Here is a 144179-nt window from a genome sequence, read left to right as displayed (position 1 = left end):
TGCCAGCCGCTCGTGCCTCATGTAGACGCGAGCGTCTGCGTAAATCTCATGCAACGCCGATGGATGCTGCTGTCGCTACAATGTGAATACTATTACTGTTTGGAGCTTGAACCGAACGGTTTTGCATGAAACGATACGTCTATTAGTTAGGGGTGTTATAACTGCTTTAAGACCTTTTATATGGCAAGAAAGTTTTCCCAGATGACATGTTTTGTTAACTTATAAATGTTGCACGCATGCCAAAACAAAAGCAAAAGTAGCAGAAAAGCTGGTTCCATGCAGTGCCAAATTCATTCACAGTTTAAATGGTCTTAGTTCGGTCCTAAATACTTCGCATGTAACCCCGCTTCTTGTTAACAAGGTCATAGAAGTGTTGCATATGAAGGCAATATCAGAGTCCTTCAATAAAGGTACTGAAGGACCCTGGTATTATTCTGGGAGAACTTCATTAAATGTCCTGTTAGGGGAAATTATTCATGTGTTTGGCGTGCGAGAAAATATTTCAAATTGTTTCAGGATGTTTTGAAGTGAACAAACATTACATAACGTAATAACTGAACAGTCAACTCCAAATAACTATTCGCAACTGAAGGCATTACAAGTGGTCAAAATACAACAGACCGTGCGATTCATCGGTCACTTCAAGACTGACGAGAAGCTGCGCCTCCACAAATAACTGTGCTCTACGAGGCACAGATCGTTGTGGCGTGCCCAGAACAGAAAATAGTTACCAATCTGTGGCAAATCTATTATTCTCACTTATAATCGCTAGTTTAGAACACACATAATTATTAATCTTGCATGGTGAAATACGCTCCTTGTTCTTTTTTTTTTGAAAAATGCAACAAGACTTCTTTCCTTGAATTCATTGCGATAGCCAAAACAGCTTTGCGTCTGCTTATATTATTTCATCGGGAATACCGAGGCCGAGAACATATAAAGCGCCGCACTGCGGTTAACAAGTGATTTTAGCTTCCGAGATTCGCATTTGCTTTTAGGGCGTGCAGTTTGCAAAAGCAAGGCCTTCGAGATTAAATTTTGTTACTCAGGGCAAGTCGTAGCTGGAAGGAAGGCTGGTATTTAAACACAACTTTTTGAGTTTAATGTGCCTTCGTGTACTGCCTTGTTTTTTTAAGCATATATAGAGATTTTAGACGAACTATGCGCGAACTTTTTCCGGCGGACACGAGCCAATCAGCGCGCAACATGTGCAGCTCCGTTAGGCTAGCTCCGTCTGCATAAGATGGCGGACCATTTGCGGGCAGCCGCGGTAGGGCACTAGCCGCGATAGCGTCGAGACCCACCGATCAAAAATTCGGGATCACCACACATATGCACGCTTCTTATGGCGCCCACTGGCATGTTTTTGAGAATGTGAGGCCTTGTCTTCAACAGGCGGAACAATATTTCCTCGTAGCGTAAGGAATAAAGGCGACAAAACGCGGCGATGGCTGGCCTGCAGCGGCAGCTAGAGCTTCGGCCAAAGTGAAACAGCCGTACTGCTTGCATACTCGAGTAATCAAAGATACGCCCACACTCCGCACACAACTTTCATACTCAGCCTATTGAGATTATAAGTTATTCAGTTGTACGACCAAGCAAGCATTTACGGGATCCGCGCTGATGTACTACACACCCGCAAATGTCAACACATGACTCGTACTTTTGGTAGCAGCGTGAAAGCGACACGGACAAAAGGAACAAACACGACGCTGTTTCTTCAGAGTGTTTCTTCCTTGTTTCTGCGCTGCCTTTGCATTGTTGCTAAAAGTACGATGAATCCTAATGAACTCGCTCACTTTGCTATCTTGCTACAGCAATCACTCGCAGTTTTGAAAAGAAAGGCACTTTTAGAATCGACCGCCGGTCCTGCTTTGGTGAGTGAGCGAACGTTTGTGTATAATTTGTGTGAGCAGTAGAGAAAAGGTGTCATAACAGGCCGAGGGCTGAAAAAAGAAATAGCGTAGAAAAAGCAACATGTCAAAAAGTGCTTAGAATACCACGGTTTTGAGGGAGCAATGTCTCTCAATGTTAAAGTTTTTTTTTCCTATTTAGAGTATCAGAAACGTTATAGATATTCAGTTTCACTACATGCTTTCGAACTAGGCGTTCTGAAAGTTAGCGTCAGCTCCAGTTCAGCTTTGGAGGTGGCAGCGCTATTTTCCGCTGACGGCTGCAAAGAAATCTTAACGAGCGTAATACAGAGACAATCGTAACGGACGTATTATATTTACGTGTAATGGCGCTATCATGAAACCAATATAACACCACGAACAGCTACTTAAAGCTTAGGTTGTATATTCATATACGCTCACAGCAAAGTGGCGGATTGGCCCCGGAGGCGTCCGCCTCTTTTTCGGGTCATGTAACGCAAGCCATCGAACACTGCGCGTCGTGCCACCGCGTCTCCAGCCGCCGCGGAGTTGGTATTTGTCGTGAGAGATAATTCGCTGCATGAGGATTTGATGTACGTGTGTACTGTTGATGGCGCGTGGCCGTGAATGCATCGGATGCGGCCAAGATAGATAGGGAACGGGAGACAGGCGCCCCCCCCCCCGCCATTTTTTTTTACTTGGATACGCCAATAGTTAACACATCTTTCAGATGATTCATCTCTGGGAAGTATTAAAAGGTAATCAGTGGGTGCACTATATGTTATCTGGATGTGCACTCGAGGGAGTGTACGCAGCCAGGTAAAATAGAGTGCACACACAGGTAACATCGTGCCGTAAACACAGAGGGGGTACACAGCCAGGTAACATAGAGTACACACACAGGTAACATCCTGCCGTAAACACAAAGGACACATCCTACAGGAAAGATAAAGTTCGTTTCCTCCAGTTCTAAGAAAGGATGAGTAAACATGCCGTAAACAGAAAGTATGTTTCCTCAAGTTCACATAAAGGACAAGGAAACATAAAGTTCACACAGGGCACAAGAAGGAAACATACAGGAAACACAAAGGTCATGATCATTTTCATAGGGGCTTCTTCCTTCTATTACTGTGTATATTTATTCCTGCAGTTTAATAAAAAGGCTGAAGTAAGCGAGACACTCCTAAGGAAACGCAATGAGTGTCTTGTGCGCGTTGACATCAGGCGCCATTTAGATCAAGTCAAGCATGGGCTTCAAGTTAACATGGATTTCTTACGGGCGTTAACTACAGACCAGAAGCACACTTGTCAACAAGTGCTAACTCCAGGCCGCTCCTGCAGGGTTAGACGCCCAGGCAGACTTTGGTTGCTATTGAGCTATTGACAGCGCTTCTAAATGCATATTTTAAATGCGGCTGCTATACGTCGTTCAAGCTGGGGCAGGAAAATCTGGTTCGCACCCCATAGCACAATCACACTGGAGCACATGAGCGCCAGCGCGCACTCCAGTTCTGTCGCGCACATAGCTATCAACTACAGTTGCACGTAGCTGCGTCTGCACCGTAGCGTAGATACCGCAGCCACCGCGCGATGCCACGATGAGCTCACTCGCTGTAAAACCCCTTGATAATAGTGAGTTGTAGGTTAATGGACGCAAGCGGCTTGCGTCCCCCATAGCGTTAGTATAACCAACTCTAGAGGAAAAGCTGGCCCGAGAACGTGTGAACCGCTAGGGTGCCGCCCTGTTGCTACTGGTCAATGTGGCCAGCGCAGTTACCATTGAAAGAGCTGAAAACAAGTACAGGTCGCCTTATGCTTTGTTATTTAACAACGCATACCTGATGGCTTTATGAAGGTGATGCGTTAATATTGAATTTACAGAAAGCGCTTGCAAAGTGCATGACTTATGTAAATCACGATGCACTCATTCATGCAATAAAGGATGACGCGAATTTCGGTTTCGAATCTCTGTTTTTGGATGCGAAGTAGTTTCGTACAGTTTAGGTTTGACATGCGATCGCGCATTAACATCGGACGCTATGCCCCTTTTGTGCCACCCAAGCCCCGAAGTGCTCTGCCATATACCTTCACATGTAAGTAAACGAATGTATCTTGTTCAGAACATCACGCGAGTATACAGCTCTTGTGATGCATTACAATCGTTTGAGAAGCGTCACAGTAGAGCCTTTTTTACATGCTGAGTGGTGTTTTTATTTGCAGGTAACCCTTCAGTAGGAAATTGCTGTACAGGCGGACCAGCGCACCGGAATTATGCTGGCGAATCCACAAGCAAGTCATAGAATCTGTTTATTTGTTGCACTTTGAACAATCATGCTTCTACAAAGGCCACAGCAGAAAAACAGCCTGATTCCGAGCATTTCTGTGCACGAAGCAATCAAGAGGCATATGCCTAATACGGACGGAATCGAGCGCGTGAACCCCCATATTAATAGTGTAGGCGTTTTATTAACTGTGCAATATTTTCAACACTTCCTTCCATGAAATATGATGTGGCATATCTTTTCTGGTGACAAATGTGTGCAGCGAATCAATTTGCATGATCGACTCCGGGCCTGTGGGACCGTTCACTTCCACTTGATGCTGAATCTTTTAGATGCATCCATAAACTGTAGATATGCACATCAGATCCCTACGAGGGTTTTCTAAATTCAATTATTTTAGACAACACGCACATTTGCAACTGACATAATCTCAAATACCTCTAAGCAACTGGGACACATCTTTGTTCAGTATACTCGCAGGTAAAATAAGTAGATCATGTGGACAGCTCCAGCTCATTTTGCCTAAATCAGTGTGTACAAGGGTTATGCCAACATTTTTTTTTTCCTCGCGCACCGATTATTTTGCTGTATAAGCAAGAGAACCCACCACGTCAGTGTAAGATATGTTGTACACTAATCACACATATATCACATATACCACACTAATATGTGCTTTATTTACCAAGTGAAATGAGTTACTTTTATGGCGCATTCAGTCAAATCACACTGCTAGCTGTATTCATCAATTTTCGATTGGGTTTTGCAAATGTTTAATGAAACATATTTCCTGGTTCTGCAGATATGCAATCGTAAGCCGTTCTGTGTGTTCCAAAGGTAAAATTTAAGGTCTAAATAAAAGAAGACATTTCTAGTCGGAAACAACAAGCAAAAACGGTGAATGCATAGTATCAGAAGCCCAAGGTGCAAAAATTATTAGAAGTGTCGAATGATTTTAAGGAAAGAATGGTATTTGAAAATGCAAGATTCTTTAGTGGAGGTCAAGCAAGTCAATATATGTAGAATACTCTGCGAAATTATGTGCGTAATGGTATGGGGAACCAGCGCTGGATAGGCGGCGCGTCGAAAAGAGTGTGTTGCACGCCGCCCTGGCGACGAAGCGCGGCATATCCCACCCCCTCGACCAGACGACACACACGTGCGCGGCCGTATTATAGTTCGTATGTTTCCGTTTTCGCGCCGGTTCAAGTGGACTGTTTTCGTAAAGAAGCTAGCGCCATCAAGTGAAGAAATGACGAAAGAAGCTTTTTAAGCTTTATATATTTTTCACAGTGTGTCGCGGCGAGCACGTGTGTTTCTTTAATGGTTGCGCGTGTGCCGCTGCCATGCGTGCGGGGCAGCCTGCCTCGAAAATCTAGCAGCTATGGCTACGGTCGTGCTGCGCTATGGTTTCGGAAGTATTAGTTGGCCCGAAGACATTCCATATTTCTCTGGCAGGACATAAAAAATTCTGATGTTACTTCGCCACCGCAGTCAATGGAAAAGAAAGCTTTATCGCATCAGCTGACTCGCGCAAGCAAGGGTTTGAGTGCTCCGCTGCTGGATCCGTAACAACGCTGGCTACATTTAGCACTAATTACATAAATTTACCGGATGCATCTCAGCGCCGAGTCCTCATCCGCATGCGCATTTTAAAAAAACACATAGGCGGCTTAGTCGCGCGTGCGCCAGCAGTATGCGCACACAACTCGTATTACAAGGCAGCTTCCGTCCCACATAATTCTTGGCAATGAATGGATAATATTTACTTTTCGTATCGTTCGCTTCGTGCGGTGGCATTGGAAGGGGAATGGCGGTGGTATTGCGAACGAAAAATGGTTGGTACATTTGCCGGATGGTGCATGCTATTGCTCATTTTGTTTCCGTCGAAATGTCGACTGCACATTCTGCTGTTTGGTACTGGCTGCCACGGCTGACCGTCTTCACTATCGAATAAATCAAGCACCCACGCGAGATTCGGTTTAGAAACCAGCCCGACATCGCTTGACAGGGTGACAAGACGGGAACTTACTCCGCTCGCCTGACTGCTTGTATCCAACGCCGCCTCCGTTCTTGTTCGTAGGGTTTAGATGGAAAGACGCAGAAGGATACATCCTCCCTCATCCCGACGTAGTTGCGGCACTTGTATACGCAACAGTATCGTCGGCGTCCTTTTGTTTTCCTTCGACTTTCAGCGCACGCAACGCCACTACCAGTAGCAATTTTCGTCCGCGGGAGCGGCTGAGTTGTGAACGTTCTGACCGCCAGGGCGGCGCTGTAGGTGTCGTGAAAACTCCAGCGCTGGTTCCCCATAGCGAACAATGGCTCAGAAAATGCGTTGTTTTTCTGCAAAACAAAAGCTCATGATTGTCATTACATGAGTCACTTTAGCATAATGAGACTGCTGCTTGATAAATTCAGAAACAAACTAAAAAATAAGCAACGCAGAAATAAAAAAACTGTTTAATCATGCTCTCTCAACAATGGGATAAATAAAAAGAAACGGATCACATCTAATGTGGACATATCAGGTGCCTTGTGAAACACTAAAGGAAAAATTCAGTTTCGAGCTATGGCACTTGCCGCATAGATGTGGGGGGACATTGCACCAATAGTGATAGTTACCACTGCATTTAGAAATTGAAAGCATTCATGCAGACAAGGATGATTCTTTATATTTTTGGCTACCACTTCAAATGCCTACGCCAAGTGTTACAGCTGCACGTAGCCATACTAACGATCTCACAGCAACACCTGCAGGTAAAAAGTAAAAGCAGTCAAAGTGCTGGTGTATTCTGGACACTATCGTTGAAAACTTTTAGGCAAAAACAATGCAAGAAGCAGACATAAGAACTGCATTTATTTCCATAATTACCCATTTGAATGGCCAGTTCTTTTCGCTTAGACAATGCTTACGCCTACCCACAGCAGCTCCCTCATGCAGACTCCGCAAGCCAAGAGGCCATGGAGGCAAATGCAGGTAAGAGGCAAGGAACAATAGCACTGGTATTGACATTCATCTAATTACTTTCTTTTTCTTACGTTTCGAGGTGCGCTGCCAGCACACCTCGAACAGCCACCTTGACTGCGGGTGCATCACCCTAGTCGCCAAGGAAGCATTTGAGGGAAAGCGACAGGCAATGTGAAGAACCACTTCTTCATATAAACGATGCTCTTTCTCTCAGATGACTCCTACGCCTCGCCACGCCAGCTCACCTGTGCAGACTGCACCAACAAAGATGCCGTGGAGGCACGTGCAGGGCAGAGGCAAGAAGCAGTGGCACTGGTGTCGACATTCACCCAATTTCTTTTTCTTACGCTGAGGCAGCCAGCACACCTCGAACAGCCACCTTGATTGCGGGTGTGTCAGCAGATTCCTGTTGTACATAGGCTCATAATAAACGTCAGTGAACTTGAACTTGAAAATAAACTTGAAGGCAAATTGAACCTTGATGCATTCGTTTTTTGAACATTTGGTGTACACATGGCAATATATATTATACTTTGCAGTGCTATAGAGCTTATTTTGAAGCTTCCCTCTATATCTTGCACCTTTAATTACGTATGTGTTTTGTATCCCTCAATGCAGTTCATGTTGTAGCAGCTGCTTTGTCTGTGTATTGCACATTGGATTAAGGCTGTTATATCCAAATGTGCAAAAGGCCTATACTTCTCTCACATATGCAAAATAAGGTTCTATGTAGTTTTCAGTCTTACAATAAAAAATAAAAGTAAACAATCCCATCGTGCAATTGTGTTTACTACAGGAATTCCTAGGACAGTTATTGACAAGTTGACAACTTGAACTGGTCAGTCTGTCATAGGAAGGAATTGTGTGTATACAAAAAGAAAAAAGGGGTATGTGTGTGTGTTTGTAGGGGGGGGGGGGGTGTAGGATTAGGGCGGTACGAAAAAACGTACCAAAACCGTCCTCTAGACCCATTCGCTTAAGGTACCGTAACAAAGCGTACTATGCATAAAGTTCATACAACTAACTCTGATATTACTACATACGCCCGGCGCCGCGAGCTACATATGCCATGACTCGCGTTCGCGACTGCACCGGATGCCCTACATTTTATTCTGGTTAATCGTGCTCACTGCACCAAGGAAAAAGAACGATCATGGCGGCAGGTGCGTTTAAAGTATCTCGTCCTTGCGGGGCACCACTGCACGTGCCGGGGGAGCTGTCCGTGCGAACACTCCCTGGCACACACCTGCCTCGGCGGCCCCAACCTACGCACCGTTACGCTTCGAGCTTTGATCCCCCCACTGTCCTTTGAGTGCCCTGGAGTTGTTGCGCCGCCTAATTTATTATAATCTTAGGTGCTGTCCTGAGACTTCCGTTTGTCGGTTACATGTGACCTACAACTGAAAAAGAAGCGCCCAGCGGCTTCTCCAACATACCACGCCCGTGTGAAGAGAATTACGGAACGCCAATGAGGAATCTGACAACTGCTTTAGTGACACTCCTGCAAGAGGCGTGACCGCTGAAAACCGCATATCACCGGAAACTTCCACAGGACCATCCTTCGGTTGCATAACTGCCACCTGAGCGGTCAACATGGACCACACCCACACCATCCCGCAACATAGAATAAAGAACCAACCTATAAAGCCCAAACACATGGCTGCACACACACCACGTTACCACACTACAGGCGAGACGCCATCCTGCTACGCTACTACGGTTGCCAGATTAAAACTGACCGCTGTCACCAAGTCTAGCAAGCGTCTCAGGAGCTGGCAACCTCAGCGCGCAGCAACATGGCGGCACTCTTGCGCTTCCTGATTTCAATGCATGGGCCCTATGGGTCATAGAGTTTCATACAATAGTTATTGTAGGAAACTCTATGCTATGGGTAGCTTGTCCTCTAGAGTCAGTATAGTAACTCTATGGCGTCCGCTAATATAAAGCTCTCTAATATGAAAGTAGCGACACTTTGCTCCCCGCGACTGCGCCGCGGGGAGCTATCTACTACACTGTAGTACAGCAAGGGGATGAGACACGGTAAACTCAAAAGCAAGCTAAAGGATATAGCCTCTGGATTTGGCATAACGCAGGCGCCAGAATCAAAAATAGTGGCGTCTATGTGAATATCCAAAATCAAATTTATTTAGCACCCGCTGACGTTCATTAGGCGGAGTGTAGTGGACACCACCCCGCTCTGCCGTATATCCTTCGCAATGCAGGGCATTGAAGAAGGATTGAGAGCACCACAAAAGGGATCACAGGGGATCTTTAATTGCCAATAACTCCAGTGCTACTGAACGCATTGAAGTACTTTTGGCTGCCAAGCATTTCTGAAATAGCGTGTTTTAATGTCAAATGCAATTGCCGAATTCGATAAAAAGTGATTCAGGACCCCTTTAGTGTACAAAATAGAGCTCAACAAATACAAATATACTTAATAGGTTCGATGTCTTGTTTATCAAGAACGCTTCTTTCTTTCTTCCATGCCGTATACCGGGTGATCATTCTAAGCTTTACAGAATTTTTTAATATCGCCTGTGACAGATAGAGAAACACAAGTCCTTGAGCTGGGTTATTGAATGAATGAATGATTGAATTTTGGGGTTTAACGTGCAAAAACCACGATTCGATTATGAGGCACACCGTAGTGGGGGACACTGGATTATTTTGACCACCAGAGGATTTTTAACGTGCCCCCAATACACGGGCCTCGGGCATTTTTACATTTCGCCCCCGTCAAAATGTGACCGCAGCGGCCAAGATTTGATCCCGCGACCTCGTGCTAAGCAGCGCAACACAGATGCCCCCTAAGTCACCGCGGCGGGTGACTGGACTATCCAAATAAACGGACATTACTTGCACGCGACGTCGAAATACATGTGCAAATAACTAAACAATAACTAATTAACTTCTTAATTAATTACTTAACTGCAAATACTGCAATTTACCAATTTTAAGCTACGTGCACCCTAGCAGGCAAAACGCGCGCCATGTGCCACTGGTGGCAGAACATGCGCCACGAAATCAGGCCAGCGGCAACGTTTTTCCGCCGCGCAGCTAATTGGTCAGGAAGTCCCGCTGCGTGCTATAGGATCAGGGGACCAATAGAGAGCTATTTATTACAAGGACAAGCGCCGCGAGGAACATCGCCCTTTAATAAGGTTTCCTTGAAACTCTATGACCTCGCTCGATCAGATTAGAGCTAGCGGCAATCGCGGAGCAGACAATGTCCAAACTTCAACGATGTCACATGACCACCCGGCAGGGAAGGGCTAAAATGCATTCATCAGTGTGTCAATGCCGACATTAGCCCATTTTGCCGGCTGCAGTACGCCGTGCGCTCTTCTACGGCTAGTGCCGACGTTAATATGTGCATTCATCTTTCATAACGCCACATATCAAAGTTTTAGTAGCATCCGTTCAAGTGAAAAGGCAACAGCAACAACCTATTTCCATTGAATGAACTTGGTCAAACATCAAGAGAAACATCCTTAGTCGCAAGCTCACATTCTTGCATATGGTGTTTCGTGAGAGAACGAAAACTAAAAGCACCTGAGACCTGAGACAAAATGGATTTCCGATAACAGGTGCACGCTTCTCTTGCACAATGTGCCGCTGACGCACTTGATATTTATTATTAGTTCTGACACTTCGGGTGCACGCGGTAAGAGATGGGGGTGGGCCTGTCAAAAGGGGTAGCTAGCCCATGCCGTCGTCCGACTCACCCACACTAGAGACGTTGTTGAAGAGAGGAACGCGTTCTCATTGAGGACGAGGAGTACTGGGTTTAGTTACAATATCTACATGAAAAGTGGGGAAGGTTACATCTCATCAGTCTAGTATTACTGAAGTGAAGCGCATTGTGGAATCAAAAAAGTCTGCTTAAACCCCCTCTGTCCTACCTAGATCCATAGGCCAGGGAAATCTGCCGCCCCACCTTCATCCAGCCGGAATGTCCGAAGTCGTCGAAGGACCCGCGTTGAGGCGATGGTTCACACGATCGCTCCCGCACTTTTGCTCATTAAAAATACAGGAAGGAGGAGAGCTTCGTAGACAGGGGTTGTCACGTTTGATTCAAACTGGCGCGTCTTGGTTCCTGGGATGACCCAGCAGTTAGCTGGAGCGTCTGTCGAACGACTGTGGCGGTTACCGCAGTCCGTGAGAAAACGCCATAGAGCACCCTTTTCTTTTCCAGGAGTTTCTAAGTCCCATTGTTCCGTAGCGATGACAGTGAACCAACAAACAACAGTCGATCCGCCAAACGTGTCTCGCCTTGCTGGCGACGCAGTTCTGTCCAAGGGGGACGCATTGTTAGCTTCACAAAGCGTTTCGTCGCAGTGTTGCAGGAGAGGCTAGAAGATCACTACCACCTTCTGGCCAATCGTAACAACGCCGGCAAATTTACGCTAGCAAGCGCTGATAAACTACTCGCCTTAGCTATAATTGACTTATCTGTAGTATGGGTACAACTTCATAAGGCAGCCACATTTGTCCCTCAAAGGCGGCTGCACACGAGCCTCCACCAATGGGCGCGCACTCTAGATTGACATCATGAGCCGGACGGCCGGTGATCCCGCCAACGGATAACATGACAGCGCGCGATTCAAATGTGGCCGAGTCGCGTCAGCGGGATTATTTCAATATACTCGCGGACAACTTTCTGCGGTTATTAAGGGAAAGCTACGGAGGCAAAGCGCGAACAAGTGAGAGCCCTTATGAAAATAGTCTCGCGTTTTAATCCACATCAATTTAGGCTGGGGAATACAAAACATAAATATCTTATTAACAACACTTGAATAAGACAGAACACATGACTGAGTGTAAAAGTTCTGTTATTTTGCGGATTTTTCCTTCCGTGTGTGGGGAAACGCGAAACCATCGCACGTTGAAACTGGGTCTATTCAGCGTCTGTTCCGAGCAACCAGAAGCACTGTCAAATACTGCCGGACTATAGGCGTGGTAACATATGTGCAGCAGCCCCGCGCCCGTAGCTTTCACTTCATGGCCACATAATGTTGTCCGCGAGTATAGTCGCGGAAGCAATCGGCTGCCGCGCTTCAATCATCTGAGCGGGGCCTTTCCTACCTTCTTAAGGTGTACCAGACTATAGTACTATAGTGCACTAAATCTTAGCGGAGCCCGTATGTTTGCGGCGGAGCGCTATATTGTGCCGCCATCTAGCACGCATTCGGCGACTCATGGATGTTGCCTCCGAGATTTCTGCGTACACCTTTGCGTGTTTTTCTCCCTCCCGTCCCTTGTGATTGCAAAAAAAAACAAGAGTATTCAGACAAGTTAACACGAAACTGTCCAATCACTGAGTACAGCTCATTAACACAGGTTCAATTTTGCGTGGCTAGACAACTCCGAGGCACTTCTACGACACATTGGAGGCCTGAGACAATAAGTTGGGCGAACCATGGTCCTAATTTTCAACAAGCGCTTTTAAGTTAAAAATGTTTCTAAAAGCAAGTGCCAGCGAATTGAGTGATATTGGACATATTAATAGCGAAAACGCACCGGCCAATCGCAAACTGCACTTATATATATTAAAGCACTTCAATACCGGGTGTTCAAAATTAAGCTTTATGGTTTTCTTAAAATTGAGCACTGGGAGGCACGCGAAGACCACCTGTGCAAATGAGTTATGTGGCCAGGGGGAGAAAAAGTGAGATGATAGTTGTCGTTATCAGCAGCCAAATTAACTAAAATTGAATAATTAACTTTTTGTTGACTACAATAAGGGAGTATGTTGTAATTAAAAAGTTAAAGGCAGTCGTGTTTCTACAGAGTATCAGTTGGAAGAATTCTAGCGTCCGAGATAGCGAATTCGAGATATCCGACTCAAAATTTTAATTGTTGTTCGCATGATTATGCATGCAAGAGAGTTAGGATCGGCGCAAAGCTTCTCCCTGATGTGACTGATGATGATGCGGCATTCAGTCTGACAATAGGGCGGAGGCATAGACAAAGATGATAACTGTTCCCTTTCCCCTTCCCCTTACAGCTTTAACGCTGAGGAGTTGTTAAAACAAGACATTAACACCAGTGCAATCGATGGAGCGTGCGCAATGCGCAGCAGTGAAAGTACCGAAGAAAATGTGCGCCGTCGTCAGACTGTTTGCTGAACGCAGAAAGCACGCAATAGGTGGCATTTCATTAATTAAGAAAATTGAAGAAGTAAAAACAAAATGAAAGCTACAGATGTCGACTTATATAAAGGAGCCATCGTTCGCGCTCGTGGCGAAAGACTGTGATTGGGGGAAACATCGACGAAGCGCTCGATCACTAGCGTACGAGAAAAGATACGCCGTCAAAAATGAAATAAGAGAAATAGAGCATGAGAGGGGCATTACAAATAACAAATGAATAATTGAACTCGCTTTTGTAAAATAATTTAAAACTCCGTTAGGTCATAAAATGAATATAGCAACCACCTTTCAAAATGAGTACCTTCATTAACTGCCAAGATCTGATGATAACGTGAAGACGCGCCAGATTTTACCGTGCGCGAAACTGAAGACGCAGTTGGTGAATTAACTGTAGGGAAATCCTCAGGCACACATGACTTAAGCGGTTATATTTACAAAGCCTTTAAATTGGATCTAGATAAAAATCCCTCCACCTTGTCATAACCGAAACATATAACAAAAATGGCTGCCTTTTATTTCGAATGTTGTCCCGTTGCAGTAATCCGGAAGACAGATGACCCAATTAGACTTTGATCTGCCTCGTCCTATCGACCGATAAGTTAAAGCAATGTCGCTTACAAGAGAGAGGTATGTATTATAAGACAAAAGCTGAGAGTTCAGCCTGAATGAATGTTCTGACGTGCTACTCAGCATTGGAGGAAAGGGAAAAGCTGTAGAAAGAAAGAATAGAGAAGACACTGAATTATAAGGATGAAGATGGTGGTGAAAATCTTGGACGTTCCAAGACTCTTCAATGTCTCTTGTACAGTCCACTCTTGTACAAAAATTTGGTGAGACCGGTCAACTTATCAGGCTGATGACGAGGATCAGGCGAAGGTTCTAATAGAACCTTTGCAGTTAATGGACCAACGACAAATTTTTACAAGATGTCCGTCAACGATTTTCTCTGCACATCAAATCGGGGACAGATACACAAGAGGTGTTCTGTCGTCTCAAGGATACCACATTCCTCACAATTTTAGTAATTTACATGCCTCAAAATATAAAAAAAATATTCGCCAGGCCACGCCTAATCGTAATCTGTGCAGCAAACTTGCATTGCCCTATTTCATGGTTGGTGGTATCTGTATTTTCTTCTCTGCATCGAGGTCGTGAATGCGGCGATGACGATGACCCAGCGAGGCCCAATATAGTGCGGCATTATCGCGCAGAAGTTTGTACATTAGGGCATTACTGTTTGGTGGTGAAAATGGTATGGACACTGGTGTGGCACTAGTGTGCGTCATCTTTGCCTCCGCGTCGGCGACCTCATTTTTATGTAAGCCACAGTATCCCGGAATCCATTGAAACCTTATGCAATGGCCAGCTCTTAGGGCGATATCATGTGATTCGACTACCTCTTGAGCAAGGACATCGTATGGTCCTCGTCTAAGGGCAGAATTGATCACTTGAAGTGTCGGCTTCGAATGGATATTGCTTACAAACTATATATGTAAGAATTACCAAGAAGACCACAAACCGTGATCATAGTTTTGGTAAGACCTCATCAAACCTGTGGGATCAGAGGACACTCGAGATTTACTAACATTCACGTTTAGAGAAGTCTATTGAATACATCGATGACTTTTAGTACGGGTAGCAACGTTATAGCTTGATAGGGAAAAATATTTTTGTCACGTATTACACGAAATTTTGTTTAGACCTTTGGAGTATGTTAATGTTGGGTCTGTGATCGCTTCTGGTGTGAAAATGTGTTACACTCACTGTTCAGCTAGCATAATTGTAAACAAAACTCTTAGCTAAAGTACCAAAGTTCGGTGTAGTATCAGGCAAATGTGTCTATTATAATCATTATTGTTCGATATTGTTACCGAGAATTTTGCTTAAATATTTTTAACAATGATAACATGGACGGCTTGCAATTGCTGACAAGCTAAGTGAAAGTACTGTGTTATGCCGACGAAAGAACAGTCTTCTGAGGCAAAAAGAAAGCGTTAAAAAAGCGTTGAAGAACAGAGATATTTTGCAATGAGATGATTTGATCTGACGGGCAGTGGATCAATTGGAACAAATATTTAGGCTTCTTACAAGGACCGCGGGAAAACACTTCAGATTGCTTTGCTAGCATGAAATGGAGTGTGGCACATGTCAGATATGTCGCAGTACCCTTAGAACACTATCGCGATACCACGCAATACTGGAAAGAGAAAACCAAACATATTTTGCTGTTTTACGCATCCCCTTCGGGTCGGCAATAGTCTCGTGATCGCGGATCGCGCTCCATATTATGAGTGGAACAAGTGCTTTAATATCCCGTTTCCTTTAACGTTAAAAGTGCCCAAGAAGTCCAAAATCTTAGTGCGGTTTAGCACCCCCGCCCTTCCCTCCGTGTTCTCCACAATAAACCAACACCGATGTGAACAAACAAGTGTTGTCTCTTTTCAGCTTTTTTTTTTCCTCAGTCAGTCAAGATATTTCGAAGGTGTAAACGTGCTGCCATGGTCAAGAGTATAGTTGGCTCGTCGGTCTAGGGGCATGATTCTCGCTTAGCCTGTGAGAGGTCCAGAGTTCAAATCTCGGATCCGCCCGAATTTCATTTTCACTTTCGTCCGAGATGAGTATAAATATGTGTATTCGCGATTATTTTGAGTCATTCTTCCTTTTTCAGTAAGCCAAATAATTTCGACGGCTTGATATCCCATCAACCGCCGTCACTGGATTACGCATCACCGTCGGACCGGCCGTGGCTTCGTGATCGCAATCACGCTTCGTATTACGCGTGAGAGAAGTGCTTGAAAACTCTTTTCGTCGAACGTACAAAATGCCCGAAAAATCCAAGATTCCATAGAGCTATGACGCTATACCCCCCCCCAGCCCTTCTCCCTCACGTTGATCGCAATAAATATACACCGAGTCTAAGAAACGTGTCTTGTCTCATGTCTATTTTCTTTTTTTCAGTCAGCCAAGATATTCAGAAGGTGTAAATATGCAGCCGTGGTGAATGGCAGTGGGTTCGTTAGTCTAGGGGTATGATCCACTCTTAGGGTGCAATAGGTCCTGGGTTCAAATCCCGGATGAGCTCGAATTTCTTTTTTTGTTTTCATCCGAAATGAGCATAAATACCTGCGCGAAGCTTTCGATTCTTCTTCCTCTTTCAGTAAGCCAAGTCATTTCAACAGCTTAATATTCGAGCAGCCGTCGTCACTGGATTACACATCGCTATATCAGTGGAAGCCTCGTGATCCCTATGACGCTCCATATTATTCGTGAAACGAGTGCCTTGAAATCTTCTTTCGTTGAACGTTCAATATGCGCGAGAAATCCAAAATTTTATGGCGCTGTGACGCCCCCCCCCCCCCCCTCCCCCTCCCCAAACGTCCACGCTCATCACAATTAACCAGCACCGAGGTGAAAAAACGAGTTTTGTCTCTTTTCCGTTTTTTTTTTATCAGCCAAGATATTTAGAAGGTGTAAATATGCAGCTGTGGTTAATGGTCGTGGGCTCGTTGGTCTAGGGGTAGGATTCTCCCTTAGTGTGCGAGTGTTGTTTTTGTTGTTGTTGTTGTCCTGAGTGGCGGTGGCACATACCCACAATGCGGAATTGGCTATGAATCGGGTGGTTAATCAAGCGTACAAAAACGAGGGAGTTAACAATTTCAACGTTGGAGCGTAAAACGTAAACGTTTTGTGTGTGGAGAAATAAATAATCAGAAGAAAACCGTGCAGAAAAGATATAATAATCGATGAGAAATAAAAGGTATGGTGGTAGGGAGAACGATCAGTCTAACTGGTAATTGATTGGTTTCAACTAGGTAATTTTGAATTGCCAAGTAAACATTTCTGTGAATGAACGCAATCATGGAGGCTCCAAAAGATAGGATACCGGAACTGATAAATTTAGGCCAATATTTCGAAGCGCAATTTCGAGTAGTCGTTTTCTTATAATCGAAAAGTGCCTGCAAGAAAACAAGAAGGGGTCTATTGTCTCCGCTTCGCCACAGAAAGAGCATAATGGTGAGGGGACGAGACGAGACCTGTGTAGATAGAAGTTCAACACAGGTATACGGCAGCGCAGCTTTGTGATGGACACTTCAATTTTGCGTGTTTGGCAAAAATATACCCAGGAAAACCACAGTATGTTAACCGATTTATCAATACAGTGTGCTCCACAGTGTCGTATGATTTAGCGATATCGAGCGTCACTAAGGCAGCGACGTCGAGCGAGTTGTATTTGGCTTTCTAAGTCGACGTGGGCATGACAGATAGAGCAGCCGGCCCTGAAACCAATCTGACAGGGACTAAGAATGGAATTATCATTAATAAATTTCATGATACGAAGCTGAAGAAGCATTTGAATTAATTTTACTATGTTTGATGTAAGCGCAATGGACCTGTTGTTCTCCAATACATAATTTCCTTCTTGTTTCTTAAGCATCAAAATTACTTTGGCAAGCTTCCAATGCAACCGAATCCAAGAATATTTAATTGAATAATTTACCAGGTTTAACAGAACGTTAGAATATTCTTGTAACAATATTTTTAACACTGCATTTGTGACATCATCAGGGCCAGGGGCTGTATTCGGCAAGCATATTGCAGTCTCATTTAGCTCAGATAAGGAAATTGGAGTAACGCCATCCGAAGAATCTAATGCATAATGAATAGCCGGAAGCCGGGCCGTAAATCAATTTTCTAAGCATTTGGTAATCTCTTCTAGGTAGACGCTCAATTCTTGCGGGGACAAATCGATTGAGTCTAATGCTGAAGGTGTTGGTAGCACCTTCCTAGCCCGAAGAAAGGCGAATAAAGCACGATTATTTTTTGAATTTGATAGATAATCGTAATGTCTGATATATTAATCTTTGGCTCGATTAACACTACGCTTAAGTACACCAGCGTGAAACTGATCATTCTTCCAATTTGTCGGGCACTGTTTATGCAGAAGCACTTTTCAAGCGGCTTTTCTTTTTACATAGACCCGCGTACACTCATCATTCCACCAACGGCAAGCGGTGCCTTTAGCCGAAGGGATGACAAATTCAGCTTGCTTCCGGGAACCCTCTAGGATTGAGCAAATGGTTGAAGCGATTTTCTTATCATTGGCATTGGCAAGTTTAGAAACGGCTGAACAAAAGGAAGTCTTAAATTTCGTATGGTTCACAAATGTGCATGCCCGGCATTCTAAAGAAGTTATTGGACATATGATTTCTAATGATACTGGAAGATGATCACTGTTGGTTGCTGAGTGAACCACAACCCACGACAAAACCTTGATGCCAGCGCTACAACATGTTAAATCTGACACCGAACGAAAGTGACCTCTAGAAAACGTTACTTGTTGAAGGAAAAAACCAGTCAAAAAACACAAAGGACAAGAGGAGTGGCTCACACCACAACGACTGGACTATCAACAGCTTTATTAGAAACGGCGTAGTCCCAGCAAGGCTAGTAGAGCAGACCATTACAATGAATTTGGCTGTTACCCTTTGTTCAGCAATGTAACGATTCTTGGTAGGGGCAAGGGCAAAGAAGAGCGAGAAATCCTGGAAACGCACTACATTAGTTTATTAGGTGATGACTGCATTAGTACAACCTCGGTGCGCTTAGTTGAAAAAGAATTTGAATTTCTAGGTCGGTCACGATACATGCGATATCTTGTCTTTTCACGCTGTGTGATTAGCGATGATGTGGTTGCGCATGCTGTGCTAGCCTTGCTGTGACTACGCCGTTTCTAATAAAGCTCAGTTGATAGTCCAGTCGTTGTGGTGTGAACGTCTCATCTTGTCCTTTGTGTTTTTTGACTAGTTTTTTCCTTCAACTATGTACCAACTGGCCCGGATTTCAACCCTTCTGCAAACGTTACTTGTCTTGTGTTCTGACATGAAAGGTTACTATCAATAGTCCACTCCCATAGTCGCTTACCCCACAACTCTGTTTTAAGCGCCTACGACACGTGATGCGAATTAAAATCTCCTGCAAACAAAATTTCTTTCCAACAGGCAGCCACAGCCCTATCAACTTGACGTGTACTTTGCACACCAGTGGGAAAATAAGCATTTATAATTGCAAATGGCTGATACCCAGGGAGATATAAATCTATAGTAAAAATTTCGCCGTCGGAATCCATGATTTGAAACAAGATTTTTACCGTGTGACAAATTTTACTGGAAACAAGTATCAGTAATCTTCCACCTCGCGAGTGTCGATTAATCGGAAAGACCAAAATCCTTTTAAATGAACATTTTTTTCGGTGAAACCCACGTTTCTTGAAGAAGTATGACATCTGGATTAAGTTGAATAGATAGGCAAGATAAATCTCTTAAAGCTGAAAATATAGAGCGACAGTTCCACTGCAGTACTTTCAACTCTCCAATGGTGTTGAACGCACAGCGGCGCCAACTTCCACCTTTAGAATACTTTCTTTAATCATAGGGGGTGGTTGGCTCTTTCTTGATTTTGGTTTCATAATTGTAGAAATTGGGGATCCCACGCGTTTGGGAGCTCGAGTGTCAAGTTCCATATCTGTGACACTAACAGTGGCTCAATAAGAGGGCTCACCTTCGCCATGTTGGACTAGCGCAGTAGTGTATGTCGAATGCTCCACAAATGTAGAAGGCGTCTCTACCTCGTTAGTAGGCATTGGAGGTGTGGTGTTAGATATCGAGAACTGCATCGGTGTGTTAGTGGCCTCCATTATTTGCGTCACTTGACTGGAAATGATTTGCGCTAAGCAATCAGATTGAATGGATATCAATTTATCCATAGCTATAGCCATTGCTTTTTCCACGGCAGCGTCAATTGCGTCTGAGGGATTAATATCCATGCTTGGAGTATTGCGCGCTGTAACCCCAGAGTATCCGAAGGCACTCTCTTCAATAACTACAACTGCATCTCTTCGGGAGAAGCGTCGGCGGTTGAGTATTTCAAGAATTTGTATTTCTTGAGTGCGAGCTGAGCAGTTTGAATAGTCTGCTGGGTGTGTTCCCCCACAGAGGCAGCACTTCTGAGATTGTGCAGAGCATTCATTTGAAGAATGACCATCTCCACAGGTGTGGCAACGTAAGCTAGATTTACATCCTCCTGCGCTGTGCCCGGATCTCCAACAATTCTGACACTGAATTAAACGTGACGCGAGTGGTTCTACACGAAACACAAGAGGCCACAGCTTTATTTATGACGGACATGATGTGCCCACAAACGTTGCAATTACTGATTCCATCGGAACCCTCTCGTCATTTACCAGTCGATCGCAACGCTAAATAGCAACGACGCCTTCTGCACAGAGCTTGTCCAGTGTTACAGTTGGACTTATTCGGGAGCATACGCCCCGTACGAGACCCTTGGTGCACGCAAGGTGAGGCGAAATAAAAGCACTCACCGGGGCAGAAGCGAATGTAGTGCATTTCAAGAGCTCTTCAACACAGAGCTGGTCCGGTGACCGACACACTATACCTCCCGGTCCGGACGCACGCACCTACGTTATGGCCTGGAAGTGGTTCGACATGGTCCTAAGTTCCCTCTGGACAGCTTGTGGATTCGTGAGCCTGATGGCACCTCAATTCGTAGACACGAGGGCAATATGAATGGTGCTGACTCCAGTGTGAAAAATAAATCAAGAGGCAATTCATTAGGTGGCAGGAATGCTTACCAGGCGGATCGCGTCTGGCCAGGAGAATCGTTTGACATCAGCCCAAGACGGCTGACGCAAGGAATGCCAAAAAAACCAGGGACCAAAATAAAGTTAGTGAGACACCGCAAACCACCCGATACTCAGCCAAAACATTCCTACAGGCCAACGAAACTGCCGAGAGCTTGAACCGGTAGCTGGAACGTCAAAGTAAAAATAGCTGGAGATCCCGGCTTCAAATGCCGTATGAGCGCGAATTTCTTTTTCGCTCTTTGCTGTCATCCGAGATGAGCATAAAATTGTGTGCGAAACTTCTGAGTCACCTTCCTTTTTCAGTAAGCCAAGTCATTTCGATGGCTTGATATTCGAGCATCCTCCTTCACTGGATTACGCATCGCCTTATGGGCGGAAGCCTCGATACAACAATCACGCTACATTATACGCGTGAAAGGAGTGCTTTAAAATCTTCTTTCGTTGAAAGTCCAAAGCGAAATACAAAATTTCAATGCGCTGTGACGCCCCCCCCCCCCCTCGGGTCCCTCCACGCTCTTCACAATTCACCAGCACCGAGGTGGACAAACGAGTGTTATTTGCGGGGATTCTTTTTTTTTTACAGTGAGCGAAGATATTAAGAAAGTTTATATATGCAGCCGCGGTGAAAAGCCGTTGGCTCGTTAGTCTAGTGGTATGATTCTCGCTTAGGGTAGGAGTAGGCCCGGATTCAAACCCCGGACGAGCCGGAATTTCTTTTTTGCTTTCATCCGAAACGAGCATAAATGTGTGCGCGAATCTTTTGAGTCATCTTTCTTTTTCAGCAATCCAAGTCGTTTCAACAGCTTGATATTCGAGCAATCATGGTCACTGGATTACGCATCGCCATATCGACGGAAGTCTCAAGATCACAATCACGCTTCATATTACGCGTGAAACGAGTGCTTTAATATCTTCGTTCGTTGACCGTTCAAAGTGCCCGCGAAATCCAAAATGTGTCCATCAAACCAGTCTCTCTTAAGAACTCGATGAGGAGACGTGAAGTTTCTTTTCGGGCTATAACTGATCCCTCGGGAAATATAAGGTGTTGCAGGCGCGCATGCGGAATGTTCTTGCTTTGCAGATTCTTCAGGAGAGTGTCTCTTTCATCTTGGAATTGCTGGCAGGGCCACAAAAAGTGCTCAATGTCTCCTGTCTCGTTGCATGCCGAACAGTTCGGAGAATTGATTCGCCCCGTTTTAAATAACCAGGCCGGTGTATTTGCAGATCCTGTCCTTATTCGATATAGAAGTGTGGCTTCCTCTCGGTGCAATCGCTTGGTTACGCAGGGCATATGCGGTGGAACCCAAAGCGACGCAAAGTGATTTCAAATGTCAGATTTTCGCACTTGATTACTCTTTGGGGCCTTGACTTTGGGAGGATGATAGAGCGCTGCGTATGCAAGCGCATCAGCTTTTTCGTTTCTTGAGATACCAATGTGGGAAGGAATCCATTGAAACTTTACAGTGAAGCCTTTGTTGTTGAGCTCTTTCACGATGGCTAGTGATTTGCGGGGGACCTTGAGGGATGGCAAACCACGGTATATTTGTTGTAATGCGGCCTTTGAGTCCGTAAGGACAACCACATTCTGCGGAGGCAAAGTCTTTAATTTGAGCAGAACAGAAGCTATTGCTGCGCCTTCCACAACTGTCGACGAGGCTATACAGTCCAGACCACCACCACCACCACCAGGACTCCGAAGTTATTTTGCCGCCTCTGCCTACAGGACCATGCGGAGCCAACACGCTCTTTCTTCACGGAGACGTAAAAGCAAGGCCCTACCGAGTCGAAGATTTTAGAGACACGCTGCATGGTTCGTCTGGGTCTGCTTCCCGAGGTTGACGCCTTGGGGGCTTTCCAGATGAACCACGTGTGGGTGGTTACTTTCAGAAGCCCAGATGCCATGAAGAAAGTGCTGGCCCTCGGAGACATTACGGTTAAGGAGCGTCGCTGCCTGGTGGTTAACCCAGATAGCCAGGATGTGCGGCTCAAGCTCTACTGGCTCCTTCACAACGTGCAAGATGAGGACGTCCGCGCCGCGCTCACGCCTTTTTGGGAAGGTTACGGAGGTCTTCAAGGAACGCTGGCGCGTGCAAGGCATCATCGATAAAGGTTCGTCAACCCGCATTGTATCGATGAACCTGAAACCCGGAGTTACCATAGATGACCTCCTGCATCAACTTCGGGTCGCCGGCATCATGGCACTGCTTGTTGCTCCTGGGCGTGCCCCGGTCTGCCTGAGGTGTAACCGCACAGGTCATATCAGGCGAGAGTGTCGCGTACCACGCTGTGCTTTGTGTCGACGCTTCGGGCACGACGAAAGCTCGTGCGTGCGAACGTACGCGAATGTGGCTGGACGATCCAAATGTGATGAAGTCATCCAGGAGCACACAATGGACACATTCCATGCTGAAGAGACGGCTGGAAAAGGTGGCGTGGTGCAACGTCCTGATCCAAAGGAAGGCACCCGTGAACCAGCGAAGAAAGCGGACACCAAAGAATTAGAGGAGAAGCCCACTCGAGCTGAAGAAAAAGAGCACCATGCGGAAAATAATGACAAGAACAAGAGAAGCAACGAGCCTGCGGAATCGCTCGGACACTCTCAGAGTCCCATGAACACGACGGAGCCCCTTAAAGGAGCGGGCCCGGTAAAACGTCCACTCGAAGCTAACGAGAAAAGGGGCGAAGGATCAAGTGGATCAAGCCACGAGGAACCCCTTGCGAAAACACCGAATGGCCGTCGGTCGAGCTTCCAGCCGATGCCTAATATCCCAACGGGCAGGAAAGGGCCAGCGTCGGGACTGACGTGAGCCCCCAGCAAGTGTTCGCAGTATGTATGAGTACTGAGGTGGGGGAGGTGAGGGCGAGGGGACTGTAAAATTAGAATCGACCGAGGCAGACAAAGAAGTGTTGGATACGAGGAAGGAGGATGTAAAGACTGACGTCACATTCGAACGAAATGAGTGTCAGTAGTCTGTTTAGGAAGGACTTTACTCTTACGTGCCTCCTCACATTACCATGAAAACTATCTAGACAAAGCCTTACGATTTGGTATAATTAATGTTCGAGGCCTTGCAGGAAGGCGCAAGCAATATCAGCTTTGTCGCCTGCTCATGAAAAAGAACCTTGACGTAATCGGTGTACAAGAAACAAAAGTCGATGGGCAACCAGCGCTGAAGCTTCGCGTGTCGACAGCAGCGCCGTAACACACAGCCTAGCGAGCGGTAGACACAGTTTCCAGTAGCACACGCAGTGATTTCGTGTCAGCAAATTCACCGATTGTCTTGAGTCACACTTTTCACGGCTCCTCAAACGGCAGGGAACCGACGTGCTAGGACGTAGCAGCGCATGCGCTCTACGCAGCGCGCATGGCCATGGACAGAACTTGGCTGGCCGCATCGGGCTAGACAAACATTGATACAGGCGCACGTTTCTTATCGCTAAATATGTCGTGCCATCTTCGTAGCCTCCCTATCGGACGGTTTCAGCATATTTTAGTAACGCATGAAAAATGTCGTAGCGCCTCCTGGCCAGCGCTGGTTCCCCATAGTGAAGAAGGGACAGAGCAAATGCTGCAGTCATTTAGGTCACGTTTGTACGTGTGTGTTTCGCACGCATGCGGTATTTCAGGTGGTTGTGCGTTTTTTCTGATAAGCGCTTTAGGCCTCTCAGTTGAAACTGTGTTGACAGACAATAGTGGTCGGCTTATTGTGTGCGATTTATGTTTGTGATTTTAAGGGGCGCGTCATTTGCTTGTATCTTTTGGCTCATCTTTCTTTTTCAGCATTCCAAGTCGTTTCAACAGCTTGATATTCGAGCAATCATGGTCACTGGATTACTTGTCGCCATATTGACGGAAGTCTCAAGATCACAATCACGCTTCATATTACGCGTGAAGCGAGTTCTTTAAAATCTTCTTTCGTTGACCGTTCAAAGTGCCAGCGAAATCCTAAATTTCAATGCGCTGTGACGCCCCCCTCCCCTCCGGGTCCCTCCACGCTCGTCACAATTAATCAGCACCGAGGTGGACAAAGTATTATTGGTGTTTTGTTTTTGTTATGTTACAATGAGCCAACATATTAAGGTGTATATATGCAGCCGCGGTGAGATGCCGTTGGCTCGTTGGTCTAGGGGTATGATTCTCGCTTAGGGTGCGAGAGGTCCCGGGTTCAAATCCCCGACGAGCCCGAATTTCCTTTTTGCTTTCATCCGAATCGAGCATAAATATGTGCGCGAATCTTTTGGCTCATCTTTCTGTTTCAGCAATCCAAGTCGTTTCAACAGCTTGATATTTCGAGCAGTCATCGTCACAGTATTACGCGCCGCCATATCAACGGAAGTCTCAAGATCACAATCGCGCTCCATATTACGCGTGAAACGAGTGCTTTAAAATCTTCGTTCGTTGAACGTACAAAGTGCCCGCGAAATTCAAAATTTCAATGCGCTGGGATGCCCCCCAGCTGAAGGCTGGAATGAAAGTTGACGACTTGCCCCACCCGATCCGCGTCGCCGGCGAGCTTGCGCTGGTGGTAGCCCCAGGTCGCCCCATACAGTGCCTACGCTGCCGGGGCTCTGGCCACGTTCGACGAGAATGCAAGGTTCCCCATTGTTCCCGCTGCAGGCTTTTTGGACACAATGATGCGGACTGTGTACACTCTTACGCAGTAGCCGCGGGCTCGGCGCAGAGCGAGCCGTCGACATCAGAACTTATGATGGACGTGACCGAGGCGGAGGAAGCGGTAAAGGGTGCTGGAAACAGCAACGTGGCGGCAGAAACGAGCGAGATGAGCACGCCGATCGAAGGAGGACGGAACTATGTACAGTCGCGTTCATAAATTTGGAGACCATGCGAGCCCGTGGCCGTGTGCATGCGCCCGCCGTCTAGCGGCTCAGTGCCTGCTGTCGAGAGTGCCGCAGTGCGCATGCGCGTTCATCCTATCTCGCGGCCTGCTCGCTCGCTCGCTCGCTGCGCACCCGCGAGCGCGCCGTTGATAGGAATTTGCGGCCGCCGCCGCCAGTAGTGTCGTTCCCGAAGCAGCGGCGCGGCATCTTCGATACCCTTGGTCCAATCTCTGCGGTGTTTTCGGCGCTCTCGATCTCGACGCGCTCTGTTCAGTTGCTGCATCGTCACAACGTGGCAGTATGAAAAATCTGTGAGAACGGTAGTGAGAGTGCAGCCAATCAGCAGCCGGTGAACCATTCGTGCCATGCGAAGCCGGTCTCGTAGCGAGCGGACCCCTCTAACTTCCCATATTGAAGTAGTAAAGGTAAGGCGCAGAAGACCAGGGCTCAGGAAGAAGAACACAAACGACAGGACCTGGTCTTCTGCTCCTTGCCTTTACTACTTCAAGCATGAACCAACTAGCCCAAGCAAGAGTTTTACTTGAGCACATATCGAGTCGCGTTCTGCTCCTAGCAGACGATGTGCTCGTAACCAAAATGATGGACAACAACCTGCCGTCATTTTGACGTCACCAAAAACTACAACCTTTCCCGTACGTTTGTCGTGTGGGTAGTTCACTGCTTGCTGATTGGCAGCGCTCTCCCTCCCTTGTCAGAAATTTTACGCGCTGCCACTTTGTGACGCTGCAGCAGCTGGACAGAATGCGAAATGAACAAAGATCTCTGATCACGCCCCTGATGCCACCGAACGCAAATTACGATAATCGGCCCACGCGACAGTGCGCAGCGAGCGAGCACGCAGGCCAGCGAGATAGGATGTACGCGCATGCGCACTGCGATATTCTCTACAGCAGGCACTGAGCCGCCAGATGGCTCGCGCATGCACACGGCCACGGGCTCGCGTGGTCTCCAAATTTATGAACGCGACTGTACCTCCCCCCAAGGACCCAGCAACCCAAGGACCCAAGGATCCAGCAGCGACCCCAACTGGCGCCCGCGTCGAAGGCGTCTCGGCACCGGTCAAGAGGTCCCTGCAGCAGGAGAAAATCGACGGAAAGGCCGGCGATGACTCCGAGGCAGCGCCCGCTAAGACGCTACCCGGCAGGCGGTCCACGCTCAAGCCTAAGCAGAACCTGGAGGGTGACCGTAGGCTCGCGGCGAAGACGACCAAAGACGAACTCGGGCGACGGCTACCGGATGGTCACGGAGGCGTCTAGCGGTCAGCTAGACGTTAAGGTGAACACCATGCTCCGGGCCTTCTCCCCTCCGGTTTTCATCAATAATGGCTACCAACCCGTCGCTTAGCCTCGGTACGCTAAACGTTCGAGGTCTGGCCGCTCGAGGTGTATAGACTGCTAGTGGACCACGACCTCGACGTTTTAGCAGTGCAAGAAACCAAGGTAGACGGCGAGGAGGAGACCGGGAGCATGGTGCAAAGGTTCACGTGCAACTACTATGCGGTAGTGACCACGCCTTAGGGACTTCGGCGGGGTGTGTCTTGTTCGTGAGGAAGCTTCCAGGCCTGGTCATAGACGGTTACTTCTCGTGCTCTTCCAGTCGACTTGTCGTTTGTGATTTCAGCTATTGCGATGTCCAATGGCGCGTGCTGTGCATTTATGCGCCTAATACGGTGCAAGAAAGGGTAAATTTCTTTTTGAACTTGAAGCACCACTTCTCTGTGCACAAAGCGATAGCCTGTGTTGGGGACTTCAATTGTGTATTGAACATCGAAGACAGGTCGACACGACGCGTAATTTACGACAAAAGCAGCGATATCATGGCGCAGATCATACACGAATTTGAATTAGAGGATATCGCTCAGTGCTTCGGGGCTGACCGAGAAGTGAGGTGCACCCACTTCCAGGGAATAAATCATGCACGATTAGACCGTATCTATCTATCATATCATTCAGTAGAAAAATGTCAGTGCTATGCAGTTACTGCTGTATTCTTTTCTGACCACTGCCTCGTAAAATGCAGGGTGGGCCGCAAAAAAGAACGAAAAGAATTCGTCTGGGAACTGTGGAAAATGAATGCTGAGCTCCTACGGGATGATACTTTTAACGAAATGGTAGTGAATGCTCTGAATTCTTTTGGAAAAGACAGTTCTATGAAGTTGGGCGAGGAATGTGAGTTGCTGAAACAAAGTATTAAAATCAATGCAATCGAAAGAAGTAGCGTACTACGATATGAAGAGAAGGCAAGAGGAAGGGATTTAAAAACATTGCTGGAAAAATTTGTGATGCTCGAATGTATGCAACCCGGCGCTTCTAAAGAAGATGTGCGTGCTATTAAGAAAAAGCTCGAGGTTTTCGATGAAGAGCGTTATCGAGGCGCGCTCGTGCGCGCGAGAGCAGAAAGACTAGCATGCGGGGAAATGCCTTCGAAAAGAGCAGTGGGACTAGAAAAAAAGCACTCCAGACGCAAACAGATTGAGGCCATCTAATATAACGGGGTGGTAGTAACTGATATGAACAATATAGGGCGTGCCTACTTTGAACATTTCCAAAAGCTTTTCGCATTCACGCCCGTCAACATGCGAAGTTTCAAGCACTTATTTTTGCAGCGAATGCCACAGCTGTCGAGTAAAGTTAAAGAAACTTTGGAAAGACGAATAACTGAACAGGAAATGATAAAGGCCATCGAAGACCTGAACCCTGGCAAGTCACTAGGTCCAGACGGTCTTTGTGCCGCTTGGTACAAATCGCTCAAAAGCCACCTAGCTTTAACCGCAGTTTTCAATGAAGCATACGAAATGAAAATATTTCCACCATCCTTTGGCCAGTCCCATACAGTAGTAATACCTAAAACAGGAGAGACCGAGAAGTTCTAGCAACTTTCCTCCTATAGACCTATAGCGGTTACTAACTGCGACTACAAAATACTGACGGGATCGCTTCTCGGCCTTTTGGCTAAGATCAAGGTAGAAATACTGATGAAGATGCTGGCACGGCGTATGCAGTCAGTCATTAAGGAAGTAGTCGGCCCACACCAGACGTGTGGCATCCGCGGAAGAACCATCTTTACTAACATTCATAAGTTGAAGTGTGTGCTGGAGTGTTGTGATGCCATGTGATGCAGTTGCGATCCTCCAGCTTTACTTGGAGAAAGCGTTTGATTGCGTTTCTCCCGAGATATTGCTCACCATCCTAGAACATGTTAATTTTGGCCACATAATCACTGAGGGGGTAACCATGGCGTACCGGAGTTGCTATACGAGTCTTATAATTAATCAAACACTGGGGGCCCCCATTAACGTGAAGCGCTCCGTTCGCCAAGGTTGTCCACTCAGCCCACTGCTCTTTTTTGTTTACATAGAAACGCTATGTCAGGCCATCAATTAAAATGAATACATTAAGGGATTTCGCCTCCAAGCAGCAGAGGTGAAGTTATTGGCATATGCTGATGATGTGGCTGTATGTTGTAAAGATACGCAAAGTGTATTGAACGCTGTGAGTATCGTCAGACAGTTTGGTAACGCCACTAATAGCTTCGTGAACTGGCAGAAATGTTTGGGGTTTTGGCATGCAGGATGGGCGTCCACACCAGACCACTTTTCGAACGTCACCTGGGTCACGACGCCAGTTAAGTACCTTGGCGCACCCCTTGATGCCTACAAGGACAGTAGCGAGTACTGGAAGGAGCGGACAAAAGAAATAAAAGAAAAAGCCGACCGATGGAACGCCGGCCACCTGTCAATGTTCGCGAAAGCAACAGCGTGCAACATGTTTCTCGTAACAAAGATCTGGTACGTAATGCAGGTCCTACAGTGCTCTCGGGTTAATGTGCAGAAACTGCCCCGCGTGTTCGCTGTTTTCGTGTGGGCATCAATCTGGCAGCGATGTAGCCGAGATAATCTCTTCCGGCGCGTGAAGGATAGTGGTCTGGGGTTGGCGACCTCTTCTTGCGTCAACTAGTAAACAGGTTCTTCTTTTTTCGAGACACAAATGACCCATTTCTACGCACTGTTATCCAAATGAGGCTGTCAAGATCACTTCCCGAATTTGTTGTAGGCACCGAAATAATGCCAGGACCAGTTCGGGGTTTTTTTAGGGAAGTAATTCAGAGTGTTTCCTTTTTGCGGGTTCGTTTCTCTAGTGCATATTTGTGGAGTGTAAAACGGAAAAAGTTATATCGTGATTTGTGTCAGTGTTTTGCTGGTACCTATGTACAGGGCCCCGTACAGTGGAGACCCAGGCCTAGATGTATTGAAAATGGTAAAGAAGGTGCCAGTTCAGCCAGCCACTAAATCGTTCTTCTTTAAATTGCACACCGGTACTCTACCTGTTAAAATCTTCCTTGAACAACGTGGGTTCTACTTGCCATGGGGAACCCACTGCCTTATATGTAAAAAGCAAAGCATAGATCATGTCTTCATCCACTGTTGGCAAGGGGTCTTTTTTCTGGGACGTCTTGCAAAGGACTCTAAAAAAGGAGCTACCTATAGATCCCCATGGAATCGGGTTTTTGCCGGTATATGACGACGAAAGTTTCCCGTACGACCTGATCATGCTTACGGGCCTCGACTGTTTATGGCGCGCAAGAATGGCGGGTTACCATTGTGACCTGGATGCCCGACCGGCGCGTCTGTACTTTTGTGAATGCATGCAACGGTATGTGGAAGTGCAGAAATTGCAACAGCCTGTTCCTGAGTGGCTGTCGAGGGTTGAATCCCTCACAGTACTCGAGGAATTTTAATCCGACAACGTCGTGCCGCAGTAGCGGACGGCAACGAATGTAAATATTACTGTTCTTTGTTCGGTTTGTGTATTTATTCCTTTTTGATTCTTTGGTCTTTGTTTATATCATATAAGAATTTGTGCTGTGACATGTCGAAGACTGGCAATAAAGAAAAAAAAAAGGCTTGTTGGTCTAGGGGTATGATTCTCGCTTAGGGTGGGAGAGCTCTCGGGTTCAAATCCCGGACGAGTCCGAATTTCCTTTTTGCTTTCATCCGAAGCGAGCATAAATATGTGCGCGAATCTTTTGAGTCATCTTTCTTTTTTCAGCAATCCAAGTCGTTTCAACAGCTTGATATTCGAGCAGTCATTGTCACTGGATTACGCGTCGCCATATCGACGGAAGTCTCAAGATATTACGCGTGAGACGAGTACTTTGAAATCTTCGTTCGTTGACCGTTCAAAGTGCCAGCGAAATCCTAAATTTCAATGCGCTGTGACGCCCCCCCTCCCCCCACCGGGTCCCTCCACGCTCGTCAAAATTAATCAGCACCGAAGTGGACAAACGAGTATTATTGGTGTTTTGTTTTTGTTATTTCACACTGAGCGAACATATTAAGGTGTATATATGCAGCCGCGGTAAGAAGCCGTTGGCTCGTTGGTCTAGGGGTATGATTCTCGCTTAGGGTGCGTGAGGTCCCGGGTTCAAATCCCGGACGAACCCGAATTTCCTTTTTTCTTTCATCCGAAACGAGCATAAATATGTGCGCGAATCTTTTGGCTCATCTTTCTTTTTCAGCATTCCAAGTCGTTTCAACAGCTTGATATTCGAGCAATCATCGTCACTGGATTACGCGTCGCCATATCGACGAAAGTCTCAAGATCACAATCACGCTCCATATTACGCGCGAAACGAGTGCTTTAAAATCTTCGTTCGTTGACCGTTCAAAGTGCCCCGCGAAATCCTAAATTTCAATATGCTGTGACGCCCGCCCCCCCCCCCTCCTCATCCCTCCACGCTCATCACAATTATTCTGCCCCGAGGTGGACAAAGTATTATTGGTGTTTTGTTTTTGTTATTTTACCCTGAGCGAACATATTAAGGTGTATATATGCAGCCGCGGTGAGACGCCGTTGACTCGTTGGTCTAGGGGTATGATTCTCGCTTAGGGTACGAGAGGTTCCGGTTTCAAATCTCGGATGAGCCCGAATTTAATGTTTGCTTTCATCCGAAACGAGCATAAATATGTGCACAAATCTTTTGGCTCATCTTTCTTTTTCAGCATTCCAAGTCGTTTCAACAGCTTGATATTCGAGCAGTCATCGTCACAGTATTACGCGCCGCCATATTGACGGAAGTCTCAAGATCACAATCACGCTCCATATTACGCGCGAAACGAGTGCTTTAAAATCTTCGTTCGTTGACCGTTCAAAGTGCCCCGCGAAATCCTAAATTTCAATATGCTGTGACGCCCGCCCCCCCCCCCTCCTCATCCCTCCACGCTCATCACAATTATTCTGCCCCGAGGTGGACAAACGAGTATTATTCGCGTTTTTTTTTTTTACAGTGAGCGAAGATATTAAGCCGTTGTATATATGCAGCCGTGGTTGGAAGCCGATGGCTCGTTGGTGTAGTGGTATTATTCTCGCTTAGGGTGCGCGAGGTCCCGGGTTCAAATCCTGGACTAGCCCGAATTTCCTTTTTGCTTTCATCCGAAACGAGCATAAATATGAGCGGGAATATTTTGAGTCGTCTTTCTTTTTCAGCAATCCAAGTCGTTTCAACAGCTTGATATTCGAGGAGGCATCGTCACTAGATTACGCATCGCCACATCGGCGGAAGTCTCAAGATCACAATCACGCTCCATATTACGCGTGAAACGGGTGCTTTAAAATCTTCGTTCATTGACCATTCAAAGTTCCCGCGAAATCCAAAATTTCGATGAGCTGTGACACCCGCCGCCCCCCCCCCCCCCCCGTCCGTCCACGCTCATCACCATTAATCAGCACCGAGGTAAACAACCGAGTGTTATTTGCGTTTTTTTTTTTTTTTACAGTGAGCGACGATATTAAGAAGCCGTGGTGAGATGTCGTTGTCTCGTTGGTCTATAGCAGTACAGCACACCGCTACATCATCTGCATATGCCAGGAGTTTCACTTCGGCTTCCATGAGTTTGAAGCCCTTTATGCTACTGTTTTGAATGGTTGCCAAACAAAAGCTTTCTAGATAGATCGCAAACAAAAGTGGGCTGAGAGGACACCCCTGGCGCACGGAACGCTCTATTTTAATGGGGGCCCCCAGTGTCTTATTAATAATCAACCGTGTTGAGGAGTTCCGGTACGCCAGAGCTACCCCATCAGCGATGATTGATCCTACATTAACGTGCTCGCGAACTAATAACAATATGTCATGTGAGACAAAATCAAAGGCTTTTTCTAAATCAATCTGCAGAATGGCAACAGCATATTGAAAATCGTCACAGCATTCCAAGACGCCTCTCATCGTATGTACATTTGTCGCGATACTGCGTCCCTTAATACCGCAAGTCTGGTGTGGTCCTACAAGATCCTTTATGATTGACTGTAATCGGCTTGCAAGAACTTTCATTGAGACTTTGTAGTCCCTGTTGGTCAATGAAATGGGTCTGTGTGCCGTGACTAGTCACAACATTGCTTTTTAATTCGTCTTAGGAATAAGGACAGTATGGGCTTCAGAGAATGACGGTGGTAATGCGTTGGTAGCAAAAACTTCGTCAAACAGCCCTTTCAACAAAGGCACCAACTCGTTCTTTAATACTTTCTAAAAGGCCGCGCCAAGACCATCCGGACCTGGCGACTTAATAGGGCTCAGGTTATCTATAGCACTTTCTATTTTAGGTTGCGTAATGGGTGCTTCTAGAAGTGACTCTGTTTCAGATAGTTGCGGCATACGAGAAAGATAGTTTGCTCTGTACGCTTCAATATCGACCGACTGGTATTCAAAGTGCCGCTCGTAATGCTAGTGAAAAGCTCGTGCGATGCTATTCCTGTCATTCAGTTCTTGGCCTTTCTCTTCAATCACTTCTATTTCATTTCGCCACGCATGCGTCTTTTCGATACCTAGTGCCCGTTTCGTGGGCGTTTCCTCCACGGCTCATGCTTCTGCTCTGGCTCGAACGAGCACCCCGCGATAGCGGTTCTCGAATTGCTCCAGCTGTTGTTTTATCTTAAGTAGGTCTTCTTTCAAAAGACCTGGCGCTTTGCTTTCCCGCGCAGTTACTTACCGCAATATTTCTTTCAGCCCGTTCTCTCTCATCTTTCCTCGGTATTTTAAGACACTGGTTCTTTCGATTGCCTTTATTGTTAAACATTTTGGTAGCACAACAGGGAGCGTTGCAAATTGGAGTAAGTGTCTCGGGTTTTGGCATGGTGAATGGCAGTCAACACCGGAAACGTTCGCCAACATTAGATGGAAAAAATCGCCAGCTAAATACTTGGGCGGTCCGCTCCAACATTACCGGCGAAATTAGGACTACTGGCTAGAAGAGGCCAAACGACTCAAGCAAAAAACAACAAATTGAAAAGGTGCTCATCCCTCGATGTTTGCGAGAGCTACTGCATGTAATTTGTTTTTAATAAGCAAAATATGGTACGTTATGCAAGTTTTCTGTTGCTCTCGTTTAAATGTGCAAAGGTTACACAGAGTTTTTGCTGTATTCATTTGGGCATCAGAATGGGAGAGTTGCAGCCGTACGAACTTATTCAGGAGAGTCAAGGAAGGGGGCTTAGGCCTGTCACATCTTTTTGTGAAACAGCTAGTAAACCGGTTCACTTTCTTTCGAGACGTGCGTGACCCCTTTCTGCGTACAATGTGCCAGTTACGATTGAGCAAGCATTTGCCGATTTACGTGGTGTGCAATTTAAGTATGCCTGGTGCTCTTCGAGTGTGCCCAAGGGAAGTCGTTGACAGTGTCCATTTTCTGTCCGTACGTTTTTCTAATGATTATTTCTTTTCCGTGTCGCGGAAGAAATTGTACAGGGTTGTAGTTGACATGATTATGCCGGTTCCGATGTACAGAGCCATAAACAGTGGAGGACAGGGAAACGACGTGTTAAAGCGTGTTAAGAAAATGCAGGTGCAGCCAAGCACTAAATCCTTTTTCTTTAAGTTCCATACCGGAACTTTGCCGGTATGGGCCTTTTTACAAGAGAAGGGTTTTTATTTACCTTGGGGAGCAAACTGCCTTATATGTAAACAACTCGAAACAATTGGCCATGTTTTTTTGCATTATTGGGCAGGGGTTTTCTTTTGGGAGGTTCTTCAAAGAACGCTACAGAAAGAATTGCCTTTAAGTCCATTAGTTAGTAGATATTTGTCGGTAGAAAATGAGGACGGGATGCCTTTGGACTTAATTATGATAATGGGCATCCACTGTTTATGGCGGGCTCGAATGGCCGCTTTCTTTTGGGAGCCTGACAGCCGGCCTGCTCGGGTGCCCTTCCGGGAAGGTATTTCCAAGTTCATTGCTGCAATTCAGCCCCTCGCAACATTAAGGGAATTTTAAACGTGATTTGGCCAGCCACAATGTGAGTGACCACACAACATGCATGCGCACAAGCTTGAAAGTGTGATTGTGTATAATTATGTATCGCTTACATTATTTTAAAAAATGATGCCCTTTGTGTTTCCTATGTGAAAATTCCGGCAATGAAGAAAAAAAAAGGCTCCTTGGTCTAGGGGTATGATTCTCGCTTAGGGTGCGAGAGGTCCCGGGTTCAAATCCCGGACGAGCCCGAATTTCCTTTTTGCTTTCATCCTAAACGAGCATAAATATTTGCACGATTGTTTTGAGTCATCTTTCTTTTTCAGCAATCCAAGTCGTTTCAGCAGCTTGATATTCGAGGAGCCATCGTCACTAGGTTACGCATCGCCGTATCGACGGAAGTCTCGTGATCACAATCACGCTCCATATTACGCGTGAAACGTGTTCTTTAAAAAACTCTTTCGTTGACCGTTCAAAGTACCCGATAAATCCAGAATTTCAACGCGCTGTGACACCCCACCCCCTCGTCCCTCCACGCTCATCAATATTAACCAACACCGTGGTGGACAAACGAGAGTTGTATCTTCTGATTTTGTTTTTTTTTTTGCAATCTGCCAAAATATTTGCAAGGTGAAAATATGCTGCACTGGTGGAAGGTCGTGAGCTCGTTGGTCTAGGGGTATGATTTTTGCTTAGGGTGGGGGAGGTCCCGGGTTCAAATCCCGGACGAGCCCGAATTTCATTTTTGCTTTCATCCGAAACGAGCATAAATATGGACACGAATCTTTTGAGTCATCTTTCTTTTTCAGTAAGACAAGTCGTTTCAACAGCTTGATATTCGAGGAGCCATCGTCACCTGCACTGGCGAAACATGCACGAGATCCTATACGCGTATAAAGAAACAGAGCAAGAATTTTTGAAAGAGGTCCAGCTCAAATACATATCACAGGCATCGACTTGTATTTATCCCGAATACGAGGGGGAACAGAACTCCGACCTCGATGAAGTGTTTAGCGAAGCAGAAAGAACAGCAGCCCTGCACAAACTCAACACCAAATCGACACCGGGCCCTGACGCCATTACGAAAAAGATACTCAGAAACATGGACGACGCGTCCATTGGCTAACAGACTGTAACAAACAACTAACAGCTAACAAACTAACAGACTGTATCAACGAGTGCTCGATAAAAGGAAAGATACCGCAGCAGTGGAAGACGGCACAAGTCATCCTACTACCAAAGCCTGGCAAACACCTACAACTCGGGAATCTAAGACCCATATCTTTAATTTCCTGCGTGGGCAAACTAATGGAGCATGCCTTCCTCGTGAGGCCTCACCAACTACGTTGAAGACAATGACTTACTCCCAAACACAATGATAGGATTCTGAAGAAACCTATCTAAACAAGACGCTATGCCGCAACTGAAGCATTAAGTAATAGATGAACCTGGGAGATCGAGTCGAGCCATCCACGGGCTAGATCTCAAGAAGGCATTCGACAATGTGGCACACCAAACCATACTGCACCAAATGAGCATCCTCGGCTTGGGCGAGCGGAGGTACAACTATGTACGTAACTTCTTAATGGATAGAGAAGGCAAAAATCACGCTAGCAGATCTGATGTCCGAGAAAGTGCCTATTGGCCATGCGGGCACACCGCAGGGATCGGTTATCTCGCCTATGCTCTTTAACCCGGCTCTGATTGGACTTCCTAGCAAATTACAAAGAATTGAAGGACTTAACCGCGCCATCTATGCAGACGACATCACGCTATGCATAGACGATGGCAGTGATGGACCGATTGAAGAGAGACCACAAGAAGCTGTTGAAACAGTCGACAAATACCTATAAGGCATCGGTCTCACATGTTCGGCCGAAAAATCTGAGGTGTTGCTGTACAGACCAACGCTAAAGGGGAGACCTCCCGAGAACTGCAACACACAAAGCTACGAAGACATATAACTGATGACCCAAGATCGACAACCCATACCCAAAGTAGAGAAGATAAGCGTGTTGGGAATGATCACAGAAGCCAAGGGCACCAACGCAGAAAGTATTCGCAAAATTGAAGCCAAAGTTTCTCAGACGATGCGATTGATGAATAGAATCACCAACAGACACCAGGGAATGAAAGAAGCAAACATCATAAGAATCCTCTTGGCGTTCGTCATAAGTCAGATCACGTATGTGGCAGCATACCACAGATGGGGCACCGCAGAAAAGAAGAAGCTAGGCGGCCTGATTAGGAAGACATATAAACAAGCGATTGGACTCATGCTAAGCACAAGCACGGCGAAACTCCTAGAGCTGGGACTGCACAACACGCTAGAGGAGCTAATAGAAGCGCAACGTATAGCGCAATACGAACACCTCTCTTAGAAGACGGCGAGCAGACACATCCTAGATAAATGAGGGATCCGCTACCACACACGACACGGAGACAAACGGGATATTCCCAAAGAAACAAGGGCCAAACTCGCGGAAGCCCCCTTTTCCAAGCATATGCATCCTGTGCACCACAAAGGCAAGAAAAAAAGCTGGGCAAAGAACATGGCGAATAACTACGGAAGGAACAAGGATGCGGTCTTTATAGACACTGCACGTTACAAACACAAGCGCAGGTTTGTCGCAGCAGTACTTAACCACGACAGGCAATGCTGCACAAGCTTACTATAAACACGACAGGCATCGAAACGGCGGAGAAAGCGGCTGTAGCGTTAGCCATAGCACAAACCAACGCATACTATATAATCAGCGATTCTCAGGCGCCAGTACGCAATTTCGCGAACGCCAGGATCTCAGCTGAGGCGCTAAACATACTCCGAAAAGGTAAACCAACAAGGGCAGACAGATGCATCCTAATCCTATGGATACAAGCCTATGCACACCACCGACTCAACGGGAGAGGACAACCCTAACGCGGCGGCAGACAACGTCGCTCGAGGACAGACTTTCTGAGCTGCGACGAACGTAGACCCCTCGACAGGGCCCTCCGATGTATGGGAAAGGCAAGACAAAATGACCAGGTTCAATGACATCACCAACCATTACAAGATGCAAAGATGTACTTATCCACCACCCCATCCACAACTCATTAGATCGCAAGCTATCCAGTGGCGACAATTACAAATCAAATCCTACAAGTGCCCGAAACTAATGCACGCGATTTATCCAGACATATACACAACAGATAGATTCAATGTGTGTGGCACCAGAGCCACGCTGGAACACATGCTATGGCAATGCCAGGAACTAATACAGGACAACCCGAGCGCAGCCTCCAGTTTGATCATGGGTTCTACACATCATAGCAATCGAAGCACCCCGCGACGACGAAAAACGATAGCATTTCTCCCGAAATGGCAACTGCGAGATTGAGCTCGACAGGCTGACCACTTAGCCACTGTGTCACCGGAGCTCCTGAAACGCGGATTATTCAATAAAACAGCTGGCGTGGTCAGACATGCCCGGTAGAGCGCCGCACTGAGTCCCGTGCACTTTATATTCGAAGAGCGGCACTTCCGACAGCGCAGGCGTGAAGAGAAGTCGCATGAGGTGGTCACTCTCTGTGTCGCTCAAGGCTGACTTTCATGATAAACATCCGCGCTATGCATTGATCGCGGTTAGCAGAGGCCTCCGATGATAATGTGAACGACAAAAAGTCAACGCGCTCAGGCGTTAATTTAGTGCAGGATGTCCACGTGCCGCTCGAAAACCATCCCGCGCTTCATATTGCGAGAGTGAACCTGACAGCGACATGATGCTAAATACGACCGCGCTGCAGCTTCGATCAAATCGTGCGATCGAGTTATAACTTGGATAACGCTGACCGCCATATCAACGGAAGGAAATGGGGTTTGTTTGGTTCGTTGTTTTGTTTCTAGGAGAAAAGGGGGGAGGGCGATACGTCTGCGTTTATTCTTAACTTTGCTTTGCAATCCACAAGAGTGGGAATCAGCGGGCAAACTGAAGAAATTGTCTATGCCACGATTAAAGAGATAACAGATAAATGGCTAGTAAGCACCGCTTTGATCAGTATAACCAGGGAGAAAGTATCTACATGGTTATTACATAACTTACTGATGTTAAATAAAACTTAAACTTTCAGACGAATACTTCATTAAAAGAACTGAAAAGTGTATTTGTAAATAACAGGCCACTGTAGGGAATTTCTCGTCAGCTTGCGTTACGATTTTCTTCTGTGTGTGTTTAACTTGTACATGTATTGTATTATGTAATGTAGCTTGATGACTTTGTTTCAGGATTTATTGTGTGATTTATTCATTTTTTTGTACTCTCTCACTCTCTCTCTCTCTTTAAGCAGACGTTTCATCTCTAGAACGTGCTGGATGAAAGGTTGCAGTTGCATTGCATTGTGCGTGTTATCATATTGTATCGTATTCTTCACCAAACCTCCGTGTGAACTCAGTGTTGTGGTGGCCAGTCAACCTAAAGCAATCCTAAACAACCATGTTGTTTCCCTCGTCATCCGCAGTGCTGGCTTCGTTGGTATTTGCTGCAAATAAATTCAAATTATACCAGATATATCTCTGAAAGTAGCCACAATCTCCGCCGCGCGAACGCTTTCCTCCTCAATTCTCCTCGGATTCCACTCTCCAGCGAGCCGGCGCGCTGCACACGGCACGCTTTTCCTGGTTGCAGCCGCCGGGCACCGCCGAAAGATTCAACCTTCGCGCTTGTTGTTTTGGCAGCTGGTATAATGATTGTAGAATTGTCGCTGCATATTGCGTTGTTACAGTGCCGATGGATTGTTGGGAGTAGCACTTTTCTTGAAAATAATAATAGAAAACAAAAAAAGAAAAGGGCTCACAGCATCGAGCAGTCGTTGAGCAGCGTGCTCTTCCTGGTTTCATTCGCCGTCCGTGGCAGAGCGAAGTACGGTACCATAGACGCATTCGCTTTATATTTGTGGTATTAAAAATCTTCATGTGGGAGATATGTTACAGCATCCTGACAGAGAATGACTTTTTATAGAGTGCAAGAAAAGCACTTGCACTAATCTCACAGTCAGAGACACTTCCTAGGCATTAGCGATGAGCTATATTGCTACACGATATAATGGGCACGCGTGAAATGGGGGAAAACAATATGGCGCTGTTGAAGCTGTGGAGTAACTTGTTCAGTTATTTTCTGGAGCTTGCCTGGGCCTGCCGTCACTACCTCAAATATTGATTATTCTTCACTGGAAGCTCTAGCCATCATGTAAATATGTCTGTCCGCGCAATAACGTTGCTTGTTTTCCACCCCATATATATATATCGGCACAATGCATGTAAGTTACTTAGGAATGTTGGACGAGAAGAAAGGAAATCGAGGAGCCCGAGTTTTATTCGTCCTATCATAAGACTCCAACAAAGACACCAAGTACAGCATAGGGGAAATTACTTACTTGTACTTATTAATTGAATTAAAGAAATAGTAAATTAATGTAAATTAAAGTGGATGACGAAAACTGGCGGTATGCCGTCCTTGGTGGCTATGATTGTTGGCTTCTTATGGCTAGGAATTTTGGAGGAAGATACGATGTGCATTGCCTGTTTTCCATGACACACCTAGAAGGCTTCAAACAAAACGTTAAGTGATTTTGCTCGCATGCCACATATTCTTGGCTATGCACGGTGTACGCCAACGTGCTAAGATGTTCACGAACTAATTGATGGGAAAGGTCATATGCTATGAAGGGACACCTTCATCATACGCTTGAATATTTAGGTCATTTAGAAAATTGTGTGTATAGAAGTATAATACTATTTTGGTCGAAGCTCACTACACCATTAGGCGCGACCTCAATATAGTTCTCGTGGTGTAATTTATCGCCGGTGATCAAAAGGATACTAAAGGCAAATATTAAGTCAAGCTAAAGCGATATATTAGTGCTCGAGAATCTCTAAGGCGTCAATATTGTCACGAAAAGAGCCTTAATAATCGAAAAATTGAGGTAAATGCAGGACATCATTAGAGACTCCTCCGGGACATCCAAGTAGTTGCCCGATGACGAAAGCACTCCTCAGTCAAATTTTGTCGCTAGTACTCAACCACTCGTTGCAAAAAAAAAACATCCTTGCATTGTATTATAAGATGAAATAATATGCTATTTGCCAAGTTCTATTTCATTTTCAGAAAAAAGTACTCATTGAAATTACCGCAGACAACGGCGCGGGTGGTCGAAAGGTTTCGCTTTCACTCGACTCCGCGCCGTCCACGCTTTCGCGTTTCTGTAGTTTCGTTATGGCGTAGTGCGTCGCTGGTTTTGCTGGTTCGCGACACTCGCACAAACTGCAAATAGCAGAAAATTTAACTTCCATGTGATGTCGTGAGATGCTCGAACGGTCTACGCTAATTGACCAAAAAGCAGCTGCCGCGGCGAATCCACCGCTCTGTCTTGACTCGGTACCGCCGTCTGTCGGGCGCCGCTTTAGTCACCAGCGGCAGCAAACATAGAGATACTATACTAAGCAGCAAAGGGTAGTGATGGCGCATGCAACGTCCCCACTCCCCCAGTTGGGTGGAGGGAGGTTTGAATTGCGATAAAACTATTCTGACCCTACAGATACAATTATCTCATAAACGAAGTATTTTCTTGGCACGAAACAAGCGTTGCAAAGTTTCGGGAATGGTATTTAAACAGTCCACGACGACGTAGTATTTGCCTCTAGTGTGCCTTTAAGGATTTGATACGACGAAACTCTGGGAAATGGCCATGCCTCTATACATGTATGCATTCTTCCCATGAGTAGAGAGTTTTAGCTTAGCGCGAGCTAGCCTATATCGCGCGCAATTCATTGCGGGCGCCCTGGTGCGCATGCGCATTACGCAAAAGGGCAGTTTCTGTCTCGCGGTCACACGCAATTTTCAGAAATTAGCAGGAGATGCTAACGCTCGCAAAGCACCGACGCTAAATATATAGCTTTGTCGAACATAGCGTCATTCATGGCTTCCGCTTCACCGTGAATTCTCGTGATGGCTACGCTCTCACTCTCGTTAATTGCCAGTAACTATTGAAATGAGCTTTTACTTCCTCTAAACTCATCTGGAACGCTAATTATGATCGCATAAGGTGTTACATTTCTGAGATCATTCAGCGATTCCGGCGTCCCTAGGCCTGACGAGACGCATAAGCATAGCAACATAAGAGTGGTTGCTAATGGACTGTTGTGGCTTGTGTACATTTTTCACGAGGCAACAGACGGCGCCCTGTCATTGAACGTCTTTCTTACGTTTGCCTTCCCGTACGTTAAACTAAAAGTATTGAAAGGAGAAAGGACGCGTGTATAAGACGATGAACTATATTCTAAAACTGTCTACTGCCTAAAAATGCTGCTTTGACTACTCTTAACACCACTTAACACCTAACACAACTTAAGAAAAAACAGCAGTTGGCAACCAAGGCATACTGACCGCGCGGGATTGCTGGTGCGCCATCCAATCATAGAAGCAAACAAAATCGTCGTCATGCGACCATTTCAGAATGGCATCGTACTTGATACCGTACTGTTGTTCTTGAAAAATCTCTTCATCGGCGGAAGTGATGAGGTGTGCAAAATACACGGGCAAAGGGCAAAGCTTTGCACTCTGCAAAAGTCGGTGGCAATGTTCATTTCATTTGACCCCGTTTTACTCATGAAACTTCACTGCCAACTGAAGTGAAACTTGACGACGAATAGTTGAAGCGAAGGGTGCGTTTTATTTCAGTTCAATAAAGAATTGAGCTTTCGCTGTTCCACTATAATAGACGAGTGAAAACGTACGAAACTGCGCGCTTATAATTCATTTTTGTGGTTACCGCCTTATCTAGGCAAGAGGGAAAGTTTGAAGTCCGAACTGTTTGCAACTTCGTGGAGGAACAGTGGCTGGTGGTTATGAGGGCGTGGGCGGGGCTTCACTTCAAGCTTGAGTTGTATACGACTATAGATAGCGAGTCAGAGAGCTTTGGAGCTCACACATAGATGGCGCGGTGAAGTTTCGCACATTGCAGCGCATCGGTTGTTTTACGCTATACGAAAGCTCTCTTGAACAGCGTCTCACAAACGTTTAGCGTGCAGAACACGCCTATGCTAACGCAGGCATTTTACGCTGTACTAAAGGTATCTAATAACTGGTTCGCGGTTGGTAAGCGATTAGCGATAATATGCTTCTCTTTGAAATGAAGCCCACTTCAGGATTCTCGCCAAAGGGTTAAATTATTGCAGTATTGAGTAAAATAATTTAATCAGATAAATACATGCTTCAAAATATGTGGGAGTGCGATTGTAATTGATAGCACATATTGCACTAAATGCATGCGCATTTTAATCTGTACAATAAACAGCATACACAAGTTTTCGCTGCCCCATTTAGCAAAGGCAACAAGATTCTTTATATCGCACACAAATCAAGCAGTAGCATGCATTCAATGGGGCGCGAACAATCAACGAAATGAATATTTTAAGAACGCTGTGGTGAGGCGGTTATTGATCAGATTAAAATTTTCCAGTTAAGAACAGTGGTCGGAAATGAGGGATCACGATGACTGAACGAAGTGAACGGTTGCGTGGTGATTTCTAAAAGCCACTCTTTTGAAGCGAACGGCACCGCGCCACTGGGCTTTCAAAAATGAACATGCTTTAGGGGCAGCTGTGCCTGGCGCGCTTTGATAAATTTAACGAAGAATGGGATTGATCAAACTCATCAAAATATTAACCGAGATACAATACTGATTACACTAAGGACGGCGTGTTTCAAGCGGGCGAAGTCCTTCTAATCTTGCACAGCCGCAGTTAACGCCACAGGACGTCACAGTTTTCTTGGCGGATTACAAATAATGCTATTCGTTTTTCCGGCCTATGTATACGGCTGCATGTACACAGCAGCAACACAATTCCTGAGAAATTAAGGTAAATTTTTCTTGGGAAGAGCACGCATGCTGTGACTGCGTAACCAACCTTAGCAGGGGAATGACGATAGGCAAAAAGTAAAAAGCAGCCAAAACAAGTTTCATGATGAGCCCGCTATACTTGAAGGTCACCTGATGGGGTGATTTCGTGCGCCGCAGCCAATCAAAAAGCGGAAAGCACTACCGCCGCGCAACCGAGGAGGAAAAGAGGGAGCTGGCGGCGCGGATATGGATGCGGCGACAAGGATCAAAAAGTGTCGGTACTTTCCAGAACAAGGGGTGTAAGTGGGCTCAGTTATGCGAACGCATATTTTTCATATCTCGCTAGATTTCTCTGCGCGCCAGAAGAAAGTAAACACGGAGAAGTGTATGGACATTGCTGGAAACACTTCATTTTGACGTCGCTTGCGATAATCTATACAACGCCCTAATTGACATCTCGACATGTCGAAAAGAAAGAAGAAAGTCGCAGTGCCGTCGGAAAGGTGAGGCATGCATTTATTGCGACAGTAAAGTATTACACCACTACATAAAGTGACGTTCGTAGTTTTATCGGTCATATGCATTGAAGTAAACACTCGCATATTAATTAAATTAGCAAGGTGTCACGCACACACAGGCAAGCGTGAAAAGATATCAGTCGATGACCGCGAACGCCCGTTGTCACAACGCTGGCGTAATGAAGAGCGCAAACAGAGGGGAGCAAAGAATTCATCGGCATGCCTCTCTCGCTTCAACACGTCGTCGAAACTTGAGGATACTTGAGCACTATCAACACTACCTATAACCAGGAGAAGGCCCGTGCAGCCCACCGTGACCTGACGGGAGAGAAGTTACCCTCTAGGTTCAGCTTCGCCGCACCACGGCGGCTGAAACGTTGCTCGTTTGAGCAATGTTTTAAAATGTGGTGTGGCGCTCTCGCTTTCTGTCGCAATTCATGCTTGATCTTGCGATTTACCCTGGAATAAAGTCGCAGTTTCGACCGAAAGGCGAATCATCGATTACTAAAGCAAATTAGTGAACAGCTATACGAAGTAAGGATAGTTTTATCGGCCGTAAAAACTTCTAAGCATAGGCATACTAACTGAATTAACGAACATGTTGTCACGTGCGCACAAACAAACATGATCAAATCTCGCTCGATGACCGCGGAAACTCGCTGTCCAAACGCTGGCATGAGGAAAGGCGGCAGCAGCAGCGAGTGAAGCGACATTCGTGCTTTCTATTGCTTCAACGCAGTGAGCACCAAGAACACACAGCACGCAGAAAGCTACGAGCCCCCGACGCACCTATAGACTCTGCCCCCAACGCAGATCGCTCGCAAGATACGGCGGCGTGACTGCGCGCCCCCACTACGTGCGCAGTTGCTGCCGGAGCAGAACGACGCCTCCCTCTCTCCCCTCCCGTCGGTGCCCCGCAACGTTGAGTGCCTCGCGCACGACGGGACGCATTCTCGCTTCCTGCCTGCCTTCGTCTCTTTCGTGCGGGCGAGATTGAGCCGCTATGATCGGCTCCCCTCGCAACCATTCACTCGCGCATACAGCGTAGGGCACCCGGCGACGGTGTTATCACCCTTGTACTTTATGCGGAATATTACGGTGGCGACGACGCCAACGCCGACGGCGGAAATGTGCTTGGAGTACCCATATAATTGCTGTCGCAATAAAAAACGGATGCACATGTGCGATAATCATGACGTCCGCGTGTAAACAAAATATAAACTTATGTAATTGTGTCAGTATGCTTGCAAAGGCGTAGCGTTATTTCTCCTGACTTTACCACAACATACTCAGGCATGCATTCCAAAAAATTTCACTTAATTTACAGTTGTTTAGTTTTTGTAGACATGTAACTACAGCTATAAAAAAACATTTAGCTAACGCTGTTCTTTATTGTTGTGTTGACTGAGACTTAAAGAAAACGAAATGCGTATAAAAGGAGAAAACCTTGAATATTTATTCAAAAGCAGACCGCAAGACACTTAGAAACACGTCAATCTGTACACTATCATTTCGACTGCATGCCTCGTAAGCATGCTTGCTGCTTGAGAGGTATGCTTATTTGATGATAAAGCACAGATTGTTCCTACAGCACACGGTCTTTATGCTTGTAAACCTTGAGTTTTCGCTTGGTTGCGTTACTTTGATTTGATGTATTGTTCTGCAGTTTGCAGAAGGTGTTGAGTAACGTATATGCTGCAGCACTCAAAAGATAATTCATGACTGGCTAAGGCGATGACCATTCTATCATGTTTCCAGGTCTTCAATGCTTTCAGCAGCAGATGCAGCCCGACCCACGAGCACTTCATTTTGTTTAGCAGACGGATAGAGCTTTGACGCGTATTTTTTCGCTAGCGAGCTTCTCAAGTGTAATCTACATTGTCAGCACGGCATACACGACAACTGGCTGAGGAAACATTGGAGCACCTCTTGTGCTGGCTGCAATGGGACAAGTTTCTTCGACTTCAACGACTCATGGCTCTCAATTATCAAGTTATTTCTACAGGAAGAACACCAACTTCTTCAGAGCAGCATGAGCACAGTATCCTGCTATATATGGCTGGAAGCATTGGATTCTTCCCGGCGATGTCCGCTTCTATCACTCCAACTTCAAATTGCTTCAGGGGGGCTTGCAGACTGACAGTGAAAGAACAGGTCTTTAGAGTATCTAGCTCCGGCAGCAGTAGTAGTCTTAGTTTGTTGTCAGACTCGTAAATTTGTCTTACTGACAGGTGGTATTGTCCTCCGGACAGCTGTCTGAACTCTCCAAAGTTTTTATTCGAAAGAGTCGGTCTGGAACTTACCAAGCGACACGTACTTGAAGCCAGAATCTTCCAGGCAGTGCCTTGTCACCCCTACGAGAGCATGAGAGGTGTGTTGCAGAGCGCTGTGGATTTCTCTAGTCAAGCGCCCAACGTCATGTTTCAGGCTACGCCACATATTTAGCTAGTCAACCATGTTATTCAGAAAGTTGATTTGTAGACAAGAAAGCTTTCTTATCTGCTCTTGAAACTCATTGCGAAGGCGCTGTACCTTGTTTGACGTTTTCACATTCACTATTTAATGCCATAGTGTTGGAAGCATTTAAGAGTACTTATTGTTTCTGTACCAGTTTGAGAGTGAAAAAATGTCTTTTTGGAAGTCGATGCTGTGGTGAACACTGTTGACAGTCTGAAATAGTTTTAAGTTGTCGGCACACAAAGTCATGCTGTTCATTTATTAAAATGCTCTTAGCACTAACAGAAAGCGAGGAATCCCATATCGATTCAAACACCTGACGCACTGAAGAGGATAGATATAGGTCGGCAGTTAGTAAATGCACATCTAGCACCTGATTTGTGCATGGGCAATGTTCATGCTACCTTTCGAGTGCTAGAAAAGGTACTAGGCGTTAGGGAACTATTGAAGATGCTTGTGAGAACGAGGAACAAGTATGCTTCTATACGTCTTGACCCTTTCAGCCACCACTTTATCCCGTTGATTGAAAAGTTGCTTTCACCACATCTCTTGCATCCTCAGAATCGTAGTAAGTGTACAGCTGCAGCAAATATTAAGAATTTCCAATTGTTTAGCGAGTTTTGTCAAGCTTACAAAATTTCGACTCCATGCGAAAACTCACTACAGGAACACAAAATATGAGAACATGTACTATTTCGTGTTTTGAAAAGCTTGAAAAGCACTTATCCAGCCACTTGACAATTATGCCTGGTGCACGACATTGTAAAAAACAATGAAAGAATCGAACCCGCTACATACAACATACTGACACAGAGTAACAACACCCAGCCGTCTACCTGAATTCTCACTCATTTTGTTAAAACATAGTGCACGTTATTCAAAATTGCAGCACAGTTCCAACAATAAGTGTTTCAAGATGTATGAAACACATTTTAAATACCATTACTTTCATCAGTGCTTTTGCTATTGATGCACGCTCCTGCTGTGCCCAATTGTGTAGACAGCGTCTCAAAGGGTTAAGCTCTGTGGAGGAAATACCATCAACACCACAAGAAAGGGAAAGTTTAAGGCAAAGTTTAAGGCACTTCATATACTTGGAAACGAGGCTTTCATTGACTGTTAGCATACACTGCGCCAGACTGAGAAGGAAGGTTACTTGAAGCATATTTCACACCATATAGCAAACAGAAATGTTCTGCAAAGGCATCAGCAGTGTTCGAGACAACACCACTATTTTCATGAAGAATACGTACATCCTTGGCACTCTTTTCAGGAGAGCCCACAAAGCTCCAGAAATATTTTGAATTATGTGTCACGCTGGCTTCAACACAATCAATGTGGTCAAAGTTATGATTCTAATAATAATAATAATAATAATAATAATAATAATAATAATAATAATAATCTTAGTGGTAACTTGGCACACTAGACTAAAAAGAAGGCTGATGCCTGTATGTTAGAGCATCTGATAACCAGCCATCTAGAGCAGGAATTTGCAGGATGCAGAAGACACTTCCTTCCCCTCCACGTGCACACACACTTGCTCAATAACACAGCACGGCACACACGCACACATTCGACAGGTGCACAACACACAGGAGTGCTAATTCAGTCTGGTTCCAAGGAAGGAGAATCCAAATCACCAGGGGGGTGGAGAGAAAGCTCTGCATGCCAGATATAATCATGGAGTTGTGGTGTCGGGCCATAGAGGCGTGATGAGGGCTCAGGCTGTGCTGACCACTTGTTCAGACGAACTGAAGTAAGATTAGTGCTGTCCAGAGAGTCGTCAAACACTCTGCAGTATAGACTAGTGCAATGTTGCGTTGGTATTGCAGGGTGCGCTATTTGAGGGGTTTGAGGCAATCCTCGAAGGCTGGCATGAGCTTATGACAACCGAAAAGACGGGAGTAAAGGGTACGTATTGTCCGGCGCTGAACAAGCTTAAGTTTGTTAGCGTCGCGAGTTTGGTGCGGGAACTATACTGATGAGCAATACTCAAGTCGTGACAGAATGATAGAAGTGTAGAGTGCTCGGAAAACCTTAGGTCATCAGGGAAGGGAGACACGGGACACAAACCCAAGAATGGGCCGGTGCTTACATACAGTGCTGGTGATATATGCGGAAAAGTTGAGAGAACAGCTAAATGCTACACCCAGAATGGGAAGTGCCTCCAAGGAAGAAGGTTGGACGTGCCGCAGTTTCGTTGTCGCTGATACGCATGGCAGCACTTTTTACGGTGCTACTACAAAGTTTTATATTGTAGGCCCAGTCGTTCACCTTTACGGAATGTATTTATTGTAAGCACATATGCTGTGCATCGACATAATGTCGTTGTGGAAGCGTTAACTTGTTAATCAAACACATTCTGCGCAGATGCATTAGTAAATTGGTTTTTAGTAGATCTTTGTCCTGACTACAATTTATAGTATCGCAGCAAGAAACATTTTAGTAGAAGCTGAAGGGATTCCAACAGTTTAAGCATACTGACTGCCCAAAACACTGATGACACCTTTTCACCTTCCCCACAATGCACTCACACCATCTACACTTTCCATGAGCAAAAAGGGAGATAAAAAATCAATTACAGTTTCATTGACTCAGTACTTGCTGCTTCTGAAGCGGGCATCGAAACAATCGTGGTATACGCTGCTACATGCATAGGTCTTGCATGATGCAGGTCCTGCTATGCACTGCACACAGGGCACACGTTGCAAACAGATAATTTCTTTTTGCAGTGCTCAACTATAACGACACACTGACTCAAACATGACTGCGTTGTAACGTATGCTTCAGTGCGTCAGTGTTCTTGATTGCTACACAAGCGATTTATGCCCAACTAGCCCAAAAGACGGACGCACTAGAAAGAAGTGAGTGAATGAGTACAATGAACTTGTACTGAACTGGATTCACATGTCGAATAGAAGTGCGCAGTGTCAGCTGAAACAGGCGGCACGGCTGATTACGTAAGTACTTCCAATAGTTCGGCTACTAGTGTATTTCGCTTTCGGAAGTTATCTTTACCACTGGAAACAGCGCAGAGCTTGCCCGTTAAACTTGAGTCAACCGACACCACACGAAACACGCCGCGGTTGACCAACCCAACTTCCACGCGGTTCATTCACCACATCACAGGTCACACGAAGTCAAGAGTGCCATATTTTAAATCACTGCAGCACCAAACGGACCTGAAAATTCATTTCCTTCGACAGAGTTTCTCAGGTGAGTTCGTTCACTCGCCAGTTACGAACTCGATGGACGCGCTAGGCCTACGCGTAACGTAAACAACATCAGCGATAGGCGAGTGTTGATTATCCAGACTTCGGAGCTCGTAAACGTGTTTCCATTCGTTTTGAGCACAGCAAAATGCACATACAACAAGCACAGACGTTGCGGCAATCGTGATTCGGTTGGCTGTTTTAGCAGACGATCGCACCGAGCCCGGCGGAACCCAGTGGGCAGGTTGGATTAGTCGGCGTCGTTCGAAGTCGCTTCGGATCCACGTCGCACTGCCACAACCCACGGTCGTCGGTCGGTCGGTCGTGTCGTTGTCAGCCTACTATTACAACACTGTCTTTCAGGAACACTGTCGCACGCGTCGTGCGTCCAAAAAACTCGGCCGATCGTTGGTGCCGGTGCCTTCGCACGGTCGGCCATCATAGGCCTAGCAACCGGAGGATTCGCAGCCTCCGTATGGTTGACGCCTGCGACGGGTCGCAGCCTCTCATTGGTGCACGCCGGCGCAGCTTCGCCGCGCGTCGGCAAAGTTCTAGCATCGGCAGTAGACATAATCGCTGCGCGACGTTCCGCTTCGCCGAGTTCCCGACCGACGCTTTGGCGCATTTGACCCTTCGGCGCGCGCCGAAGCTTTCCGGCGCGTGCCAGTGGTTGGGGCATAATGACGCTTGCCCGCTTACGTGCGTAGGCATTTCCGAGTACTAAAACCCCTGACGTGACGAGCGCTGCTCCGTTCCGCAAAACGCTTGCGTGCTGCGTACGTATCGTCATGGCGCAGCACTAAAACTAGACAGTTTTAGTACTGCGTCATGACGATACGTGCGCAGCCCGCAACTGCTTTGCGGAACATAGGAGCGCGTGTCGCGTTAGTAGTACTGCGAAATGCCTACGCACGTAAGAGGGCGAGCGTTAGACGCCGTGCGCGTCCGAGCGCGTTGGCCGCGTCCGCCAGTACGTCGAACCGTCGGTCGAACAAGACGCTGTTGATCTCGCTAACGTGATGTAACGTGTGGGAGCATTCCCGCTTCGTCGAACTATATTTAGGCCTTTAAGAGACTCTACTTTTAATACGGATGAAATACACGAATCATATCGAGAAAAATAAAAACCGTGTACTTACTTTCCGAGGTTGGCACGGTCATTTGCGACGAACTGCACAAGAAGCAGGTCGAGCCTTTCGCGCAAACAGCACACACTGAACGCTTTCTCACAAACAAGTTTCCTATTTTTGCTATGCATTCCCACCGTGCAGGTTCCGGGAATGGCTTCTGCGCTTCACTTCACGCAGCAAAGCCAAATCGTAGGCCATTGAAAAGTACACCTTACCGCTGGTCGCCTTTGTCGCTGCCATTTTGAGAAACTCTTTTGTCTCGCGCTCTCCCGAAGAAACAAGAACCACGAGCGCAGCACGCAAGTCTCCCCACGTACGCACGCAAGAATCGGATGCGCGCATACGCAGTGACCGCGTATACGCATCTCACACCGTTCGTGTTGCGTTCTGCACATGCGAACTTTGCAGAACGTCGCGATCTTACGTACGCAACGCCGTTGCGTACGCTACGTATGCAGCACTAAAACTGTCTAATGTATATTAACTGGTGATTACGTTACTCGGAATTGCGAAATTTATTATTATTTATTATTATTTGTTTTGAACACATATAACATAAACACACGTATTAGGAAAGGGAAAGGGAGGGGCAGGCTGGCAACTGCCACCGGAAGGGGCACAACGCCTGCCTACTCTTCTGAAGGGAGGTGACAGCAACACAGAAATAGAGGATAGGAAGGAGGGGAGGAAAACGGAAAGAGGAAAGGAGAGCAACAGGACACTGCAACAGGACAAATCTAAAGACTAAAGTAGAACTCAGCATCCGGAATTAAAGCGACGCCGCGTCGAACAGCCTCCACAATTATCAACCACATCCATGGCTAGTTCGCATGCGGCTAATTGTGTTCTCCACGATGTGACGCCAAGTAAAGCTGCACGTAATCACCGTTTCACCGTTAGTCGGTTCACAATATACACTATAAGGTGTTGGAACCCGCCACCTCCCATCTTCGAAGGAAGAAGCCTTAGAACACAGTACAGATCACACACAGTAGGGCCGGTCACTGAAGGTCACGCTACTACAGAATGTTCAATGTTCATGCTACAAACGTGAACCTAAGTTAGTTACTTCTATAAAGGTTAGTAGGGCGCGATGGGCCTGATCACGTTTAGATGCACAGCCACTGGGGTATAAACATTCCTCGAGTGTCGCACACCGCAGGCCAAGGAGATGATAGTTTCTCACCAGCGACATGCGCTGCGCACTGAAAGCGGGACACTCAAGTATAAGGTGCTGAAGTGTCTCGTAGCAGCCACAAGACGTACACAATGGACTTTCCGCACGCCCTTGTCTGTATAAACGTTCGTGCACGTTCACGCAACCAACCCTTAGCTTGAGCAGTTGTGCTCTAGCACGACGAGGCAAGCCTCGACCACGAACACGGGGCGGGAATGTTCCATTTGCGACGCGCTGATCTGGATGCTGCTTGAGTAGGTGGCGACGAATCAGCAGACGAGCGTCATCAAGCTTGCACAAAATTTCTGGGCAGTCACAGTTGTTATGAACGCAACTTGAAGCGAGCCGATCAGCCTCTTCATTTCCGGTGATTCCTACGTGTGAAGGTATCCATTGAGCAACGAGAGATACCCCACGTGATGTAATTTTGCTCGCAGAGTCATTAATACTGCGCACAAGTGGACAATCAAGCTCACTGCGTTGTAACCTGCTAAGGGCAGCACGGGAGTCCGTTAAGATGACGACCTTCGATCTAATTAACTCCTCTAGCACGTATTTCAATGCAACATTAATCGCTGCTAGTTCCGCAGTTGTTGACGAAGTTGGATGAGGTATCTGAAAGATACGTCGTACTTGAGTTGAAGAGCAGTAAAAAGCTGCAGAGGCGCCTTGACCGTCGTTGTGTACAGATGCATCTGTAAAAACTTGAAGATGATCTGGAAACTTTTCGAACAAGTGTGATTGAGCCAATTGGAATATTGCAGAAACAGCCATATCAGACTTTTTGTGCATGCCAGGGATTGTGAGGAAAATGGGGAATACATGTGTCGTGATACCTTTAGGAGGCGGAGACGTATCTGAAGCAGCATGATCAGAAATGGTAGTGATATCCATAAATAATGCCGCCATTTTTCCCATGCGAGATAATGGGCGGTGAATCAGACGATCGAGGAGCGCTTGACCATTCGATGCGCGGTGCAGACGCTCAATATGATATAGAGCTCTCTGATCTGCTTGCAGCCTCAGCGGTAACTGATGCGCTTCAGTAAGTAATGCAATAGACTGCGCCTCACGAGGTAAGCCAAGCATTAGTCGAAGGGCAACGCGATGATCTCGCTCCAGTTGGGCCATCAAACTAGGTGGTATGTTCAAAAGTGGTAATGCGTACAGTATGCCTGAGAGTACAGATGACTGGTACACCTGAAGAGCCGTTGTTTGGTCGCAACCAGCACCTCGAGCAGTCAAGGCGGCCACATACTTAAGAAGGGAGTGCGATTTGCGTCGTACAGATTTAACGGCAGGACGCCAAGAGATGCGATCATCCACAATTAACCCCAAATAACGGTGTTGTCGCACCCAGTTTATAGGCGTTTCGTCAAGATACAGTCGGCTCATTGTTCGACGAGCGCGTTGTTTAGGGTGATATGCTATTGCAGCCGACTTAGCAGGTGATATGAGCAGGCCAACTTCACCCAAGTACTCCGAAGTAGCGTTGAGAGCTCTTTGCAAGCTTGCACGAAGCCGCGGACCAAGGTGCGAAGGGCCGCTTATCCACAGAGCAATGTCATCTGCGTAGACAGCTATGCTCACAGGGAAGTCAGTGTCTCGAGGCAAACGACTTGGAAGCGCGGCGAGTACCGCGTTAAACAAAAGCGGCGATAATACGCTGCCCTGTGGAACACCGCACTTCACATTTCGGTATTCACTGGTTATTCCTCCGACACGCACTTCCATGCGGCGCTCCGATAGAAAATTATGCACAAACCGGAGTAGACGACTCGAAATTCCCGCGGTTGCAAGTGCGGAAATAATCGCCTTATGCGGAACTGAATCGAAAGCTTGCTGTATGTCTAGGAAGAGCATGTAGGCGGAATGCTTGTTTTCTTTAGCAAATTCGAGTGCTGAGACAAGGTCTGATATGCTGTCCAGAGCCGAACGGTGGCGACGAAAGCCACTCATGACATCAGGGAAAAAATTCAGCTCCTCGAGCCTGACATCTAAGCGAAACAAGACCATTCGCTCCATTAACTTGACGATGTTTGAAGTTAGGGATATTGGTCGGTAGGACTTGAGGTGTCTTGCCGGACGCCCGGGCTTTAAAACTGGTATTACAACGGACGATTTCCACTCAGCAGGGATTACACCGGTTCTCCATACTTCATTGTACTCGTCCAATATACGGTCATGGAAACTCTTATCAATGTTCCGCAGTGCTTGGTACGTCACACCATCTGCGCCTGGAGCAGTGCGGCGTTTGGAGAGGCTCAGCGCGTGTCGCAGCTCCTCAAGAGTGAAATCTGCCTCGTCCATCTGGCAAGCTGGACCATAGAAAGCGGTTACGGTGCTGTGAGTGGTCAAAGAAGGAATATCGCTAATTGTGGTGTCTCTGGAAGCAGGAGAGACGAAAATGTCTGCAAATGCCTCTGCTATTACCTTTGGTGACTGGCCAGTCGCTATGCTCAATGTAGCCGTTGGATTCTTGCAGATTTCAGGAGTGCGGAGAGCCTTCAGTATGCGCCATACATTTCCAAAACCACTTCCAGTATGCAACGAACTACACAAAGCTTCCCAGCTCTTGCGACGAAGCTGTTTTGTATGCCGCCGTATGGCTGCATCAAGGCGATTGTACATAGTCCAGTTGGTGCGTCGTTTAGAGCGCTACGCCCGTCTATAAGCGCGCCGTCGACATGCGCGGAGCCGCAAAAGCTTTAGATCGGGGTTTGGTTTGCCGATATGCCGTCTTCGTTGTACTGTAGCTTTTTGTAAGCACTCACTCATAAATTTAAATAGGCTGTCTTGAGATGGTGCCTCTGAGATGAGCTGTCGGAACTTGTCCCAGTTAGTAACCGTATAAACGACATCCTGGCGACCCGCAGTATGTGTTGGTGTTAACCAAATGGGTAGGTGATCTGAGCCCCACGGGTCGGGTTCACATGACCAGGCTAAGCACACATCTCTCGTTGTTATCGCAAGGTCTATAGTGGAATGCTCCTTTCCTCTACCAATAAATGTAGGTGAACCGTCATTCAGTATTTGGAGATCGTTTTTGATAATGAACTCGTTAATCTCTTCCCCACGATTGTCTTGGGGACGGCTACACCATCGTGGATGGTGGGCATTAAAGTCTCCGCATAACACAAACGATGCACCACACCGAGACACTAAGCCCTCAAGTAGCGAGGTATCGGAAGAACGTGTAGGCCTGTTGTATATGCTTGCCACCGTCGTACACACACCTCTGAGGCTCACAGTAACAGCTACACACTCAAACTCATCGTCACAGAGGCCGTCTGTGTCAATAACCGCGAAGTCCAAGTCAGCACGAACGTACACTGATGCTTTTGAAGCATTGCGCGTATGCGCCGCCTCCACACACTGGAAAGAGCCACAAGCTGGTTCCGCGCATCGAGTGTTACTGTGGACACCCACGAAGCCTGGCAATCGATATTCGTCTTTCCTTACGTTAGTTTCCTGAAGCGCTATAACGTCCGGAGGAGTCTTCATAGCGACTAGTCGAAGGGCTAAATCAGCGTGCCGTGGTCGCATCGACCTGACATTCCATTGCAGCACAAAGGGGCTAGGCTGCTGACAACTGTTAGAATTATTTCCGGTAAAACGTCTAGCGAAGGCCGTCGAGGACAGGAACGAGTGCCTCCAAAAGTTGCTCTGCTGCTGACGCTGCTGGTGTCTGGCGACCGGAGATTAGAGATCTGATGACGTTGACAAGCATCTTTACAAGATTGACAAGTTGTACATCGTCGTTGGCTGATACCGGTTTAGGTACTGTGTTTGCAGTGCTTTCCACTATGGTCGAAGTCTTTGTAGATACTTGTTCCGGCGGTTTCGATGGAAGCGCTGGCCACGATGTGTCTGAGAGGCAAAAGGTCCGCCTCCCTACTTTCTGATGTGTTGTTTCTTTGTCACTCTTTGAACCCGCTGCTTTTCCAGTTGCTGGGGCAGCACTACGGCGACGGGAGCTCTCATCTCCTGCTGCCTTCTTTATGGCTTTCTCTTTTAGGGCCTTTAGTTCATTCTTCAATGAGGGACATCCTTTATCCGTTGCCAAATGTTCACCATTACAGTTAGGGCACCGATATGCCTGACTTTCACAGGAATCTACATGGTGATTCCCACCGCATTTGGCACAGACCAGATCTCTGGTGCAAAAGCCCTGAACATGACCAATCTTGAAACATTTATGGCATTGCAAAGGCCGTGGTATGAAAGGTCGAACAGGGTAGCGCACAAGTCCAGCCTTTATATGACTAGGCAGCTTTCCAGAGGCGAAAAGTATCTTCACGCACTTTGACGTGCCCAGCCTTCGGACGCCAATTATTTTGCATGGTGGCGTGCAAACGATCATGTTCTTAAAAACGTCGTCCTTTAGATCCAAGTCCACATCAGATACGACACCAGCCACTATATTTGTACCCTGTGGTATGTAGGGACGCGTGTGGACCCCACAGATTTCAGACAAACCAAGTAGTGTTTGCACCATCTTATCATCAGTCGTGTCAACGGCAATGACATTTTTCCATGGGTTCACGCGAACCTCTTGGATTAGTCCAGGGGCAAGTTTGAAGAAGAAATCATTAAGTTTCTGTCGAGAGATAGCATTCAGGCTTACCATCGCGTCGATGGGAATGAAAGCTACGGTCGTAGTCTTGATGGTGCTGTATATGATAGTCACTTCACTTGAGGACGACGCCGGAGACGTCCGTCGTGGGCGGCGGTGTTTGACAGGTATGAAACCATCCGAATCTTCCGATCTTGAGTCAGAAAGCTCGGAATCAGTAGCGTCGGATCCTACTGCCGAACTGAGCCGCTTCCGAGCCGCAGGCGGTCTATGCTGACCGCCAGACGCGTCCAAGACCATATCTTCCACGGCAAGCTCCGCGGGGAGGATCTCCCAGCAGAGTAGAAGACTTCAGGGTTCAGCACAAACGTCGTTGCCTGTTACTGATGCACGAAAATAATGTGAACAGAGAAAAAACTGCAGCACCAGAAGAAAACCAGCAACCGAGCACAGTAACTTCGTCGTCGTCCTCCCCTATCGCGAAATTTGAGCGTATCGCGTTTGCCAGCGGTCGCCAAAGACCCCCGCCCACTCCTCCAGCTGACCGCCAGACGCGTCCAAGACCATATCTTCCACGGCAAGCTCCGCGGGGAGGATCTCCCAGCAGAGTAGAAGACTTCAGGGTTCAGCACAAACGTCGTTGCCTGTTACTGATGCACGAAAATAATGTGAACAGAGAAAAAACTGCAGCACCAGAAGAAAACCAGCAACCGAGCACAGTAACTTCGTCGTCGTCCTCCCCTATCGCGAAATTTGAGCGTATCGCGTTTGCCAGCGGTCGCCAAAGACCCCCGCCCACTCCTCCAGCATAACCTGCAAACGGCATGTTAGCCGGCCGGGTGGCTTCCGCTTCGCCACCGTCGCGTTCGCGCCGCGCTCACTGCACTAGTTTTTGACGAATTATGTTATCTAACGACGCTTGATAGTAAGATACATGCTTCCCTCGTCATCTTTATCGTCATCTATCGCGGCAGCGCCGCGATAGCGGAATGCATGCTGCTCCCCGGCCGTTCACAGCGGGTACGTTTTTTTGACCAAGCCTGTACATGCACAAAGGAGCATGTCACCCGCTTTGTGAACTGCAATGCGGGGGTGGTATACAAAATTCCACTTCCTTTTGGAAAGTGCTATTGGTGGCGAGGAGTTACGGAGTCGCCATCTGTCGGAAGCGCCTCCCTTGCGTATAGTATGAGGGATCACGCCGCGCTCCCCGTAGGTTTCGCTTACGGCGCTCAATAATAACACCTCGCGGCAGCCCTCCTGGACATTTATGTAGGTACTCTCAAAACGAGGGAAGTTTTTGACTGTCGATATAATAATCTTGGGGAAACTGAAAGCACAGAATCGTTTACAGGCGCTATCTCTTTACTGAATACGTACAGTGAACGCCGCTACGCGTGGTCGCCGCGATGGAGTCTCCCAAACCGGCTTCTTGCGTGAACGGTCGGCAATCGCTTAGCGCAAACTATGTGAAATATGTTCTTATAGTGGGTGGTCGGTATAACCAAATGGCGCATAACAGAACGAAGCCTCAATGCGTGCAGCCATCGCACGGGTTCACAGCGACCGACTGCGCACGTGCATGCATGTCCGCGCACAATGTTTTGCTTTCGCTGTAAGCGCATTTTCGCACCGTGCCGTGAGCTTTAGGCAGCAGCATATGAGCATTTCCCAGTACTCTAGCAACCATTGTTGCGTGGACGCTATCAGAACTGTTCAAAAATAATTTCGTTATAAAGACTTCAGCGCCTGGTGACTGTGATGTGCCGTCGCGATGATTCAATGTTTTTTTTGCCTTCTAAATTCTTGGACATTTCAATATTATTTCTCAAGTTGCGTCGCACTGTATGTTTATCGGTCTTCTCAGCGTGCGATTTCCCTCTGCTTCTTTTTTGTAGCCTAGTGCATTAATGCATAACACAAACATGATCATATGCTATGCCTTTGTTTATATGCGTCTTACCGCTCCCTTTCCGTCCCAGAGAACTTGCCAGTATCTAGCATCAACAAGTTCATAGACCAAACCGTCCTGGCATTAGCCGGGCAGCGGGCGCGGGCGAGCGTATCAGTGCGCGTTTTCTGCTACTCACCGAACATCGCGCAGTCCCGGCGCCGTAGCAGAAATCTTCCTCGCGTGTGTGCTTTCTGCATACGCGAGCTGTAGCCTATGGCTGTCTGCCGGTTCTAAATTTCGTCAGCCAAGCTTCATGTAGCGGCTTGCCCTGCGGCTACGTGTGAATAAGGCCGACACCGGGATCTGTTGCGTACGTCTGGCACTGCGGCACGAAGCAGTAACCTACTATGTTGCACGCCTCCAAATGCAGCCACTACCTATTATAGTAGTTTCAAATGTTGTCAAGCAGACACCCAAAGCGGCAAAGCCGCACCACTTAATCAGAACCGCGGCGCAGGTGCGACTTTAAACTTTCGTTTTCAGCTCGTTTCGGCGCTTCCGCCGAAACGCCAAACGCAAGAGGGGCACCTCGCGGCTACATTCGGATATCGCCGGCGCGCAAGGACGAAGCGCGGAAACATGCACGCTTGCAGTCTCGGAGGGACGCGCATGCGTGCAGGTGTCGGTCTCGACTCCAGGGGTTCCCCGCTAGCAGGGGAGGAGGGTCGTTTCTCCACGCGCTCGCGCACCCCGCAATATTTTGTGGGCGAGTGTACATACACGTAAAGGATATCCGTGTTTTAATAACACGCAAGTGCTCAGACGGTTCGCTAGGCAGTTAGATAGGGAAATATTTGAGGCGTATCGCATTTCAAAAGCTGCGGATGAATGTGTAAGCGCTCCATCACTGGTACTCACTGATAAAGAAATGTATCTTGAGAAGAACCCGAGGAATGCTTTGTAATAGCTTGCTGTGGTCGCCTGTCGGCTTCGTTGCGCATTTGCTTTTCTCCTACGTGCCACACTCGTTTGTGTGTCTGTTATTGTATGTTTTTTTTTTCTGAATAAAGCTTGTAAGTAGTCTAGCACTCTGTCCTGTGGCACCTTTTTTTCCGTTAGTCTTGCTAGCGTTAGTAACTATGTCACAGTAAATGAACCTTGCGGGGTGTATGCTGTGTAAGTGGTGCAGGCTGGGGTATGTATTCGTCTGAATACGACGCCAGTTCCTCTCCTGTGGGCTGTTTAAATTGGAGTGAGGATGTCCAGAAGGTCCGCGCTCCTGTCTTTGCTTTAAGTGGATGTCACGAGAATTCGGTGGAAGGTCGTCACTGGGCCATGCCATTGCTCGGACGTTTAATCTTCGAACAATTCGGTCTGCCCTCATGTTCTCTGCCAGTTCCATGTGATACCATGTGATAGTGTCGTGTCTTTCTATATGACTGCCTAAAATTTTGATTATTGGTCAGGGTGCCGTCCCCTTTAGAAACAGGCGACAAGCCGCTTGTGAGTCAGATAACACGGCAGTCGAATTGGTTTGGCGCTCGGCGTCCTAAATGACCAAGGCGATGGCTGCAGCCTCTGCCACACATGCCGAGGAGGTTTTGAAGGATGCCGTTATTGTGTTGTTCTGACATGTAGAGACTACGGTGAATGTGTCGGATCTGGTTCGACTGGTATCCGTGTGATACACTCCCAGTCCCATGCCGAAACGTTTTTGAGGGGTCTTTGCACTTGCTTTGCGTCGTCCGTGATGGTACTTGGGATGCATGTTTTTGGAAATTGGGGCCACCTCAATGTGCGATCGAACGTTGCGGTATACGTCCGTTTTAAACAGTGCCAAAAGCACACGGACAAGGAAGAGTACAGGACAAGCGCTGTCTGCCAACATCTTTATTGAAGCCCGCCCAAATATATACTTTTCGCAACGAGCTGAAAGAGAGAAACGGTGAAAAGGTAGGCGAGTCGTCGCCAATCAACTCCTCTTGCGCGTGCGTCACAAACGTAAAACTATACAACTGTAAAATACACTATGTGGACGCAATCGAAAGTGATTAACTTCTAAGGAACTTAAGTTCCTTCTCACAAAGAGATATAGAAGGGGCGCTTACGCAAGTGGCTCCTAACTCACAAATTGAAAAAAAGCTACAAAGATTTTCCTGTCCATCTGATCGCTGTACCTTCTCAGCACACGTGTGCCTTGTAGGTGGGGTGGTCAATGACACTTTGTACAATGAACAGTTAGATTACTACCAGTCTTAATCTTGACACAGTGCACGCGCTCACGTAAACGTTTATTAAGGCAACGTAAGCCTATATAAGTGTAGCCGCAAGAGGTGGCCATGGCATAAACTACATTAGTTGTGCAATCTATGGGCTTGGCCGTATACGTCGCTTACTGCACAGTCCAGACGTTTGCCGACTATCGTGGACTTTCTTGCACAACCTTCCCAAGTTGTTAGGAGTGGTAAACGCATTAACACCGGCCAGGCCCGCGCCTTTCTTGATGCGGTGGGACACACAGTCTACATACGGGATCGCACGTGCACGTACTCGGTATATATATATGTGCCGTTTCCGCTCCGCAATACTGGGGTCTCAGGGTCTCAGGGCTCTCAGACTAACCTCGCAAGTAACCTTGCAGTGAGTTGAAGAACAACGTCGTTTCTTCGTAGCATATAACGTTGCGACTGCATACTCGTCATAAATACTGTGCAGACCTATAGTCCCTCGAATCTCGCTGTGCTAGCACATCCCGGAAGACCAAGGGCAGCTTGGAAGGCTTTTCTGATTATCGTGTTTGCCAATAATTTTTTGATTCTTCAAAGCCTGATACGGACAGGCGTATGTGCTGCAGTTAAATACGAATGCGCGGACCAAGCTGATGGTCTCTCCCTCAGCTAGGCCCTCTCTGCTTCTTTCCACTCTCCGTATCGTTCTGGCCACGTTTTCTGTGACCCCCCTTTGTGTTTGGAGGGGATGGGGTGGGGTTGGGTTGTGTCAAGTGTGCTCTTGAAAAACACGGTGCAATGTGGTGAAAGCGGTTTAAATCACAATGCTAACTCCTTTCTCCCGCATTTACCGCTAAATCACGCCAGATAGTTTGTTTTTTTTGCTACAATAAACTCCGCCTTTTATTTCCTGGTCCCCTCTTTTTCTCATCCTTTGCCACTGCGCCCTGCATCGGTTTAGTAGTGCTCGGAGCGTCACGCGGAAAACCCAGCTCGCAGTTCCAAGTGACCAACGTCAATAACGATGCTTCGCCTCTTTCACGCGGCCGCCGTGCCAGGCACTGAGCCGAGTTACTTTTTTTCGAGTAACGTTTGGGCGGCTAATCTTGGTGCCATCTTAATATGTCGCGCGCTGTTTTTAAAACGCCGTCGAAAATAAACACGGAGGACATAGCGCACTGATCCCAACTGAATCGCATATTTTGGAACGCATTTCCAAATTTCCTATCGGAGCTCGCGGCCTTAATGCAAAAATAAAAAGTTCGTTGATTAATTTATTCGAATTATAGACAGTTAAATTTCGAAAGAAACATAATCCTAGGCGAGGAAGTCGACTGCTGATCGATTACCAGTAACTGCGTCCTCGTATATTTTATCAATTTTTAAGAGCTTGGGTAACGTTTTTTTTTTTTTTCTCTGAGGTTTTACGTGCGAAAAGCACGATTTGATTGAGAGTTCGACTCCGTACTGAGTGACTCCTGAATAATTTTGACCCAAAGGGGACCTTTAACGTGCGCATAATGCACGGGACACGGGCGTTATTGCATTTCGCCCCTATCGAAAGGCGGCTACCGAGGCCGAGATCTGATCCCATGACCTCTTGTTTAGCAGCACAAAACCATAGCCACTAAGCGCGGGCAAAGTTAGCTTTGACACGATATATATATATATATATATATATATATATATATATATATATATATATATATATATATATATATATATATATATATATATATTTCATTTATTAAGCACATGCAATTTCCCCTATGTTGTCCTTGGTGCCAGTGTTTGTTCGCTTTTCACTATATGACTAATATATATATATATATATATATATATTAGCGAGAGCGAATGACAAAGCGTTTGTCCATATTTTGTATTACCCAAAATGAGGTACGTAAGGGCAATTACAAATATACGTGCTATTCTACGTGTCTTACACTATTTTTCGCCTTAGTCCCCACACCGTTTCAGACATTTGTCCCAATCCCATCTCAGCACAAAATTGGTAGAATTCCTGTGGTAGAATTCCCCCGGCTGACTGTGGAACCACGAAACGCTCATTATCATGCAAGTCTTCGCGGCCCTTTGCGAACTCGCAACACCACCACCTCACACTTTCCAAAGGGACACACCTTTCCCCATGCGAGGGCTGCATTTCCCAGTGTATTTCAATGGGCGTCCATGAGAAATGAATCACACTTCGTTGCTCGTACGCCGTGGACGTCTGAAGCACAACTTACATCGTCAACAACTGACAACAACACCGTGCCGCGGAGCTACCGGCAGATAAGGCCGGGCCGGCCCGAGAAAGGTTCACCGCTGGGAATGAATATGTTGACTTCGCATTTACAACCGCAATTTGGCTGAAAAAAGAAAAAAAAATAGGGGCAGAGACTGTCTGATTCTTCCTCGCATATAGTTGAAAAGTTGATGCACTTCTTTAAAAACAACTGTTTAATGTGTTGACGTGTTGGCAGGAGACCTACCTTTCTCAAGAATGCAAAGAAAAAGTAGAATGTTTTTATACCACCTTCCAAGGTAAAAAAAGAAAGCAAGAGAGGAAGAGTGTGTGTGAAAGTGAAAGAGACATTAAAAACAAGGGGATTTATGCCAATAGCGATTGAATGTTTGTGTAGGAAGGGCTTACTTTCACGAGTGCAGGATTTACGAGGGCCACCAGTTCACCTAAGTGGGTAGACGCATGGTGTGGCTCGGGGCAGCGCTTAGGCCAGGAATCCACCCGGCACAGGGATAAGTACATACGTCCGATAGTAGGAATGAAGGAAAGGGGGTTTATTTTACCTTATTTACACTGGCTCTGGATACGGAAGCCCATTTCATGTAGGAGCATATTAAACGACTGAGTTCACATCGGGACACGTCAGCACAACCCTCTTCACTGCATCAAAATTCTCCGCTTTTCCTACTGTCGTCTACCCTAGGCGACTAGAATGGCGAGTTTGATTACTGCATCTCGGTCAATCACAATCATCGAATCGGTCGCGATATCAGTCCGGTGATGTCACACCGTTGCACCACCCAAGTTGCACCTTCACTCCCGCATATGGCGCAAGCGCGTAGCGATCTGGGAAACCGAAGTTCACACGGTTCGCGGTAGCCTTCGACGTTGGCCCCTTTCATCAATTTCGACAACTGGTCAGGATCAGGCTCAGGTAGAGTGATCGTGGCGGTAATCACCACTTCCACGGTGGGTGGTGGCTGTCGTCGACCCGAAGTGAGCCTCTTTGTTTGCGCGTCACAGTCTACGTCGGGCCCCGTCGTCGCCTGGGCACGGACTGAAGGACTGCCTCGTGGAAAACATCTAAGGAATGCTCACCGTCGTATTGAGATACAACACGCAGCACAAAAAGCGGTTTCAGGTAAAAACGGTTAACAGGATCAGTGCCCGCGGTGCCGTTTGTTCTCTGCTGTGGCAGGCAGCCCCACACCCCGGCGCCCGTGAGGCAGGTGGGATGACCGCAACTTGTTTGTTTCCACCCTAATGGGCTCCGTTGCCGTGGGCAGGAGAAACGGCGCGGGAAGCAACGGAGAAGGAAGGGGGGTGAAGCACTGACGTCAGTGAAATCGTTGTTCAAAGCACGTGGGTGAGCAAACTGCAAGAACGGGTACCTCCATCTGGTATCCACCAGAAAAAAATAAATAATTAAAAGGGAAAAAGAAACAAAAGGTAAAGAGAAAAAGAAACGAAGGTGTACGAAATAAAAGCAACAACAACTTTTAAACACGTAGGTAAGCAGTAAGTCGCCATAATACGATCATCGGAAGCATTTACTTGTCTCTGCATGCTGGCCGGGCACGCTGTGCAGAGTGCGGACAATAGGCGGAGCTCCAGAAGGTAGCGCGTATGCAACAACCAATTACAGTTGCAAAAGTTAGAAGGAAGGGTAGCTGGTTGGTCGTAAAAAAAAAGAATAAAAAGAAACGTGTCAGTGGAAACAGGATTTTTATCGAAAAGGGAAGTATGGGGGCAGGAGAAGTATTTGGATAGAGGTGCATCCGCCTTATAAGGATCTTATTCCCGAGGGGGCACCGGAGTGTTCATCTATTGCATATTCTATTGCGTGAAATTAGTAGATTAACCAAGATTCACGTTGTTCGCGTTCTCTGGTAGTGCGAACATTGCTTTCCAATAATGTAACTTTGGTACTGCGAAAGCTGTGACTTTTTTACGTTATACGTTTAGAAAGTGGAAGGCCAGAGAGTGACCGCAGATGTGAACGACGATCGTGGAACAGAATTATTTTAAAAGGGGCGTCCGTGTGGCCTATGTACTGGAGGTTACACGCTCCATATCCACACACACACACACACACACTCACACACACACACACACACGCACATATATATATATATATATATATATATATATATATATATATATATATATATATATATATATATATATATATATATATATATATATATATATACGTAAAGAACTTGAGTGGTGCTACAAGGTAAACAGAACAAGTATTTAATTTCGACAGTTTCGATCGGTGGACCGATCTTCGTCAGGGTTTACAAAAAAATGGCAGTTCGGCCGTGGTAGGGAAGACACCAGACCGGGTACCCGGTCGTTCTTACATACATCAATCCGAGAGGAACAGTTGTGACATTGATTGATTTTCGGCGCCTTGGCAGATTTACAGCGGCCTTTGGCAGCTATGCAGGGCAAGAGGAAGGCGGAGTCACATGTATCTAGAGCAAGGAGGTGTGTGAGGAGGAAAAAAAAGAAAAGAAAAAAAAGGAAAAAGGAAGAGAGAAAGAAAACGGAAAGGAAAAGAAAAAAGCACTCAGGAGGAGGGAGACGTAAGACGGAGAGGGAGGGGGGCGGGAAGTAGCGGCAGCTAGGTTCCCGTGCACCCGAGGCAAGGAGGGAGAAAGCGGTCGCTCCGCAGCTCCAGTGCGTGGGCTGCCGTTGTAGCGGGAGCGGGTGGCGGGGGGCACAATAGAGAAGGGGCCCAGAAGGAAGACAGAAGAGCGGCAACTTGTAGAAAGAAACACAGTGTCACAGTACAAATATACAAGGCACGGCCCGTTCCGGCAGCTTTGTGGTCCAGCTACGGTGCGAAAAAAAGAAAAAAATAGTTCCAAAACAGAATATATGCATGGGATTCGCAAAGCAAGTGCGCCCATGGGCTTAGATTTAGGGAGTCGAGTTAAATAGCCTCCTTGTGGTCCAATTTTTGAACGTTTAACAGACAACTGACATCAAGTCAGCACGTGCGTATTTCAGGAAGGGCAATAGGTCACTCCGAATGACCACTTCAGTGGCAGGGTCCAGGGAACTGAATTTATTGGTTTTCCACTCGCCCCCTTGAGGCGCATGCGGAGGGGTGAGCAAGCAGTGAATAGCCAGCGTCTCAATTTTAGAGTACATAGAATGTATTCGCGTTTCCCACGCGCTTTCACGGCATATCCCGGAGGCACGTCATCCGCCCCGGACTCTCATTAATTCCTTTAGTGTACGTTCCAAATTTATGGATGAAAAAAGATTCTCTCTGCTCGCGTGCACGGGTGTGTTGGAAACCAGATTGCAAGAGCACAACGCTCACGCGTTCAAAGGAGTGATCTGGCAGCCGAACGTGCCTGGAGAAGGGTAAATTGGGGAGGCTTTTCACATGCGCGCGGTGATTGTTAAACCGCAGGCGAAAAGGGGTCTCTGTTTGGCCAATATATTCCTGCTTACACACCTCGCATCGAATTTTGTACACGACGTTACTGGAATCACAGTCAAGATTTTCGGTAATTTTATATACGAAGGGCGAGTTCGATGCTTCAGCCGTGTCTGCTGTTGTCATGTGACGGCATACCTTGCAACGAGGTTTCCCACACGGTCGACAGCCCTTGGGCGTGTTTGACTTCTGTGTCCTCGCCCTGACTAACAAATCCCTTAAATTTTTGTTTCTTCTATACACAACCCGAGGCGGCTGCTTGAAGATAGTAGCGAGTCGGATGCTCTGTTTCATGATATTAAAATGGCGGGTGAGAATGGCATTGACCCGCGGAGCACCGGCGGTGTATGTGAGGACCAAGTTTGGATCTGATTGTGTATTAGTATTGCAAACCTTTTCTCCCATTATCTGTGCTCGATCTAAGCTGCGGGCGCGTTCAATGGCATCGTCTACTATTTTCGGAGGATATTTTTGGCGTATGAGAGCAGATTTCAGTTCCTCCGCGTGTCGCTCAAATTGCGCAGATTCGGAACAGACTCTTCTGTATCTGTGGGCCTGGGAGTAGGGAATGCCTCTTTTGCAGTGATGGGGGTGGCTACTATAAAAATGCAGATATTGCTGACGATCTGTCGGCTTTTTGTATAGGGACGTGGAAATGCGACCGCCACTCAGTGACAGAGTGACGTCGAGGAAGTGAATACTATTTTGGGAGAAGTTGTGCGTAAAGCAGATTGACGGGTGCAGAGAATTGAAATTGGAAATGAAGTTTAAGAGACTTTGTTCATTGTCGGCCCACACAAAGAAAATGTCATCCAGGAATCGCTTATAAAATATTGGTTTTATGGCCGAGTTTGCGAGGAACGGTATTTCTAAAGATGCCATAAAGATATTTGCATAATTTGGCGCCATCTTCGTACCCATGGCGGTTCCACTGATTTGCAAATAATGCTTGTCCTCGAACTCAAAGTGATTATATTTCAGTACTAGATTTAAAAGAGTCTCAACTGTGTCTTTATCTAATTGCCTAGATTGGCTGGAGTCAGCGTAAGCAGAAACTGCGGATGCTATGCCCTCGGCGTGAGGTATGTTGGTGTACAAAGATGCGACATCCATAGTGACCAAGTAACCCCCCGCCGGTACCGTCAGGTTTGATACCTCCCGAAGGAAATGATTTGTGTCTTTAATGTACGAGGGAAATGAAGATGGGATGTCCTTAATGAGACTGTCAATAAAGCTGGATATTTTCTCAGTCACTGTTCCATTACTGGAAACGATAGGCCGACCGGGATTGTTTATTTTGTGGATTTTGGGTAGTAGGTAGAAACGGCCGGGGCCAGAGTTTCTTGGTATCAATGCTTTGAGCGTCTTATCGGTTATCTGCCCTGCCTTGCGCAGAGTGGTTAGGGCGTCCTTTATTTCGCTTTCAAATTTCTCGGTAGGGTCGCTTGGGAGTTCTCTGTAAAATTTAGAGTTTCCCAGTTGACGGAATCCTTCGGCTATGTAAACACTCCGGTCAAGTACCACCACTGCACCACCCTTGTCCGCTGGCTTAATGACAATTGTCTGATCATCACGTAGAGCTCGCAGTGCCTGCTCTTCCTCTTTTGAGAGGTTACTGCGGATGGGACGATGCCTCTCGTACTCTTTTATAATGTCTTTTTGAACCGCACAAATATACATGTCCAAGTATTTGTCGCGTGCCTCGCCAGGTGTCCACGATTTTTCGGAGAGTTCAGGTAGCCGGTCAAGACACCCTTCTGTAGTTTTTCGATCATAAAAGTACTCCCGTAGTCGCAAATTTCTCGCGAAGTCATCCAAATCTTGAAGCAATTGAAACTCGTTCATCCTTCCTGACGCCGGACAAAAAGTTAGGCCTTTCGAAAGGAGATTTAGTTGCGCACTCGACAATGGGCTACTCGACAAGTTTATGACATTTGAGGTGTTGCCCACTGTCTCGTGCTTTTTTCCACTGATTACTTCAGAACAATCGGTTGCCTCGGATTCAGGGTTTTGGCTTTGAGAATCAGCTCTGATGACCGTTGGGATATTGTCACGCTCCCGTTTCTTTCTTTGTTGTTCTTGGATATTGAAATTTTTCCTTCCCTCGTACTTTACCAGTTCCAGCGCTTCCAATTCAGTGAGCTTTGACTGACACAACAGAAGCTGCTCCTCGTTTTTAAGCTGCGATGCTCTACGCACGCTATGTTGTGCCACCAGACGAGTGAGCCCGAGCGAGGCCTCCCGTAGTACAGCATTCCACTGCTCTCTTTCTTTTTCATCAAAGGTGTCCATTGCCAGCTTGTGTTTTACCTGGAGACCCTTCGGTGCGACGCCCGAGGCTAAATATTTATTCATATTAGAGGCATGCATCTCAAATCGCACACGCTTGTCAGTTGTCTTACGCAACGTCATGAACTCGCGGGACCAAAAAGTGCCGGATCGCGCCGTACCTGAAGTGTTGGCCAGTCAATCTCTCGGCGTTGGCGCTGCGCAGCCGACAGCCTCGGCGTAGGTGGGGCGATCTCCGCGGTGTCCGCTGCCCTCCCGGCAACCGGCGCCCCTGGTCGTGCCTGAGCTCCGGGCACGTGCAGCGTGTTGGTCGGACCCGTCACAGGGGGCAGCCTGGGCATCGCCCGGATGGTATGGTGAGCCCCGCCGCATGGGCCCGGCGTAACCATTCGAGGTGTGATCACGCCACGATCCATGCAACCGTCCGCCGCCCCGCAGGAGCACGCACCTCAGGTGACTGGCAATGATGGCCACCCCCTCGAAGCTGGGGTGCACCCCATCAGATGCGAGTACTCTGCCTGGGGGCAGCCACTGGAACTCGTGGTCAAGGTAGATGGCGTTCCTTGTCCGCCGGCAGTGATTTCGCAGCAAGGCATTGAAGTGACATGCCTCCTTGTTGAAGCGCTCGATGTACCGTCTGTTGCGACACGCTCGGCGGCGGTTTGGTGTTCTCGGCAGCACCAAGGTGGCGAACAACTTCTTGATTTCCGGGCGCAGCTTGCGAATTGTGTCCAGCAGCTTTCTATACCGCTGGAAGACCATGCTGCCTGACTGAGAGGTGAGGTCGTTCGTACCCACATGTAGCACCAAGGTGGTCACGGAGCGTGGCACAAAGTCCAAAAGTGACAACGTGTCTTCAATCGATGCACATGACTGCGAGACGAAGGCTGGGGCGTCGTCCTCGTGTGGATCAAAGTGACTGAAAACATACTGTGACTGAAAACAGACCAAGTATGTTTTCAGTCACTTTGATCCACACGAGGACGACGCCCCAGCCTTCGTCTCGCAGTCATGTGCATCGATTGAAGACACGTTGTCACTTTTGGACTTTGTGCCACGCTCCGTGACCACCTTGGTGCTACATGTGGGTACGAACGACCTCACCTCTCAGTCAGGCAGCATGGTCTTCCAGCGGTATAGAAAGCTGCTGGACACAATTCGCAAGCTGCGCCCGGAAATCAAGAAGTTGTTCGCCACCTTGGTGCTGCCGAGAACACCAAACCGCCGCCGAGCGTGTCGCAACAGACGGTACATCGAGCGCTTCAACAAGGAGGCATGTCACTTCAATGCCTTGCTGCGAAATCACTGCCGGCGGACAAGGAACGCCATCTACCTTGACCACGAGTTCCAGTGGCTGCCCCCAGGCAGAGTACTCGCATCTGATGGGGTGCACCCCAGCTTCGAGGGGGTGGCCATCATTGCCAGTCACCTGAGGTGCGTGCTCCTGCGGGGCGGCGGACGGTTGCATGGATCGTGGCGTGATCACACCTCGAATGGTTACGCCGGGCCCATGCGGCGGGGCTCACCATACCATCCGGGCGATGCCCAGGCTGCCCCCTGTGACGGGTCCGACCAACACGCTGCACGTGCCTGGAGCTCAGGCACGACCAGGGGCGCCGGTTGCCGGGAGGGCAGCGGACACCGCGGAGATCGCCCCACCTACGCCGAGGCTGTCGGCTGCGCAGCGCCAACGCCGAGAGATTGACTGGCCAACACTTCAGGTACGGCGCGATCCGGCACTTTTTGGTCCCGCGAGTTCATGACGTTGCGTAAGACAACTGACAAGCGTGTGCGATTTGAGATGCATGCCTCTAATATGAATAAATATTTAGCCTCGGGCGTCGCACCGAAGGGTCTCCAGGTAAAACACAAGCTGGCAATGGACACCTTTGATGAAAAAGAAAGAGAGCAGTGGAATGCTGTACTACGGGAGGCCTCGCTTGGGCTCACTCGTCTGGTGGCACAACATAGCGTGCGTAGAGCATCGCAGCTTAAAAACGAGGAGCAGCTTCTGTTGTGTCAGTCAAAGCTCACTGAATTGGAAGCGCTGGAACTGGTAAAGTACGAGGGAAGGAAAAATTTCAATATCCAAGAACAACAAAGAAAGAAACGGGAGCGTGACAATATCCCAACGGTCATCAGAGCTGATTCTCAAAGCCAAAACCCTGAATCCGAGGCAACCGATTGTTCTGAAGTAATCAGTGGAAAAAAGCACGAGACAGTGGGCAACACCTCAAATGTCATAAACTTGTCGAGTAGCCCATTGTCGAGTGCGCAACTAAATCTCCTTTCGAAAGGCCTAACTTTTTACATGTCCGGCGTCAGGAAGGATGAACGAGTTTCAATTGCTTCAAGATTTGGATGACTTCGCGAGAAATTTGCGACTACGGGAGTACTTTTATGATCGAAAAACTACAGAAGGGTGTCTTGACCGGCTACCTGAACTCTCCGAAAAATCGTGGACACCTGGCGAGGCACGCGACAAATACTTGGACATGTATATTTGTGCGGTTCAAAAAGACATTATAAAAGAGTACGAGAGGCATCGTCCCATCCGCAGTAACCTCTCAAAAGAGGAAGAGCAGGCACTGCGAGCTCTACGTGATGATCAGACAATTGTCATTAAGCCAGCGGACAAGGGTGGTGCAGTGGTGGTACTTGACCGGAGTGTTTACATAGCCGAAGGATTCCGTCAACTGGGAAACTCTAAATTTTACAGAGAACTCCCAAGCGACCCTACCGAGAAATTTGAAAGCGAAATAAAGGACGCCCTAACCACTCTGCGCAAGGCAGGGCAGATAACCGATAAGACGCTCAAAGCATTGATACCAAGAAACTCTGGCCCCGGCCGTTTCTACCTACTACCCAAAATCCACAAAATAAACAATCCCGGTCGGCCTATCGTTTCCAGTAATGGAACAGTGACTGAGAAAATATCCAGCTTTATTGACAGTCTCATTAAGGACATCCCATCTTCATTTCCCTCGTACATTAAAGACACAAATCATTTCCTTCGGGAGGTATCAAACCTGACGGTACCGGCGGGGGGTTACTTGGTCACTATGGATGTCGCATCTTTGTACACCAACATACCTCACGCCGAGGGCATAGCATCCGCAGTTTCTGCTTACGCTGACTCCAGCCAATCTAGGCAATTAGATAAAGACACAGTTGAGACTCTTTTAAATCTAGTACTGAAATATAATCACTTTGAGTTCGAGGACAAGCATTATTTGCAAATCAGTGGAACCGCCATGGGTACGAAGATGGCGCCAAATTATGCAAATATCTTTATGGCATCTTTAGAAATACCGTTCCTCGCAAACTCGGCCATAAAACCAATATTTTATAAGCGATTCCTGGATGACATTTTCTTTGTGTGGGCCGACAATGAACAAAGTCTCTTAAACTTCATTTCCAATTTCAATTCTCTGCACCCGTCAATCTGCTTTACGCACAACTTCTCCCAAAATAGTATTCACTTCCTCGACGTCACTCTGTCACTGAGTGGCGGTCGCATTTCCACGTCCCTATACAAAAAGCCGACAGATCGTCAGCAATATCTGCATTTTTATAGTAGCCACCCCCATCACTGCAAAAGAGGCATTCCCTACTCCCAGGCCCACAGATACAGAAGAGTCTGTTCCGAATCTGCGCAATTTGAGCGACACGCGGAGGAACTGAAATCTGCTCTCATACGCCAAAAATATCCTCCGAAAATAGTAGACGATGCCATTGAACGCGCCCGCAGCTTAGATCGAGCACAGATAATGGGAGAAAAGGTTTGCAATACTAATACACAATCAGATCCAAACTTGGTCCTCACATACACCGCCGGTGCTCCGCGGGTCAATGCCATTCTCACCCGCCATTTTAATATCATGAAACAGAGCATCCGACTCGCTACTATCTTCAAGCAGCCGCCTCGGGTTGTGTATAGAAGAAACAAAAATTTAAGGGATTTGTTAGTCAGGGCGAGGACACAGAAGTCAAACACGCCCAAGGGCTGTCGACCGTGTGGGAAACCTCGTTGCAAGGTATGCCGTCACATGACAACAGCAGACACGGCTGAAGCATCGAACTCGCCCTTCGTATATAAAATTACCGAAAATCTTGACTGTGATTCCAGTAACGTCGTGTACAAAATTCGATGCGAGGTGTGTAAGCAGGAATATATTGGCCAAACAGAGACCCCTTTTCGCCTGCGGTTTAACAATCACCGCGCGCATGTGAAAAGCCTCCCCAATTTACCCTTCTCCAGGCACGTTCGGCTGCCAGATCACTCCTTTGAACGCGTGAGCGTTGTGCTCTTGCAATCTGGTTTCCAACACACCCGTGCACGCGAGCAGAGAGAATCTTTTTTCATCCATAAATTTGGAACGTACACTAAAGGAATTAATGAGAGTCCGGGGCGGATGACGTGCCTCCGGGATATGCCGTGAAAGCGCGTGGGAAACGCGAATACATTCTATGTACTCTAAAATTGAGACGCTGGCTATTCACTGCTTGCTCACCCCTCCGCATGCGCCTCAAGGGGGCGAGTGGAAAACCAATAAATTCAGTTCCCTGGACCCTGCCACTGAAGTGGTCATTCGGAGTGACCTATTGCCCTTCCTGAAATACGCACGTGCTGACTTGATGTCAGTTGTCTGTTAAACGTTCAAAAATTGGACCACAAGGAGGCTATTTAACTCGACTCCCTAAATCTAAGCCCATGGGCGCACTTGCTTTGCGAATCCCATGCATATATTCTGTTTTGGAACTATTTTTTTCTTTTTTTCGCACCGTAGCTGGACCACAAAGCTGCCGGAACGGGCCGTGCCTTGTATATTTGTACTGTGACACTGTGTTTCTTTCTACAAGTTGCCGCTCTTCTGTCTTCCTTCTGGGCCCCTTCTCTATTGTGCCCCCCGCCACCCGCTCCCGCTACAACGGCAGCCCACGCACTGGAGCTGCGGAGCGACCGCTTTCTCCCTCCTTGCCTCGGGTGCACGGGAACCTAGCTGCCGCTACTTCCCGCCCCCCTCCCTCTCCGTCTTACGTCTCCCTCCTCCTGAGTGCTTTTTTCTTTTCCTTTCCGTTTTCTTTCTCTCTTCCTTTTTCCTTTTTTTTCTTTTCTTTTTTTTCCTCCTCACACACCTCCTTGCTCTAGATACATGTGACTCCGCCTTCCTCTTGCCCTGCATAGCTGCCAAAGGCCGCTGTAAATCTGCCAAGGCGCCGAAAATCAATCAATGTCACAACTGTTCCTCTCGGATTGATGTATGTAAGAACGACCGGGTACCCGGTCTGGTGTCTTCCCTACCACGGCCGAACTGCCATTTTTTTGTAAACCCTGACGAAGATCGGTCCACCGATCGAAACTGTCGAAATTAAATACTTGTTCTGTTTACCTTGTAGCACCACTCAAGTTCTTTACGTTTGAAAGGTAGCCTGAAGAAACCCTCTTTGCCTACTATATATATATATATATATATACCCCTCACCTCCACCGCTTGCGACACAAGGTTTGGGCAGCCAGTCTCTCTTTTATTCGCCGGAGTGAGTGCCCTACCACCTGGCCCCAAAACGGTGATGATGAGTATGTACAGATGAGAACATGAAGCGCCTGCATAATGTTCACCATATATATATATATATATATATATATATATATATATATATATATATATATATATATATATATATATATATATATATATATATATATATTTCCCCCAGGCCATGTATCGCGCAACTGCCGATAATGAGCACAAAGCCATTAATTGAATCGCCGGCCCTTGAGCTCGGCGATTCTTAACAGCTAGGCTGAGGGCATTCACAAGGTCGCGCAGAGAGAGAGCGAGGGAACTTGAAGAGAGGTTAAGTGGAAAAGCGTTCACTTCTTACTTCACATAGGCGCAGAGAAAGAGAATAGAAAGATGTGAGAAGGTTCAAGCGAAGGTTGTCTGGGCATCTGCGTGTACAAGGAAAGTGCAATGCTGTAAAAAATTAATTGCGCAGACCCGTTACACGCACGCACGCACCCCCCCCCCCCCACACACACACAATTATATATATATATACAGCTGTTTGGTTACGGAAAATCCACATTTGCTTGCTCACGATTCGGCCATGACCGCCTTCGTCAGAATACACTCTAAAGACAGTTGCACCCTTTGGGGTGCATATTTGCCACACAACAATAATCCTCATCTCTCTTGTCCGCATTTCCTTTCTTTAACGCGGCGAGCCTGGTACTTTCCAGTAACGAACGGCATGCGCGTTATCAGCATGACATAGCATTCCCGACAGGAAAGTAACGAGCGCAGCGTTTTCAAGAAAGGAATTGCGGGCAATTAAGACAGATGACGTTTATCGTTGTGTGGCAAATATACATTCCAAAGGGTGTAAACTTTTGTTAGAGTGTACGTTTTACTCTGACGAAGACCTACCACGACCGAAATGTAATAAAGGTAAATATGGATTCTGCGTAAGCGGTCTTCTTTCTCGATTGTGTGTATATATATATATATATATATATACCCCACCCCCCCGCACCCCCCCCCACACACACACAATTTTATATATATATATATATATATAATTGTGTGTGGGGGGGCGGGGGTGCGTGCGTGCGTGTAACGGGTCTGCGCAATTAATTTTTTACAGCATTGCACTTTCCTTGTACACGCAGATGCCCAGACAACCTTCGCTTGAACCTTCTCACATCTTTCTATTCTCTTTCTCTGCGCCTATGTGAAGTAAGAAGTGAACGCTTTTCCACTTAACCTCTCTTCAAGTTCCCTCGCTCTCTCTCTGCGCGACCTTGTGAATGCCCTCAGCCTAGCTGTTAAGAATCGCCGAGCTCAAGGGCCGGCGATTCAATTAATGGCTTTGTGCTCATTATCGGCAGTTGCGCGATACATGGCCTGGGGGAAAAATATAAATCTAACTTGCTGCATGGCTATCTGACAGCAACGGCGGTAGAGCAACCCGAGGCAGCGTATATAATGCACAGAGAATTATGACACAATTTGTCAGTGATCCGTCTAAGTACTTGAGCGAACTGTGTCAAAATTGTTAAAAACTTAAGGTCATCCGTGAGAACATATGATCGAGGGTGCGTAGCGCAAAGGCCGCAACCTCTGCGGCCCGCTGTTGTATCCTACTTGCTCCTGGGGCGCATGCATGCAAGCGAGAATATGTCCTTCCAGCTAATATGAATGCTGTCGGACCCACTGCGGTTGCTTAGTGTCTATGGAGTTGGGTTGCTAAGCAGGAGGTCATGGGATCAAATCCCAGCCGCGCCGACCGCATTTCGATGTGGGAGAAATGGGAAAACAGCCGTGTACTTAGATTCAGATGCACGTTACAGGGAAGCTGAAGAGTCTGCCGAATTTAATAAGACGCTCATATACGGATGCGGGAACCTTATAAACCATGTAGGTAAAATTTGGGGTTTTTTTTTTCAATTAGGAGCGACGTAATCGTCGGTTGAAATTGCGCTGTAGCTCCGCCCCCCGTTGAGTGAGCGAGCGGAGCGGAGACCGGAAACCGTGGTGTTGTGACGTCAACTCTGTCCGCGACCGTACCTGACCGCGCTTGTTTCTGCGTGCGTGCCATCGTAATCTGCTTCGATCGACCCTGCATTCCTTTGTTGGTGCGTCTGCGTGTATGTAGAGTGGTAGTCAACAGATGAAGGTCACTACACGTACTGCATGAACCGGGAAGCTTTTCACGCGTTTAAACCGTCTTTGCAGATTGCTGACAGCTTTGGACAGCGCACAATTGCCGACGATCGCATCCCCGCTTACGTTCCACGAGGAGGCATGCAGGAACAAAACACTACAGTTTGATCGGAAACGAGCTCACTAGATCGGCGAAAGATCGGCGAAATCACTAGATCGCTTTGCAAAAAACATACTCACCAAAGAGCATTTCCAACACGAGGAGATCCCAAGACTTTGCTTTCGTTCGCGTCGAAAGCACTGCTCGCACCAGCATCGTTTGCTTCTTCGAGAGGCCGGCTCTTCGCAATCGGCTCGTACATGTAGGGGAGTAACGCCGAACTCCTCAGAAAAACGCAGTCCCTCTAAATTTTCCATTACCGTCTCAGAAAAACAGCACCAAACTACCTGGCACCGCGCTTCATGTGTAGCGGCAGCGGTCGGTTGCTAGAGTTGACGTCACGAGGCGCACCGACCAATCAGAGGCGGAAACGAGACGCGCGAGCTGGACGTGTCTGCTGCTGCACTTTTCGTCGAAATAAAATATATTTGCGCTTTCTTTCGCACAATTTCGATACGATATTCGAATTCGGGGGGTTGAAAACCATTATGTACAGATGTTCACTCATTTTTTCTGGAAAACCTTTCAGCTTCCCTTTAAAGAAACCCGGTTGTTCCAAATTTCCGGAGTCCCCACTACGGTGTGCCTCACAATCATATCCTGGTTTTGGCTCGTAAAACCTCATAATTTAAAAATAAAATAAATGTTGTTGGCAGATCCGCCGTGGTATGGTGTTCGGCTGCTGAGCACGAGGTCGCGGGATCGAATCCCGGCCACGGCGGCCGCATTTCGATGGGGGCGGAAAGACCCGTGTATTAGATTAAGGTGCATGTTAAAGAACCCCAGGTGGTCGGAATTTCGGTAGTCCTCCACTACGGCGTGCCTCATAATCAGAAAGTGGTTTTGGCACGTAAAACCGCATAATTTTTCTTAATACTTTTGGCAGCCGCTATCGTGGCCATGGTGTCGACGAAGGTGTTATCCTCGTCTGGAATTCCCGCATGTCGCGTTCTATCAGTTTCCGCAGCATCTCACAACACATAGCCTGAGATGCTTTCGATCAATGCTTTCACTCTGCTTTCAACAGCTACGTAAGCAGCGCATTTCATTTTGTAGAAGCCAGCGATTGAGCCGATAATGGTGTGAGAGCGCTGTTTGAAACTGCAGATGAGACGCTGATATTACCCTATACGTTCGGACGTCCCCGGTTTTCCCGATGCATGGCACCACCGTAATTGGTTGGGGTGAATAGCATTAAATTTGGATTCTAGTGTTTTATTTGCTAGAACCACGATATTATTGTGAGAAAGCATTGTGACTACCAGGTTGTCAACATTAATCCGGGAACCTTCCACTATGGTGTACCTCATAATCAGTTGGTGTTTTGGGATTATTCTGTAGACTTTTACTTCTTTACGGAACTGCTTGTGTCTCCCTTCTGTGCGCGAAACTTCGCAAATACTTGTGCTATTTGGCAGTCTCCAGCGTTATCACTTTTCTGTGGGCTTTTAGTTTTGATTGTCCTGCTAAGAAGAGTAGCCGGTGCCAAAAATGGTGCTCATATGTCCTTTAATTTAATATTATTTTTAAAAATCAGAAAAACAAAACATCCGCTTTGGTTGCTTAGTGGCCTATGGTGCTGGGCTGCTGAGCACGAGGTCATGGTATCGAATCCCGACCATGCCGGCAGCATTTTGATGGGGGCGAAATGCGAAAACTCCCGTGTGCTTAATTTACAGTGCACGTTAATGAGCCCCAGGTGGTCAAAATTTTGAAATAATTGAAAAACGAGATAATTATTTTGGCGCATAAATCGATTGTACTTATTCTTTTTAGGACCCGAATAAACAGACGGCCACGTTCGTTTCACAATTACTATTGCTCTTAGACGTAATAATGACGGCGCATAATAAAATGGGGCGACAGCAAAAGCTTCGACGTATGCAACTGAGGGAGAGCTATTATACTTTACAATTAAGAAAAAGAAAGCGTCGGCCGGGAACCGAACCTAGGTCGATAGCTTGGAAGGCAGCTGTGCTAACCACTATACCACCGACGCCGACAATAAAGGTGGCTGTGCTGTATTGAGCCATTCAAGGCTGCGCCTGCCACTCTATTTGTACGCAGCCATTAAGCCCCAACCAGACGTACGTGTTGGAACGCGGCCGCACGCGCCGCACCGTGTCTGGGCGCGTATACGGTGTCAGGCGCAGAGGCTGCGTCGCGTGTCGACGCACGGCGGCGTGGAGACCTTGCACTGCTAGGATTTTTGCGGCCGCGCCGGAAGCTGCGGCCCGCGTCACACGCCCGACGGGCCTTACGTAACCACGATGAGCCAACGTGGCTTCCGGAACTTCTTGTGCGGCGTGCAGGCAAGCCCGAGCAAGCCGCGTGCGTTGCGATCGGCGTTCCGCGCTCGCTTTGGTAGTTGATGATGTCAGCCGCTGAAGCTTCAGCCGCAACGGCTGCATTAATAATGAAACAATAAGCAGGAGACACGCGGCACGATTCGGCGTCCAATCCGACGAAAGGCGTTGCATGCTCCGGCATGCGGCTACGCTGATTCGGGGCGCACGGTAGGTGCACACGAACGAACGAGCGGCGCGCAAGCTCCACCCAGATCCAGCGCACCAGCGTGTGCGCTCGGAAGACTTTACAGCCAAGTCGTGAAAGTCCAGAAATATAAACAATATTGCACAATGCTGCTTCGCATTACGCGAACACTGTTCATAAGATTATGACTTTGCGAGTGACAAAAGCCTTCACAACGGTGCGTTTTCCACTGACGGCTTCGATGACAGCCGGCGATAGGACCGGATAGGCCTAGCTCGACGTACGGACGCCGCGATCGACGACGCTTGAGATCCAGTCCAAGCTCGTCGAAGAACGCTGATTTTTGTCAACACGATTAACACTGTACACTATAGGCCGCCAGTAATTAAATACAGTTGATTTACAGGACGCCGCCGATGCGAAGGGCAACCGTGCAAGCCAAGTGAGCATCCTCGCTCAAAACGCCCTCGCATCGCGGCTCCCAACTCGCCAGTAGCCTAGTACAAATGTACTAGGCGCTGCTTTACAGAACAGGCACAGGTTCGAGATAATTTTACTGTGCTGGTGACTATGTCATGTCGAAAACGGATTGTAGCCTGCAAGAAAAAGAAAAAAAAATGCGACGAGAAACGGGCCCGCCGGCCCACCTCTGTGGAGGGAACGTCAAACAACGTCACATGCCAGCCGCGCTGTCATTAGCGGCGTCCAAACGACGGTACGGTTGTCGGACGCATCGGTTAATGAGACCCTGCCCGGTTTGTCGCACGCCCAGCGTCCCTTCCGACGCTTCAGCACGGCAAAACACCTCGATTCCGGGTGCCGTACAGGCGCGTCGGATGCCGTATCGGACACCAAATCGGGCAGTGTGCCTCCTGCTGTAATCGCAGAAGTTCGAGACTTGACACAAGGTGCAGCACGCGTAGGTACAGTGTTCTATATACACTGTAGCGTTAGGCACCTAGCACGCGAGTGATGCTAGGCCGATGCCGCCTCAGGTTTCACTGGATTCACAATACTCGTATTAAGTCGCAGTTGAACTCACTGAACCACTAGGAGTCCTCCAATATCGTTTTAAAATACAAAAAAAACTTATTTTAAGCTAAAACTTATCGGGTGGGGGGGGGGGTTATTGCCATCTTTAACGCATTGCTTAATGTTATCGTTAAGCGAAGGCTACGCTGCCTTCAACATGACACCTTAGCAACACTGCGCCGCCGCGACGAAATGCGTGGCGACGCACGGCAACTCGTGCATCGTTTGCATCGTTTGCATCGTCGACAACTCGTGCTCGTACTCTTCCTTCGTCGGGCGCGACGCGACTTTGAGTGAGCGCGGCGTGAGGGAACGCGATATAACGCATACGACAGGTTTGACCTTTGAACCGGATTCCTCCGCTCCTTCATCGTTTGCTCGTTATTTTTCTCGGGAGCAATGTACGGTCAACCAGTTCTCGTCAAAGTAGTTGCGCATCGAAGCTTCACGCATCGCCCTTTTGGCCGGATCGGCCAGCCAAAGATAGAAAATCACCGCCCATGCACTCCGCAGAGATGGTTAACGAGCGAAGCTGAAACGTGCAGCCCCGGTGTTTATCACTGGGTTAATCCAGATGGTTCACTGAACGATGGCTTGCTAGGCTGCCGGATGCTTAGCACGCAGTTGTTGCTTAATTGCGCTCGGCTGCATGAGCCTGTTCTTGTGCCCGGGCTGCAGCATCGGTACACCGTAGACGAGTTAGTCACCGGTTCTGCTCGTGGCGTTGCTGATCGAAAGCTGCTGCTCCTCAGGAGTACGTATGACGCGTGGCCAACCCATTTCGGAGCCGGAAAGAAACTGCTGCGGATGCTCTCCGCTGCGACGGAGAGCAACGACGTCACTACTTGCGCGGCCAATCGCGTGCCTCTCTTTCTCTTTCTTTTTTTCGCGCATGCGCATGGGGTTGCACCGGAGGAGTTTTCGGCATACAGGCGACAGACAGATGGATGGATGGACGAATCGGCTAGCCATATACAACTTCACTGCAAAAGAAAGCCAACTGGGGCATTGCACGGCTATTGTCTCCTCATTCCTTCATTCCTGCTGGCCACGGTAGTTTTCTCTTTTAGCCGGCATGAAGAACTTACCGAAATTATTGTTCTCGTAGCAAAGTTATTCTCTTTCTTCGTCTTCATGCACTATATATCTTTCCAGATTAGACAATCACAACTATATACATAAAATTAAATTCTTTAGTACACTCTAAGAACAGTTTACACCCTTTGGAGTGCCCCTTCTGCCACACAAAAATAATCGTCATCTGCCTTGATGCGTTTCCTTTCTTTAATGCTGCGAGCCCGGTACTTTCCAGTAACGAACGGCGTGCGCGTTATCAGCATGATAGCATTTCCTGTCGGACAATAATAAGTTACCTTATTGCCAAAATGGCAATTTGCCATCGAAAGCTTTTGTTTACGGAAATTCGAAGAGCGGAGGCAGCTCTTGTTTTCCATGAGCAAAATGTCATTGAAAAATCTGGCCGAAATATCATCATCAGCCTGGTTACGCCCACTGCAGGGCAAAGGCCTCTCCCATACTTCTCTAACAACCCCGGCCATGTACTAATTGTGGCCATGCCGTGCCTGCAAACTTCTTAATCTCATCCACCCACCTAACTTTCTGCCGCCCCCTGCTACGCTTCCCTTCCCTTGGGATCCAGTCCGTAACCCTTAATGACCATCGGTTATCTTCCCGCCTCATTACATGTCCTGCCCATGCCCATTTCTTTTTCTTGATTTCAACTAAGATGTCATTAACTCGCGTTTGTTCCCTCACCCAATCTGCTCTTTTGTTATCCCTTAACGTTACACCTATCATTCTTCTTTCCATAGCTCGTTGCGTCGTCCTCAATTTGAGCAGAACCCTTTTCGTAAGCCTCCAGGTTTCTGCCCCGTAGGTGAGTACTGGTAAGACACAGCTATTATATGCTTTTCTCTTGAGGGATAATGGCAACCTGCTGTTCATGATCTGAGAATGCCTGCCAAATGCACCCCAGCCCATTCTTATTCTTCTGATTATTTCCGTCTCATGATCCGGATCCGCCGTCACTACCTTCCCTAAGTAGATGTATTCCCTTACGACTTCCAGTGCCTCGCTGCCTATTGTAAATTGCTGTTCTATTCCGAGACTGTTAAGCATTACTTTAGTTTTCTGCAGATTAATTTTTAGACCCACTCTTCTGCTTTGCCTCCCCAGGTCAGTGAGCATGCATTGCAATTGGTCCCCTGAGTTACTAAGCAAGGCAATATCATCAGCGAATCGCAAGTTACTAAGGTATTCTCCATTAACTTTTATCCCCAATTCTTCCCAATCCAGGTCTCTGAATACCTCCTGTAAACACGCTGTGAATAGCATAGAAGATATCGTATCTCCCTGCTTGACGCCGAAATAAACAACACCTAGCTTTCCTGGATACAGGATGCAGGTAATTCATGACTAGAAAATTATTGATATGATAGTGGTATCCTCGAGGGGGGCTTGAAAGTTACGACGCAGTAAGCAGGCCTGCTTGCTTTCGTGTTCAACCAACCTTTATCGGTGCTTGTTTCTTACAAATTTGAAGACCTATTGTCAGGCGTATTTTGTAGCGTTTTATTTACAGGCACGTCACCAGCTTCACGCAGTACGGTATTACGAAAATCAATATGGCTATAGAGGCGCAGCGTGTTCAGAAGGATGCCCGAGAAAGTGATCCGGCTTTAGTACGCCTCACACATGCTGCGTTCCTGTGGTGGCGATACGGTATGGAGCTGCATTTCTTCAGGGCTAATCTCATTAACGTCGACAGTAATCCTGGGATGATGGCTTTTACGAGAATGTTTATACTTTCTTAGTGACGTGCGTATTTTCTCAATTTCTTGATCAACGGCGTTCTCGTTTTCCAGCTTCAGCACAAAAAAGAAAGCCACCAAATTCCCGCAGAACGTCCACTTTCATCTTCCTAAACAATCTTGCGCCAGAACGGAGTGGGTGATAATAATATATGGGGTTTTACGTGCCAAAACCACTTTTTGATTATGAGGCACGCCGTAGTGGGGGACTCCGGAAATTTTGACCACCTGGGGTTCTTTAACGTGCACCTAAATCTAAGTACACGGATGTTTTCGCATTTCGCCCCCATTGAAATACGGCCGCCGTGGCCGGGATTCGATCCCGCGACCTCGTGCTCAGCAGCCTAACACCATAGCCACTGAGCAACCGCGGCGGGTAGGAGTGGGTGAGGATACATATATGTTTTGGATCAAAGCAATGCAACTTGTTGAAAGGGTTAAGGCAGGTTGAGATTTCAGTCGCATTCTTCACGGCGACTTGGCTTTTGTTGCTGAAGATATTTTTAGAAGTGTCCCTTGTTGATCTGGCAGGTACGTTTTTTTTTCTAGTGCCTTACAGAGGTAACTAGTCAAATTCGTTAATGAGGACAAGCGGAACGCATTCCGGAGAGGGTCAAATAACAGACTTTGCCCCCTCCCCCGACACTGAATGCACCCCCAGTTTTCCATATACCAGTGTTCCATGTCTGGTGTCACGTTGAATGCTACGTGGCAGGTTCTATCAGTACATATCATATAGATGTATTTGTAGATATTGTCTTGAAACACGTTGTGCCGTTTTGACTGTTGTTGTAATGCTACTGCATGTGCATCTCTCGGTGACAAATCTCGGTTTTCTACATAAATGGCGTACATAAATACGGAGAAGTGTATGTGTGTGACGCTTCCTTTTCATCACCCAAACAGTATATAGCCGGAATGCATTCGCGCCCCGGCATCATCTCCTTGTCATCATGCTGTAAAACAAAAGAAAGAAATAGCGACGAAGCGATACGGCCGGAAATTGAGCTCTGTAGCGGGAACTTGACTGTGTGTATGCGTAACAGTAAGCATTTGCTCAGTGCGCTAAAGTCACATTTCATGCAGCTGTGCTAATAACGTTGAGAGCCCATCCCATATTGTTGACTTCAATTGGTAGCAAACCTGCGCATGGCTACATTGGTTCATATGAGCGCAAGATATTCGATATCCATATGCCTGTAAAAATGAATAACAAGGTAAAGGAAACAAGTGCACTGAAATCCATCATTGTCACCTGCCAAATCTGCGAGCCTTCTATTTGACGTAATGCGCATCGAGATCTTTCGAGCTACGGTTGTGAGACGTTAGGCCAAAAACTATCCTACGTCATGGCTGGTTTACGACATCCAATGCGCTCACAACAACGAATAGGCACTATTTCGCAAGGTGCGGAACCGAGAAGATTTCGGGTTCGGTTCGGGTTCAGATTGAGGCTACTCCATATTTTTCGGTTTGGTTCAGGTTCAGCTGCGGAGCAAAAATGTAGTGGTGCGAACCAGCTTGAACAGGTTTTAACGGGCTCACACAGGTCAATAATGGCTCGGAATTAAGAAGAATGAAAAGTTTGAGAAAACAACGTTTTTCAGCCTCAGCTATCAAATTATTTAGAAACAGATAATTTATTACTACCCTTACGTGACGCACACCTATAGGTGTATGTGGTGTGTTTATTATTGCGGGTGAAATAAAATACACTGTGACCCGATGCGCGTGGGCACATTGTTTGTTTTTGAATGCCACATTGTCCAAAGCGTTAAAAACAACTATAATTGCATTCAGTTGCAACTGTTAGCGACCTTACATCAGCCTTCACCACACCAGTAGGAGTTGAGGTACTACCGAGGAGCTAATATATTATGGTTTGGCAACGACACGGACGTGTATGAGAGGTCTTGCTCATAATAAGAATGTTTTGTTCTGTACTGCCTGCAACTGAGTTATGGCAAAGCATCCATGCAAGTTCCGTTATTTCGAACAGCCGAAACGTTGCCGCTGTCACATGCTTTTTGAGTGTTTGAATTAACGTGCCTATCGCGTTACGGGCTTTTGCGCGATTGTGTTATTTGCCGTATATTGATGCCGAAGATAAATTACTTCATGACCATGAGGCCGTCAAGCAAGAAGCAGCCACCGCGGTCGTGTTTCTCCTTGTTGAGCTGTCTTATTTCTCGAAGTCACATCAACACACGGATTATACCGATATATCCTAGTATTACTCCAAATGCATGTATCAAGTATATCAAACTCTCACCACACCGACAATTCCTTGGATTTCTAAATAACAATATCTATTTCTTAATCTCCTGCATATCTGGGCACGTGTATGCGCAAAAAAAAAAGACTCGAATTGCTCGTAAGAAACACTTTTAGCCATTCCTAATACTGAACATATTCCTAATAGAGGTGACCGGCTGATGGCAAATGACCCTTACGAACAAAAACACCTGTGAATTTGGCCCCTGGTCTATGAATTCACTTCCCTCTTTTTTTCACCGCAATTGTCACATGAAACAATGTCGCGTCACTGTTGACTCCAAGCTGAGCCAGAAAGGACCTCAGGAATATCAACGATATAGATTTCTCATGCGTATTTGGATTACACCTGCCGCGCACAGCATTAAATAGAACAAGGAGGTGAACAGAATCGTTCCGGTCCCATTTGCTGGCAGCATGCGCCCGTATTTTTCATCGATAAGGGACAGCCTTGTTTGCACAAAAATTAATACCATAATGACTATAGAATCGACTTGAGCTTATATGAAGTTACTTGAGTCTTGTCTGTAGCGTGAGAATCGTTTGCAGGCTGTAGAAGGCTTTGAGCCGTGGCCCGACGTCTTCCTTTGGCGTGCCAAGGCCCATCAAAGGATGCCGGCTCAACCGTTTGTCGAACCGGTTCGAAACGGTTCTTCTAAAAAGTTCCGGTTCTGATCCCATATCCGCAAAAGGCTCTCACGCTCTCACACGGCGTTTCGATTGAGTGCTGGTGAATATACCGACCCATATCTGTAACATATAGAATGGCGAATAATAAAGGACGAAATTAAGACACACAGAATATACACCGCAATCTCCTGTTGTGATTGTGGTCAATAATCTATTTTTGAAGAAGCCACGTTGAGCAAGGGACCTGTATTTTCGTACTTACGAACGAAACGCATCGCGACTTCAGCCCCGGGTTCGGATCCAAGATGTCGGAAAAATATTGGTTAAGTTTGGTTACCATTCAGCTGAAAACGAAGGTTGAGCTCTGCTTTTTGGTTCAGCTCCTATTTTCCCTTCAGTTCCGATTCGGTTAGATACCCTCCTACTACGCAGCTGCAAAGTGCATTTCATGTGCTCGCTGTGACATTCACGACCACTGTCACGCATGGAATATGTTTGGCCTTTGTGTTGCAGATGATGTCTGCATTCCGCAAAATTAAGACACGTTCGTCGGACGGCACTGCCCCGACAGAAATTGTCGGAATAACGCTGTTTCATTGCTCTAACCGTCTATGATCTTGAAATCTTACTATCTTGATAACAGCACTTTCTAACGCCTCGGAAACGTAGATTAGGTAAAAAAAAAACAATTGCCGCAATTGGCAGGAATTCGAACCAAGAACGTCACTGTTGTAGTAAGGGCACTAAAACACTATTCCACAACCACTATCTTTTATTGCTCGTTTAATTTCGATAGAAATATTTTTCAATATTTCAACAAAAAATGCAACAAAATTGGCAGGGTACAGGTTTTAAAAAACTACAGCTATCGCTGGGCTAACGTTACCACGTTAAATTTCTTTCATGTTACCCAAACAAGGCCATCTTGTGCAGTATATAAAAGTATTGTTACGAGGGGGTATTACGTGTCTTTTCTCTCTCTCTCCCTCTGTATATATATATATATATATATATATATATATATATATATATATATATATATATATATATATATATATATATGATCATATCATAAGAAGCCAATAGATAAAGACACCAAGGGCAACACAGGGGAAACTACTTGTAGTACTTACTAATTGAATTAAACAAATACTAAATTAATGACAATAAAAGTGGAGGATGTTCCACACCCGCCGCCAGGGTTTGTGAGTGGTGGCACTAAAATTCCCAAGGTTAGTTCTAGTACTAAAACATAAATACCCAAGACAGTGGATGGGGAAACGGCGCCGCGGTAGCTTATTTAGAGCATCGCACGTGTAATACGAAGACGTGGGATCGTTCCCCACCTGCGGCAAGTTGTTTTTTCCTCGATTTTCCTTTCCAATAATACATCATATTTCTTTGATTACAATAGTACATACAAGTAGTTTCCCCCTGTGTTGTCCTTGGTGCATGTTGGTTGGCTACTTGTGATATGATGAATAAAAATTGAGCCCCTCCGTTGACACTCTTCATTCTTGTTCATTATATATATACACATTGTGGTTGCGCAGTAGTTTGGGGAAGGATGAACTGCTACTGAAACGCATTGCATTTCCAACAACCGCCAAATGCGTTATAACCTTGATCTCCTACTTCACAAAATGGTCCTAATGGGTAGCTTAATTGCAGCGTAAGAAAGGATGGAATAGTTCCTCTCAGAATTGAAATCAAGCCAACAAATTAAGACTGCATATCGGGCTACTAGATTGGATTCGTGATTGAAAACAGGTTTATTCCAACTTAACAAAACAAAGTAAAACTTCTGGAATCGTGGTTCCGCCGTCGTGGTGAATCGGCGTGCAACACCAACCGTGTGCGTTTACAAGGACCTGTGGGACGAGTAGACTGTACATCCCTGCATTTGTGTCAGCGTGTACTAATGATTGAAATTAAACTACGCGGTTTTACGTGCCAAAACCATTATCTGATTGCGAGGCACGCCGTAGTGGGGGACTCCGGACAACCTGCGCTTCTTAAACGTGCACCTAAATCTAAGTACACGGGTGTATTCGCATGTCGACCCCAACGAAATGCGGCCGCCGGGGCCGGGAGTCGATCCCGCGACCTCGTGCATAGCAGCCCAGCAACATAGCCACTAAGCAAACACGGCTGGTCGTATAGGTGGAGAAACGTCAATACCTCTCGTTTGAATTTCTTATGTTGAGTCAGAGTAAAGCTATCTTCAACCATGAATTCAGTCCGCTTTTAGAACATTTGTGCATATGTTGGTTTCATGGGACCAAAAATATCTCAGCGTCCATGTTGTGTACTCATATTCGAAGTAGTGTAGTGCAAGGTAAAAAAAAAATAAACACTAAGGAAGGGGGACACAGAAAGAGCGTCTTTCGTTTTAGCGCTGAGTTTTGTACGTTAGCACGTAAGCCAGAAAGTACGTATGCAAACAGCAAAGAATACAGGGGCATTATAACGTAAAACTATTCCAAACTTTTCTATTCTAATTCTGCTATCAGCCCTCCACGATTGGTCAAAAACTTTTACTACCACCCCCACTTCACCTGTCTGTCACGCGACGTCACGAAAACCACGCTACCTCCCCATCTGATATGGTGTGTACACACTGATTATGCATGATTTGTCAGAAAAAAGAAAAACAGTTATTTATGATTCGACCCCTTTTCGCCATTAGCGCTCGGCTATTGGTAAAAAGTTTTCGGGCTGCACCCACTTCACCTGCCTGTCACGCGACGTCACAAAACCACAAGCACTCACCACGTCAAAATGACGTGTACGCGATAAAGATGCATTAATATGCCGAACAAAACTGAATTTGCTTCGGAATAGCCGCAGGCTGCCCCGTTCCGAAAGGAATAAAAGATGGCTGCCGCCGATCGCTCAGACGCTGGCTACTTGCACCTGCCGGAGAGCACGGGAATATTTGCGTATAATAAAACTTCTTGCGTGGCCGTGTAACGTTTTGGAGCACTTCGGCACTTTTACCCCCTCATTCTGCCAACTCTTCTTTGCTGAGGGTCCGTTTTAGCGTCATTCTTGAGCTTCCGTGGCATGCCGCCGCGATTTTCGACCAGCCACCGCAAGCTAAGTAAGGGAAAGTCGACCAACCGTAGACGCCGGCACCGCCCTCTTCATCCGGTTATCGACTTTCAGTGCAGTGGCTCGGCCCCATTGAATCCCTCTCCACTTGAGCGGTCTCGTCGCCTCTTGTCAGCCAATTAGATACGACAAGCCGCTCTGTGTAGGCAATGTTATTCGTTTTTCAAGCAAACAAAAGTGACCTCCTATAAACGAAAATACCGTTTGATTGGTCTGTCCAGACAACCCTGCGGGTGACCTCCTGGTGCTTGCGTTGGTGGTTACGCAAATTTGACGTCAGGAGATTGGAATAGAAACATATTGGAATAGTTTTACGTTATAGGGCCCCAGGGCCTCGACGTCTTCTCGTCCTGAAAAAAAAAATATCAGCTTACTCTCATAGTTTACAAAGCATTTTTTGTGGGAAACTATAAAAGTAACATTAGAAAATATGAAATCCTCTAAAATCCTTGTTTTTCTTTACTGAAATTAAACGTGAATAAAGGGAAAATGAGACGTAAACCGTACCCAATGGAGATTGAGCATGGAACACTGCTATACATCGTTTTCTCTCATCCAGTGATACCTTGTCCAAGATGGCGTGGCTGCCTAGTCAACGAGGTAGGTGCAGGAATAGCGTGCCGCAGGGGCGTGTCCAGGGGGGACCAGCATGGATAAGCTGAGGTTTATGTTAATAACTTCTACATCACTGGGCCCTTCAGAATATAAAAGCGGCCAGCTATATTTAACTGTGTTCACACGGCTGCCAGTTAGCGCGTCACAAAAGTATCCCAGTTCGCAGAAGGTTGCTAGGACCTTATAAACTCAACTGATAGCTCCATAATTCCAGAAAAAAAAAGATACTCTACGGTTTTTTTTTACTACGCTAGGTAGTTATCAGCTAGAAATCAGGATGTCCCTGTTCACGTAACATCAGCAGCATGCTGTCTATTGGTTCCATGTCGTTTACTTTGTCAAAACCTAACAATTCGGCTTAGGAAAAAGGACCCCTTACTTTTGCTTAAAAAAAACACATTATATTCCCCTATGCCACCACCTTTGGGGTTATTGCTATTATGTTATTAAAGTTATTATTAGCTACCCACCTGGCATTCCTTACGTCTACCCCCTTCCATCCCGCCTCACCCCTTTTTTTAGCTGTAACACATTATCGAAAGTCGCCTGGGACGAATAGTACTCTTGTGCTACTTGAGGCGTATTTCTGGAAGAGGCGCAAGTTACCAGACAATTCACAAATTTACAAACTAAATTGCGCAATTCACAACTCAATCTTTTTAATTGTTCACTTGACGGCATATGTTGCAAACTGCGAAATGGAGTTCAAGCGGTAATGAAGTGATATTTCATTTCATTTTCATTTTATTTCCTTAAAGACCCCTTGATAGGGGTATGATGCTGGTATTATTGATAAGGGGTATGTCTTCTTAACAGCTGTGTAACGTGAGCCCTTCGCTACAACTGATAAATGACCTCTCTCGCTTCGAAGCTACATTCATGTACCGCTTATAGGTGGTAGTGGCACTTGCAAATGCTTACTCTTACCGTATTCGGATTGCCGATAGCCCAGCGGCCGATTCCTGCACGTGCGAAAAAGCCACTGAGCGCCTCTTGTGAATCGGTCCTCACTACGACGTCCAATGCCTTTCTCTCTGAGTAACATTAAACCGTATAGACTCGATACTACTTTCTCAATGAAAAAATAATGCTGGGACCATAGCCACCTTCATCGCTGGCGCGAAAGGCTATTTGCGCGCTATACTGCGGTTATTCAAGAGTACCGGCCTAAGTTATGGTTTATAGTCCTACTGTGACATCTTGCTGAGTGGCTTCAGTGTTCACTCTCTCTCTCTTTTTCTCCTACTCTTCCTTCTTTATCTTACTTCCGTGTAGGGTCACAAATCATAGGCTCGTCTGGTTGACCTCCCTGTCTTTACTTTTCTTGCTTTCTCTCTCTCTGCTTCGCGGAAGTCCAAAAAAGGCACCACTTTCATGCAATTCATAATCAAGATGTGCTACAAAATTCCGTGGCATTGCATTTAATAGTTTCCCAAAAGCATCTTTCTGGCTCTTCGGGACGATTTTGACTAAAAATCCAATGTAGTCTTTAGCGCTATCAGGGAAAATGTTTGATAAACGTTGCTCACAAATTCTTCGTGGTAGTCCGCCAGTGCAATTTCTTACCATTTAATGTCGGCGTTGCACGCCACCTGTGACATGCCAAAGGATTCAATGCAGCATTCGCCGCCTCTCATCTCATTCAGCTGCAATTCGGAAGCGAGTTTTCGTTCTCAATGCGTCACCGGAAAAGACCGGCGTATTCTCTTTCTATGTGCGAACGATATCAAGAGAAAGAGAATGCGTTCAAGGTAACACCTTCGGCTGTTGAACTATACCTGAAGGTCGTGAGCGAAGAAGGAAGAAGAAGTGTATCTGTTCGGTCGCTGTTTTTATGTGGTGCTCTGAATTTTCTGGCTTTTTGGATAGTTACGGTTACCTTTGACGACGATTGAAGATCGGGTGAAGATCGGGTGAAGATTCGACGAGCCAGGCGCCTTACAGGAAAGACATTTCTTTTTTGAAGACCTGTCTATTACCCCGCCGCTACGGTGGTCGGAAGCCGAGAACATCGTCACGAGCCTTATGCTCGTCCAAACCTAACAAGCCATATGAAAGACGCTACGGGCCGTAATGAAAAGCCTGGAGCCTTGCAAGCGTCACAAAACTTCATAAAGCCGGCACGTTTGGTTCTCCCCAACTCAGAATCAACTTCAGTGAACTCAGGAATGATGGCTGATGGTGAAGCCGAGACCAAGAAACCTCGCCTAGAAGACGGCAAGGACGATGATAGAACATCGACTTATGAGCTAAGTGATGATGAAGATATGGGTGAAGATGCGCCATTTACTATGGTCACGTATAAGAAAAAGCGAGCCGAAGGCATTCCGGTTGTCTTTCGCCCAACAAATGAAGGTACTACTTTTTGGCAAGTAAATCCAAACCGAGTGTCTGCCGAAATAGTTTCTGCTGCCAAAGAGAAAGTACAGTCTTTCAGGACGACCAGAGATGGAAGTTTCAGTGTTAGCGTTGCTTCCTTAGCATCGGCGAAACGCCTTTTGATGCTCTCAAGTGTAGGTGGCCTGGAAGTCAAGCCATTCATCCCAGAGTCGTACACGCGAAACGCTGGGAAAATAAAACATGTGCCTCTGCAGTACACAGACGATCAACTCCTAGACTTCTTGAAAGACGCAGGAGTTATATCGGCACGCAGACAGATAAGGTATTCCCGCCAAGAAGATGGAGCAGTGAAGTCATATCCACTTCACACGGTAATCTTGACTTTCAGAGACGACCGCCCTATTCCTGGAAGAATTTACTTGGGTTTCACCAGTCACCCTGTCGAGGAATACCTAGGACCCGCACTTCGCTGCTATAATTGCCAGAGATTCGGGCACATGGCGAAAACCTGCCGTAGCAAACGTAGATGCAAAATATGCTCAGAAGACCATGACCACAAGCAGTGCAAGTCACTTCTTCAACCTAAATGTGCGAACTGTGCGGGGAACCATGCCGCCTCCTTCTCAGGCTGCCCACAGAACAAAGCAGCGGCGCAAATGCGTCGACATGAACTAATTCATGGAAGACAACCGCGACGCAATGAACCCGCACCAAACCTCGAGATTGTTCATCCAGTGCCAGATCACCCACCTCAGCGGGCACCGGAACCACCACAGCCAAGAGCACCAACAAGATATCCCTCCTCTAGAGAACAACCAACAGTGCAATCAAGCGACCAATCAAGAGGATCACAGTCAAGCGCCCAGTCCTATGCATCAGTACTACGGAAACCCAGAGGACAACAGGCAGAAAGTAATACACAAGAAAGCTCCTGTACTCCCACACATTTCTCTCAGCGACCTTACGCATCCACTGCAGAAGTAACACCAGCTAATAGCGAACATACTACAGCATCGGTGACACAACTGATTTTGCCAATGCTTTTCGCAGCTCTTAAGGCAATCCTATCTGCTTTGCCGGAAGCAAACAACCTACCAGAAGTAAAAGCCTTGTTGCCTCTAGAAGCACTGTTGTGTCAACAATCCGGGCCGAAACTGCGGCAGGCACTACATGAATAACCGCTACAAAAATGTCTCCATATTTCAGTGGAATGCCAACAGTCTTCGAAGAAAGTGCGCTGACTTTCGTAAACTGCTTGTGCAATACAACTTCCCAATACTTTGCATTCAAGAGGCGGGAATCACTGACGACTTTCGCCTCTCGAATTATGTGATATATAAGACTTCTCGTCAAGGTGCTGTTAGCAGAGTGCTCCTGTGCGTCAGAAAGGACCTACCATCCTATCAAATTCAGTCCAGTGATTCAGACTTCCCGGAATTCATCGCATGTAAAGTATCCTTTGGCAAGCTCTGTATAACAGTGATTAATCTATATCTACAACCTTCAAACCGGATTTCAGTAGAAGCGCTAGTGGATATATTCAAAATAGCTCATTCTAATGTATTTATATGTGGCGACATCAACGCACACAACATCATCTGGGGCAGTGATCACTGTGATGCACGGGGTAATGTTATTGAATGCGCCATAGATAAATGCAACTTGACTGTTTTAAACGATGGGTCGCCAACATTCCTTCGTGGATATAATTACTCAAGCTGCATAGATGTTACCCTGTGTTCTCATGATCTAGTGAATGGTGTGGGATGGACAACAGATATGGAAACGCGCGGAAGTGATCATTTTCCCATTCTTGTTAACCACCCTAGCATGCACTATGATATCAGGCGTTACAGCAGACTAACCAACTGGCAAGCTTTTCGATACCGCCTAACGGATCAAATTAACCAACATGCAACAGTGGAAAAATTTACAGAATTTTTGCAGGATAATATGAACATATGCACAAAGAAGGTCCCAATACCAAAAGACTATGCTGCAGTTGACGGAGAATATGAACACCTAAGAGCCATCCGACGCCGATCCGAAAGAGCTTACCGACGGAGCGGAAGTTTAGAAGCATACAGAAACGCTCAGAAAATACACAATGTAATGCGCAGACGAATGGAAAGCTTAGGCAAACGGCGCTGGCGCGATTTCTGCGGCACGCTGTCTCCTCATACGGCTGTCCCACGAATTTTTCTAGTAATTCGTTCTTTAGGCGGACCTGTAACACAAAGCTTCCCATTTCGTGCTTTCGCTGTAGCCAGGGACACGTGTGAAATATTAGTTGCAGATGAATTTTGTGAGCTAATTTCCAGATCTGCCTTTTCATCACAATGTGCAGAATTTGATATTTCAGTAGAGTTGGCTAAGCGAAAAATTACTGCTTGCTACTGGGCCCAACATCCTCAGTTAGATCACACTTTCACATTAAACGAGCTCCAATGTGCAATTGCCTCATGTCGCCAAAAGTCCGCTGCTGGGCCGGACGGCATTACGTACAATATGCTAAGAAACCTCGGACCGACAGGTACAAATGCGCTCTTAGACATCTATAATAACTTATGGATAGAGGAAACTGTACCTGACTCTTGGAAAGTCGCTCGAATCATACCAATTTTAAAACCTGGTAAGACGCCCTTGTGCCTTGAATCCTTCCGCGCCGTTAGTTTGACAAGTTGTTTATGCAAAGTAATGGAGAAAATGATTGACGCGCGACTTCAATGGTGGTGTAATGAAACGAAGGTGTTGTCCAACTACTTAGTAGGTTTTAGAAAACATAGATGCACAATGGATGCAATATTAGATATAGTAACCTGTGTGGAGCACGAGCGTGCACGTGGAAACATGACGATAGCAGTATTCCTAGACATCAAGAGGGCATTTGACACCGTTAGTCACGTTCATGTTCTGCTAAGCATGTTGGAACTTGGTCTTTCTGGCCGGTCCTTGCGATGGATTTCTGAATTTTTATCAGGTCGCAAAATATTTGTTCAGACGGGTGAAGGAAAGAGTTCTGAACATATTGTCAAACAGGGAGTACCACAGGGCAGCGTACTCAGCCCCTTCCTTTTTAACTGCGTCATGGCTGATTTAACGCGAAGACTGCCATCACAGTTAAAGTTTTCATTGTATGCAGATGATGTGTGTATTTGGACATCTGGGTATAAAGCTCAACTACTCCAGATGGCATTGCAAGACGGCATAAATATCATCAACCAATTTTTGAGAGAAAGAGGAATGGTACTATCACATGCAAAGACTGCTGTATTGCCCTTCACTCGGAAGGTGTTAAAAAATTTCACTCTTAATCTGGAAGGACACCCTCTAACGATTGTCACACAGCATCGATTTCTTGGCATAATACTTGATAGGCAGCTATCCTGGGCACCCCACTTAAAAAAACTCGAAAACGAGGTCAATGCCATTGTGACTGTACTTCGCAGACTTGCAGGCACATCATGGGGTGGATCAGTATCGTCCATGCTGACTGTTTACAATGCATTAATACGACAAAAAATTGCATATTCCGCGCCCATCTTACACGGACTTTCCCACACGTCAGAAGAGAGACTTCAAAGACTTTTAGCTAGAGGACTACGCCTGTGTCTAGGAGTTCCACGAGCGACTTCGAGTTCTCTTGTAATAGCTGAGTCTCGCCAATCACCATTTCCAGTTATGCGAACTACAGAAACATGCCGGCATTATTTCCGCCTTCAAACCCAGCATAAAAACCACCCATTGGCTCTAGACATAATGAATCGAGGTAGAAGTTATGTTCATATAGAAATTCAAGAAAATCTTCACATATTGCCAGAAAATGAATTTTGGAACTCAGACATCGAATATCCTCCATGGCTGCTTGCAGTTCCAAAAATTGAATTATCAGTAGAAGGGATATTCAGCAAAAAAGACATGTTCATTCAAGCTGCTCAACAACTAGCACTATACCAGATATATATGCGGTATTCAGGATACACACACGTCTATACAGACGGCTCCAGTACAGCAACCTCTTCAACTTCATCATTCATTATACCGCACCTCAACAAGCAAGAATCATTTAAGTTATCTCGTGCGACTTCGTCCACAACGGCTGAAGTGTTCGCAATCCTATGTGCGGTAAAATTTATATTGTCAGTAGCAGAAGCGCAAAAATGGGTAATTTTCAGCGATTCACAGGCGGCACTAACATCACTCTGCAGCACAAAGGGGAAAACATTCAGCGACAGTATAATATATGAAACACTTAAATACCTCACAAAGGCAAGCGAAGCAAAACATGCAATAGCATTCCAGTGGATACCAGGGCATTGCAACATTCCTGGCAACACAGCAGCTGATGAAGCAGCACGACAAGCGCACCTGAAAGATGATACGGCTCCGCTCCCAATATCAAAGAATGAATTACGCTGCATTATAAGGACAACGTCTTTCAACATGTCTAGAAACACTTGGTTTGACCAGAATTCTAAGAGCTCTGACTTATATCATATTGATCCATTTATTGAATTCAAATTTTCATTGTCATTAGATAGAACTATGGAAACGCTTATTCATCGATTAAGGCTAGGCACTGCCTACACAAAGCATTTCTTACACAGAATTGGCCGAGCGGAAACCCCCGAATGTGATTGCGGATTTGTAGATGAAGATATATATCACCTCCTTCTAGATTGCCCACATCACGACACACCAAGATGCCGACTTAAATCAGCGCTAAGTAAATTAGACCGCAGACCTTTCAGTTTAAGGAAACTTTTGGGCCCTTGGCCAACAACGGCCTTGCAGAAGAGCGCTTTAAAAGCCCTAAAGACTTTCTTTGAAGACAGCGGCATCGCTGGACCTTATTAGTGCTTTCATTGTTTTGTTCATTTCAATGTGACTCTATATATCCATCTGTTTGGGAATTATGTTATGTTGACTGCTTTGTTGTGACTGTGAATGATTGTTTACACGATGTATATACCACCCGCTGACTAGACAGTGTGCTATTAGGCAACAGTATCGTTTGTACTTTTGAGACTTTCGACTACATAAGTGTGGAGACATTTGCCATGTATACTGTATGTACCCGCTGACCCGCTGACTAGAAAATGTGTTATTAGGCGACAGTATCGTTTCTACTTTTGAGACTTTCGACTACATAGGTGTGGAGACATTTGCCATAGTCTTCCTGTGGAAACGTTGCTTTATAAGTCCTGGTGCTTGTGTGAAATGATTATTTGATATGTAACCGTGAACCCTGAATGATGTATGATGGAATCACCCAAGAGATAAGGAGTAGCCGGCGCCTTAAATTGCGCGCCAACATCTCCTTATATCATATCAATAAAAAAAAAAAAAAGGTCGTGAGCGCTCTCCAGGTTGCCGACTCATGTTTACTGCATGAGCAGCTGTGATAATCTGCCCGGGGCGCGGCGGGTGAGAAGGAAACGCGATCGTGACGAAAGAAAAAAAAAACACCTTGCGAAATGACTCTCGGAATGACGTCATCCCATGACGATACTCAGAACTACTCGGGTGCGGCTCTTGATATAAACAGGATGCGCGAACAAACCCGCCAGTACGGGGCGAAAGCGAAAGTGAAATACAAAAACTCCAAATGTGTGGGCTGTTGACCTTAGAAGAACGGCGCCCGAGTGAGAGGGAATGCTAGGTTGAGAAAAAAGAAAACACCTAAGATAGAACATCAACGTAGATCTTTTTCAAAACGAGGGTTTTGAAAACGCAGGTGGCTATTTGTAGGCTCTTTACGTCACGGAGCGGGATTGATGTGATACAAGCTTGCGCATACCAGCTCGCCGCGCTTTCACCTTGCTGCCTGCTACCTTGTGGGGTGGTGTGCGGGGTGAGAAATGAATAAAGCGAATGCAGTACCTGAACCGCAGACGCAAGTCATTGTTGGTGCAAGTGCATAATACGCCTCACGATAAGCTTGTGCCACCGGTCACGTGGCCGATCGAGTCGACAACAGGGCACCAGCCTGTTTTAGCTGCTCACTCGATTCGCTGACTTTCGCTGAGAAAGGACGCTCGACTATATTCACGACCAGTTCCACCGGGTGTCTCCCCTCGCTGCAGAGCTATCGCGGCATACCACCGGTCAACTTGCGCACTCCGAGAGTGCCACACGCTGATAACAGTTTATCTAATCACCCCAATTACACAGTTAAACAACGTGTTCAACTGTTCACGCGTCCGCGGGGATCGTGATCATTGCCGCAGAACCAACTGAACCTTGCGTTCACTATGCCACCGTCAACGCCGCGATCGATTATCCGCGCGGTGTTGCTAGTGTGCGCGGCTCTTTCATGTAGTGCTGTAACTACAACTGATGATGGCGGCCATTCCAAGGTGGAAGCTCCCCCGCTGACTATGGAGGATTCTCTGCGAGGGATCCTGGACACCGTGCTCGATCCTTCGAGCCCACTGGCCCGGAAAATTCTGGCGGCAGACTTGTCGTTCCCATGCAGCCTAGGCCTCCTGAAGCTGGTACGTGGTTTGCGAAGCCTGGAACCGTGGGCGCTAAGAAGTAAGTGACGTACCCTATCACTTCAGTCTGCACTCTACATCATTTATCGGGCAAAACCGGGGTCCCGTATCACACACACACACACAAGAAGTACTTAAGCTAGAGATGCTAGCCAATCGTGACACTGGACATATTTTTAGTGATGGCGAACGGCCAATGGCAAACAACACCCTTACTTACGACTAGCTTCGTGAATTTTTCATCAGAGATTTTACTGCAGTTTGTCGCTCTAGAAGTAGGCCAGCGCTTGCATGACGTAATGAGCAAGACATCTGTGTTGCGCATACCATCACGCAAGCGCTGCCTGTCTTCGATAGTACTTTAATAGTATAGTATAGTATAGAATGAATTAAAGCTATAGGTATAAGCAGTGCCTGCATAGCGCGAATTGAAACATTTACTCGTAGATAAATAGAGATATGGAATGCTAACTTTCAGAGACAGCCGTCACCAAAGCGGAATTTCTCCCACTGGCGGTTAAATGTTTTTTTCTTCCCCTTTTATTTCGCTTTAGCTTATCGTTTCCCCTAGAGGTGGACGAATATCAACGTTTAGTAATACGATTCGAATGCGAATAGCGAGTATCAGATGTCGAATCGAATATCGTACAGTGTAAAGTAGACGTATATGTTTTCAGCATGGATATTTACTTAGGCATATTTATAGACACCACACATCGACTGACAAGTGAAAAAAAAATAAAAAAAACAGCTAACAATTTGCGACAACGGACGTTTCAAACACAATATCACTATCATGGAAATAAAATGTCATGTCATGTCAAAATTATCATGAAAATGAAAAGTGCAGGGATTGCCTCTCGTCAACTTTAGATGCTGGTAGCAACCAAGCTTTCCGAGCAAGATCGTCTGCTTTGCGACTAACTTTCTAAGAACGCGCTATAAATTGTTGGCGAAAAAAAAAACTTGTTGGGGCTTGTATGTGTCGTAGCCAATTTTAGATGACCCGCTGCAAGGAAAACAACACAGGTTGTAGCGCAAAAGGTAAAAGTACCACATGATTATTCTTTATTCAATGATTTGCCCGCTTAGCCCGATGGCGCTATAGCAGGGGGTTACAATGTCGACAAAAACTCATCTCTATTGAAACAGCACACTTGCGGACTTGATCGGCGAATCCATTCGCTAATGGGACGAACAAAAAATGAATTAGCATAAATATTAGTTCTAGTGCGGTATTCTAAAATCTTAAATTCATTATCAGTACGTGCAGAGAAGCATAATAAGGCTTGTGTAAGTATATTTCCTTTCGTATGCCGGTTTTACCATGACATATTCGATAAAGCATTTTGAGTCTTAATTTTTTTCGGCGAGAGGAAAGAATTTTCCATCCTATTTCATTTTTCATATTGGTACAGTATACCGGTTTTCGAGTACCCTGCATAAGACAAACCTTGCTGCTCTGTTCTGGATTTTTTCAAGTTGATCACTTAGTGTTTCTTGCCAAGGGACTCTCACGGCACAAGCTTTTTCTTTTCAGTGGCCGCATTTGTACCTAATAGCTTGCCTTGTGGTGCGTGTTCGTTGATCAGTCAGAAACCGTTCATAAAGACTAAGCAATACAGATGCACACATCTTCAGCAACACTATGTTGGTTGCCGGGTCAATAAGACCCTGAGGAACATTGTACCGATGATTTCTTCCGCTCTGCTTTCAGTCAGTTCTGTTCACCAAGGCTATTATAGGGCGTATTTTCAATCTCGGAATGAAAACACTAAGTGTAGCCAAGTGCGCCCGCCCACTTCCGCAGCAATCCTTGAGCAACCGACAGTTCCAAATATCTGTTCACGAAACATGGCAGCAAATTGGAATTTTACGCATGCTTTACGCATAAATCCTTCCTTATAGGCAGTGTAGGGTAAAGGTAATAGGAAGCTATTCATCGTTATTTTTTCTCATAGAGATGAATATCACAAAACTGGAGCTCGTTTCCACGGGTTGGAATGACAATATTATTCGTTCGTAAGTGCTCTTTGCCATTGGTCGATCATTATCGCCCTAGAGTACAACTGCTCAAGCCGAGGGTTGGTTGCGTGAACGTGCATGAACGTTTATGCAGACAAGGGCGTGTGGCAAGTCCATTGTGTACGTCTTGTGGCTGCTACGACACACTTCAGCACCTTATATTTGAGTGGCCCGCTTTCAGTGCGCAGCGCATGTCGCTAGTGAGAAACTGTCATCTCACTGGCCTGCGGTGTGCGACACTCGAGGAATGCTTATACCCCAGTGGTTGTGCATCTAAACGTGATCAGGCCCATCGCGCCCTACTAACCTTTCTAGAGTTAACAAACTTAGGTTCACGTTTGTAGCGTGAACATTCAACATTCTGTAGTAGCGTGACCTTCAGTGACCGGCCTTACTGTGTGTGCTCAGTACTGTGCCCTAATGCTTCTTCCTTCGAAGATGGGAGGTGGCGGGTTCAAACACCTTGTAGTGTATATTGTGAACCGACTACCGGTGAAACGGTGACTGCGTGCAGCTGTACTTGGCGTCTCGTGGAGAGCCCAATCAGCCGCATAGCGAACTAGCCATGGATGTGGTTGATAATTGTGGAGGCTGTTCGCCGCGGCATCACTTTAATTCCGGCTGCAGAGTCGAAACTCGGCAGAACAACGTGAGTAGTGTACTGTGTTCTACTTTAGCCTTTAGATTTGTCCTGTTGCTCTTCCTTTCCTCTTTCCTCCCCTCCTTGCTACCTTCCATTTCTGTGTTGCTGTCACCTCCCTTCAGAAGAGTAGGCAGGCGTTGTGCCCCTTCCGGGGGCAGTTGCTAGCCTGCTCCTCGCTTTCTCTTTCCTGTTAACTGTGTATATGTGTTCAAAACAAATAATTTTTGCGGATAGTGTGTCCATTACCAGGATTGAAGGGTATTTGCTCTTGCGAATGATTCTGGCGTAAGAGCTTTTTGGGGAATCTGGGTTCAGCGGCAGAATTCACAAAGATTTTGCTTGTTAAGTGCTCTTTGCCAATGGCCCGCCGCCTCCGGTAAATACATGTCCGACATCAGAACTGGCTAGTTTTAACATATGAACGTTTTTGAGAATACCGGTCCGGGACCCGTAACCACAAAAACTACATACGCTAAAGCTGCTCGTAAGAGACAATTACAGCCAATACTCATGCTGGACATTTAGTATGGATGGCTTCCACCAGACAGCATAGAGCATTTCCGAACAAGAGGCCTTATGAATTAATAAGGGGTCAGGAGCCGAATTCACAAAGCGTTTCATTTGTTAGTGCTTTTTGCCATGACTGGCTGCCTGCATTAACACTATGTCCAACTATGGCTGGCATTCGCTCTTACGAACAGTTCTAGCGTAAGAGCTTTTCGTAAGTTCGTGCCCAGATTCTGCAAAATAAGCATGATTTGAACAGTGACGGCTATTACTTGCACAAATGCAATATGCTTCCTTCGATATTTAGAGGTAGGATAATTAGGGTGAAAATCCCAACCTTCCCTTCCTGACGGCTTCCGCTGCTAACAAGCGGCCCCGAACACCCTTTGAAAAAAAAAATATTGGCTTTCCATGTCATCCGTACTACCAGGACAAATGTTGCAACTAAGCTGAAATGGGTGTTATAACTTACGGAGTACCGGGCATGGCTTTTTAGAATCGGTTGCTGTGGCATCTCGTTCGAATTGAATTTAATGCGCGCTTCCTGGTGTGGAAAATCGCGACGATTCCAATCGGCGTGTTTACTAACCTTTTACTCGCACTTTCGCTATCGTGCTCCATAAACGTAAGAGTAAATGACGCAGACAAAGACCTCGCAGCAGATAAGCATCGCGTGCTCGTTACCTCGGCATGTTGCTTAATATACGAAGTTTTACCCCGCAGCGCCGATTCCATCAAATGATCGTTCGCGAGATCTCTCTGCGCCTTCTAGGCGGTCACCGCACATTCCGATCACGCCAAACGAAAGTCAAAACATCTAACCATTCTATCTATCTAGTGCTCGCCATCGTCGGTGTTCTGTGTCCTTCATGTAACATTAAACGCGTGGGACATCCACAGACAACCACTGGTGAACTGCGGAATTCTTTTAGCCTCGAACAGTACTGATAGCTTCACTTTCTGTCGCTGCCTTCCTTACATAAGTTTGTCGAGTGATCACGTAGACCTTCTGCCCCGTCGTGAACTCCTTGAAAGAAAGGCCTTCCGCGCAAGTTTTAAAGCGATTGCCTTTCTTTTTTGCTCTTTCGCCCGTTTTCGTGGTTGATATTGAGTGGATGGGGGTCGCTAGCCGTTGGCTGGCGGTCAGACGTTCGCCGCGCATACAAAGGCGCCTGAGCGTTTGTGTGCTCTCGCGTAGCCGATCAGAGGGGTGCGCTCGTCACCGACCGCTCAAAATAAATATATCAGATTAAAGAACCTTCAGTGCGAAAGCTTCTCACAACTATCTAAAAAGATACTTGCTCACAAACTTGCAAGTTCTTGATACGGCATTTGGAACAGCAAACTAAGTATGTGGTGAAATTTTATTAAACACGCAGGTATATTGCGGAGGTTGTGAAATTAGGCAATGCGCGACAATTCGAACAATAGAATTTGGCTGTCTTGATCACATGGGGGCACCCTAGCATCATCTGTTTAACGTAGCGGAGTTGTGTGTGTAAGCGAATGGCCGGGCCGGCCGGCGTGTTCTGTAGCGCGAGAGCTTTGCGGCGTCTGATGCGTTATATGCTAGGGAGGAGCTCTTGTAAAAAAAAAAAAACTTCTCCCGCCATCCTCTTCTCTATGGCGGCTGCAGGAAAGAGGTCTCCGGCACCGCGCTTCCATTGTAGTGGTTAACTACTCTGTTCTCCACGTAATAACGCAATAAAACAACAAACGTTCCCTACGTACTGGCACCACTATATATATATATATATATATATATATATATATATATATATATATATATATATATATATATATATATATATATATATATATATATATATATATATATATATATATATATATATATATATATATATATATATATATAAATATATATATATATATATATACCTTGAAGCGCATCATTCTTTTATTAAAGTGAATAGCTTCCTAGATACGTTCGTCTATCGTTTACTTCATGCATTCACTTGCATTGGCAATCATCGACGACAGTTTCCACACTTTTGTTTGTGCCCCTACAACGCTTTGTATGTAACCAAAATATTTGAGAGTACACTGCTTGCTCGAATCGATTTTTCAAAAGATCAAAGAGCACTTCAAAAAGACGCCTTCGGTATTCTGAAATCCTACAGCCTCTCAGGTATGCTCCACTGCATGGGCGTCAATTGTTATCTCAGCTACACAGATAAATGACCAGAATGAAGTCAATGAATCAGACCAGTCACACTATTTTCTGCGAAGGAACAGCCGAGAAATGACCCTGCAGTGTGATTAAATCACCTACGTATCGCCGACCCAGATTCATTACAGAGGTTAGGTGCATGCGTGTCACTGCGAGGCTCGCGACGTTCTGGTTATTGCCCCATCATGCAAGCCGTAAGACGCTGCTTTTCGACAAAGCAAGGGCTTTGGCGCATTCTTCGAAGCGTTCACAAGTCCGCCGCCGAGGTCAAGGACGGTTCTCTTTCTCGGTATAGGCAACGCGAACTACGGCCTCAGCAGTACACGTAGTTCTATTTCGCAGTACTGAGATTACTGGGCCATGGAATCACGCAACCCCGATTCTGTAAAGATGTTTACACTTATTTTCTTTTTTTCTGTTCCTTCCCCGCGTCCAGTTTTCGACGCAAGCGGCAAGTACCCGACGGGCTTCCTTCATGGCACGACGGTGGATCTTGGGGCTTACGACGAGTGCGTTGAGAATGTGGAGCGGGACCAGCATGGGCACATAAGGACCAGGAGCCACTATTGTATGGTTCAGATTCAGCTAACAAGCAACGAATCAGCCATACGCCACCTCATCCCAGCCGCCAGCATTACCCACATAAGGGTGAAACATTTTATCATTATTCTGATTAACCCCATACATACTCATCTTGAAGCCATGAGCTGTGACAGGAGGCCCCAAAACATACCATCTTCACGAAATAGTGCACGCAATTCTAGAAGCAACAAAGGAAAGTTCAAACACCATAAAAAAAGACAGATCTAAGCGGCAATGCAGCCATGGTATTCAAAGCAACAACTTTCCTGGTTCCACTGCCGTATTCTTCAGGGAGAGAAGAAGATAATATTTTGTCTACGGCAGCGGCGGCAGTTATTAGGGGCAATGTAGTCATGCTTGAATTTCCGTGGATATATCATGGCTCTGTAGAAAACGATCGGCGGGAGATGGTACGCACTCAGGGGCGCTATAATGTAAAGCTATTCCAAACTTTTTTTTATTCCAGTTCTACAATCAGCCCTCCGCGATTGGCCAAAAACTTTTTTGGAGCACCCCCACGTCGCCTGTCTGTCACGTGACGTCACGAAAACCGCGATAGCTCCCCATCTGATAGCACGTTACACACTGATTATGCATAATTGGACTGAACAAAAGAAAAATAGTAATTTCTGGTTCGACGCCTTTCTGCCATTAGCCCTCGGCTATTCGTCAAAAGTTTTCGGGCTACATCCACTTCTTCTGCCTGTAACGCGACGTTACAAAACCGCAAAAACTCACCGCGGCAAAGTGACGTGTACGTGTTAAAGTGCATTAATATGCCGTTCTGAAAGGAATAAAAGATGGCTGCTGCCGATCACTCAGGCACTGGCTACTCGCAGCTGCCGGAGAGCATGGGTTTATTTTCGTACAACAAAACTTTTTGCGTGGCCGTGTAACGTTTTCTAGCACTTTCAGCAGGTTTACGAGCTCGCTCTACCAACTCTTCGTTTCTGGGGATATGTTTTAGCAGCATTCTTAACCTTGAATCGCATGCCGCCGCAATTTCCGACCAGCCACTGCAAGATTTATAACTAAGTGAAAGCAGACCAAAAGCAGACATCGGCACCACCCTCTTCATCCAGTTATCGATTTCCAGTGCAGTGGCTCGGTCCCATTGAATTCCTCCCCCCTTGAACGTGCTCCCCACCTCTTGCCAGGCAATTAGATAAGACAAGCCGCTCAGTGTAGGCAATGTTATTCATTTTTAAAGCAAACAAAAGTGACCTCCTATAAACGAGGAGAGCGTTTTATTGGTCTGTTCAGAAAACCCTGCCGGTCACCGCCCGATGCTTGCGTCGGCGGTTACGCAAGTTTGACGCCAGGAGATTGGAATAAAAACATATTGGAATAGTTTTACGTTATAGGGCCCCAGAATCAGCTGAAATTGGAGAGCCGGGGCCCTATAACGTAAAACCATTCCAATCTTACGTTATTCCAATCTCCTGACCTAAAATTTACGAAACCGCCGACGAAAACATAGGGCAGTAACCCGCAGCGTTGTTTGAAAAGCCCAGTCATACGCGCTTAGGGGATGTCACACACTTTTGCTTTCAAAGCAAATTGTACTGCCTACATTAAGCAGTTTTTCTTATCTAATTTTCTGAGAAGAGGCGAGGAGAACGCTCAAGTGGAGAGAGTTTCGGTGGGGCTGCAGAGCCAGAACAGTGAAAGTAGATAACCGCTTGAGGAGGGTGGTGCCGGCGTCTACGATTGCATTGCTTCCGCTTACTTAGCTTGCGGTGGCTCATCGAAAATTCCAGCAAGGTGCAACGGGAGGGAAAAAATGTGGCTAAAACGTATCCTCAGCAAAGTACAGTTGGCAGAACGACGTCGTACGTGCCGAAAGGTCTCGATAACGTTATACTGCCACGCAAAATGTTTTATTATACACAGAGAAATTTATGTTCCCCAACAGCTCCGAGTAGCCAGTGCCACAGTCATTGGCGGCAGCCATCTTTTATTCCTTTCGGAACGGGGCGGCCTGCGGCTTGCGGCTATTCAGCAATAAAAATAAATTTTGTTCGGCATAATGATGCATCTTTAACGCGTACACGCCACTCTGACACGATGAGTTTTAGAGGTCTCGTGATGTCGTGTGACAAACAGGTAAAAGAAAACAGGCGCAGTCCGAAAACTTTTGACTAATAACAGTTGGACAAACGACGCCTTTTACCTAATGGCGAAAAAGGCGTCGAATCAGAAATTATTATTTTTCTTTCGCGCAGTCTAGTCATGCATAATCACTGCGTAATCAGTGCATAATATGTGCATAATCATGCAGATCTCATATCGGATGGGGAATTTCGGGGTTTTCGTGACGTCGCCTGACCGACAGGTGCAGTGGATGGTGACTCAAAATTATTTTTTACCAATCGTGGAGGGCTGTTTGTAGAATTGGAATAGAAAACGTTATGAATATCTTACGTTATAGCGGCCCATGTTTTGTTTGCTTTAGGTGTTGGAAGGCGGATAGACCATGAGAAGCATTCGAAATCATCTCTATAATTTTTGCAGGGTTTCCAGCCTAAATTAATATAAAGCTGTACCACTACCACAGCTAACCATCAGAGCCGCTCTTCTTATGTTCATGCTATACCATCTCTTAAGATTTAAATATGCTGCTTGTGCAAACGTTTTATGAGTCCTGGTTACATGTGAATGTCACAGATATGTTATGTGGATGTTTTATGCGCCACAGTATTTTCACCTTCATTTATCTTGAGAATGATATGCCATTCACAGACAGTGGCGGGCAAGTCTTTCGTAATCAATAAATTTAAGAAGCTCTATATGAACAGTTTTCTTTGTGCAGTGCCAGTTCCTTTAAGAACACTTACAAGATGAGGACTCACTTGTTACGTATCCCCCACAGGCGCAAAAGTTCCTCAGCTACTGGGTAGACCCAAAGGCTCCTGGAGCACGACTCGGAATCTGCATGGTGGATAAGTGCAGCGAAAAAGACCTTCAAAATCTTGCGAGAACACGTAAGTCAAGAACACCCTCTTGTATTTCATTTCTTTAATTTTTTTTCTTGCGAGCTGAAAACAAAGATCTGGCTAAAATCTACTCAATGCCGAAATCTAGGGCATTTCATCGGCAATATACAGGGTGTCCCAACTAACTTTAACGAGAGTTCAAAAATATGCAAATGCCACGTCTCTCGATAGAACAAAGGCAATCCATCGCTTGGAGAAACTCAAACTATTTCTTTCGTTCTACCTAATTACATAATTAGTCTTAATTATTAACTAACTTCCCAAATGTTAAAGTTAGATGAAAAATGTCAAGGAGAAAATTGTAGAGCAACATGAAAAACTCCCGAGACAGCTTTCTGTTGCTCAATACGTGCTACATAAAATTGTTTTTCCGAGCGTGAAAGGAGCCGGCGAACACGTGCAAAGTGCGCCGAACGGCAAGTCGCGCGGCAATTTTTGCGCACATTTGCGGGAAAAATTGGGAACTTGGAAATCATGTTTCACACAGTCATCAAAGATTTCTCTTTAAGATTATAAGATGACAATCTCTTAGCTGCAGCCTAGTCAGGGAAAGTGCGGCTGTCGTATCGTAAGAGAGGCTGATGCCCTTTCATCTAAGAAGTTGCCAGTGACATCAAGGCCTCCATGAAGTGTTATGAATTCTTTCTATAGATACACTGTGCGTGCTTCGGAGTACTTGTTGCGATTGCAATTATATGCATAGTCCAGACGAATTTTTGCAGTCGTCATGTTTCATATGAAGTCCAAGTGCGATAATAATGAGCGGCACGCGAGCCCTATGCTGCGGGTGCGAGGGCAAGCGGACAAGGATGAGCCGAGGAGCGTGATGGCTTGATTCGCGCCGTCTTCTTGCGCACCCAATGTTGGAGGTCACATGATCGCCAAGGGAGGAGAGCGCACGCTCCCTTTTCTCGTGGAGGAACGAAGACTTCCTGCACGCCGCATTAAAACCCCTTAAACTTCGTAAAATAGCGACGCTCTCCTCCTCCGCCTTCATCCTCCTCGTTTCTCCTCTTTTGACGCTCTCTCCTCGACCATGGCGCCATCTACACAGCTCGAGCGTAGCAACGGCGACAACATGCGCTCCTCGCCACTCCGTAGACGCTTCTCGAGCAAAAATGGCGTTGATGCACGGCGCGAGGGCCCGCGTGATGCTATTAGGCCAATGGGGACGCGGCGTCGGCCAGAGCCAACACCTCCTAGAGAAGAAGGCCGGAGTGCTCGGCGAGTGACGTCACGGGCAAGAGGCCATCGGCACGCTCGGGGATACGGGTTCAGTGAAGGGATCGCGGCTTGGTTCACCTAGCAGCCGTATGCTTTTATTGACCACTCCACACGTTTTTTTTTTTCAGTCGAAACTGCGGAATGAGCAGCAGGCACCTTACAAAGCATTTATTTAGAGGCACAGATACAAAAAAGCTTTGTAAAGCTTGTGCATGTATTGATGCCAGCAGCTTTTTATAGTGCCGCGCTTTGTCGTCATTTTAATGTACGTTTTTTTGTGCTTTATAATATTAACAGTGATTTATTACGCCCCACACTTCATGCCTATTACTTCAAATAAATTCAATCCATAGAAGCTTTTTCTTCCATGTTTTTGTACTTATGGTTGTTATGGCGTGGCAATGGTGAATGTAACGCACTCTATCAGCTTCACAATTGCTTATGAACAATTTTGTTGGGGACACATGTATTTCTTCCAATCTGGATTATGCTTAAACGAATAATTTCGCTTTTGACGCACTAATTACAGCAGTGCACTAATTTGCAACAACTCACATAAGTATAGAAACGGATCATAAAACATTCGTGCACCTATTTACAAGGTAACAGCTGCCTTATTGCGCAGAGTTTCAACTTTTCTCTTCCTTGCCTTTGCATTGGCATCCAATATTTTGTCGTTCATCTTACAGCAGTAATTCCTCAATAAAATATTCGTGCTACACCACAAAAGGTGCCTTAACACAAATTCACATTTGTGTCCATCCTCGCATGCGTCGAACTCTGAGGAATCATCACTGACGGGCAGTTCAAGCCTGAGGTCAGTCACTAAACGACGTTGGTTTTGCAGATTAATAAATTCCTCTTTCGCTGATAATTGCTTAACAACCACGCAGTTGTGTGCGACAGCGTTGACGGCAAATATAGCTGGATAGACAAGTCCTCCCCTGTCAAGTTTTTTCACGAGGTCGTACCGTCCATCCGAGTCTGAGATCGATGTCAACCTTTTCTCTGTCAGTGCGTCCCTGCATTTCGAACAGTTGAGCTTTTTCAATGAAGCGTACACGCCATAGCCAGCCAAGTAGACCAGTGCCGGGACGATGTCTTTAATTTCAGACAGTGCATCCTTCGTTACTACCACGTTTAGGCTAGGGCGGGGGTGGCACTTTCTGTAATTTAGCAATTAACCTTCTCGTATTTTTCAAAAGTAACTATTTAAAGAAGCTCTGAACATCTTACCCTGGAGTACGGTGATACAATGAAGTCTGCACGTGGTATCGCCCTAATCCAGGCACTCTGGGTTTCTTCTTCTTGTAATAACTTGAAGACGTGAATTTTTTGCCCCGATTTGTAATTGCTCCGGCAATTGGGCACGCAGCACTTATTAGGCATATCAAGGCATGGCACTCCCCATTCCGGGGCAATGAAGACTTGCGGTACACACAAGCACAGCACAAGTGTTGAGACTGCATGCACTGGTCACGTCTAGAAAAAAAAAATGTGCGTTCGGAAGCATGCGGCAGCATGGCTGAGCATGCCGGGACTTGTTTAACCTTGAAGCTATTCAGGGAGCGGCAGGGTTCTTGGAACTAATCGAATTGTTTTCGCCACCGTCGTCGCCTCGTTCTTCTCCGAATAACCGGGGTTAACTATTGTATATCTTCCGCGCTTCATTTTCAACACGTGTGCGCCCCTAGTGGCTTCGCAGCACGCTGCACGGAACTTCTACGTTGGCCTCTTATGCGTGACGTAGCTCAAGGGAAGAGGGTCAGCCAGAAGGCCTTCAGTTCTCTAGAGGGTGTTGCCAGAGCGCGCGAGGAGGAAGTGGCATTCTTCGAAGCGTGGCGCTACTTTACGGAGGTTAAGGGATTTTACGCCGCCTCAAGCCCGGTCGTGGCTGCGCTTTGCTCTCCGCGCGGCATTCACGGCCACGCACTGTATGTTGGAGGCATATGGTTCAGCTGTAGGTCACCTAGCGGTTGCGGACGCTAAAGGCACATTCACACCGAAAGCGGAGCGTCTAAGCGGACAAGCGGATTTTCAAAGCGGCTAGGCGGCGAGGGCCCGCACCTGTTCAGACCAGCCGCGTTGTCTGGCTGTCCGTGCCGCCGGGAAGGCGGGGCATCTCGCAATATCTTTAGCAATTTCAGGGATGTGCCACCATCTCGCGGCACTTTGGGTTTGTACGCGCACTTACGATATTTTTTTTTTCGTCGTGGGTTGGCGCGCTCCCGTCCGCTGTCTACTTCTGCAAAATGATGAGCTCAAACGAAGAATACGAGATCGTTGGCATTTTACTCGCCACTTGTATAGTCGCTTTTCAAGATTTGTTACAGCGCAACACAAGACAAGGAGAAAAGAAGGTATAAAGCGACGTAGCAAGGTTTGTTACAGCGAAGCACAAGACAAGCACAAAAGAAGGTATAAAATGATGACACGGCGCCGTGTCATCGTTTATACCTTCTTTTGTTCTTTTCTTGTGTTGCGCTGTAACAAACCTTGCTATAAATCCCAACCAACTGGCCCAACTTGCCGTTTTGACGCTTTTCAAGAACAGAAGCGAAAAGCCCAGAGAAAGACATTCGTTTACATTCGTTCACCAGCACTTCCGCCGTGTCGGGTGCTGATTGGCTGCGGCCAAAGCGGCCAACTTGTCCGCGCGGAAAAAAAAATGGTTCGTGCGCGATCCGGCCAAGCGGCCGCGGATTTTCCGCGTTGCGGAAAATACGCGGCCGCTTGGCCGGATCCGCTTGTCCGCTCTGCCTTTGGTGTGAACGCGCCTTAAGGGAGAGCCGAGATGACGGTTGGTTTAATTGACGCTGTCTTCCCGGGCACATATAGTGTTGAACGTTGCGTAATCGAAGTTTGGGAGTAGGTTTGAAGTGAGCGGCAGCACGAAGCGTTCGCTCCCAGCCGCCGACGCTGCTGTCGCGCCAGCGTAGCGACAACGAGTGCTCGCGGTAATCGAGTGAGGCCTGGTATTTGTTTGCGCGTGTGGCACCACGCTTGTTTAGTTAGCAAGCGAATGTTTACTGCAATATACATGACCCATGAACTACGAACCTTACTTCTATTTGTCTAACACTTTGCTATCGCTGTTAATGCTTCGCCTTGAGAGCGAGACTGCGATTTCTTGTTGTTGTTGACTTAAAAGAAATTTTGTTCATTAGGGTACTGATGAGTAAACTAACCTTCATATACTTGTCAGCACTTCAGTACTTGAGACGTAATACTAATTAGTACGTTATAGTAATACTAATGAAAGACGCCTACTATCCTCCGTTGTTTTGCAGTGATACCGGACAACATGAACGTCACCGTTAGCGACTGTGTAAATGGTGAATTTCCACCTATGAGTTCAACACAAGCTGGAGTAATGTAAGTACAGTCCCACATTATTAGCTTGATGTTTCACGTGTTTATGTAAGAATTCCAAACAATTAAGGTATAATTAAGCTACGGCATGTACTGGGTATAAGCACCAAACTGCTGCAACTTTGATAATCATGAAAATTCTCTAATTACTGCAGCTTTATGCTTTATGTACAGTAATTAAATGTGCGAAATAAGGTAAACTCTTTTTTTTTCAGTTGCCTTCTGGCATGCATCGGAGCAATGATGTTTCTAAGTACATGCTTTCACTTCTATTTGTGGCTCAAGGATCGCTCTTCAGATGAAGGTAAGACCTAAAGTTTTTCTCGTGAAGGACGCCTTCGGGTTCTGTTAGCGCTTGATAAGATCCTAAACTAATTTGATATTGTAACGGGATTATTTATTTGGGCAAACAAAAACATATGGCAAAGGGGAATAGGGGAAATGTACGGTATCAAATTATGTTTCACCAAGCCTTCTTGCACGCATAACGTCCACGAGCTTAATCTTAACCCTTTCTATGCCCGTACAAGCGCTGTCAAGTACATTTTCTTTCCCCGCACTATAGAAGTATGAAATTCCTTACATGGCTGCCTTCGTTCACTCCAGATAAGCGAATTCGAAAGTGCTCTCTATGAAATCCAGTATGTGTAACTGCTTAAATTAGGTTTAGTTTATGCTTTATGTGCATGCATTTCACTGTTTCGCTACTCTTAGAATCGAAGAATACGATTTTCCAGTTATTTGACTGTCATACAAATACAGATGCAAATGTTGTAACAGTCATTGTTGATTTCACTTATTTTTTGTTCACCACTGTATAAACCCACTCCTCCAGTATCTTCCCTTTGGGGCTTCCGTATGTACAAATAAATAAATAAATAAATAAATAAATGTATCATTTTCCCCTTAATAAAATAAATAAATAAATAAATAAACATAAACAAATAAATTGCCACGCGTTTACATACGGAGTCAGTCGCATCTTAGTTTGCCGAACCAGTAAAAACAACGTCACCTCCAAAAAATAGACTTAACTCGACGCTGAAGTAAAACAGTCAGCCGACCTAGATCGGTAGACAATTTCTCTAGAAGTCTATCATCGTTATCTTTGTGCCAATATATTACTTTGTGGCGTAGAAAAGTGCCACTGAAGGTCCCGCTTAAACGAGCGCGATGACGTAATATCGACGTCACTTCCCTCTCTACCGCGGCTGTAACCTGTCTACGAAGTTTACTTCATGGCGTCAGCCATCCACACACTGCGGCGCTGCTTGGGTTCAGATTACCGAATACAGTCATTTGAGCTTCGGCACCTGGAGCAGGTGAACGTAGCGTTTGCCTCAGCGGTTGTAAACAGATAAAGTGATGTGGCTCTCAGTGACTGGACATAGCAGCTGCTCTATGTTAATCAGCCAGTGCTTTCGTTATAGGAGAGGTACCATAGTCCACAAGAGATAGCGCTACTCCAATTTTCCACGTTCGTCATTTCATCGCTTACAAAAGCTCAGTTTTCGTTAGGAATCATGGAGCGCTATAACGTAAAACTATTCCAAAGTTTTCTATTCCAATTCTGCAATCAGCCCTACGCGATTGGTTAAGAACTTTTTTGGACCACCCCCAATTCACCTGGCTGTCGTGGGACGTCACGAAAATCGCGATAGCTCCCCATCTGATATGACGTGTTCACATTGATTATGCGTGATTTGACCGAACAAAAGCAGAATAGTTATTTCTGATTCGACGCCTTTTCGCCATTAGCCGCCGGCTATTGGTCAAGAGTTTTCGGGCTGCACCCACTTCACCTGCCTGTCACGCAACGTCACAAAACCGCCATAACTCACGACGTCAAAGTTACGTGTACGCGTTAATATGCCGAACAAAACTGAATTTTCTTCTGAATAGCCGCAGGCGGCCCCGTTCCGAAGGAATAAAAGATGGCTACCACCAATCGCCCAGGCACTGGCTACTCGCACCTACCGGAAAGCATGGGTATATTACAAGTTTTTGCGTGGCCGCAGAACGTTTTCGGGCACTTTCGGCACGTTTACGACTTCCTTCTGCCAACTCTTTTTTGCTGAGGATCCATTTTTGCGTCATTCTTAAGCTTCCGTTGCATGCCGCGGTGATTTTCGACAAACCACCACGAGTTAAATAAGGGAAAGCGGACCAATCGCAGACGCCCACACCACCCTCTTCTTCCGCTTACCGAATTTCTGTGCAGTGGCTCGACCCCATAAATCCCTATGCACTTGAGCGTGCTCCCCACCTCTTGTCAGCCGATGAGATAAGACAAGCCGCTCAGTGCAGGCAATGTTATTCATTTTCCAAGTAAACAAAAGTGACCTCCTATGAAAGAGGGGAAAGTTTGATTGGGTTCAGACAACCCTGTGGGTGACCGCCCGATGCTTGCGTCGACGGTTACGCAAATTTGACGTCAGGAGATTGGAATAAAAACATTTTCGAATAGTTTTACGTTATAGGGCCCATGATTTTGTTATTACAGAAGCATAATCTCTCAACCTAGGTCGACTTACTATTCTCCTTTAGTGTTCCTTTAACCTTTCCATTTCTGTAATTCAGGAAAGCCATCAATGTGTCAGCCTGTCTTGTATAAGTGTGACATCGGACTTAACCACAGATCATTTGTTGCGCATTCGATTGTTACTAAACCTCTCTTCAATGACATTATCTACCTGATGACATCCGCATTGAAAGTATTCATTGCGTTATCGAATATTTCGTTGTCATTTGGGAAACAAACCGTAAACTAATGTTTTTTCGCTCCGGTTTGGAATTGAAGGCTGTCACAGATTTTAGGAAACACTAGGATAAAAGTTGAAAGATGATCACACCTCTAATACAGGGGCGGAATCCACAAAGCTTTCCTTTCGTAAGTTCTCTTTGCCAATGGCCGGTTACCTACACTAATAATATCTCCAGAGTCGGGATTGGTTGAAACTTCCTGTCATAAGTCCAGGTCATGTCTTATTATGCAAGATATTGCATTGATAGATGTAATTGGCCAGAAGGCCAGACTGATAGTAAAAAAACGGGGATACAAACGCTGGCTCTGTCTGTGAAAGCTTCATACAAAGTATCACACATTATCATCAGGTACACACATTCGAGAGCGGTACCGCCCTTTGTGCGACTTTCTTAATGATTTGCTGGCAACGCAGAAAATTTAAATTGACGTAGAGACCGGGGCCCTATAACGTAAAACTATTCCAAAGTGTTTTTATTCCAATCTCCTGACGTCAAAATTGCGTAACCGCCGACGCAAGCATGGGGCGCTTACGCGCAGGGTTGTCTGAACAGAGAAATCAAACGCTCGCCTCGTTGATAGGAGGTCACTTTTGTTTGCTTGAAAAACGAATAACATTGCCTACGCTGAGCGGCTTGTCTCATCTAATTGGCTGACAAGAGGCGAGGATCACGCTCAAGTGGCGAGGGATTTGATGGGGCCGAGTCACTGCACTGGACATCGATAACCGGGCGAAGAGGTTGGTGCCGGCGTGTGCGATTGGTCTGCTTTCCCTTATTTACTTCGCGGTGGCTGGTCGAAAATCGCGGCGGCATGTAATGAAGCTTAAGAATGGCGCTAAAATGGATCCTCAGCAAAGAAGAGTCGGCAAAATGAGGTCGTAAACATGCCGAAAGTGCTCGAAAACGTTACGCGGCCACGCAAAAAGTTTTATTATACGCAAATAAACGCGTGCTTTCCGGCAGGTGCGAGTAGCCAGTGCCTGGGCGATCGGCGGCAGCCATCTTTTATTCCTTTCGGAACGGGGCAGCCTGCGGCTATTCAGAAGAAAATTCAGTTTTGTTCGGCATATTAATGCTTCTTTAACGCGTGCACGTCACTTTGACGCGGTCAGTTTTTGCGGTTTTATTACGTCGCGTGACAGGCAGGCGAAGTGGGTGCCGCCCGAAAGCTTTTGGCCAATAGCCGAGGGCTAATGGCGAAAAGGTGTCGAATCAGAAATAACCTTCTTGCTTTTGTTCGGTCAAATCAAGCATAATCAGTGCGCATACGTAATATCAGATGGGGAGATATCGCGGCTTTCTTGACGTCCCGTGACAGCCAGGCGAAGGGGGGTGGGGTCCAAAACGTTTTTAGCCAATCGCGTAGGGCTGATTGCAGAATTGGAATAGAAACGTTTGGAATAGTTTTACGTTATAGCGCCCCAGAGTTTCTGATGCACCATTAAAATATTTTGTGTCTATTGTGTTATAGTTCTCAAATCAGGCAATAAATGACAAAGAGAATTGAGTATTGGACTAGGCGAGAGACGCTGATAGAAACAAATCTTGGCAGCATATGTCTGACGGCTGTAAAAGAGCCAGGGTGCTTCTGCCAGCGTGCGCTCCCGTCCTATTTAGATGCTATGCAAAAGAAAGGGTTTTCACACTTCCTTTGAAGTACTCATCGAAAGAATCATGGCAGATCATGACAGTCAGGTCAAGAATATCACTGGACATAAACTGGTTCTTGTGAATACTGACTCAAAAAAGTATAGGTTGCACAACGCCGGCAGCACACTTGGCTACGGCATGCCGACAGATGGCAAGTCCTCGTAGTTTCAACTCTTATGCGCCACTCCGGCGTCTACAGTGGATGACTGCATAGTCTTTGTTATCAAGAATGTTCTCCACGGCAACTATGAAATAAACGGTGCTTTGAGGCTGTGTGAGGCGTTTTGAAAACAGGCGTCTAGCGCACGGGACCAGGGTGTCCCGATGAGTGAGCGAGCGCTTAGAGAGCTCATACAGGCACCTCGGTCACATGCACTTAAGTATCAGCAACCATAATTGTTACTAAAACCAAAAAAAAATATGGTTTCTTACATCGACGCCGTTGCCAACGAACCCAGTGATGAAGCTGGCCGGTTGACTAGCCACGCGTTGATGTATCTGCGCTCTCTCCCATCACTCTATCCTTATGTACGTTGCTGTACCAATATACACCGGCTACAACAAAACACAGTTATGATACTAACGTTGAATTCAAAGGTGAAAACCCTGGAAAAACAAAAAGCGAGAGAAAAGACAGGCCGTCATATTAAGGGGCCGGCCGTAAATAGAAGAAAAAAAAGAAACAGATACACGGAAGGTAACTTCGAAGACACGCTGTGCGCATTGTGCACAAGAAGTTTGCCTAAATTCCCAGCAGTACATGTGAAAAGCACGCATGGGTTTACCCATGTGCGATGTTATTATTATTATTATTATTATTATTATTATTATTATTATTATTATTATTATTATTATTATTATTTGCTTTAAATTATGCCGGCAGAAATAAAAGGGCAGGCCACAGCAACGACAATGAACACATATATATGTTCATTACCATTGCGCCTCTTCTTCTGTGGCCCAAGTATTGTAGATATAGAGGTATGACGGTCTATGGGGTTAAGCATCTCAAGCAAGTTGTATCGTGGTAGGTCAAGTACCATGCAGTCCACAAGAAGGACGTCCTTAGCAGCATCTCATGCGTGGCTGTCGGAGCAGTTAGAATACGTCCTGTTTCTAATACGCCGTAAAACGAGACGTTCATAGGCCCAATGCAGTCGCAGAAGCCACACGACAACCTCCAGCTTACGGTCAATTTGCTGGTTCACTGAAATGCAAAGAAAATGTTCTGTTCGGTATACAGGGCCTCAGCGTTAAACTCACCGCAATTTTAATTAAAAACGCGCTATACTACCAACGCAATATCTTCTCGCACCGACAGTTTATGCGCTTTGGCCGCTACACTTTCTGTAAGATATTGGAGTTGTGAAACGCATTATTGCCAGAGAACATCCAAATTAACTTTTTACTATCACGGTTTTAATATATGTTGATATTTGAAACATTAAGACAAGCGCACTTGAAGACAAAATATTGGTTCTCCTGGAACGCTTGTGTTCACATATATCCAACATCAAATTCAACGCTAATTCAGCTAATTTCGCATTCAATGGCACGCTTAACGGCACGACGTGAAGCCATGCGAGAATGCCAACATGTGGGAAATGGAAAAAGTCAGTCGCTGCTTATTTTCGGCAGCCGAGAGCAAGAGTGTATCCGCTATGAGCTTCGCTCAGCTTGCAAACGATGTGTCACACGCAGTAAGCTCTGCCTCAGTGGGGCTTGACGTAGGCTTGGCGAATGCGAAATTAACTGACTGACTTTAAGATTTGATGCTGAGTATCTCTAAACTGAAGCTCTCCATGAGAATTAAACAAGTGACGTATTCTTCATACACGATTAGCATATGTATTTCAAGTACAAAATATAGCATAATCGTGATAGCAAAAAGTAAGAAGTTTTCCTAATTATATGTTTAGCGACTCTAATTTGTCGCGAAAGCTGTTCCCGCCAAAGCACATAAACCACTTATGCAAGCCAATTCTGTGCAGCTAGCTTAGAATTTTTATTAAACTAACAGTTATTTTAACTTTGAAGATATGATGGAGCACGTGCTGCAAGGCACAGACCTCAAGACCATTCAAGTTCCATGCTCTTGGATTTATGTTTAGTGTTATTCAAGTTTCTTAGCTCAACTGAAACCGAAAAAGGCACTTTATATATATTTTGATTCTCGTGGAATGCTATTCACTGAAAGCGTTCGCAAGATTCTTTGTGTTTTAAATCACAGTAGTCATGAGACTGCCAGTTTCTTTGCCTTCAATACATGTTGCCTTTGCAGGACAGCTCACCCGTCTTCTCACCTCGTTTTCCGTGCTGAAGAATACGAAGCATGTAGTCACCATGGATGAAAAAAGTTCAAGCAATGCGTGTTTTAGTTTCATGAACGGAGTGCGTTTCCTAAGCATTGCATGGATTATTCTCGGCCACGTTTACGGAGGCTTGACAGACGTTCTAGGTAGGTATTCTTTCACATTCTAAGCATCAGTCAAGGAACACTATATATTCTACGATTATGGCTCGGCTACCTTTCTAAAACTCGTAAACGGTTTATGTTCATTTCAGGTCTGCTAAGCGAAAAGTGTTTAAAGATTGTTGGTGTGTAAAGATTAACTTACCGATTGTCAACCAAAAGGAAACGAAACAGGTTTGACGTCGTTAACCTACAGTTGTTGCTGCTGATATCGTCAAACTGGAAGCGGCCAACGGAATATGGCGTCTATGTGATTAATCTGAATTTTTATCTTAATCTTTCCGTCCCATTTTCCCTTTCCCCAGTGCAGGGTAGCCAACCGGACTCAGTCCTGGTTAACCTCCCTACCTTTCCTTTATCATTTGCTCTCTCTCTTATCTACTACAAGCCAGTAGATAAAACGCCATCATCGAGTCAATGGCACAGGCTGGTCTTCGATGCGCCTGCTTTCCTGAGCCACTGCTTAGCAATCCTCCTATTGAGTGCGAATATATGGTTGTGGGCTCGGCTATATATATATATATATATATATATATATATATATATATATATATATATATATATATATATATATATATATATAGAGAGAGAGAGAGAGAGAGAGAGAGAGAGAGAGAGAGAGAGAGAGAGTGGGCGGATAGGTTGATGGGGGGCGTCCGCGCTTGGCTGATCGGGATCCGTTTAAATGTTTGTAGTTTCAATCATTTTTCCGCGCTGCAAAGGAGGAACTTCAGTACTATGTAACCAGACAAAGAACAACACGCAAAAACGAAATCCCCCCTAATAACTGATTTGATTCGGCAATATTACTTCAAAGCAAAATCATGAGTAAAAGGAAGCAGCAGTACACGAAAGTAAGCAGGTGAGGTTTATCCTGTCTTGTTTCTTTATATGAGCTATTGTCTCCCTTTCATCGCAGTGTTATGTTTAACGTGACAACGACGAATAAAATTAGGTATCAAGAATTTATGGGTGTGCTTTAGAAGTTTTACTGTTGCAGTGTTGAAAAAAGTTTTACATGTTCCGGCTCTGCAGAAATCAGTATCTGTCCTTTATTTCCTTTCACCACAAAGTCCATAACAAGACAGACTTGCTCTATAGCGAACACCGACTTCCACTTTCATGCATTCATTTGCTGCTGATGCTTTCGTCAACCTTGATACTCTGCCAAGTAAAACCGCAGCCCAGTCAACATTGTGAGGCGTTCCTTTCAGCGTAACATTATTTCATCAACGAATCTGAACTTGTTTCCACACGGGCTGTCAGCTTCCGACGTGCTTCTTGCGGGCATACGGTATATCTGATGAGAACGATTATTTAATAAATTACGCGTAGCGATTCATAAAATTCCATCAAGTGCTGCCTCACGTATTCCCAGTTTAAGCCGAATATGTGCGTATTCATGCCTGATAATTATGAGTGTAGATGTTCTGACCACAATTTATGCATCATTTTCCAGCGGGAAGGCTAAATATGCTCTTCTTTTTCGACGATTGGGCTGCTACAATTTTATCAGCTGGCTTCCTGTCCGTAGACACATTTATGTTCATCAGGTATGTCGTTCCTGTTCAAATAAGCTCGATAGTAATCCCCGTAATATAAAACGAACCTTGACTCGTCGCTCAACTTAGACTTTACTGAAATACCCGTAAATAGGTTGTACCCTGTAAAGAATAATTCTGAGAAAAGAAAGACAAGAAGGGAAAATATATATTGTTACTACAGAAAATTTATTTCAACGGAAGAAAGAGATTATTTCAGTTAAAAAATTACTTTTTCTGTTTATAGTCCCAAAATGGACTTTTTCTTGGCATTAACAGAACTGATCCCCATATGGTGAAGTGACGAATTTAGCCATTAACGCTGTGAGTGAAATGAGATTTGTTGGCCTCTTATCTCTTATTTGTGTGCACCTTCACAAGCCACGCAAGTATAGGCAGACATATCTCGCATGCTCCGAGCCAATTGGTCTTAATTTCTTCATGAGATACAGCTGCCATCAGGGCGAGTGGTGCCGTTCAGATCATAGCTATATAAACTCGTAGTGTAGAACTTCGATGCTTCGCATGGTGCCGGGGGTCTTGGCGCCAGATATTTTATCAGAGGTGGTCACATCTCATATGTTCCATGTAGCGTGCTTATATGTACCTGTATGATATGTGCTACAACCGCATCCGAACAGTTCACTCTTTCGTGTTACGTAAGCTGCAGTCATGAGGGGAAGTGAAACTCGCTCGCCCAGTGGAACAAACAATGTAAAAAAAATGTGTTCTGTAATGTGCCCGAACAAAAATGAACGAATTATTTTGTTAAAATCACATAAACACAAGCTGACAGAAAGTAGAAGTACAAAATTATACGTTACGAAAATTACCACACCTTTTCTGTTTTCTTTTAAAAATGTTTAACAGTGTGTGCAGTGTATACATAGCACGCCTGCTCCAGTGACTTCCTCAGTGCGCACTTAAGTGAGTTTTGTCAGTGACTCCACAACGTAATTTCATAAGTTGGCTTGAGCATCCGCTCAAGCGCAATCGTGTTGAGCCTTCGTCCTCAAGCGAGCGCTTCTCACTGGAAGAAAGAAATCACCGAGAACATTATTCAAACATGGTGACTCGTTCGTTCTTGAAGTGTCTCTGGCCAAAAGAAGGAGCAACGAGTCGGAACGCGTTTATGAACATTGTTTCCAGGCCCACTATGAGGCACGATGCTCAGCTTGATGGAATGCATGCCCGAAAAGAATGAAAAAGTCAGGGTTTATAGAGATTTCAGTTTTGGTTGCCTGATTTGTGCTTGGGAAAAAGAACGAATGAACCTGTCCACTAAGACGATGACGGTGCAGTGACCGTGATAATGACTCACGCAGCCACGCAGCCTCCGGCAGCTAAAGGCCGATCCACACGACGGACCAAACTGCTCTTTTGGACCGCAGTCCGCGCATTACGTGATAGGACGTCACCAGTTCGTGCATACCGCCGTTGGCCCGCGCAAGACCGCGGCCCTCGCGGTCCAACAAATCGCCGAGGCTTTTCCCGCTTCAGTTTTCGCGGCGTACCGCATGCAAACCGCAGCGATTTTGGCGTAGCCAAAGAATGTTGTCAGGTAACAGAGTGTCTTCAGCCAAATCCAATGTAGTTTTCGGCTCAGCAAAAGCCAGTCAAGCCAGTCGTTTCATGTCAGCCGTTCCGCCTACACGTGCGTGCAGCAGATATATTTTTTAAACACCGTGTCCTCTTGGAGTGACGAGGAGGTTTTTTTTTTGTATCCCTCGTTGAGCAGTTCCCGACTTTGTGGGACTCGAGCCGGAATGATAACAATGATAACACTCTGGCCGAGAGTGTAGCTGGTTGGCGCAGACTTGGTCCGTCGTGTGGATCGGCCTTAAGCAGGAAACCCGCCGGTCGGGTGAACCAATGTACAGCGCGCTCGTTTAGACTGTGCATGATATAGAGCTCTAATCTTCGCTTGCTTGAGCGGAGGTATAGTCGCATCGTGCCCTCGCAACCGAAAACGCCACAATCATGTGTGTTCGCCAATTCCCAGCAACACCACTTGAACAAACTTACAGTAGCATTAGTAAATGATCCGCTCAAGTTAAACCAAAATCGAGCAAAACTAAAAATCAACATTTTTGCTAATCAGACCACTAAATACGTTATTGTTCTTTCAGCCGAAAACTCGATAGCACAATATTCGAAGCTCGAAACTCGAAGCCTGATATTCGAAGCTCGAAACTCGAAGCACGATATTTGCTTTAACGAGCAACTTTCCAAGTAGCTCACGCTGCCGAATCACCACCTATGCGGGAATTTTACATCGTCTTTTTACACAATTTCAGCGGGTTTCTTCTGACCAACGCCGTCTTCAATCAGAAAAGACACGCCATGTTCATCGCAGCCATTGCAATCGTACGTCGATATATCCGGTACGTGCAAAGCGCCCGTCTGGCTTCTTTCGCTGCATCAAAGCACCAACAGCCTTGTCCGCTGTGTAACATGACCAGAAGGGTCCAAGCTCTATCCTGTTCAATGCTATTTATCAAAACAACGAACGATTTAAGGCATTCAGATGACCTGTCACATGGGAGCATGCTCGCGGTCGTGTGTGTGTGCATCCTCTTCTTTGTTTTCTGTGCTTAATGCCTTGAAAAATATTTTTTACTCCTTTCCAGGATAGCAGGCGTACTATTTCATATTTTAAGAAAGCCAAAGAAAGTTCTGCAAGGTTCATTCTGGCTTGAATATAAGCGGTCATAACAAAATTAGGAACAAGGACTTATAGCCAAGCACCAGCCAAACTGTCGGCATAATCTACACAGAACTTGGTCTATGAGGTAATGCTGTAATTAGAAATTCATAGACCAGACAACATCCTATGCGTCCGCCCTTCCAAGCGCCAGAATAGAAGGATATAAATCACATTTCAAATAACTGCAGTTGAATAATATTTAATAGTTCTAATACGCATGTATTGTACCAAAATATTATTCCTCGAAAAACTTGCTATTTTCGAGACAGCAAATTATTTTCAAAACGAACATTTAGTGTATTGGTAATTGTACTAGAAAATAGATGTTTTTTAACCTGCTTCAAAAAGCAATGCTTCTAAGTTACTGCCATACCATGACAGTCTACCGTAGTTACAACAAGTGTGTCTTCACTGACAAAAGCATTCCTCATTTCTCGAGTTTCCTTCAACGTTGAGTACGTTATTACAAGCAACCGAATGGAGGAATTCCCGTATGCGCATTGTTACGTATTATACCAATTCTGCATATTAAACAATAATGTTTGCAGCGCAGTGCTCAAAATTTACTTGGCACAGCTGAAAACATCAATTACCTATATTAAACAGGAAAAAATGTACAAAATTACCACAAATAATGCATCTTGAGTGATCTGAGAGGGATGTACCAATTCTTTAGAAAAACCATTGAAGCTGTTTTATATATCTGGTAGCCAATCTACATTTACAACAAACCATTTTAATGAGAACGTTTGCTTTGGTGCCTAGGAATGCCTGTCACTCACGATAGCGATCGGCGTGATAGCGATACGAAGGTCATTCGAAAGAAAAACTCAAGTTAGTGATGTGTGCTGATTCGATGGCAGTGGCAATGAATTGTGAACAAAACATAATACTCTCGAAGGAGAGATGCTGATACAAGTGATGACTGTCCCGAATGATTATGCTGTAGGAGAGCCATGTTTGTTGCGCTGCGCATCATATTCTGAACGAACGTTCAGCGCAATGGCTTCAGCTGAAATATTCTAAATAACTGAATAGGGACGCATGTCCCGATTTCAGGTAACCTATATACAAATTTGTTGGCACCAGTTACGCAAAGCAAGTTATTCTTCTTCTTCTTCTATTTATATAAGTACCAGTTTTACTCTGTTTACATACATTGAGAACAATGTGAGGGGTTGTGGCATCGGCCTTCTTTCGCTGAACAAACGCAGCAATCTACGTGCATTGGTAAGGAGCTCCTTCCTTGTTTCATTGCTGCCAATGAGACTGTGCTCCTGACAGCTGCAATCAGTTGTTCTCATTTGCAGGCAAAACGGTATTGCATACTTTTAGAAAATACCTAAATAACTCTGTCTTTGTTCTTATTATTTTTACGCAAGAGGCTCCACGCACACTTTGTATTTCCCTATGTTTAAAAGTGAGAGAATATTCGATAGCCAATTAAATATTCGAAGGTATATTTTCTCGAATATTCTTATTCGATTCGATTCGGAAATTTGAGTACTCGAACACCTCCAGAAATGATGTGTTCATAAAAGTGCATACATTCTACATTGCTTAATCAGCCTCTCTCATCTTTTCTTTTCAGGGTTGTATTTCCTGTGGTATTTCTCATAGCGTCCATGCAGCTTCTACCGCTAGCCGTGCAAGGCCCTAACACGAATCAGTACTACCGAGATATCCAGACGATGATTGACACTCACTGGACACATTTTCTGCTTCAGGTGTACAATTTCAAGCACGAGATACGATCGGTAAGACGCCACTCACTGCAGTGGCTATCAGCCCTTGGTTCTATGAACATCCAGACACGCGTGGAAGAAAATTCTATGCGCGGAAGTGACGTGGCCGCAAAATGTTTCTCCGTGGAGCGGACCAAGTTAGAGTTTTAAAAAAAGTCGCAGTTTCGTCCGAAAGGCGAAGCATCGATTGCGATAGCAAATTCGTAGATATCTATACAAAATAGTGGCAGTAGCTTTATCGGCATTCACTTACTAATTGAATTGATGAGCCTGTTGTAAGTGTGCACAGGCAAACATGAACACATCACACTCGATGACCGTTAACACTCGCTGTCAAAGCGCTGGAGTGAGGAATCGCGGCAGCAGCAACGAGAGAATTGTCCTTCATGCATCTCTCGTTTCAACCCGAATGAAACGTCGAAAGCACAGCGCATACGACGCTACTGGCACTACGTGCACTCTGCAAACATCGCAGATCGCTTTGAAGATGAGGCCCGCGTGGGCGCGCACTTTGGCCTCGTCGGAGATACTGTTCAAGATACGGCGCCAGCACGGCCGCGCCGTAAGCAACAGCCGCCGTAATAGCACGCCCGCCCCCCTCCTCCCTCCGTCCCCTCAGCCCCGTGCCTCGCGCATGACAGAAGAGAGCGTTTACTCGTTTACTTGCACCCAGCGCAATAGTGGCAGGTTCATATTAACCACGAAATCTTCTGAGAGGTTCCACAATTTTCCTTGTTTCCCATCAACCTCATGTCATGTTATGTAAAGAAACCACATAAAGATAACTAAATTGTGGCTTAACGTGTCCAAACTGCCCAGTGAATTATGAGGGACGCCATAGTGGACGGCTGCGTATTATATTCAGATTACCGGAAGTTCTTTAACATGCACACAAAGTACCCAGAACAAGGGTGTCTTTGCATTCCACCGCCATCTGAATGCGGCCAGCGGTGCACGGTATCAAATCCGCGATTTTGTGCTCAGCAACGCTAGCCGCCATGGCAGATAACACCAAAATCGCACAAAAATTATATATATATATATATATATATATATATATATATATATATATATATATATATATATATATATATATATATATATATATATATATATAGGCGCAGTGCCTTCGGCACCCTATTGAAAAAACCAGCGTCTCCCAGCGTCTTCCAGCGTGAAACCAGCGCGCTTTTTGGCGCTGGGTCGCACTGGGTACGCTGGCACTCGCTGGGACTCACTGGGACACCAGTGAGAACGTTGGATAAGAGCTGGGTCACACTGGAAGAGACGCTGGTTCCAGTGCCATGACACTGGGGCGCACTGGTTTGTGCTGTACAGGCGCTGGTTCTCGCTGCAGTTCGCTGGTTCGCACTGGAAACTGCGCTGGTTGTGTTTGTGCCGCGCTGGTTCTATACGCATGGACGAGCGCTGCTGAATATTTAATACTTAATTTATACAATTTTATCGCTTGATACTAGTCTCTTGTCCTAAATAACGCTATATCTTGGGGTTATCAAACCCTATTTCGTGTCCCAGCTTTGAATAAAGGTGCTTGAGCTGCCCATGTTTATTCATGCGCACTTGAAACTGAAAATCACTTTCGCTTTTTTTATTTTCCCTTTGGACTTGGCGGATAGCTAAATTCTTGAACGAAACCACGTAAACGCAGAGGACGCCGCGTTTTTAAGTAGTTCGCACGTAACGTTTGACTGGGAATTGTCGCAGTGTTGTGGAGTGGACATGAAATGCAGAAGTCGTTCAGACGCGCGACGGACCCCGAGTTCGAAGCTTATCGCTTAATGATATTATCGCACCGATAACAAAGCTGAAGTGATTCGTGCGCTTCCACTTTCCCTATTGTACTGAAAAAAGTTTTGAGACTAAAATACGCACTTCTTAGCTTTCGCCAGCTACCCGCGCCGAGATCGGTCCCCACCGAAGCTTAGGCCTAGCGTATCAGCCGAGTCCGTCCTCACACTATCGGCGCGTCTAGGCTCAGGTATCAAGAAATATAACAAGGATAAATCACTCTATATTTAAGCGTTCGCATCGGTGTTCTTAAATAAACAATTTTTTCATGTGTACAGTGTCAGCACAAGAAGCGATGACCGCTGATGTGACGCGTCATAAACACAGGTATATGCGCTATCGCCGAAGGCTCCCAGCACTAGCCTGCGCTTCTCGGACGAAGATATATGACTAGACAGGCGTGTTGACTGAAAGGCACCACTGAACTAAGGAAACGTTGCACATCCTTTGCGTGAAGAATAAGAAACGGCTATCGAAATCGGCAGAAACAGCCCATACAGCGTCCCGGGTCGGCGGTTCATTTAGGACTTTTTTCGAAGTTAAAATAGCGATCGCAAGTGAAAATCGATGTTCTGGCACTTCCAAGCATACTGCTGAATACGGACAGCAACCTTTTCTTTCTGGTACAGGCGTGAGTTTAAGTTGCTGGGCGATAGCGCATCAACCATGCCTGTACAAGACATAACTTTGCGAAACGAACTGCTTCTCGGCTTTGACATGGTAAATTACGCTCGTGTTTCCGTCTGTTCGCGTGGCGTAGTGGTAAGGTGTCGGGCTTCGGATCTGTAGGTCGGACGATCGAATCCTGGGCGTAGCAGTTTTATTTTTTGAGTTTTTTTATTGCACTAAAACGCTCCTTGTTGCTTTCTATATTCAAAAAAATATATACGGCGTCCATGCATCGCATATTTAACGCGCTAGAGCTGTTTTTCGCGCGAGTAGCCAGTGCCTCCCAGTACGCTGCGCGATCCCAGCGCCCCAGCATCCAGCGCGCTGCACTGGGCCCATAATCAGGCGCACTGGGTCCCAGTGGCACTGGGTTTTGCAATAGGGCAGTTATTCACTGATGGTTTGTTTGTAAATTTTATGCCACCAATTGTGAGCCCGACACATCTCCAGTTGCATTCGAAGTGCAACAGTGTGTAACTTACCTCCCTCTCCTCGTCTATTTTCGTTTCCCCTTTTTTCTGTCCCGAAACAGATAGGATTCATTCACCTATGGTACGTTTCTACGGACTTCCAGCTTTTCCTGGTGTCACTAGCCGTCATCCTGATGCACAGATGGTAAGCATTGAGTGGCAATAAGCACACTGTTGCGTACGCCACTTGAAGGGTTTAGCAGTGACTTTGATCTGCTTTTTCCGAACGCAGGTCCAAATTGTGGTGTGGCGTGGCATTTCTTGTGCTGTCCGTTCTGAGCTGTGTCGTCTCCGCTCTGCAAATTCACAAGACGGAGCTGACTCCGTTTATCGTCGCAATGACTGAGGACTTCAGGTAAAGTTTTCAAATGAATGACCGAAGCTTTCGGGCAGAAGCATTGTAACAGCAGAAAAGCTATAGAGGAAATGTTGAAATTATTTAGATCTGTGAGGTGGCGTAAATTGGATATGTGTTTCGCCAGACGGCATATATGTTTAAACAACGCTGGTTGGTTCCATATATATAATCATTGTGTTTTATTTAACAATATATTGTATAATGATATATAGTAATTGTAAAAATCTTTTTCACGTCGTTACCGCATTTTTTCGCCATCGATGCACTCAACGAAGGCTTGTGTAATTTGATAAGGCTCTCTAGTCTACGTTTGCTACTTGTATAATTTCTCAGAAAGATTATGAGATCATGGACAATCAAAAGCACTTCGAGGATCTCTGTCACGACCAACAGTCACCTGACATGCGCCTAACAGTGGTTAAACAGTCAGGACTAATACGCGTGAAATGTAGAAACCACAGGTTTTGCAGCGGCACTGACATGAGCATTATTTTCTTAACACGATGATTGTCATATTACGGATTCGAAGCAGGTTACATATTAGTTCGTTGACTATTGAATAGCGTCCGGCTTACTTGCACGAGATCGCATAAGACCGCTGTCCGTCAGCCCGCATGGTATGCCTTATTAGTCGTATGCTAAGCATGAGCTGGTACGAATTTATTCAATCCAAATTACTGTTATGAAGCTTCTAAAGGACCGCATAGGAAGTGTATACATGGTCTTTTTGATAATAGTTGCAGATGTAGTTCTACAGGGAAATTCCCTCTTCCGTTAGTCGCCATTTTACGTACGTGTGATAGCGCTGTAGCTAAATTTTGATTCAGAGAATTCCGCCCAGCCTAGCAAGTACATACATGTATGACGTTTATGAAATTTGTGAACCGAGATTCAGAGGAAGGATGTGTTCTGGAATCCATGAGTGTGCGAACGCAGCACTCCTTGAAAGCGTTAAAACTTTGTAGCCTACTAATGTAGCTTGAGACGGCCAGTTTATATATACTATGGCGTCTCTTAGACGGGATATGCTTGCAGCATCACCCGTGAACCACAACTGTGCGGCATCGATATCCCAATGGAGTCACAACGACGACAGACAGTCCGAGCACAGCCAATCTTTGCGATTAGTCGCTTCTTAAGTTATTTCATTCATTCATTCATTCATTCAAAGCAGGATTCACTCACCTGCAAGGCGTTCATTGTACAGATTATGAGACGCATGTATTTCGGCCTGCGATGGTACATTAGCATGATTCCGCCGAAGAGGGCAAAATTTCCCGCGGATATTCCTTCGTCCGTTGCCATTGCCATGGCGCGGTACATTGCGTACAGCGTTGCATGCGCGTTCATTTCACGAGGTTTAGTTCACCCTGCCCACAGCAACATACGGAAGAGCACGGTCCAGATAACCCAGTGCAACAAAACACGGAGACTAACGCAAACCTTCCCACACGGCGCTTTTGCCACAACAGGTGGGATTGCACAGAACCATACCAAAGCCGTCATTGTGGTCCGAAAGCATGGCCGCTACAGCAAGAGAAAGAAAAAAAAGCATAAAGAGGACAGCCTGTAACGTCACTACCTCCATACTTTTCTCCTAGCGCGCGGAGCGGGTACGGGCCTCTCCTGAGTCTTTTCCTTACTCGATGGATCCTACACTTTGAGCCGCGTCGATGTCTACGTTCGCACCGCCCTTTCTTTGTCGGCGTTCTAAGCGCTTGCGTACCTCCTTTCGTTCCGCTCTCATGTGGTGACGGTCCCGTCGACCATGCGAATGTGTATAAAAATCACGGTACAAGAGTCGGTACCTATGTTCAAAATGCTGTGTCAGCTCTGCGTTGTATGCTAAACAGCTTCGCTGGTCATCCAGCTTCACAGAGTGGAATGGCTCATAACTTTTTTTATACTAGAGTGCCAAATACGCACTTAGGCTTTACAATATATTACCTACATGCAAGCCAACGAAACCAAAAAGAAAGAAAGAATTACACTGCACAAATTACAAACTAGCTCGTCCCTTCCGATAATAACTTACCCACAAGAAAAAGTAAAACTACCGTTCTGAGTAGGTACTTACAGTTGACAAATGGCAATGTATTGCTGGCGGTAATTGCACACACACACTTATCTCGGCACATCAACATCAAGGTTGCGGTGATCGTTTTTTCCGTGAAAGGCCCGCGAGTAGGAGGTCATGCATGAAGCAGCCGCCAGCACTTAAGTGATGGCTCAGTGCTCAGCCGCTCCCGTACAGTCATTATGGCCTGTCACTAGCTAGTCAGTTCTGATAGCGCTCGTGAGCAAATTTTTTGAAAAACCTTAACCCCTCCATGGATGGTGGCTGTGTACATCAGGTTATTCGCAAGCTTTGGAGGCACGAAACGTTGTTGATAAGACCAATAAATGATACCGCACTTTCTATCCTGATAACGCCCAACAATGAGTGCTGTGAAGTCACTGCGCAGTATTTAAGTGTGCTCGGAAACGCTGCTCTGCTCACAGTTTCGAAAGACGGCTGAGACCGGTAATTCGAAGCAACACTCGTGAGCATGCATGTTAGTCATATCAAGACACACTTTGTCATCATGGTTTCAATCTTTGAATTAAGGGTGCACGCTATTTCACACTTAAATAACACGTCAAGAGATTTGTTTTCCAAACTGTCAAAGCTTATCGCTGTAACTGGCCGCTGCATAGTAGGCAATCAAATGTTGCAGCACGTCTGGTGTAGGCCTGAACTGTGAAGCCCTGAAGTGTATTGGAATCGGCCTTAAAACCAACCTGACCCTAGATATAGTCATCTGGCACTTCGCCAGCCTAAATTTACGTTGAAAATGTTAGTGAAGTCTACTGTTCTTGGATTTGCAATTATTGGTGGAGTAGGTTTCTCATACGTACCATAATAGATTGAAAGAATACAATGAATGCTTTGCTGAACAAACTACAAAATAATAAGTGCGGTGATTGGGGCTATCATTGGTTGTGTATTCTTAGTTTTTTTACGGCACCTCTGTTTTAGGACGCAAAACACAGAACAGGACACAGGCGGAAGAAGCGCGAACTAAGAACGCTGCAGGCGTGTATATGCCTCTTAGAGACAATGATAAGATATATATATATATATATATATATATATATATATATATATATATATATATATATATATATATATATATATATATATATATATATATATTTACATGTTGAAACAAATTAGATGAAAGTATCCGCGACGTGCTTGTCCTTTCTTTTGCCCTTGTATCTTAGACGCATTTACACGCCTGCCATGCTGAACCAACTGGCGCAATTGACTGTGTTGACCAACCAACAGCGGTTTTATTTCGAGCAGTTAGCGTCGCATATAAATATGAATCAGTGTATGCCACATTTTATAAATGTGGCATAGATGCATATAGAGGGTTTTTTGTTAGTTGCACCAAATTTTTAAACTTAGAAAAATATAAATCACGGTAATGCTATGTTTACCATTCGGGTGTACGGATTGGCGGCCTCTACATACAGAGTAATTTCCTCAATTACAGGCTTAATTAGCAAAGTTACGGTTATAATTTTCTAATTATCAACAATAGGTGGCTGTAGAAAATTGGTACTTTGGGGTCCCTCCTCGACACTACCTGTCCCAACGATTGAATTTTCAATAGCGGATTTTATGTGGGAGCTACGCGAACAATTAGTTTCCCTTGACATGCTCCTTGAAACCGAAACTGGCTGGAAAAAGAGCGTATACCCCCCCCCCCCCCCTACATTTCGTCACTTCTCCGAGGTCACCACCGGTCCGGCCCCACGAGCAGCTTGCGTTATCTCTTTGGTGTCTGCGGCGTGGGCCTGGCGCTTCAATGCCGGCAGGCTGCCAGATTTACTTCGCCATTCCGTTGGGCGCCACGTGTCCACTTCAATCGACGAATGGCCGTTTCAGGGGCCCAACGGAATGATGAAGTAAATTTGGCGGCCTCCCGGCATTGAAGCACTAGGCCAACGCAGAGAACGCAAGCTGCTCGCGGAGCCGGTCCGGTGGTGACCTCGGAGACGTGACGAAAGGTGGGGGGGGGGGGGGGCGGTCACATCGACCTCACATGCGCTCTTTTTCCAGCCAGTTTCGGTTTCAAGGAGCATGCCAAGGGGAACCAATTCGCGTAGTTCCCACGTGAAACACGATATTCAAAATTTAATCATTGTGATAGGTAGTGTCAAGGACGGGCCCCAAAGTACTCATTTGCTGTAGCCACCTTTTGTTGATAATTGGAAAGTTAATTACCGTAACTTCGCTAACTGAGCATGTAATTGCGGAAATTGCTCTGCATCTAGAGGCTGCCTATCCGTACATTCTAATGGTAAACATATCGTTACTGTGTTTTACATTTTTCTCATTTTCAAAATTTGGTGCAGCTAAAGAGAAATACCCTGTATAGACGGTGTCGCAGTTAACGTTAGCCAAGCTGTCAAAGAAAAAAGGGATTGAAAGAAACATAGTTCAAGGTACAATTTCAGGATAAAAGACACGGACCTATGCACAGAGAGGCACACAGTGAGCCTGTCCGTGCCTTTTATTCTGGTGTCCGTGTCCTATTTTTTGTGCCTAAAACCATTTCTAAAGCCATGTACCAACTAGCCCGACAGCAGAGGTTACTAAAGCATAATATGACAGTGCACATGTGATAGTGTGTGTGCAAAGGAACAGCTATTGTGCGGTTGGGAGCAGTGGAAGCAGCCAAACATGTAATATATTTGTGCCTAGAAAGTGTTTCCATTTTCTTATTTTTTTGCATTTTCTCATCCAAGACCCGTCTGGCTCTGTTTTCTTGTTTTTCACAGCACGGCAAGAAAAATAATGAACCTTTACTACGTGCAGCCGTTTTACCACGCGGTATGCTTCTTCGCTGGATGCATTACTTGGTTGCTGAAGGACCGTTTCAATCGCACTCCATTCTCAAAGGTAATGAAGCGTGTTTTTTCCTCCTATTCCCACGCAACATTATGACTCGTGTAGATTCGTAATGGCGACGATCCGTGAAAATCTACTAAAAATAAAGTGGCATCTGCAGGCTAAACAGGGTTTAAGAACCCAATGCATCAAAACAAGCTTTCCATTTGCGCTTTTGTATTTGCAGCCTTATATGTTGTTTCCTTTTGAACGACAATACAGGTCTTCGTAAGTCACTGAACAACTTCATAAATGTCCGTCTTAACTATAGATGAACTCGGCCAAACACAAAATGTTCTTACGAAAGAAAATTTTGTGGGTTCAGCTCCAGTGACTAAGCTACGCGACTACATTTTCTTTTTGAACAAGCTCATGCAAACAACACCAAGCTTGCTATTGTTGTTGTACGATAACCATGGATATCGAATATCACTTTGCAGGCACATATGAGGGAATGTTCTCAACTGCATGCATTCCACTGTTCTCTAAAACCTTGCGAAATGACGCGGGAGTCTGAATGTGTTAACCGAAAGTGCAAAAGTCAGTGGCGGCAGTGGCATCTATTTACGCTATAATCGATGCTCATATCTTGGAAGGAAACGCGCAATTGAGAAAAGATGAAGAAAATACCAGCCATAAAAATACGCTGTTTTACCGAATGTTCGAATGAAAAAGTGACAACTAGCGGAATTTTAAACACCTACAAACGCGTATTGTTTCTGCCAGCATCAATTTCAGTAAACAATCACTACGGTGCTCCAGCAGTCTGCGCACTACTGTCCAGAACATCGCTACATTCTATTGGCAACTCCATAATCCGCTACATGAGCTGGCAACACTGTCGAAATAAACAAAGATGGCTACGTCACCCAGACTTCGAGGACACGCATTGTACGACACGCAGTGTTCGAGGTAGGGCCCGAATTTGGCAACATACCACACACCTGCCGCCCGTAGAAATTCTCAAACCCGGTAAAACGCGAGAAGTGAATGACAACCAATCGGACCAAGCCGAGTTTCTTCCAACAGGTTTCGAAAATTAAGCGGCGTATTTCCTTTTTGCAAAATCCGTTATATTACTGTAAATGCATGACTTGTAAACGAATTGGCCCACTTGTAATGGAACTTAGCTGTGTGCACATTGTCGAAAGGCTAACTATAGCGGCGCTGCACGCGGGTCGAACGCCCCAAAGCTTGAACGAGAGCTGTTCGCGGTTGCTGCTAAATTTCTTGCACGCTAATAACTGATCGCGTTGAATGCGGAAGCAGCCTCTCTACTTGTACCACCAAAATAAAGCTTGCTGCGAAAGCCATATCCTTTCGCGGCATAATATGAGTCATGATCAAAGTCAGGGCTTCCGAGACAGTTATATCATTCCTGCTACCGTGCCTGCAGATAACAGTACATTGGCGAGAATATTTCTGCTGCTTAAAGGTCTAGCAACACTAATGCTTCGGAAGAAAACTATAAACGAGAAAAACCAAGCGAAGCGTAAGCGTATATCACTATAAGTTACTAAAGCGCCTGCCTGAACAAAGTGCACTCCGCGATTTGAAACGCCAGCAAGATACTTAAAAATAAACAAAAAGAGCGAAATGGTCTGCTCGCCGGGAATAAAGACGTCGACCGAAGTGAAGTGTTTTGAATAAACCGGTATAGTATCAGTCACCTTTTCCTTATGCGGAAGTTTCTTATGCAAATCGCTGTTCGATGCGTCGTCTGCCTCTGTCTAGAAACGAAGAAATCATACATTGCTGCTGTCTTTCCACCGCGACAACACGCATGGAAGTACATAACAAAAGAATTTTCGCCTCCGTCTTCTTTCATTTTCGGGCTTGTGCCCGGCAGCATCACTGTGCTTTGAGAACTACGAGGCGTCCAGCGCGTGCCGTGATAGGAGACCCCCTTTAGTTTCAAACCTGAACCCGGATCGGCTGTTTCTCGGCGCGGCCGTTAGGTGGTGAGCATTTACTAGGAGTTGCGAATAGCGTTCATGTATGTACTAGGTGCACCCGTCTGCTCTTTAGCCATTAAACACTTCTATTACCCGTCACCCACAGCGTTCTTCCGATACAACCACTTTGCTTTCTGCAAGTCGAAACCTCCACCTGTGCTTTTTCCGTCAGGGACACCGTTATTTTTTATATATCTATGCCTGCTCTCGTGCGTGAGACAAATAACTTTGCACAATAACAAAAAAAATAGTTTTGGTAAGTACGAAAATACCGGTATAGAACCCATCTCCCTACGACTGTCAGTGGTAATGTGATTAGCATTCAAGCAATGAAGCAATGAAACCGTATTGCTCAAGACACCTTTATTTACAATCTGTTTCGGGGAAAAAGTGTAGGAATGTTAATCGCAGTAGTAAGCGCATGCGCCACAGCGTGTACACCTTCGGATGCCACAGTTCACTAAACACGGCCTCGAAACTGGAACCATTTTCATTCCGCGGGGACTGCACAATCAGGGTTCAGCAACAACAAATGAGGGTTCAGAAACTACGCCATGATTGCATCGGTGTCTATGTGAGGCGTAAAACTTTTTCCCTTGTAAACTGCGAGTAGAGTAACTGGTTTTACGTATAGTCGTGATTGACGTCATAGCAGGGGCAACGTGTAGCTGTTGTATTTTGTGACCTTGGGAACCTTCGGATGGCACAAAGAAAGCTTAAAGAAAAAAAAAGAACACGGCCTCCAACCGCAGTGAGTTTTGTCCCGCTGTGTACTATACATAATTGAGGTTCAACGCACCTGACTTCGAATCCACTATGAGGCGATTGCATAGGCTTCTTTTTTGGCAGTAAAACTTCAATTTTCTTTGTCACTAGACTGCACGTTATAACTTTTTATGAGTAAATTGCTGGCTTGTGACGCGACTCACGTGCCAAGCGTCCCGAAGCGCTGGTTTTGCACGATTTAAGCTGGTAAAGGTGTTATGTGGGATATATAGGTGGGTGACGATAGTCGAATAAGTGACCACGTCAGTCAAGTGTGCTGTATACGTGTATTCATGGTTCTATTTAGTGTATTGTCAAAGCCGGCAATAAATAGAAAAGAATGTCTGTAGCCTAATGAGCAGAGCATCGGGCTAAGGGAGCCTGGTTCGAAACAAACCGTTGGCCATGTATTTTTTTCTTCGCTTTTTAAGCCGGCCATGCAATATGGGTCAGGCAGCAGGCCACCAGTGGCTAAGATTGCAAATCGCAATAAAATTCTGGCTGCCAGCAAATGCATCATTACGCTGATTAGAGATTTCTGCCTTGGGGCTTTGAGATGCTGCCTTGCTTCGCATTTCTGCCTCACGTTCGTTTCCTTGGAATTCCTGGACACTTTTCTATGCCTTCATGCCTTATAATACTCCGTTTTGTCTTTGTTTCCATGCGCAGGCAGCAACCGCACTCTGCTGGCTCATGAGTATAGGTTGTGGTATCACGTGCGTCTTCATCAAGTTCCCGTGGTATGCCGCAAGAGAGCCGACAAGCGAAGTGGGAAAACTGGCCACAGCATTCTTCGATAGAATACTCTGGTCCCTCTGTTTGTCCTGGATTACTTTGACTTGTTCTACAGGGCGTGGAGGTAAGAACTTGTTTTAAACATTCAGTCTACTTTCTGCGGGATGCTGCAGCATTTATTGAAGTGTGGCGTCTGGCCTCCTTGGTCATTTGACCTGCTTTAATATGGCTGAGGCTCGAAGATTTTCATAGCTTTTTTATTTATATTTAATGAAACGGCACGAATACTGTTTGTCTTTAATAATGGCAAAGTGAAAGAGAGAGCAATGGGTATTCTCACGACCTACTGCTCCCTTCATTCTAATTACTTAATTAACCAACAAATTAACAAATCAGGTAATTAATCTTTCTATTCATTGATTTATTCATTAATTCATTCATTTTAGTTTATTCTGTTTACCCTCAAGACCGAAGGTGTAACAGAAGAAAGTGGGTAAGAACATGAGAAAAAACTGACAATAAAACCGCAGCAAAACGGCAATGTTAGGAAATGTGAAGTCAGCAGTTATATCGGCAATGGCCGTGCCACAATGCATGCTGTCTTCGATCGCGACAGTCGCACTGGAATGGTGATAACACTTTCTTGAAGACAAGAAATTAAGAACTCCGTACCGGCTCTACTACTACTGCAAAATTCCTACTTTGTGTCTATGATCATTGTGGGGTGAAACCTAGGCTAAAAGGAGAATGAAATTCGCATGCAGAAAACTATTGTGAAAGCCTTCCGTCTGAAACACAGCAAACACAGCGCCTACCAAGGGCAAAAAGCGGAAGAAGTTGCAAAAATATTTACCGACGTAATGCGACTGTATGTTTTCTTTTTTTTAATGAGGCACTCGACTTTATCCTGAATACGTTCAAGTGGCTGAGCAAGCGCTTCGGAACGCGGAGCCCATATAAAGTACTGTACGAAGTTAGCTTTATTGATGTAAGAGTGGAAGGGAAGTTTTGGCAAATATTACCTGTCATGCGGTTAGCACTGTGAACTACGTTGCAGATATGTAAAGAGCAGGAAAGTATCGAGGTAACCAGGAAGGCCCAAGTATCTGTAAGAAGTTAGAACTTCCAGGACAATATTATTAGGGCTGCAGAGGAGGAAGTTTTGGATGCATAAAGCCCATAGTTTTGCACTTAGATAGGTTTACTTTCATTAAGCATGTTTCATAACACTTAGAACCAACGTCAGTGACATCTTGCAGAGATTTAGTACCCTTATCACAACAAATTTCGCAAATAATGATGCAGTCAACTACAAAGAGGTAAATGTTCGAAAAAATTTCGTGAAATAAACGATTAATAAAAAGAAATAGAAGGAGGTCTAAAACACATAATGGGGGAGCACTAGGTTTAACAGGGCTAAGCGGGATAAAGTTGCTTGATGCAACGAACTGAGACTGTTTCACCCAGAAGTACTAAAACCATAAAAACAGGCCAGGATCCAGGTTCACATTATTAGGCCTAAAGAAAGAGTAATTTATCACATAATTTGTTAAGGCTTTGTAAAACTCAAAGAAGGCCTGTAATGAAAAGAAATGAATTGAGTTTCGCATGACAAGTCCTTCTAAATATTACGATGAGCTTGCAGGAAAATTTTGTGTTCTAAATGCTTCAGTAAGTATATAAAATGAAAATGTGTTCTGGTATTTAGCAGGGAATGCTGGTAAGAAAATAGGGCTACAATTTAGAGACAGCCCTTGTTTCTGTCACTTGTGAAGTGTGACTACCATCCCGACATTTCATTCTGCGGAGAGCTCGTAGTGTCCAGTGCTTGCTGAGGTATTGTTGGAACAATGAGACACGTATAAAAAGCCATGATTTTTAAAACTTCACTCTAGTTTAGTCATCTTCAGTCCTTCAGTCCGTGCACCATGAAGTACACATTTAACTGGTGCTGAAACAGACAGACAGACAGACAGACAGACAGACAGACAGACAGACAGACAGACAGACAGACAGACAGACAGACAGACAGACGGACGGACGGACGGACGGACGGACGGACGGACAGACAGACAGACAGACAGACAGACAGACAGACAGACAGACAGACAGACAGACAGACAGACAGACAGACAGACAGACAGACAGACAGACAGACGGACGGACGGACGGACGGACGGACGGACGGACGGACGGACGGACGGACGGACGGACGGACGGACGGACGGACGGACGGACGGACGGACAGACAGACAGACAGACAGACAGACAGACAGACAGACAGACAGACAGACAGACAGACAGACGGACGGACGGACGGACGGACGGACGGACGGACGGACGGACGGACGGACGGACGGACGGACGGACGGACGGACGGACGGACGGACGGACGGACGGACGGACGGACGGACGGACAGACAGACAGACAGACAGACAGACAGACAGACAGACAGACAGACAGACAGACAGACAGACAGACAGACAGACAGACAGACAGACAGACAGACGGACGGACGGACGGACGGACGGACGGACGGACGGACGGACGGACGGACGGACGGACGGACGGACGGACGGACGGACAGACAGACAGACAGACAGACAGACAGACAGACAGACAGACAGACAGACAGACAGACAGACAGACAGACAGACAGACAGACAGACAGACAGACAGACAGACAGACAGACAGACAGACAGACAGACAGACAGACGGACGGACGGACGGACGGACGGACGGACGGACGGACGGACGGACGGACGGACGGACGGACGGACGGACGGACGGACGGACGGACGGACGGACGGACGGACGGACGGACGGACGGACGGACGGACGGACGGACGGACGGACGGACGGACGGACAGACAGACAGACAGACAGACAGACAGACAGACAGACAGACAGACAGACAGACAGACAGACAGACAGACAGACAGACAGACAGACAGACAGACAGACAGACAGACAGACAGACAGACGGACGGACGGACGGACGGACGGACGGACGGACGGACGGACGGACGGACGGACGGACGGACGGACAGACAGACAGACAGATACAAAATTCGTCAGAAGTTTCAGCGAGCAGATAGAGAAATTTCAACGTTTCTTGTAATCAATATTTCCTATTGCGGTGGTTAGGTTCAAGTATCGATCACAGTAACAGCGTTGCATCAGTCTAAACAGTTCATGATGTACATGTTTTTGCAGGAATAATGCAGTCTTTCTTGCGCTGGAAGGGTTTTGGTCCATTGAGCAAGTTAGCCTTTGCAGTTTACCTGGTGCACATGCCTCTCTACGATCTCATGAATCATCTCTCCAGGGAGCGCACATACTTCTCCCACTTCAGCCTGGTAAGTTAGGAGGACCTGCACTTTAAAAATGGGACAGAGAAAATCCTTAGACGTTTTCAACAAGCGGCCTGCCAAGGACAAACGTAAATACTTAGGAGTAGTGCAACTGTGAAAGATAGCGTGACTAATGGTAATGAACTTATAGGGTTAGTTATCAAACCATGGTGCCAATCTTCCACTTCTATATTAGCTGCGTATCTTTGCTACATATGGTTGTTATTTTTCACTTTCCGATACTCACTCTTTTGTTCGTGTATTGTTATTGAGGTTAACCTCGATGATGTCTTGCCGTATTTTCTCGGGCACAACTTCCTTTTTCTGCGCTGATCCCTTTCCTTTGTACACTGCGAAATTTGTACACCATTAACTGTGTTTTCTTGTCGCACGGGTAACACCCCTACCGTTAGGGCCTTACGAAAACTTATAGAGGATGGCAACGGACCTCTAACTAGGCGCGCGATGAAAAAACACGTAGTTGAAAACGATGTAATCATTCTGACAGCCTTGGGCATACAGAAATATCCGACAGGAGAATTTCACAGAGATAGATAAAAAACTCTTCTGTCGGATATTTTTGTGCGCCCAAGGCTGTCAGGATGCCTACATCATTTTCAACTACGTCTTTTGTCATCGCGCGCCAAGTTAGAGGTCCGTTGGCGTCCTCTATAAGCTTTTGTAAGGCCCTAACGGTAGGGGTGTTACCCGTGCGACAAGAAAGCACCGTTAAGGGTGTAAACATTTTTACAGTGAGCTCATTGCATGATACCGAACTTTTCGCCCCTGCTGAGTCCGCGGCCAAGCCCTCTCAGACCTCCCTTTTGTATTATGACACGCCATGTTCGTCACCTTCAACGTACCTTCAATGTGGGCGTTAAAAAGTATATTTCCTCCTTACTGCGCACATTCAAATCGCGTTCATTGTCAGCGTTCTGGTTTCAACTACTTTCAACTTCTGCATTTCCCCCTCAGCCTATGTTATATTATATTTTAAAGGCACCATTGATTTTTTTTTTCCACGCAGGTGACGCAGTTCTTCAGCGTTTTCCTCTGGAGCTACTTCCTCGGTTACCTGCTGTACATCTCATGCGAAGCCCCACTGGGCCACCTCGATAGGCTTTTGTTCAGCGGGCGCAGAAAACCCCACCATAGTATCGAATGCAAACAGATGGACAACGCAGATACGCAAGACAAAAGACACAACTTGTTTTTGATCCCGAGCGATGGTATCTACCGCAGAAATGAGGAACATTTGAAAGTTACAAGACCGAAATAATCAGATGATGAGGTGGGTTGAGGGAAATCGCAGAGCTCGGAATTGCCGAACCTGAAGCAGCAGCATGCCATGCAGCTAAAGGCTTAGCGAATGGTGCCTACAACCATCTCGTCATAGGTATGCAATTACGTTCGTTCCAACGAATAATGCTAGCATTCCATCAGGAAAAGGGTAACTTCCTTTTTATACTATAAGTTCGCTTGTACTTAAACTGAGTTGTAAAAGAGAGTGCACTTCGATAAATGTTGCGCCATCGGTGACTTTTGTCAAGCAACGTCGATGATCTCAAAAAAAAAAAATAATATCGAGAGACATCATTGCTTATTTCATGCGAAAACAGGCTAATATTATATTGGGTCAATTTTCTTATCAGTTTGCTATGTAGTACCTTACGAATGCCTCATCCATAAATGCTCCCCATTTTTTTTTATTTGATGCTCCTCTTTTTCTTTGGCACTGCGAATCAGTGTTATGAGGCTTGCTCAGTTAGCATGACAGAGAAACGGGCAGGGGGCAAGAGAAGTGGTAGAGGAGCTCGTGATGAGAAACTTGTTGGTCGAGCCATAGTGTCTAATGCCTGCGAACACAGTTATTCGGCACTGGTAGCGCAGTATTAGCACCCGCGAAAAGTAATTGCACACCCTCCAACCCATGCTGCACTGAACGACACGAGATGAGAGTAGCGGTCGCATCATTCATATCAGAATGCATATTTACCACCACCGCATGTAACCAGCAAGAGAAAGAGTTTCGTTACGGTACTGGCGCCTCTTTGCACCAACTTCAGATGACTGTAGATATAATATCTTGAAGTGCGTCCGCTCACAAAATACATGGGTTGTGTGTTAAGCTGCCTTGGCTCAGAAAGCAAACAGCATATATTTTTTAAATTTCCGGCGCTATATATGGAGCTCCCTCGACGTCTTCATAACATGCACATGTTGAAACGATTCGTGGTGAAATGGTTTGCGTAGTTAGTACAGATCGGCTACAAGTTTCACATGGAAGCGGGGGCCAGAAGAATAATAATAATATTTGGGGTTTTACGTGCCAAAACCACTTTCTGATTATGAGGCACGCCGTAGTGGAGGACTCCGGAAATTTTGACCACCTGGGGTTCTTTAACGTGCACCTAAATCTAAGTACACGGGTGTTTTCGCATTTCGCCCCCATCGAAATGCGGCCGCCGTGGCCGGGATTCGATCCCGCGACCTCGTGCTCAGCAGCCCAACACCATAGCCACTGAGCAACCACGGCGGGTGGGGCCAGAAGAGGGGGGAGGTAGCAATTGTTTAACTGACGCCTTAATTTTCGAGCCTTTCACTTGATTTTCGAGCCTTTCAAGATCTTCGGCGACGCACATCAGGGCGGTTTGGAGAGCCGTGGCGACCGGTGTGGTAGCTTTGATGCCGCGTGAGCATCCTTTGCCAAAGACGAAACCTTGCCAAAAGTGATAAAAAAATATATACCTGCATGAAAACTTGACTTTTCGATGGCGGGAAAGTAATTTCGCTGCTCGTGCGCAAGTGCGCCGCCCCAGGTTATGCATAAGTTTCCTGGTCTGGAAGGTGGCGAGCTATTAAACGCCGTATACACCATTTTTTAGCAACTATGTCGCGTAAATATACGCGCGACACCATGTCTTCCAAAAACAGAATGGTGTAAAGTTGTGCGTAGATATGTGATTATCTTTGTAATATAATGTATCTTTGTATCTAATATAATGTAATATCTTTGTGATAATAAACGTTGCTTTGTGATTACGCTGTGCTTAAACTCGCTTTTGTGCTGTCACGAAGGGCGCGCACCTCGCGCATACGTTCAAGCCGAGTTCCTTGAATAAACGTTCTTTCCTTGTTTTCGTTTGCCGCATCTTTTTATTTCTTGGCAATGCGCCAAGTTTTCATATCATCGGAGCAGCCACGGCGTACTTTTGCTGTGCAATGCCCGGGCTCGCTAGCACGTTGCACGCACACGCACACAAATACACAAGCATAAAAACACACAGACATATGCAAAGGCACATTCCCAATGTCGTTACACATGAGTTCCGCTAATTCGGCTGAACATATTTGAAGAAATGTTCCACTTACTGACTGGAATCTATGTGGAAAGAATGAACTTGAGCGTCCGCTTTTACTTTGGTCGAGCTTCTTGCCTCTGCTACTGCTACTCCTGATCTCGTTCCATGTGCGTTCTTCTAAGTGCAACGCATTTGCAAAATTGGTTCACTTTCTTAGCAGAACCTATAGGTGGAGCAAGGTTACGTGTGCTGTTTTTAGTGTTGTATACTGTCGTTGTCATTGTTCTATGATTGTCATTGCCGACAAATGGGAATATTTCATTTCCTTTCATTTATTGCGCCTTAACAGCAAAAGGACAATGCACAAGATAAGCTGCATTACGGCTGACTAGCCCAAGATAGTAAACAAATCAACCTTACCTCTAGCCCCCCAACATTCCCCTCAGAGACGAAAACAGATTAAGTCTTCACAAACAGAAAAACGAAACAAATAGTACCAAACATAGAGGTCTACATACTGCATGCGTAACATTGATCTGAAATTCCGTTACTAAGCATTGAAGCGTGCCTGTTAATGCTGTAACATGTTCCGAGATTCTATTTGTTTCCCCAAATCTATAAACTGTCCATGCAAGATT

The 144179-nt window shown here is 46.1% G+C and overlaps 1 protein-coding gene and 3 non-coding genes across 6 annotated transcripts; all 4 read left to right on the top strand.

Moving 5' to 3' along the window:
- Window positions 1-25052: 25052 nt before the first annotated feature.
- Window positions 25053-25124, top strand: TRNAP-AGG (transfer RNA proline (anticodon AGG)). Its single transcript has one exon. It is a non-coding gene; the product is annotated as a tRNA-Pro (tRNA).
- Window positions 25125-31169: 6045 nt separating this feature from the next.
- Window positions 31170-31241, top strand: TRNAP-AGG (transfer RNA proline (anticodon AGG)). The gene has a single exon. It is a non-coding gene; the product is annotated as a tRNA-Pro (tRNA).
- A 3978-nt stretch (window positions 31242-35219) lies between these two features.
- Window positions 35220-35291, top strand: TRNAP-AGG (transfer RNA proline (anticodon AGG)). The gene has a single exon. It is a non-coding gene; the product is annotated as a tRNA-Pro (tRNA).
- Window positions 35292-49899: 14608 nt separating this feature from the next.
- Window positions 49900-143298, top strand: LOC135899295 (nose resistant to fluoxetine protein 6-like). 3 transcript variants are annotated; one of them, XM_065428538.2, is made up of 16 exons: window positions 49900-50111; window positions 98622-98799; window positions 104562-104773; window positions 107580-107691; window positions 112218-112302; window positions 112515-112603; window positions 118997-119173; window positions 120648-120741; window positions 123027-123113; window positions 125028-125193; window positions 128192-128274; window positions 128362-128484; window positions 133321-133441; window positions 136819-137008; window positions 140103-140245; window positions 141267-143298. In XM_065428538.2, the coding sequence occupies exons 2-16, from the start codon at window positions 98643-98645 to the stop codon at window positions 141516-141518; spliced, it is 2091 nt and encodes a 696-aa protein (XP_065284610.1). In that variant the 5' UTR covers window positions 49900-50111; window positions 98622-98642; the 3' UTR covers window positions 141519-143298. The 3 variants fall into 3 exon arrangements, with proteins under 3 accessions (XP_065284610.1, XP_065284609.1, XP_070388826.1); XM_065428537.1 differs by lacking the exon at window positions 49900-50111 and having other exon boundaries at window positions 97928-98799; XM_070532725.1 differs by lacking the exons at window positions 49900-50111; window positions 98622-98799 and adding an exon at window positions 103224-103283.
- Window positions 143299-144179: the final 881 nt, after the last annotated feature.

Source organism: Dermacentor albipictus, chromosome 1, assembly GCF_038994185.2.
Source record: "Dermacentor albipictus isolate Rhodes 1998 colony chromosome 1, USDA_Dalb.pri_finalv2, whole genome shotgun sequence".
In the NCBI taxonomy this organism is placed as follows: Eukaryota; Metazoa; Arthropoda; class Arachnida; order Ixodida; family Ixodidae; genus Dermacentor; species Dermacentor albipictus.
Note: the sequence above shows the minus strand (reverse complement) of the source record. Positions and strands in the feature narration are given on the sequence as shown.

Bases quoted from the DNA above. Each gene is read 5' to 3' on its own strand.
- LOC135899295 (XM_065428537.1), top strand. From the start codon at position 98,517: ATGCCACCGTCAACGCCGCGATCGATTATCCGCGCGGTGTTGCTAGTG. The intron at 119,174-120,647 runs GTAGGTATTCTT...ATCATTTTCCAG, and splicing joins AGGCTTGACAGACGTTCTAG to CGGGAAGGCTAAATATGCTC. The intron at 120,742-123,026 runs GTATGTCGTTCC...ACACAATTTCAG, and splicing joins GACACATTTATGTTCATCAG to CGGGTTTCTTCTGACCAACG.